The following is a 144,179-nucleotide window of genomic DNA, read 5'->3' as shown; positions in this document are numbered from 1 at the left end:
TAAGATTTATAATAAACTGGTCAGACCAACATTTGAACCGTTGCTTCTTAATCTCATGCTGGGTATATAATATTAAAAGAACCTCATCTCCCTCCTATAAATTGGAGCGAGACAAAGAGAAACATTCTGAGTAGGACAATTTGAGTTGATCCTGCCTCTGGCAAAGACTAGTCCATTCCTGGGATTGCTTAGGATCTGGGAACACTTGCAAGAAAATGCAGAAGGTTGGAGAAATCCTTCTAGTGTGTCCCCTCAAGGGGATTTGATGTTAGGTCAGAACAGCCAATTATTTGGATTGTGTCATGTCAGTTGTTAGATAGTACTGAATATTCTGTATCTTCACTACTGTGATTGTTACATGCCTTGTGAATGGGATTATAGTGATAATAACCTAAAGTAAAGAAGAATGAATTCTAATACAACCATAATTGGATTCAGCATGCAATAATCCAACACCATGCATCCTATCTGACCTGAAGGACTGTTATAAGAAGCAGAGCTCACAGTTATCGATTAAATGAAGTCCATGGACAATTTAGAGAGATGGCCAGTAGGCTATAGGAATGATATCTGTTTGTAAGCATATATATCAAAAAGTAGAAAAGGTGATGGTAATTAATGGGAATATATGGGAAAGTATGGAAACTGAGCATGATGTAAATTATATGGAATAAGAGATGGATATTGTCCTGATTTCATAGAATCATAGAATCTTCACAGAATGGCTTAGGTTGGAAAGAATCACACAGAATCACAGAAACATAGAATGGCCCAAGTTGGAAGGGACCACAAGGATCATGAATCTCCAACCCCCCTACCACAAGTAGGGCCACCAGCCCCCCATTTAATACTAGACCAGGCTGCCCAGAGCCCTATCCAATCTGGCCTTGAACACCTCTAGCAATGGAGCATCCACAACCTCTCTGGGCAGCTTGTTCCAGCACCTCACCACTCTCTCTGTAAAAAACTTCCCCCTGACATCCAACCTAAACCTTCCCTCCTTCAACTTAAAACCATTTCTCCTTGTCTTGCTGTTATCTGCCCTTTCAAAGAGTTGATTCTCCTCCTGTTTGTTGGCTCCCTTTAGATACTGAAAATCTGCAATCACCCCGCAGCCTTTTTTTCTCCAGGCTGAACAAGGCCAGCTCCCTCAGCCAGTCTTTATAGGGGAGGTGCTCCAGCCCTTTGATCATCTTTGTGGCCCTCCTCAGGACCCTCTCCAACAGTTCTCTGTCTTTCTTGTATTGGGGGCTCCAGACCTGGACACAGTACTCCAGATGGGGCCTCACAAGGGCAGAGGAGAGAGGGACAATCACCTCCCTCTCCGTGCTGGACACCCCTGCTCTTCTGATGGAGCCCAGGATACCATTTGCTTTTCAGAGCTGCAAGAGCACACTGCTGGCTCATGTTAAGTTTTTCATCCATCGGGACCCGTAGGTCCTTCTCCGCAAGGCTGCTCTCAAGGACTGCTCCTTCCAGGCTGTATAGATGCCTGGTATTCTTCTGGCCCAAGTGCAAAACCTTGCACTTTGCTGTGTTGAACCTCGTTAGGTTTACCTGGGCCCACCTTTCTAACCTACTGAGGTCCCTCTGAATGACATCCCTTCCTTCCTTCCACTGTGTCAACCGCACCACTCAGCTAGGTGTCTTCAGCAAGTGTCACTGATAAAGATGTTAAAGAGCACCTGTCCCAGGACAGACCCCTGGGGAATGCCTCTCGTTACCAGCCTCCACCTGGACATAGAAAGGATCTTAAAGATCATCAAGCTCCAACCCTTTACCAGAAGCAGAGTTGCCAGCCACTAAATCAGGCTGTTGAAGGCCCCATCCAACCTGATCTTCCATAACTCCAGGGGTGAGACATCCACTTCTCTGGGCAACCTGTTCCAGTGCCTCATCATCCTCTTAATAGGTACATGTAGGTGTACTTTTCAAGCCTATCTAGGTCCCTTTGTCTGCATCCCTACCTTCTACTGTATCAATTGCACCACTCAGCTTGGTGTTACCTTGAAACTTGTTAAGGAGTGCACTTGATCCCATCATCTGTATCATTAATAAAGATGTTAAAGAGTACCAGTCCCAAGATGGACAGCCTGGGGTAAAGTATTCATGAACAGCCTCCACTGACACAGAGCAATAACCCTCTATCTATGACCATCCAACCAATTCTTACCCGCAGAATAGTCTAGGCTTCAAGTCCATGTCTTTCTGTCACATCTTGTTCCCTGGTTTATTTTGCTCAGCAAGAAGAGAGCAGTTACAGCACACTCCACTGGTAGATGTCATTCATATTTTGTTGTACTTGAAAAGAAAATAATATCCTGTAGATAATTAGACAAGCTCTTGTCTTTAGCTACCACAAAAACTGTTAGTTGTAATTGCAGCAAGTGAGATTATTACCACTGCCTTTCTATTGACAACAACAGGGACAATCACCTTCCTGTCCCTGCTGGCCACTCCTCTTCTGATGGAGTCTAGGATACCATTGGCCTTCTGAGCTGCAAGAGCACACTGCTGGATTGTGTTTTTCACCCACTGGGACCCCCCAGGTTCTTTTCCACTGGGCTACTTTCAAGGAGTTCTTCTCCCAGCCTGTACACATATCTGTGGTTACTCCAACCCAAGTGCCAAACTTTGCACCTCGCTAAGTTGAACCTCATTAGGTTCACACAAGCCCACCTTTCAAATTTGTTGAGGTCCTTCTGGATGGCTTCACTTCCTTCTATCATGTCTACCACACCACTCAGTTTAATGTCATCAGCAAACTTGCTAAGGGTGCACTCCAGCCCATCATTGATGTAATGAAGATGCTGAAGAGCACCAGTCCCAAGACAGACCCCTGGGGCCACCACTCATCACCAGCCTCTACCTGGACTTAGTGCTATTCAACACAACCCTCTGTCTGTAGCCTTCCAGGCAATTCATTGCCCAGCAAATAGTCAACCCCTCAAACCCATATCTCTTCATTTTCAAGATAAGGATGTAGTGGGGGACCACATCAAAGGCCTTCCACAAGCCCAGATAGATGACATTAGTTGCCTTCCCTTTGTCTACCAATGTCGTCACTCCATCATAAGAAGGCCACCAGATTGGCCAGGCTGACCTTCCCTTGGTAAAGCCATGCTTGCTGGTCTCAAATCACCTGTTCATCCTTCATGTACCTTAACATGTCTTCTAAGAGGATATGTTCCATGATCTTTCCAGGCAGAAAATGGCATTAAATAATTATGGCATTAAATGGGATTATGTACCTGCGTTCTATCTTCAAAGAGAAATTAAGCCGGTTCTTTACAGTTATCGTAGTTTGTTGCTATTGTTGTTCCTAAAAAAAAACAATTTTTTTTTAAAAAAACAACAAAAACAATTCTTTCAGTTGCTTCATGTCCTTGGATATTTGTAATGAAAATGCTAAGTCACATCTTGAAACACTGATTGAGCACCTTGTATGAACGCAGGATCAACCCAGGGAGCTCAGGTGCTCCTGAGTGATAGGAAGACCTCATGTAGTGGTTGGCAGTGGAGGTGATGGTATTTCTTCTTAGAGATTCTTGCATGCTTGAGACTTTTGGAAGTTAAGTGGCTTCTTTATTTCTGTGCTCACTGCTGTGGCATTTGAGTGAATCCTCACTCAGTGCAGCCTGGGATCTTGCTGTTCTGCTGTTGTTGTACTTTCCACTGAGTTCCGCTTGGCAAGATAGCCAGGAGTGACAGCAATGTATATGCTTAGAATGGATTATCTTAAAAGGATTATGCACTGGATTATGCATATGGTCATTGGAGCTCTAATACCCCAAATTAGGAACTCCTGAGGGAAACCTCTGGATTCCCCATGGCTGAGTGCCGCAGGGATTATTGATGAATGGGGACCCATGAGGGACAATCTCCTTTCAAGATGGCAGAATTTTTGAATAAGTTAGAACAAACATCTCTGGCAACAGAGGAAAAAGTAGTAGTGGCATCAACTGTAGCATGGCTGCTACTACTAACTATTAATGAGTATCATTTCTCTGAGAAAGATCTAAAGGAGGAAAACAAGATTTTAAAAGCTCATATCAAGCCAGTAGAAGATAAAATCTTTGTTGTACTGATGGACAGTCAGCTGAATAAGAGCCAGCAGTGTGCTCAGGTGGCCAAGAAGGCCAAGGGCATCCTAGCTTGTATTAGGAATGGTGTGGTGAGCAGGACCAGGGAAGTAATCCTGCCCCTGTACTCAGCACTGATGAGGCCTCGCCTTGAGTAGTGTGTTCAGTTTTGGACCCCTCAATATAGATAGACATTAAGGTGCCTTGGAGCAGGTCCAAAGAAGGGCAACAATGCTTGTGAAGGGCTTGGAGAATATGCCCTATGAGGAGAGACTGGAGGAACTGTGGCTGTTTAGTCTGGGGAAAAGGAAACTGAGGAGAGACTTTATTGATCTCTTCCAATATCTGAAAGGTGCTTACAGTGAGAGTGGCGTTGGTCTCTTCTCACTGGTGATAGCTGACAGGACGAGGGGAAATGACCTCAAGTTGCATCAGAGGAAGTTTAGGTTTACAGACAGTGTTGTTAAGCACTGGAATACGCTCCCCAGGGAGGTGGTTGAGTCACCATCCCTGAATGTGTTTAAAAACCATCTGGATGTGGTGCTCAGGGACATGATTTAGCAGAGGGTTGTTAGAGTTAGGGTAGTATGGTTAGGTTGTGGTTGGACGTGATGATCTTGAAGGTCTTTTACAATCTAAGCAATTCTATGATTCTGTGATTTCTGACAGGGCAAATTGCCCAATCTTCAACTGGTATTCATCCTCTAAAATTAAGACCCATATCATTAGAGGAGGAAAAGGACATGGATCAACAGGATGCTTTGATTCTGGTTGAATCAAAAAAGAAAACTAATAAGAAAAAACAAGCCTACCCAGCGGGGGTTCCCAGATCTTCTAGAGATAAGACAATCATGACCCGAAAAATACAAAGAAAGTCCAGGATAGATTGTTGGGGTTGCCACCTGATGAATGGCCCCCTGCCCACACTCCTTTAAATGTGATGGCATGTCCATACATGACTGCTGAACTTATGAATCTACTAGAATGTTTTAGATAGAAACCAAGAAAGAGCGTACCAGCATGGCTGTTCATGTTGTGGGATATGAGGGGAGAGAGTGTTATAGAGAATGGACTGGAAATTTCAAACGTGGTGTCCATTGTACTCACCATCACCCTCAAGCAAAGGATTTATGCTATGGTCCAACACAATGAGGAAAACCATTAATTAATCCAATGTTTAAGGGCTGTGTGTAGAATTATGTGACCAAATAAAAGTGATATTCTTATAAATACTTGGTTATGGACTTCAATGGAAGAACTCCAGACTTATATTACAGAATTAGGTATGAAGGAGGCGATCTATGATGACACACATGAAAGTCCAGACCTAGTTAAGTTTTCAACAGAGATGAAAGAACTCATCTTACAACAGGAACCTCCATACCAGAATGGCATGCTAGTGTTTATACTAAATCCCCTAGTGGCCTTGGAGGCTGTTGTCCAACAGGCTGCCCAGTTGGTGATCAACTCATGGGAAGCAGAGCGCCTGAGGGCCAGGCACAATACCAGGACACTGGAAGGGGCTGAGGTCCTCCCCATAACTAAAACTAGGAGGCTAACACCACAGATATCTTGACTGGGACCCATACAGATATCCTAAAAACAAATGTTCAATGATCTAGTCTGGGCTGCAATTCAATTTGCAAATATGGATCTCCAGCCCACTCATGTTTTCCTTCAGCTATGGAAGCAGCTGGAGAAAACTAAAAAATTTCAAAGCACCCTAAGAAAAGCAGAGGTGCAAGTACCAATAAGAACACAGAACTAGGAATACTTCATGATTCCTAACAAAAAGGAATCTCAGGTGATGTGAGCCACTATGCCTGAGCCACCTGAGGAAAAGACTGCATAGTCACCCATTTATTTGCGTGATGGAGGATGACAGCCCTCATGCACCTAAGCCCCCATATAGGACCAGAGCCCCTATGTTGAATTAATTATTTTTTTATACCAGAAGAACATTCAGTGAGTGATGGCATTAGTAGACATGGGCTCAGAAACCTCAATTATTTATTGTGATTCAACTAAATTCTATGGAAATAGGGTGATGATTGGTGTATTAGGGGAACAGAACATCCCCATAACCCTGACATGGTTGAAGTTGGGGGCTGGGCATCTCCCACCTCAAGAGTATAAGGTGTCTATTGCCCCAGTCCCAGAGTGTATACTGGATATAGATACATTGTGGGGTCTGACTTTCCAGACAACATGAGAGAGTTCTGACTACAAGTATCTAGGCAGTGCAAGTGATATTTAGAGGCCATGCAAAACATAACCCTATTTTCCTGCCAGAACTGCACCAGATTAATAGTACAGTCTTCTGGGGAAGGGGCAAGAGGAAATTTCCAGAATGGTGCAGGAACTAGAAAAAGCAATCATAACACCTGAATATAGCCTGTATAATTCCCTATATTGCCAATACAAAAGCACGCGGAGAATGACAGTGGATTATAGAGAATTAAATAAGGTCACAATGCCCATTCTTGCAGCCATACCCTGTATTGCCTCCCAGATGGACATATTGAGTAGGGATATAGAAACCTACCATTATGCCCTGGACTTGGCAAATGTATTCTTCAGTATTCCCACCCATGAAGAATCACAAGACCAGTTTGCATTTAGGTGGGGAGGTAGGCAGTGGACCTTTTAGGTCCTGCCGCAAGGGTATATGCACTCACCTACTTATTGCCATAATTTAGTAGAGCTTGACCTTGCAGATTGGAATAATCCCAATAACATTAAACTATACCACTGCATTAATTGATCTCATGTTCATGATCACTCCCTGACCTGGTAGTCTCAACTGGAGTGCAGACAGAACCCCCCGCAATTCAGGAGGATGCAGTCAGAGACCTACTACTCCAGCTGGACTGTCACATAGGACCGGATGGGATTCACCCAAGAGTTCTGAGGGAACTGGCGGAGGTGATAGCCGAGCCGCTCACCATTATCTGTCAGCGCTCTTTGTTGACTGGTGAGATCCCAGAGGACTGGAGGCTTGCCAATGTGATTCCCATCTATAAGAAGGGTTGTAAGGAGGATTGAAGGAACTACAGGCCTGTTAGCCTGACCTCGGTGCCAGGGAAGGTTATGGAGAGGATTGTCTTGATGGAGATCACGCGGCATGTGCGGGACAACCAGGGGATCAGGCCTAGCCAGCATGGGTTCACGAAGAGCAGGTCCTGCTTGACCAACCTAATCTCCTTCTATGATCTAGTGACCCGTCTGGTAGATGAGGGAAAGGCTGTTGATGTAATCTACCTAGACTTCAGCAAAGCCTTTGACACTGTCTCCCACAGTATTCTCCTGCAGAAGCTGACAGCCCGTGGCTTGGATAGGTACGCTCTTGGCGTACCGACTGGAAGGCCGGGCCCAGAGAGTGGTAGTGAATGGAGCTAAATCTAGCTGGCGACCTGTCACGAGTGGTGTTCCCCAGGGATGAGTTTCAACAAGGCCAAATGCTGGGGCCTGCACTTTGGCTGCAACAACCCCAGGCAATGCTACAGGGTTGGGGCGGAGTGATTGGAAGACTGTGTAGAGGAAATGGACCTGGGGGTATTGATTGATGCTCAGCTGAACATGAGCCAGCATTTGCCTGGGTGGCCAAGAAGGCCAATGGCATTGCCAGGAGGAACAGGGAAGTGATTGCCCCCCTGTACTCAGCTTTGGTGAGGCTGCACCTCAAGTACTTTGTCCAATTTTGGGCCCCTCACTGCAAGAAAGACATTGAGGCCTTGGAGCAGGTTCAAAGAAGGGTGACAAAGCTGGTAAGGAGTCTGGAGCACAGGCCTTATGAGGAGTGGCTGAGGGAGCTGGGATTGTTCAGTCTGGAGAAGAGGAGGCTCAGAGGAGACCTTATTGCTCTCTATAACTCTATAACTGAAGGGAGGTGGTATTGAGCTGGGGGTCAGCCTCTTCTCTCATGTAACTAGCAGTAGAATTAGAGGGAATGGCTTCAAGCTACACCAGGGGAGATTTAGGCTGGATGTTAGGAAATACTACTTTTCTGAAAGAGTGGTCAGGCACTGGAATGGGCTGCCCAGGGAGGTTCCGGAGTCACCTCCCTGGAGGCATTAGAAAAGGCAGTAGATTCATTGACTACTGCTCTACAAGAGAAAGGATGGACTGATAAACCCACAGAAGGTGCAAGGACCAGGCCTGTTGGTGAAATTCCTGGGTATAGTTTGATTGGGAAAGACAAGAGTGAGATAATAGACAAGGTTCAGGTGTTCCTAGTACCTACTGCGTTAAGGCAGCTGTGAAATGGCCAATCCAGGGGAGCTCAGGTGCATGTCAGGATCCACCCCTTTCCAGACCTCATTTAAAAGGGTTGGCAGTTTGGAGATCCCTGCATACCTGAGATTTTCTGGAAGTAAGTAGCTTCTTTCACTTATTTCTGTCTCTACTACTGTTGCATTTGAGTGAATATTTACTTGCTGTAGCCTATGGTCTTACTGCTCTGCTGTCATTGTTGCACTTTCCATTACAACATTTTAGTATTTTTCCATGTTTTCTGTATCTAGGATTCTGGTTTCATCTTGACTCTTTTTGAATTTATTTTTTTTTCTTTGAATTATAAAGTTGTGGTGTGAGATCCTGCACATTCGGCAGCCTCGTAGGACCACATATTGTTATGGTATAATACAATAATGCTGTTACAATACTAATATTGTAATTAATACCATAAATATTTCATACTGTTGTTGTTCTGCACTATTTAAAATAGAAAAAAAAAAGTCAGATGCTCTAGAATCAACGGCAGATGGATTTCTTCTGCTGCCTGACAACTGACAAATCAGAAATTGTATTTGATTTAGTTCTGGACATACTAATTCCTACTCCTTAGAACTAGCAGGTAAAATTCCTTTCAGCATGTTAAGGCAAAAACATACTTGATTCCTGATCACCAAGGTTTTCAAACACACAACAATAATAGTTCTTCAACTGAAATGTTGTGATGATGGTTACTAACAGTATTATTCCATGAGCAAATTATAGCATCCAATACTTCCTCTGATCTGCACAGTTTTCACTCCTTTTCTACAAGCTCTACAGAGCTTGTTCTAGTTTTGCTCAGGGAATGTTGAAGTGACACACAATGATGAAGTGAGAAAGATTATGTATATACACACACTTGTACAACCATTTATCTCAATTTAATTAGTCTATGATTATTGTAAGACAGTCTGTAGAAGTTGGCAGAGATACTGAAAACATCATGGGGGGGTGGAGGGGGGAATTACAAAGCATCTTATGAGCTAGTCATAGTAAAAGTGAAGTCTAAATTAAAAGAATAACCATCTAACATGCTTGCTGCAGATGCCATGTTTCCTGAGCAAGAAGGTCAAATGTTACCCTTAATTACAACCACAATGAGATCATGTTTCACAGTCTATAATTAAAGATACTTTTCTCTGAACTTCCTAGTATATCACTTTCACAGAACTGATTGTTCTGATTTACTTATTCACTGTCTGCTAAATACTTTGAAAAGCTTTTCCTGTGTGCTTTCTGTGCCCCAGTTTTGAAGTTCTTAAAAAGCCTGGTCTTAGGTTAGGTTTGTCTATGCCAGTGTGACACCTCTCTTTGAATATCTTTCATCCAATGAGAAAAAGTGACTCATTTCTAAAAAAAGAAAATATAAGTAACACTTGTTCTTTCTTCATGTGGATAATCTGGATCCGTTTAGCCCACTGCTTTTTTTTCTTGTTCATATAACAAAGCAAAGGAGATCATTAGCATGTATCAAAATTGTTCAGAAATGCTCTGAGAGGTAGCAAAGCAGAGTAGGAAGAGCTGAAATCACTGCAATGATGAGCTGTAGTTGTAGTGCTTATGGAGCAAAATACACTTTGTTTCAGTTGGTTGTGGGTTTTTTTTGTTTGTTTTTTTTTTTTTACATTTCAGGAACTTAGTGCTTTAGAGCTTGCTCCTGGATGTGAAAGACCCAAGCTGAATTTCATCCTTTGCCCTACAGGGTTGACCCTAGTCTGCTACTTCCCAGCTGAGCATCTTAATTATCCAACTGTGTAGAGATTTTTCAAAGACATGGCAAAGCTTTGTCAGTAAAGAACCAAAGATTCACTGAGCCTAGAAAGCTATAAGCATATGTAGAGCATGACTTTTTACTTTGTTAGCCTGTTTACTGTTTATATTTTACTTTATCTAAAATACATGAACTATGAGGTCTCCCTTCCAAAGAAACTCATAGCTGGCAAGGCTGGACTTTGCTTCATTTCCTTCCCTCTGAAGGTATGACCCAGAGTGAAACAGTTACTGCAGGAGGGCCTTTGAAGCCTTTTCTTGTTAAAAGCTATAATAGTTATTTTACAGAATGGTGATTAAGGTGCTCTCACAGAAAGTAAACAACACCTTCTGACAGAGGCTAGAATTGAATCTGCATATTTCTCTTCCTGAATAAGGACTCAGATCACTGAGATACTGAATGGAAAGGGACGCAAGGTAACACTAACTACACTTTCATCTTCCAGCTATCCTTTCACAGGAAAATGTGGCACATCACTAGATTTGAGTGTGCAGTTGCTCTGGCTTGAACACCATACCGAATCTTTTCATTCAACTATTCCTCCTGTGAATTCATTTTTTAAGTAGAGCGTCTTCTGTGTCACTAATGTCAATTTTGCACTGATATGACTAATGACTTATCTCTTCCTAGGGTTTTCCTTACAAGCTAGTTTAGATGGTTTCCCATGAGCTTTGAAATGAAGCGATCCCAGATTGTAACCATAAGTTCCTTTAAAAGTATTTTAAAGTATTAAATATTAAGTATATTGTCAAAGGAATCTAAGTCACAGTAAATGATTATGGCTTCCATCTGAAAGAGCTGATGCACCTGCATGCTAGGTCCTGCAATGCTGACAGTGGTAAATTTCAAGACCTCAAAGGCAAGACACAATGTTTTAACTCCTTTTCTTGAAAATGAACATGCAGTGCAGAGATTATATGGAAGGTAAGGGGGAAGGAAAAAAAAAAAAGGAAAGCACTCAGATACTGTGGTAACAGAAGTGACTAAGTGATAGAGATCAATACAGATTTTAAATATGACTTAATTAATTCATACCAGTTTACTCAGCATCTCCTTCCTGCAAATCATTTGAGAACCATCAGGATTTTGCCAGAATTAGTCAGAGATGTTCATCTTGAATGAATGCACAGGGATACATCGTACTACATTGTAGACTTGAAGATGACAATATGCAAAGAGAAGCATTTTTTGTGTTCTGCTTTTCTGTAATTAACAGTTTTATGGTGTACAACACTAAATGACAGAGTAATCTTCTGTGTGGGATATACTTTGAGGTGCTTTAAAAGCTTGATTCTATTTACTGTAGTCTTTTTCATAATTAAGTTTATTTTCCTTACTATAATTCTGCTAAAATATCCCTTGTCTTAACGTATTTCTGTGATATAGCAGTTTTGCCATACTAACCAGCACAACTCTCTGAATAGTAAAAGATGTATTGTCTCTCATTGCATTGATAGTTTTCCAGATGATGTAATTTCTCAAGAATAACAGTTTCATGTCACAATACAAGAATGTTGCTTTGTTATTAAGTGCTACTTCCTCTGAACAGTCTCAAATTCCTCCACTGGGAAGTAAACAGATATTTCTCATGACTACTCCCGTATTTTCTATAGTAAGCTTTGAATGCTGTTTCAGATATCTTGCGGCATTCAAAGACTGTGTGGACCTGCTGTCTAGAAACAGCATTTCACTCTGCTTAGCATGAGGACATAGTTATATCAGTTATAGCATGTTATATCTCAGCAGAAAATATTCATTGCAGCACGATAGGATTTTAAATTCCTGTTCCTTTTGGGGAAAAAATAAAATAAAATTGAAGAATATTATTTTCCCTTTTTCAGCTAACAGGACAGGGTAACAATTAAAGCTTTTGAGTTTCCAGGAAAAAGTTTTAGTACTGTGAGAATGTATGGAAAGAATATGAAACTTAGATAAAATAATTCATACAGCCTACAAAATTATTTAGGCTTTTAAAAGAAATAATGATTTATTTTGCCAGGATGCATTTGTGAAAGTGGGGGGGGGGGGGAAATTGTCAAAGTATTCTGTATTACAGCGTTTGCCTCTACTACTTCTTTGGTTTTTAGACTTAGCCTTATGTATCACTTTATATTACTGAAGTCTTCTGTTTTTTTACAGACTGGTTGAATTTGTGCTCCATATTTAAATGATTAGACCTGTTTACATGCCATTGGAATGGATGTATTCTTGGACATAACAACAAAATAAAATCTTGAATACAATCACATACAAAAATAAGCCTCAGATTTGCCTTTTAGTCTTGTCACATACAAGCATTTAATGAGTAAGAGATTTCCTGGAAAACATCAGTAAACACTTGACATTTAAAATGAAGAAAAATATCTAGCAAGCAGAGGGAGTTACTCAGATTGTCCTACTATAACATGCCGTTTGCTATGCTTACAGATTCTTCTTTATTTGTTAAACAAATCAGCAGTTACTATCCTTCCAGGAAAGTGACCTCATTGCTCCAGTACCAGTATAAAGGGAAAAACATAATGACTCAGAGTACAGATGGGGTGCATTCTGAAGTCACTTGAATCTGAAAGTGGTAAGCATTCAAAGCAAGGCTGAAGATATTTCAACAGAATAATATAACATTTTGGTCCATTTCATTTGCAAGCAGACACATGTCTCTTTGTTAACTTTCATGGGATTTAGCAAAGGTGGACATGATGCAGGTGAGACCCTCCTTCAACACTCCTTTAACAGGTTTGTAGAAAGATGGGAGTTTAAAACGTAGTACTGCTGATAGGTGACTGAAATGAAAAATCAGATGCTGTGTGTTTCCAGAACTAAACCTGGAGATCTCTAAGCTAATTGAAGATCTGTTTAACAAATGTTGCTTGGAAGCTGTGTATAATGTCTTCAAGCCAGAGCAGCTGAACATGTGTGACTGATTTCAAAGAGGATGAAGGCGTCCAGACGGGTATTGCAGCTGTTCTTCATTAACCCCACCAAACAACAAATGTAAAATCAACAAACGAGTACATTCCAGCAGAAATTTGAAATGTAAGTGCTAATAGGAAGGCTAGACAGACTGGTTCTAGCAAGTCAAAAGTATCGCTAGGGAAAGCGCTGCAAGCTTAAAAACTCACAATGAAGGGACTTCTCTTTCCTGCTTCCTCCCAACCCCCTTGCCCTCTGCTTTCTCCATACAAAAGTAATTATTTCATCTATGAGAATTTGATTGCTGGGATGCACTCGCTTTCAAGCACACAAGGGAGCAGGAACATGCAGAACCTAGTAGGAGAAAAGCTAAGAATCTAAGTAACGTAAGAAAATATTTTATGTTGAAGTGGGGAAGAACAAGTACATGAATGAAAGAAAAAAAAACAACTCAGAAAAGTAATAGGAGGTCAGATTCATTCTGGAGGAGGTGGCAGGCCATTTATAATAATCTTTGATTGTCTTTATAGATTATGGGAAATAGTGACTTTGCTCTGGCTCATCAGTGGCAGCAAAAACTAAGTTTGCTTAGTGCAGTGGTTAACTCCATGTGCGCTTAATCAGTGGTGTGTTAAGATGTTGATTCAGACACAAGGAATATAGTTGGAGACAAATGGTACCACAGTAAATTTCATACAAGAGCTGTCAACGGGTTTGAACCTCATTTAAACTACATTCACTTCTTTCACTGTGAAACAGTCTGTGCCTGCAAATAGAAATCTGTACAGAGCCATAAGACTGATCTTTAAACTGCATGGGCATGAGACACAAAGAAGCGCAATGTGGAACTTGGAAACTGTCACCAAGGAAGGTGTCAGTCAGAGGAACACCTTCCACTTTGTTTGTTAAGAGAAGTCATGTTGTTCCAGAAAGTTTTCTTTCTGCAATCAGAGCACACAAGGATACATCAGTGTCACTTTACTTCATAGCATCTGTCCATACTGACTTCCCTGAAGACAGATTGCTCATTCAATACCCTCTTACAAGTTTGTTAAGGTCCTGCATCTTGCATCACCTGAGGACTTGTTTCCAGTATCCTCCTGGATGCTTCTCAGGCTTGTTGATTTGGGAAATGAACTTTGAGTTTGTAAAGTAAGACTTTTTTCTGTTCCTGCCTCTAAACATTCCATAGGAAATTGAGGTAGATTTCAGTGGAGACAAGGAAATAACCAGTAACCAGGAAAAGTTGCTATTATTATGAAAAATGGAAGACTGTTGCTTTATGGCACATGCATTGAAAAGTACACTTTTATCCAGAGGATTGGAATTACACCCTTTTCACAAAGAACAGCTGTGTATGCTGGTGGGAATGGCAGAGTTTTGGCCTGGATCCAATTTGATAATACAGAAAGACAGTGTTTTTGTTTGCTTTTGTTTGTTTTCTTTGAATATGAACGTTTTCAACAAAAAGTAATTGACTGGACTATCAGCCCTGGAAGGTGCTGAGTATTCTGGCTCTGATCCAAAAGAGCACTTAAGCACATGCTTATGTTTGAGGACTTAATTGCCAGTTTCACTAGGACTACTAACATGCTTAAAGTTAAGCAGATGATTAAATCCACTGATGCAAGAAAGCTTAGCCCTTTGTAGGATTAATGCTAGCTCTATGCTGTACAAACGTTCTCTTGTTCTGTCTTGAATAACCAGGACAGAAATTTGAAGAAAAAAGCACCATGCTTTAAGACAAACATTCTTCTGATCACAGAGGTAGAGCACACAGTATTAACACTGAAACTGTCATCACATTTTATCAACAACCCTTTAGCTGCATAAATTAGACAACTCACATCTCTTGAACCAAGTTTTTCATTATCTACTACATTGGCTGTCCATAGGTCCAGCTTAATGGTATTTACAGGACCCGTGTCTGTCCTGAACACTGTGCACCTCCATATCTAAAATCACCCTGTGAGTGCTAAGCAAACTGCTGCCTGGCTGGTACAATGCAGTATCACATAGAGACATTGTCCTGCAATGTAACGCTAAGTTATCTTGGTGGGGTGTTGATCATGTTCCAGGGTTAAGATATGTTCATCCCTATTATGTGTATCATATCTAATGACCAGTTAGGTGAAATAATCTATTCCTTCAAAACAAATTGATGCCTAGGCGAAGTATAAGAAATGGCCAAGAATACAGTGATTTTCCTTCAGATCCAGGCAACATCTGGCCAGGAGATCTTTCGGATATAGAAGTACTGACAGCTCAAAGCAGGGAGGTCCACAGGATTTCTACCTGCACCTGCTTTCTGCAGTATGGTCTGTTTACTGGACAAAAGTGTCAGTCTGAAAGAGAACTTCTTAAGACCAGCGTGGTATAAAGAAACAGGCATTATTTTACTACAATTCCAGATGCATGAGGACAAACATGCATGCCTCGAAAAAAAGATCTTCAGCTTCTATTACTTGTGTTACACATGTAAAGGTTTTCTCTGGCGGTATATACATATTCAAATGTTTGTTCTGAAATCATAACGTAGGGTTCTGCTTCCTTGCACACACTCAGTCTTTTTGTGGTGGTAGTCCTAGTACCCCTGATGGTAATCACAGTGTGTTCTTTAGTAGAACTCTTTGGTCTTTTTACCTAATTTGGGACAGAAAGTTCCTCTGTGGGATGCTTCACTGACTACAGCCTCCAAAGACTAGTTCTTATCTTTGGAGCCGCCTTGTGGATCAATTTTGCTATGTAGGCAGGAATCTTCTGCAAACAATCTAATAGTTGTTATCACAAAGGAGTCACTCAAGAAATTTAGACTCAAGTGTTAGAAAGAAGGCATTATGTAATACCAGCACTGGATAGGTGGGGGATACTCTCTTCCTAACACATATACCTTGCACAAAAATGTCTTAAATTTACACATATTCATTCAGAGCCTTCCCAGAGGTACATGTGCGTTCCATAAAAGAAAATATGCAACCTTCTTTATCTATACAAAGTCTCAGGAACCTCTCTTATCTATTTAAATACAAACACAGTGACCCTCCCCATTATCTGAAAAAACTACAAGCTTATCCATTAAGGAACTTAAAAAGCTGTGTTATATCACTGTTATCTGAAACTGTCTCAATGCTTCACAAGAAGTAATATCAGCAACTGGCAGTGTGGTGTTTTCCATAGCAGGCCTACATAATGCAGCATTGGAAATGTTAATGGTTGCAGGCATTTTTCTCCATAACGCTCCCAGTTTTGGTAACACAGGCAGAGTTGGAACACGGCAGCAGTAGCTATGAAGTATCAAAGTAAAATATAGTGGAAGGAACAGCTTTTGTATGTTGTTGAAATGTAGTCTTTAAGCTTAATCAGTCATCCACTTGTGTTCACAATTAAAATCTAACAGTCTTAAAAAGTATTTAGAAACAAAAGCTTAAATTAATCATATCCTTTGCAACCTTTCTTGTCCTCTCTTTTTTGCACAATACAGTCAAGCCCTAACCTTTTGACCTTTTTGGCTTTAGTTTCTGCTTTCAGGGCTAAATAGCAGTTTTTTGTTTTTGTCTTTTTACTTATTTATATATATTGTTGTTGACTCTAATTGTGTTGGGGAAGGGGAGATGATATACGTATAGCTTTATCTCTTTCATTTGAAAACTCAACAAATACAGTTTTGAAAATTAATAATTGTTAGCATGGAAAGAATGAGTGAAAAATCAGCAAGATTCAGTAAACAAAACAAAACAAAATATGAGGTGTGTTAAACTGTTGCTAATTCTAGTGGAAGACTTTTCCAGTAGAACAATTCTTTGAAAAGCTGTATAATCAGGCATGAAGTTGCATCGTCTACAGATTCAAAAGCACTCCAACAGAGCTTGAGGACATATTATTATATGAAGTCTAATGCAATCTCTGCCATGTCCACAGGCAACGTCTGGAATTAATTTCTGCTCATGATTCACCAGACTTCAGCAGCCTGGAGGGTACAGAAAAAGGAGCAGTGCATCTGTTTTTGGCAGGTTTAAAGATGAATTTCAAAATACTAAAAATGAATTGTGTATAATTCCATCCCAAAATGCTTCCAAGGACCCTACATTTGGCAAATTTTAACAAAGTGAACCCAGTCTCTAGTAATCTGCTCAGAAACTATCTGGGATAAAGGAGGTAACTCAAAGTTGCTTGTGTTTTGGCTGCCTAGATGATTTTGATAATGAGAAAATCAATCTTGGAAGGAATGAACCCTTTGTTGTAGAATGAATGTATTGGGAAAAATTTGCTCAAATGGACTTGCTCAATTATCATTATCCCAAAAGGAAAGAGAGCTTTCTTTATTTGAATAAACGCAGAGTCTACTGGGGGCACTTTTTTCCAATAGTATTTCTCAACCTGTCACAAGTCACAGCTTCTTATTTATCCTTCTTACAGATGCACTGTGCTCCCTCCTCTTTCCCTCACTGGCAGAAGTATTCAAAGCTCACAGACTTTCCAGTTCACCTAGTACATGTTCTCACTCGTATGTGACATATTAGGCCTGCACAGTAAGTCCAAAGTTCATAAGTTCAAGTTGTTTATTGATCTTCATAACTAAAACATTTTTTGGTGAAGTGTACAGATCAAGTGTAAAGGAATTTGCAAGCTTTTGCACAACAACTTGTGAGCATGTGCATCTCATTCACTAGTCCCTGTGTAAACGATTTTATTTGCAAGATCATCTTCAAGTATCTTCTATCTCAAAGGGAAGAGCATAAAAAAGGCTGAATTTCTTGCCTCACTGAAAAGTCACTAATTTGCTGCTTGTACATGTGTTCTGCAGCTTTCGCGTGAGTGTCACAGTACAGTTTTTATTCTGAGGCCTTCTAAAGATTGTTATGGATTTGTCTCTAGTCACCAGTTACCTGCAAGTCCATCTCTTAATCAGAAAAAGAGCACGAATTGAGTCTGAGTCAAGTCACTCCATTCTCTCATTCCACCCTATGGTTCAGACTCTTTGCTTGCCATCAGGCCTGACACTGATATATTCTCTGGGATCATACACAGTGGTGATGCATACATAACTGTACAGAAGGAGCAGAGAAAGAAGTGACAAGCCTTTTTATTATATAGTTCAGTAAACCAACACCCAGTATTGGAAAGATAAATCCACCCACCACTGATTCATGTCAACCAGGCTCTCTACCCCATTAGCCCTAACGAATGGAGGAAATTGGGGATCCAACTATCATCATTTTGCTTGAGTCTTTATGTCAATGATTTAATGTCCTTAGTTTTTTTCCTTTAATAGCTGGGATTTGTCAGAGATATTGAAACAACACATCCCCTTGAAATGCTCATATGCATGATTATGGTGTAACAGCAAGTAATCAATTGCAGCATGATTCTGAATATGGCTGTGCAGTTTTGTCCTAATTCTTGGCCTACAGTGATGATAGCTAGTGAAGTAACATTAATGGTTTTGGCAAATGCACAGGCCAAAGGACTGAGCTGTCTGTGGTTATGGACAGTCACTGCAAGTACACCTGCTGGTGAAACAGCTTCTATGCATTACAAGAAATTAACCTTATTGTTACAGTCACTCCTTAACATGAGGGTATTTTGATGCACATGGCATTGGGTATGGTCATAGGTGGGAAGAGCTAGGGTTACTCTTCCTAATGAAAAAGGTTTTCTTCTTCTTTCTACTAATAGTTTCCATTACTTTAGGTGCCCCATCTAGGTACCCTCCGTATGCTCCTGCCAATTCTTACCATGATCACAAATCTGTCCCTAAAAAGTGCTCTTTCACTTTCACCAGTACCAGTTAATGGAGTCCTACTGCTTGCCTGAAAGGCAGCCCTTGGAGCTCTCCTCTGTGTTTGTTCCTGCTCTGTGTCTCTGAACTTCTTAGAATCCTTCAGTTCTATGTTATATTACATCCTACTCACTGATATGTAGCAATCAACTCTGGAACTGCTGGCATACCCTTGTGTGTGGGAGGGGGCAAAGGCTGTATGTCAATAGATAACAGGAAGAGAGCTGCTACATACAAAACACTGACTCAATATCAGGTTGTCCTCTTGCCATAGTGTGAGAATCCTTCTTTGTTTTTTGGCTCAAAGCTTGCTTCCTGAGGTATTTCTTGTGATAAGACTGACTTGTCTAGAAGATGAGTGATGGGTGTTGCCGTGTGACAATCAACATCACTGTGTGGACAATTTTAGCAGTTTGCCTTCGGAAGATAGTAGTGCTCAGGACAGTTTACTGGCAGACCAAATAACTCCTGTTTGCTATGGGAGACTGGGGGGTAATACCATTGTATCCTGTGAAGGCAAGATACAAGTTGGCATCTCCCTGCTCCCTCTTATCTGCTGGCAAGGGCAGAAAGATAGGAACAAAGGAGTTTCCTACTGAGATCCCAGAGCCAGAAGCTGCCACTCCAAGGAGAGCTGACTCAACCACTCAGAAAACATTGAAAAAGGGCCATCATCGCCATGGTCACTGTCATCGTCATCATGAACAGAACAACAATGCCTGATGACCCACCATGACTGAAGATCAATGACTGAGCTATGATCCACGGTGGATCCACGGTGGTGACTATCTCCCTCTTGCTTCCTATAGAGACTTCTTCCTCTTTTCTATCTTTTCTATCGCCCTCCTTCCCTTCTCCATTACCCTAATTCATAATAATGTCCATCTTCCCTTTTTCCATCTCCCTAATTAAGATTTATAATAAACTGGTCGGACCAACATTTGAACCGTTGCTTCTTAATCTCATGCCGGGCATATAATATTAAAAGAACCTCCTCTCTCTCTGATAAATCAGATCGAGACACATAGAAAAAGCAGTAATGTTAGCTGCCTTCCTCCCATTTTGTCTTTTGCTAGCCAGATATGTCATTTTATGGGAGCCATGAGGTTACTGGGACTTTTCCCAACATAGTTAAGTCCACCAGCACTGGCTGCCCAGATGCATATTCTATTCCCACCCAGCCTTTAGCTATGTAGCTCAGTGGGCTAGGACAGAATTCACTCAGCCATGGGCACCCAATTATTCCCTACTGATTATTTACAGCCCTAACTGTTCCAGTTGGTGATCAGTCCACCCTGAGTCTTTTGGTTTGAAGAACCATTTTAACAAGCCATTTACCTTTTCAACTATTCCATTGTGTCAACAGTTTACAGGCTGGTTTGACCCAGTTCCATGACAACTGAGGCAAGGAGACCCACAGACCCACTCCTTGGGAAAGGGAAAAGGGGTAAAGAGCCTAAAAACAAAACAGTGGCAACGATCTGAGGAGAGAAAAAAAAAAAAAAAAAGTGTCTGAAAGCTGAAGGCACCACAATGAGCCACAAGATGAAAAGAAGTTTAAGTGACTTACGAATGGCTTTTATCTTTCGCTGTGTGGAAATAGTAACAGAAAAGTGAACAGTTCTCTGGGGGATGTAGTTGTTCTTTTCTTCTGGGAAAGGTACCCAGAACGGGAACATTAACTCTTTGACTCTCAGTGCACTACATGATGTTATGATGTGGAATAGCAATAACCAAAAAATCGTAAAACCACAACACATTGGTTTAGGGATAATATGAGGTGTGGAATACCCACCATATTCTCTTCTGCTTAGCTCATTCCTGCACCAACTGGACAGTGAAGTATATCCCATTATCAGATTGCACAGTGTTTGTCATAGGAAGGTGGTTAAACCATTCCTTCAACCCCTTCACAGTATTTTCTACATTTACCTGGATGAGTCCAGAAACTATTTTTACTCTGACCAAAACCTACTGTTTGCTGGCAGACTTCCTAAATGGCCCTATATAGTCCACCACCTGCCAGGTCTTCCACAATACCTTATCTTCCCTTATATAAAGAGCCTCCGCTTCAGAGGATGTTATCCAAGTTGGAGACAACAGTTATCACATGCAGATGTCACCGTAGAGAACAGTGGTCACTGGTAATATGGTAATCAACTTAGAGTTTCTTTATGTAGATCTAATGCACTTGAATGCTTTTTTTTTTTTTTTAAACACTCCAGTAAATTTTCAGGGTTTGGGAAAGGGACAAGCACATATTAGTGGATTAATCAAAAGAGATCCTAGCTAATTCATCCACCTAATTTTTTCACCTGTGTGATGGATCAGGCCCTGTCTGATGTGCTGCCACCCAGATGACCTCAAATTCCTTAACTTTTGTTATGTCCAGGATATCTTTCCACTTCTTTTCCTGCCACACCAGGACTTGATTTCCCTCCCAAGCATTTTGCTCTCAGAAAGGGAACCACTCAATGCACCCCTTGAAGACTGTGTAGGAATCAGTATATACATTTGGGGTTGTCCTTTTCTCTCCTAAGTACCTATGAAACTTCAACTAACTCTCCAGCCTGGGCACTGCCTTCTCCTTCACTAATCACTTCATCTCTGTTTTCTATTTGCCCTGCTAAAACTCATTATTTCCACACTTTCTTTTCACACCTGGTAGAGGTGTCTGTAAGCCAGATATTCCTTGCTCCCTCCTGGAATGAAGGGGCTTCCTTTACGGGAGAAGTGGTAATTTGCATTAAAGATTACATATTAATAATCTCCTGTATGGGAAGGGTCATAGGTGGCCCTTCTGTAACATTAAAGAGGTGACAATAATGATTCAGTTGAGCATACCAGTTCCTTACTGTTTCCTATTGTGTTGCTCCAATGGACAGAAATGTCCCTGCCAGCATCAGCCTTAAGACTTGAAGGACTTACACAGAATAACTGACCACTGTGAGATGGTTTGCCCTGTCACTTGGAATGCTAAAGTTACCACAAATCGCCCATTTTCCCAGGCAGAGAATAGTCTTTCAGCATCCTTATAGCTGCACAGTAAAAACCAAATTGGTCTAGACAGGCCATCCGGACTACATTGCAACAGATACATGAAATTTTAACTCTCAATATATTTCAATACTGGACACACTGTAACCAAATTAATCCCTTTGCTTCCCACATTGCCTTGATCACATAAGCATGTATTCACTGTTGAGATCACACAAATATGAGATGCACTGACCCTTAAGCATATTATATACTTCATGCTGCCCAGCTTAGGTTTTGCTGCTTGAAATAAGGCAAGATGATGATTCCAAATTATAGCAGAAAGCTTCAGCAGAAACATCTGAAACAAGAAAAGCAATCATTAGTATACTTTCACTGAAGAGTTTGGTCACTGTTAATATGAGCTTTTAAACTGCATCTTTGTGAAAGTAGTAGTCATCATTGTGATTATGGTACTGGAAGAGTTTGTTGAGTTGAAGGGTAAGTATTAGAAGTCGTCAACCATGATGAGTTCAGCATTTATTGTAAGAGTATTAATTAGAGTACATTTTGTAGGTAATATTGAACCTCTCAAGTATTTTCCAGATATTTGACTGCAATTTCGCATTAGTCAGGCATGAATTAACAGACATCAAATTCCCTCTTCCCTAAAAAAACATATATTGTTTTGTAAGTCCCATTGCTATTATTTAATATTCATTTTAATAACATTAATCATGTGGTATTGATATAAATATTGTACATTATCACTGGGTTTTCACTTTAATTCAGAAATAGAGTAGCATCAAACTGTAAGAAAAAAAAACAGCATTAGCATTTTAATTTAAAGTCCGTCTAAAGTATTTTCTGTTGGCAAAATTTTGCTATCCTCACAGTCAAGAAGTCAATCCAGACACAAGCTTAAGCTTGTATATTGTATACAACTGTGATCATGCTTTTATTTTAAAAACAAAAATATATCTAGAGTACTTAGGAGACCTAAAGTACAAAAAAAGCTCTTTGCAACAGTGAAGACCTTTATTTTCTTAAATTTCACAAAATGTTTGTCCTTATTTCCATTAGCTACAGAAAAGATTTTACCTGTATAAATATTGAAATAGTATTGTTACCCACCAAAAGGAGAGAAGAGACTCTGGCTAAGTTAAAGCTTTTTGGTAGTAGAATTCTCTTTTATGCCACAGTATAGCTGACCAAAAAGGAGAGCCAGAAAGGAAAACACACATTTCCACTTGCTTTACACTTGAGTATAGTTCATCATACCAACATATATGTTAACAAACTACAGAATTCTTTCTCTGAGCCTAGAAAGCTCTCACTCATACTAGCGAAAGTTACACACATGGAATTCTGGATAGTGCCCTCAATCTGTTTTGATGACTTATGATTTCTTTTCACCATGCCTAATGAGCTCACTGAAATCTGTTTAGATAGTCCGACCTGAACATCAACTCATAACAATCTGCCAAAGATTATTCTCTTTTAGACTTGTGTTCTTTCTTATTAAGAAAACATGTCACACACTACTGTTCAATTTTAGGAATGTTTTTTAAAAAAGAAAATATTATTTTGCTGAGTTGTGGCCACAAATTCAGAGATCAGACAATTTTAGGCCACTTTTCTCTCATTCATGTGATGAGAGATGAACCTGTGTTACTACATTTCCTTCTCAGAAAAGGTAAACTATTGTTTTCAAATTATTTGATCAGAATTGAGTAGGGAAGGAGTTTTATTTTAAATCTGTTAACTTAGCCTCATAACTAGCAGCAGTGCACAAGATGATTAGAAGCTCAGTGTGCTGAAGAATAGACATATATCCCAGATTCATGTGTTAAACCAGTTCAAATGTTATCATCAGAAAGTGCACCAGTGGTTCTACACACTCATTGTTCTGCACATGTGTTCTTTTTCTGGAACAGAGAAAAAGAGAAAAGCTGGAGGATATAGTGGTAGAATAGAAGATATAAAAATGAATGGAATGTGGAGAAGCAAATTCTACTTCACTGTATGTGAGAAAGACAAATTTCTGTTCAGAATACTTACAAAGATGATTATAAAAGCACCAGTTCTAATAAAAATCACGAGTCCAGAGGCCCATTCTCTCCTGGGACAAAGTACTTAATCCAAGACTACACAAGCAAAAATCCTGAGCAGGGGAAGAAATCATGCATCTGTTGGACAGCACCTGTGCTCAAGATTCCTTCCTCTTCTCAGGTAGAGGAAATGACAGTCTCTCAAGTCAAGTATATGATAGCTACAGGTTTAAAAAAAAAAAACACTATATGCACTGTATCATGCAGTAGAAAGAGGCAAGTAGGTAGAATTTCAGGAATGCTTTAGATTTCTGAGACTGCTGTTATGCTAAAATCATTGAGAAATTCTGTTGCTCAAGTATACATGGTAAGCCATTCATTTGCTGCATCACAGAATCACAGGAGATGCTCAAATGGACCTCTAGAAATCATCTTGTTCAACCACCCTGCCAAAGCAGGCTCCCTAGACCAGGTTGCACAGGTAGATGTTCAAGACGCACCTGGACATCTCCACAACGCCTCTGGGCAGCCTGTTCCAGTGCTGTCATCCTCACCATAAAGAATTTCTTACACACACTTGTGCAGAACTTCCTATGCTTCAGTCTGCAGCCATTTCCCCTTGTCCTATCGCCACACAACACTGAAAAGAGTGTTCTTCTCATCCCTTTGCCTCCTGCACCTTAGACATTGATCAGATCCCCACTGAGTCTTCTTTCAGGGCTGAACTGACCCAGGTCACTCAGCCTTTCCTCATAAGAGAGGCACTGGAGTCCTCATTTCTGCGGCTCTCTGCTGGACACTCACCAAGAGGACCACCTCCCTTGACCTGCTGGCCACACTCCTTTTAATGCACCCCAGGATCCCATTGGCCTTTTTGGCCACCAGGGCGCACTGCTTGCTCATGGCCAACCTGTCGTCCACCACAACCCTCAGATCTCTCTCCACAGAGCACCTCTCCAACAGAGGATCTCCCAACCTGTACCGATTCTTAGGGTTATTCCTCCGTAGGTGCAAGGTTCTACACTTTCTCTTGTTCAACTTCATCTGATTCCTTTCTCCAGCCTGTCCAAGTCTTGCTGAATGGCAGCACAGCCCTCAGGCATATCAGCCATTCCTCCCAGCTTTGTATTATCAGCAAAATTGCTGAGGGTGGACACTATCTTCTCATCAAGGTCACTGATGAAGACATTGAACAAGACTGGACCCAGCACCAACTCCTGAGGAACACTGCTAAATACAGGCCTCCAACTGGACTCTGTACAGCTGATCACAATCCTCTGTAGCAGCACACTGTGAATTTCAGCACTATGCTGAACTAATTCTGAGTTTTCTGCATTTCTCTTTGGAAACATCCTCTGACAATAGATTACTTCAGACATTAGATCATTTTCAACAACATTCTTCAGGAGTTATGCTTTAGATTTCAGAAATCCTTGTAATCTTTACACACCAAATAAGGGCCTAACAGACACTAGTTCTTGCTAGATGTCTAGGGCTTCTTTTGCTAATCTCAATATGTGCAATGCCTTCTATTTTATTGAGAATTCTACAATTCAGCAGGCTGATGGAATAAAAGTTTTCTTTCTTTTTAGTACTTTGCTTTCATTAGAATTGGCTACAACAAGAACATTTTTCTTGACTAATACTGTTTTGTTTCTTTTTTTAAATCTATGACACTCTAAGATAAAAAATGACTTAGCTTTAAGTTTAAATGCTTTGTTTGTCTAGACTAAGAACTGAAAAATTTTGCATAAAGATTAACAAAGGATAAAGACTTAACAGGATTCATAAAGGCTGAATATCATCTAGAGAAAAAGGTAGTTTCAAATGCTTGGGAAGATAGCATCAGAAGCCAAAAGATCTTGAAGAATTGAGAAACTGGTCCAAAATAAACAAAAAGAAATTGGGATCACCATGAAAGATCACAAACATGAAGCTGTAAAAACAACTGAAAAATATAAAGACCATTGTGTGATGCATACAGGAGTCTTTCTAGGCGAACACCACCCTTCAGCATACCTCTCCTGACAAAATCGTAGCAAGTGCACTGTTCATGTCACCTTTAGTATTAACGTTCAAAGAAGTTATAGCCTTCCTGGAAAGGCAAATCAACAGGAAATTGACCAGAGATGGAGAATCCTGAAAGGCTGTATGTTTATGTTTTTAGACCAGAAGACTGAAGCCACAAAGACAAAGCAAACTGATTCGTCAGTATATACACACACTCTATAAAAGACTAATCAGTTGCACTATACTCCCTATAGACTAAGGACAAATATTGATTCCCTTTTACTTTTCATCAAGGATATAACTTATATACAAGCTAAGAAAATAAAAGGTGAGGGAATGAAGGAGTGTTTTCTTTTCTTCTAATAAGGTGAGGCCATGTAAGAAGATGTAGAAGCTCTCCCACTCTACTTTGGGGAGGTGATTTCTCAGGACATCTGGACCATGTTAGAAATTAAAATAAACCAGAGGGATTTGTTTGGGCACAGTCCTAAATGTAAATATTCCCTGGGTATTTCAAATCTTTGTCTAATATTATACAATGAAATAAAAGTTAACTGCAAACCAACCACTACCGAAATTTCAAGATGATACTACAGGCAAATACTAAATATCGTCACTTTTTCACTCATACTAAGAGTCTATCTGCAGTGTCGTGTAAGTATTGCCCTTACAGTATGGTAATGAAATTTATGCAGTCACTATGAAGCTTACACTGAGATCAGAACCTGTCTCCTCATCATAGAGAGTATATATAGCAGGGAGAGGGCATCTGAGTACCACTAGTAGATCAAATGAGGTTTGGTAGAGTACGAGTGAAGCAAACCACTTGGACCCTTCCAAATCCAACAGATATTTTTCTTTCTTTCTGTTATTACCAAGTTGCTGATTCTGTTTCTTATTAATATCCTTTATGCATTTCTTATCACCTCTTTGTGTTCAGAAAGGGGTAAAAGGAATGTAACATAAATAAGAAGGACTAACATGTGAAATTAGACTCAGAATTTGGAAAAAGGAAAGAATAACCCTATGGTTTACATTCACTGCAAAGGTCAAATAAATCTATAGATTTAATACTGGGAAACTACTGGAGTTAGAGTAAGGAAAGGGTGATGAATAGTCCTTGAATATTATCTACTTTCCCATTCATGGTTAAGAACTACTAGAGTAGTAATACAGCTAGGAGATTTGGACGTAAGAGTCCCTAGAGACTCACCCATAAAGTTCCTCATTGGACAGCAGGTGTTATTCTAATTCAGCAACTGGAAGCTCCCATAGTTCCATAGATACTGTTTTAGTCTTGTTGTTTTGAAAGGTGTCAAACAAAGGGCAGAAATGTATATTTTTAAAACTCGTGTCTCAGGAGCTGAATATCTTACAGTCCCAGCACTATTCAAAGCAGGAGATGATACCACATATGAGATAGCAACACAGGATTGCACAATGCTTGCAATCCTATGACACTTAGGGGGTTAGGGACAGGGTTCTGCTCTGTTCCTAGTCACATGCACATAAGGCTATGTTGTTGCTTTCACAGAATCAAAGAATGGCCCAGGTTGGAAGGGACCTCAAGGATCATGAAGCTTCAACCCCCCTGTATAATCAATGAACATTCAGATGGTATAATTACAAAATAAATAAGAGAATTAGGCAAAACAGATTAAAATAACAAAAAGAGAATAGATAGAAAGCTTACCTGTATCCTGGGCCAACTTACCAAACTCCAGCAGAGCAGATCTCCAGAAGAGATCCTTCCCTACTGGTAGCCAGCTCTTAAATGGGTCTAGGAGAGGTGGAGCCAGGCTCCACCCCTTCTGGCAGCACAGGTGAATTGCCTTCATCTGTGCTCCCAGGGCTGACTCATTGCTCACCACTCTTTATCTGTGGCCTTTCAACCAATTTCTTATCCATCAGGTGGTCCACCCACTAAATCCACATCTCTCCAATTTGGAGATAAGGATGTGGTGGGGGACTATGTCAAAGGCCTTGCACAAGTCCAGGTAAATGACATAGGTCACCTTCCCTTTGTCCACCAATGCCATCACTCCATCATAGAAGGCCATCAGATTGGTTAGGCATTACCTTCCCCTGGTGAAGCAGTGCTGGTTGTCTCAGATCACATGCTCACTCCTCATGCAATCAAGAATGTCATCCAGAAGGAGCTGTTCTATGATCTTCCCAGACACAGACGTGAGACTCACCAGCCTGTAGTTCCCCAGGTCCTCCATGCTCCCTTTTCTATAAATGGGAGTGATATGACCCTTCCTCCAGTAATCTGGGACCTCACCTGATGAGGCAGCTTTAATGCAGGTGAGTCTAGCCTGTGGCCTATGAGCCACATGTGGCCCTAGAAAGCTAGTAATGTGGCCCCACAAGATGGTAAATTTTTAACATTTCATGATTTTAGTGATATTTTTCATGAGTTGATTGTGTGTAGCTCAAGTTCAGACTGTGTAGGCAACGATGGAACATGTGAAAGGAAGAGCACAGTGTGGCACCAACTCCAACTCTTGCACTCACCACACACGCTCAATTGAATTAAACATATGTATTACACCTTACATGCACTTGTGCTACATAGTGAATAAAATGCAGTGACTAGCAATACTAATATCTCACACCTACCTGTGCACCTGTGAAGGCACATATTTTTGTTATCAAGCAGTGTAAGAGATTATTCTTTTACACAATTGTCTCAAAGCTTGCTGGGGACACAGATGGACAAGTCCAAGCAAGTCCTGGGCAAGGGTTGTGAAATCCTTTGTCTGAGTGACACAGATGGACAAGGCCAGGGGCAACGAGAGAGAGAGATAAGCCAAAGATTAATGGCCAGGAAGCAGTCTTTTGTGTGGGCTTATCTCAAGGAAGATGGCCATCTCAGGAGGTGCTGCACATGACTCTTACCCAAGCCCCCAGGAATGCCACGAAGGCAGAAGATGAAGGATAAAAAGGGGACCTACAACCGTGAGGTTGAGGTTTTCTGGCAACAGATGAAGAACAAGAGGCTTCTGACATGAGAAGCCTCACGACCTGCCTCTCTCCTTCCTGGACTTGCTCTGTGCTCTACCTGCATGCTGAAGAAGAACAAAGGCATCTGAAGATGGCTGCTATCAGATTCCTCACTATGGAATTCCTGCATGATGACAGACTCTCCTGGGCCTTCTACCTGAGTCCTGCTGCTTCCTCCCAGACTCCATGTCTTTCTTGCATTTGGGGCCAGAAGCCTCGATGCAATACTTCATATCGAGCAGAAGAGGGCAGAGTAGAGAAGGACAATCACCTCTCTCACCTTGCTGGCTGGCCCTCTTTTCATGTAGCCCAGGATGCAGTTGGCTTTCTGGGCTGCATGTGCATGCTATTGGCTCATATAAAGTTTTTCATCCACCAGGACCTCCAAGTCCTTCTCCACAGGGCTGCTTTCAGTGAATTCTTCTCCAAAGATTGCCCTGACCGAAACCTGCATTTATCTTTGCTGAACCTCATCAGGTTCTTATGGGCCTACTTTTCAAGCCTGTCCACGCCCCTTTGTATGGCATCTCTACTTTCTAATGCATCAACTACACCATTCAGTTTAATGTAATCTGCACTGAGGGTGTACTTGATTCTACTGTCTATGTCATTCATGTTGAAGATCACTATGCCCCATGCACATAGAGTCACTGACCACAACTCTCTGGCTGTAGTCATCCAACCAGTTCTTTATCCACCAAACAGTACAGTCTTCCAATCCAAATCTCTCCAGTTATAGGGATATGATGCAGAACCACGTCAAAGGCGTTGCATGAGTCCAAGTAGATGACATCAATTGACCTTGCTTTGTCCACAGATCACACCATAAGGCCACCAGATTGGTCAGGCGTGATCAACCCTTGGTGAAGCTGTGCTGGCTGTCTTGGATAACCTTGTCTTGCATGTGCCTTAAAATAAATTCCAGGAACTCCATGATCTTCCCCAGCACAGTGGTGAGGCTGACAAGCCCTGTGTCTTCCTCTCTCTTTCTTGATAATGGGAGTTATGTTTCCCTTAGACTGGGAAGGATATTGGTTCTCCAACCCCTGCCTAGAGGTTCAGGCATGTGAGAAATATGAGAAACCTGACTGGCAATGAAGACTGAGGCAAAGAACTCACTGAGTTTCTCGACTTTCTCCATGTCTTTTGCAGCCAGTTCTCCCTTCTCATTTATCAGAGGGAGTACACTTCCCCTTTGCCTGTCTCTTCTGAACAATGAACATGAGACCCCTTCTTGTTGTTTTTCACATTCCTCGACAAGTTCTATCTGTGTCTTGTCTTTTCTAATTCCTGCTTTCACTTTTGAACATAGCAATACATTAAGACTTCTGCAATTGGCTACCCAAGGTAATTTGGTTGTATTTTTTCTTTTTAAGAATGTAATAAAATTACAAATCCCTTGATTTCTAGAGTAGACTTTGTTTAGTTTTTGTGGAATAATTCACTAAGTGAGGGTAATTTTAAGCCAAAAGAAACATGCCTTTATTTACATCCAGTTTACCTCTTCAGGTTCAATGACCTTTGTTGTCCATCATCTCTATCTAAATCAGTTAGTTAACCAACACTTAATTCTGTCTTCCATGGTAATCTATATAGACTGAACATCTAGCAGGGAGTTAGATGTTACCTTCAGGAGATAAAACTCTAGATAGGATAGAGTAACTGTAGCTTCAGGAGGTAAAGACAACCTCAAGATCTGCTAACATGCCTGAGAACTGTGAATGGCTTTGTCCTCCACTTTAAATTTCTCCATGTCTGTTAACATGAACAATACTTATATCTTCACGCTACAAGCATTTAAAGTCAGATTACTCTCCAGGATCTGAAAAAGAACCATTAGGATCTGAGTATGATATAGATTAAAAAGAACTGATAACAAAATAAAAATACTTCAATTAATTTCCAGGCCTGTTTCTTCTCACACATAATCCACATAATCCCCTCTTGCACTGCAGTATGTTTCATGACAAGTCCCTTTATTTTTGCAGAATATACAAATCTGTTTCCTTATCCACACAATAATAATAATAATAAAATGTCACAATCCTCTTAAGTCTTTTTTTTTCTTTAAATTTCTGCAAGTTTTTTTGTTTGTTTGTTTTTTAACTGATTGTATAAATTGTATTGCTTTAGCCTTAGTATTTTTGGATATGAGCATCTACTTCCTTCAATTGGAATCCATGGGCAGAGAAGCCCTCTATTTCGGCTGTGTACAGGTGTTTGGGAGAAATGAATATGACAATGCTCTCAACAGTTCACAGTAAATAATCAGATCTTAGAAAAAAGTAGTGGAGACTGAATTTCTTTTCTAAAATTACATTATTATGGAATCAGCTGGAAAAACAAAGATACTATTCTGATAGTGAATAACCAAAAAGACAGAAAAGGCTCTTGGTTATGCCAGCAAACATAAACTGGCCTGGTATAAATCCCATTTAAATCCATAGGAGAAGAATGCATCTTACTCAGGTCTGAATCTAGCCCCTATTTCCAGAAGTCGAATTTTCTCAGGTCTGACATTTCTAGACCTGTTTAATCACCTTCTCTGTCTCTCATTCACAGTGCCTACCTGCCCCATTCCTGAAGGAAACTTAAAAGTATAACATATTAGCCCAGTTCCCATAAAGCTCTGCACTTTAATAACATGTCAGTGGCTATCAAGTGCATGCTTACTTGATGCACATAATCATACTAGACCTGTCCCACTGAGTTTAAACAGGGCAGACTACATTGTAAGCCCTAAGATACGGTCTCCTTCGATTTTTCTCTCCATCAGGGATTTGTTTTACTAATCCAGGTCTCCACACACAAGATACAGGAGGAAAAATTCAATTCCATGTCTCCTGCAACCTGGCCAGAGTTGTCTCTAACACAGAATTTCTGTGTACGTGCTTACTTCAGGTGCTGCCCTCCTAAGAAATTGGCCTTGCTGTTGGGCCATCTGCACTTCCACTGGCTGGGGACAAAGGCCCTTTAGCAGTCAACATGGCTGAGTTATCTGACAGCCATATTAAATGTAATCCAGATTAGTTGATCAAATGCTTCTGAGACTACTTGATGCCTTCACAATAAAAGATTGAACTGTGATAAATCTGGAACTCAATGCCAGTGTTTTTGACATTAGTGTTCAGATGTCACCAAATGCCCAGGTAACAACGTTGCTGTTAGGGAAGTGTCTTATGCTCCCAGGAGGCAAGGCAGTATTAGCGTAGGACCTGGGTCCTGTTAGCCAAAGAAAGCCCTTCTGCTTATATGAATACCATGTGTTCTGCAACACTCACTCCATATCAGTACATCTCTTGCTTCTTTCAAAGGCGAGGTATAACTGCAGCATCTGAGGCACGAACTCAGATGTGAATGATCCAAATCATTTATTACAGGTTCAAACATCTCTTATATACATTTGTAAGTTTTCTCTTGTATCTTTCCCATCCTCCTTTATTTGTCAACAAAACATTCCACAAACACTCTTTGACCATGTATGCAGGCTCTTATCCAATCAGAGCCATGCAATATGTAGAACAAGATACTTGGGCTATAGTACAGCAAAGTACAACTGTAAGACAATAAAATACATATCCTATTACAAAACATTAAATATCAAGATTATAATTACATGCAGCCTTCTAAAACTTTGCAAGTAGCTTTTCTCCTAAAGATCAATTTTCTTCTTAGATGGAAGCATAAAAATGTATTTGTTAACTGGCAGAACAAATCCATGACCACGTAGATTTTCTTCCAAAAATCTCCTGGGTCACACAGAAGAAGAGATGCTGCAGCACAACCCTTGTCTCTGCCGGGAATTGTGGTTCTGCTCAGAACTCTCTGTTCTGCCTGAGGACTCCAACATGAGACTGTCACATTGTCCCAGAGCTCATTACTTCAGTGAATTAACAGTCAGTGAACTCTTTGGTCGTATTTTAATTGAGGGCTGATAGCCTTGGGATGTTTGTTGTGTCTGCCAAGTGATCCTACCACACATGCACATGGAGCCATGATTAACGGATGATTGTATTATGCTTCATGTTGCATCAGCCTTCCACATTCAGCTCAGGTGGACAAATAAGCTAGGATTACCTCCTTCTGCTGTCTGTCTTAATAGCTCTGGTTATTGACTTGTTACTTATGTTCTCTTGGAAGTCCTGAGAATTGTGTTTTTAATTTAGATCCGTTGTTCAGTTCTCATTCATGCTTCCAGCCTTCCGAAAAAATGTTCTCAGGCTGAGATCATCAAAGTCGACAGAAAATTTAGGTGCTCATATTCAAAAGTAACTTAATTCTCTTGCACATCTCTGTGAAGCTCTGCCTCAGTTTTAAAATTTCCAAAAAGCCAAGTACACATATGCATGTAACAAAGTCTGAACAGCCATAGACGAAGAGACATTATACCCTCTAGTGACAGCAACATCTATCTCTCAAATTCTTGCAGCACAAGCCACCCTTGCTGTGTTTTGGGAGAAGCTTTGAGGATGATTGAGAAAGCTTTGAAGACAGATTAGCCAATGAAGTACATATTGAACTTACCTAAACACTCACAGACCAGATACCAAGCTGATTATAACATTAGCATCTCAAAAATCAAACGGAAAGACTTGGTCAGACAAATGAGTGATAGCTCTACCTTAAAGTCATGTACTTAATGGAATGTTTCCAGAAACACAAACTGATGCCTTAAATGCAGACTAGTTCAACACAACATAAACCAGGAATAAGTGTAGGAAAGCCACTTGCTCTGTTTTAATTTTTCTCAATTTTCTGTCATAGTCCTAGCTATTAACATAGAATTAGCTTTAATCATATGAAATGATGCTGCCAAATACTTTTTAAATTTTTTATTTATATATAAATATAAATATGTATATATATATATATATTTTTTTTTTTTTTTGCACTAGTTTTCATTAGTAATATAACCTGCAGGGCTAAAAGTTTCTGAAGAAGCAAAGTATACTGGATTTGGTATTATTAAAAATATAAACATAAGAATTTACTGACAACAGGTTTATTACCTGATATTTGAGATCTTATCTCCCTAGGAAGTTATGTTCTTATTCAACAGTCTCCTCAACAAAGCAACGGAATGGATAAGCATGTTTAGTTCGTGCCTGCTACTACATAGTAGGTTCCAGAAAATAGCTTATGAATTTGCTTTTAAGTCTGGAGTTTGGGGTTTGTTAAAATATTTGCCTGGATGCAGGATGACTTTCCTGTGGCATAAGGCACTCATGTGTCTTGAGTTCCACATAATGCACACACAATTTTTTTTCCCAAAAAACTAAGAGAAAAAAGAAAAGAAAAAAATTCAAAAAAATGTAATTGACAGTAATGACAACTTAACTATATTCTACATAGTGATGAAGCATGCATTTCTTCTCAATTTTGGTAACACTATATTGGTGTTGTAACGATACATTTAGAAACACATACTATTTTCTGTAGTATTGATCCAAATCTACATCCAATTTTTTTTATTTTTCAACATATAATTCAAAGGTAGGTTGCTTCATTTAAGTAATGTTCAGTCACAGCTTTGTTACTGTTACTTGTTAGTATAATTAAAATGAGGTCTCTTAATTAACTCTTGGTTTCCCCATTTCAGCTTTGCTATGAAGCAGGAGATTTAAAAAGCAATGGCCAGTGTTGCTGTTTCTTCTGCTCTTGCCACAGGTCAGAATGCTTCAGTAACCCTATTACCACAGGCACACTATTCTGCAGTAATTATTGCACAGCCATGTATCAGCAATGACAAATAAAGAAACCAGTGATTCATAGTCTGAACTTCGTAATATTGTTTTGTTCATTAAAATGCAGCATAGGATGTGTAAGATATCTCATCCATAATCTTGTTTTTTTTTCAAGCACTAGATTTAACTAACATATGCTCACAATGAAGAGAAATGCAGAGTTTTGAAGTGACTAATTTCACAACCCATTTGGAAATTCATAGAGAATAACAAAGCTGGGAGTAATAAGTTAAGTTTGGCTGTGCAAATGAGGTGTGAGAGTGAACAAACTCAGAGCATGGTAATGTAGAGAGACAGAAGGCAAAAATATTCACTAGGAAAAAGAAATCCCTACAGAAGAGGAAAAAAACAGAGGGAACACTAATGATAGAACTGAGAGGCATGACAACAGTCAAAGGACAGGTGAGCTGAGAAAACTGAATGTAGATGAAAGGACAAGGGAGAAAAACCAAGAAAAGGGGTTTGGTTTATTTGAGCTTGGCAGATGATACAGAACTGAAACTTTCACTGCTTCAGTGAAAAGTCAGTCAGCAAAAATCAGCAAAACAGCCCAAAATTACCCTGGGTTTTGTAGCTGTTAGAGAAAGAAAAGTAAAGAGGCTGCAAGTTGAAAATATCTTTTAGAAATATATTTCTGTTTTACAGAAAAAAATGGGGATATTTCTCATGACTTCTGTTTTTTAAAATAGCAAAACAAACAAACAAACCCAAGGCCTGTTCCTGTTCCCTTTAAAGTTAATGAATTAATGTCAAATGGCTCAGCCCAGAATAAGACAACATAATGATGTTCCTTAGGTAGATACTGAACATAAAAGATTTACAAGATAAACAGAAGTCTTAACAATCAACTATTGCCCTTTGCTATTACTTGGCCAAAAATTAGAGTAGACTGTATGCAAAGCAAATATTCTTATCTATTTCTCTTATGCAGATGAATACAAGAAAAGTTGGAACAAGTTTCTTCCATATACATGAGATCTATAATTTCCTTATTCACTATAAATCTTTTCAGTCTCTAACGAAAGAACACAGACAGAACTGATACATAGACAAAGGAAGAGAAAGATATTTCTGATTATGGATGATCAAAATGTACTATTTTCTTATGTAACCATCTTCCTCAGTGTCTGAGGGGAAGCTGATATGAAAATAATCCTTCAACAGAGGAAACAAGAAAATTCTCTTGGCCTAGCGTATTTCTTTTTAAATATTGTTACTACTTTTTCTGGCTTAATATGCCAGTCATTTTGTGTATCTCAGGGTAGTTTCTCCTTGCTTCTATATTTTTGCTTCTAGACATGAGTCAATTAGATGCATCTAGACTCCACAAGGAAAAGTCACTTGGGAGATAAATTATTCCCAGAATTCATATAATATCATTGTGACTTGATGTGACCTTCTTCCTGTCTTCTTCAGCAGCTTGCCCCAATGCATATGCAGTTGAGAGGCAGCAGGATAGAACTCAACCAAATCTTGAACTATCCAATGCCCCTCAGGAGTCAGTCTTGGGACTGGTGCTCTTCAACATCTTCATCAACGACACAGACAGCACTGATTGCACCCTCAGCAAGTTTGCAGATGACACTAAGCTGAGCGGTGCAGTAAATACATTGGAAGGAAGGGAAGACATCCAGAGGGACCTGCACAGGCTGGAGAAGTGGTATCGTGAAAACCTAATGAGGCCTAGTGCAGGGTGCTGCACTTGGGTCGGGGCAATCCCAGGTATTTATACAAACTGGGGGAAGATCTCCTTGAGAGCAGCCATGTGAAGAAGGACTTGAGGATCCTGGTAGACAAGAAGCTGGGCATGAGCCAGCAGCGTACGCTTGCAGCCCAGAAGGCCAACTGTGTTCTGGGCTGCATTAAAAAGGGGTGGCCAGCAGGGAGAGGGAGGTGATTGTCTCCTTCTACTCAGCCCTTGTGATGCCCTATCTGGAGTACTGTGTCCAGTCCTCCACAGAAAGGACATGGAGCTATTGGTCCAGAGGAGGACCACTAAGATGATCAGAGGGCTGGAGCACCTCTCCTACGAGGAAAGGTTGAGGGAACTGGGCTTGTTTAGCTTGGAGAAGAGAAGGCTCTGGGAAGACCTCATTGTGGCCTTTCAGTTCCTGAAGGGAGCGTATAAACTGGAAGGGGAATGGCCGTTCACAAGGATAATGACAGGGCAAGGGGGAAACTGAGATGGGGGGGAGGTTAGGTTAGATATTAGGAAGAACTTTTTCACACAGAGGGTAATGATGCACTGGAACAGGTTGCTCAAGGAGGTTGTGGATGCCCCATCCCTGGATGCATTCAAGGCCAGGCTGGATGTGGCTCTGGGCAGTCTGGTCTAGTGGCTGGCAAACCTGCAGATAGCAGGGGGGTTGAAACTAGATGATCTTTGAGGTCCTTTTCAACCCAGGCCATTCTATGATTCTGCTTCATGAAGGTGTACTGGGTGTAAGTGGCAAGTTTTTGGTACAAGAGGGCTGTAGGCTTGGCTTCTGTGAAATGAGGCCAGGCATTGCTATGTGCTGGACACAGCCAGCTCCAACCGGTTCCTGTCACTTCCAGTGAGCACACCACAGGGCACAGCTGAGTGCATCAGCCAAGCTAGAGATATCTCTGGAAAAATGACTTTTAGAAAGGTGTCCTGTGCAAAGAAAGAAGGATACGAAGGAAAAATGTCAGAAAAAGCCCTGCAGATACCTAAAACTAAGCAGAAGGAGGGGAAGAGGTGCTACAGATATCAGAGGAGACTGAAGCCTATGAAAGACCCACACTGCGGCAGGGGAAAAGTGTGAAGAAGAAAGAAAAACTGATATGAACTGACCTTATGAACCTCATTTCCATTTTCTTAGGCCACTCTGGAGAGGTGGGAGGTAGAGCACTCAGGAGGGACAGTGAGCCTAAGAAAAAAGGGGATCAGGAGGTGTTATCCAGATCTAATTTAACTGACAATAAATTAAATTCATTTTCCCAAAGTTTAATGTGTTCTGCCTATTATTGTAATTGGCAGGGGATTTCCCTGTATTACCTCAGCTTAAAGCTTTTTCATTTCACTTCGTCCCCTTGTTTTGCTGAGAAGAGGTAAGAGAGAAATAGGGTAGGTGTCTGGTCACAATCCAAGGCCCATCCTGTACGGAAGGTTAGGTAAAGTAGCAGCTGAGCATACAGTCCAGCTCAATATGATCTATTTCAGATTTCACTCATCCTATGCACAGTGCTTACACTTCCAGAGCAACTCACTGCCATACAGCAATACAGACAAAAATGTTTGATTCAACGGACTGAATCAATTGAAGCTTATGGTCTATATCTCAGGCTGAGTAGTTTTGGTTTAAGGAGTATTTATCTTCCTGATACAATGGTGATTTTCTAAACTCTTTAATGAAAGGGATAACTAGAAAAAAAAACACGGTTATTTAACTACTAATGCCACAGATTATGAAATTGTGTACATTTTTCAAAGTTTTCTTTTTCTCTCTTTGGGAAAACAGGCTTTATATTTCTCAGACTCTTTCAATACATTCCCTACAGCATTTCAGAAATAATTGGTAGCAGTAACAGTAGATCTGCAGGACAACTTTCTTTCAGGACTAATTCCATCCTCCAATATTGGTGTATACTTTCTCTTCCAAGCTCTTTTTTTTTTTTTTTTTTTTCCTTTCTCGGAAACATTTGCTAATGCTATAATTTCTTTTTATTTTTTGTCTGCTTTGACAAAAAATGCTGAGTTCTTTCTTATTAAAAGTTTATATCCTTTATTGTCAGCTCTTGAATTCTGTGTTGATTTCATTCTGTGCCCAGCTAGACTTTTAATCCTTTTATTTCCTATGAACACTTTCAGAGAGAGATATCACAGTCTCTACTAGATTGAGCACCCTTTAGACCAGGCATGTTCAGCCCATGGGCTGCATGAGGCCCTGTGCAGCTCATACTATGTCCCACTCCCTGCCCAACGTGATCATGGAGGCTGCTCTTTCCTGCTAAGCAGCCCAGCCCAGCCCCATGAATAGACCCATTACTCAGCAAACACGAAAAATGTTGATTGAATGTGTGATTGGTATTGTCTGAGCTGAAACCTGGACATAGGTAATGCAGCATTTGAGGTACAGATTCAGATGCATCAGTGATCCAAATAGTTTATTTCAGGTTCTAACATCCCTTATATTCATCTCCAAGCTACCTCCTCTAATATTCCATCCCTGCAACATGTCAACAGAACACTTACTAAATTTCCTTCATGTCTAGATACTAACTGCCCATGCAAGTGCTCATCCAATCAGTCACAAGCTGCTGCTATTCACAGACTTCTTCTCCAGTTAGGGTCATTATCACACAGAGATTATGCGCACCACTTGATACTGAGAACATAGGCTGTCTCCAGGAGACAAGAGCAGAAGTCCTCTTCCACACTCTGTCAAACTTGTTTTTCAGCCTCTATTCTGAATATTGTCTTGAATCTCAACAAGATAGAGCACACAGTGTAGTGGTAACTCAAGTTATGGCAAAGAATTGCATTGGCATGTGTTTTGGTATATTGGCAAAACACAGTCCTGTGGACAATGAAAAATATGCAGCCTTGATTTCTGTTGTGATAAAAGGATTTAAAAATAGATTGCTGTAGAAAATCGTCAATTTTCTGGGATATCTGTGACTCTATTTTCAGTTAACATAAATATATTACTTGTGAATTTACAAATATAATGTATAAAGTTGCAATCGGACATTCAACTCAAAAATTTGATCATATCTCTTTACTAGACTTTTATTAAGATCTATCTTACCAGAGAGAAAAGTTATGAGAGTGCTACTATGCTCTTTGTATCTGCAGTAGTTTCCATGGAAACAAATAGGAAGCATTGCTTTTGGAGCTAACTGCATGTTTTATACGCAGCCTAAAACAATCCTTCTTCAAGTAATGTGACCCAGTCAAGCCAAAAGATTGTACACTCATGCCTCAGGCTATGATTGCTTTTGCATGGTTCTAAAGGGCAGAAGAGCAAAGGGAGCCTAACTGACCCATGCAGAAGCTCTAGGTCATGAGTGCCTGTAGCTTGCCTGGGCAACATCAAGTTAAGAGGAATTGTATTGGGCAGCATATATGTTTGTTTCACCAAAAGTAATGCCTCCTATTTATTTCAATGGAAACTACAACAGATATAAAGAGCACAATAACACTATTTAATACAGCATATTCTCAGCTACAAAAAAAAAAAAAAAAAAAAAAAAAAAACTATTTTTCAACATACTACCATTAGTTATGCATTTCCTCCAATGATGAACAAGAGCCTGCATGTCATACTTGTAAAAGTCTGCACCAGTGGAGATGACCCACTGTCACCATTGCTACTGCTGAAACACACCACCCACCACTTCACTGCACCAACATCTGCTGTTTGGTCTCTATAAATCTTCAGAAAGCACCAATTAATGTCAGTGGGTGCCGTTTTTTCCATATGGAGGAATTCAGTGACACTCCCTTGCTTCACACACACTTCCATGCCAAGAACTATTCATGTCAGACTGTTCCTCTGCTGCCAGCAGTCACATGGCAACAAAATGTAATGAACATTGGTAGGAAGGTTCAGCCTCTACTGCCATACCACAACCATCTGTCTCTGATATTGTGAGCCACCATAATAAAATAGCATGCAGTACTTCCAGAACAGCCTTCATGAAATATGCAATACAGCTTATGTACATAAGTAACAAAACTCCATCTATACTATTTTTTTTTATTCAAACAAAAAAAAGAGTAACAAGAACATAAAACTAGTGGGATATATGACCTTATTTTCTGAAACTAATGGATCAGTCTAGTTCAACAGAAATGGTTAAAATTCCTAGTGAGTTCTCAATATGCTCATCAGAGATTTCTGATGAAATTTTACTCTTTCTGTGCTTCGTCCCTGAAAACAATTGTCCACAAGTGTACATACTGCCAGAAAGCAATTAGATGAATAAGGCGAGACTAAGAATTAAGGGATATTTTTTATCTTGGATAGAAAGGTCTGTAGAAGTCTGGTAAAGGGACATGATCAAATCTTCGAGCTGAATATCTGATTGCAACTTTAAGCATCCAATTTGAAAATGTGCAGATAATGTATATACATCAACTAAAAATAGAATCATAAATACATCACAATTATTTGCCTTAACTCTAGCTACCACTGCCCCTGTTCCCTACCCATTTCCTGGTTTCAGCCCAGACAGTTAACAAGATGCTGATGTTTTCCTTATTACCGAGCACTGGGTGCATTGGCAGGGCTGAGCCAGAGTGATGATGATGAAGGGCAGGGGGCATGCCACAATTTGAGCTGCACTGGACCATATGCAGCCTGTGGGCTGTGGATTATACATGCCTGATGTAGGCCATACTCTTTTTTGAAGTAAAGTGTCCTTATGCTAGTTGTCCTCCCATCACTAGTTAATAGGGCGCAGAGGAGACCATACATTCACACACACACCACCAGTGAACATAACACAGTAACTCAGGAAGACAGTATGCCAGGTGCAGACACAATGCCACATGAACATTTATCCAGGCTACAATTTGGATGGAACTGGAACAGCTATGGCCTTCTATAGATGGTTTTATCACTTTAGGGAAACAGATTAAGGTGATTAATTTTATACTTTGAAATTATTGAAATCAGCTCCACAGTATGGCCTTCAAGGTATACAGTGTTAAAAAGAAATAACAGTGTGAAAGTATGATTCTGGGTAAAAGAAGGTTTTACTATTAAAAAGAGCAGAAACTTAACCTCAAAATTTGTGGGCAATATGGGAATCTGTCTATTGTTGTTACCTTACAAAATTTTTTCAAACATGAATGTTTTTTCCTAGTTCTTTGTCCTGCCCCCTTCCCCTCCCCTTTTTTAATTTCCAGTTTATTCTCCGCTGCATTCTTTCCAATTTTTAGCAGTGCTGAGAACTAGTCTCATAGTACTACCAGTGAATTTCTCCAATATGGGTCAAATAATTAATGATACTACATTAAAATAACAAATTTGAATCTTCATAAAAATCTACATAAGGCTATATTCTTTGCATTTACAGCTAGTTCAGTTAGTCCGTCACTCACTGAGCCTTTTCTGTGAATGTGCCTGCTTTGTCCATTTCATTGCTGGCTGTAGCAATTGGACAGATCAATACGATGGGAAAAGGTGTTTCACCAGAGGTGTAAGGATGGAAAAACCAGCATGATGGAAAGGTGCTATAAGGGAAGGGAAGAGGATTGCTTGCCCGTATCAGAAGATTCCAGGTTTGCAGGGGAAAGCTCCACCAAGGAAGGTTCTCCAGCAAAAGATCCCTCCCCAATGGCAGTCAGCCCCTGAATGGGATCTAAGAGATAGTAACCCTTCTGGTCACACAGGTGAATTGCCTTCACCTGTGCACTCAGGGCTGACCCAGTCCTTTCCCCAGGTGATCAATTAGTGGTTCAGGCCGTGACTCAACAGTTCCCGTACACTTGCTCTACTGAGAGTTCTTCCTTGCATTTAGGCAGTAACGCATTTGGAAAAGAGAGATCAGTGAAGCAGTGTTTTCCAAAATATCCTTATCTCACATGAGACATGAGAACATATCATAGGTTAGAAAAGACTAAAGAATGACATGCCCTGAAGACAAACTGAAATGTCTGGAAATGTTTAACTGAGAAGAGGAGCAAATACAAGAAGATATCACAAGCATTTGAAAAATAATATATGATGTGAGGAAATTATATTGCAAACTTTTGTTCACAATAGTCTATAACAGAATAATGATGTGTATCAAATTGCATTTAAATGCGGGAAGTTTCAAAATGATAAAAAAAATCATGGAAGATGTAAGTACAGTAGGAAACAAAATATCGAAGCAAATAACTTAATCAGATTCAGCCTGAATTTTCATATGCATATCTGTAACCATTTGATAACAACAAAAACACTGTGTCACATAATGCAAATCAAGATTCCAATTAGTGTTGAAAGAAGAGGAAAGAAGAGCTCTTTGCCCTTTTTACGTCTGCCTAGTAGGTCTTTCTCAGAGACCACATCTACCACATCTGTGTCAAAGATAGAAGACTTACTGACATGGCTATTAGCTCTCACTCAGTATGCATCCTAGTTCCCATTTCCTTTGAAGCTGAATGATGTTGCAACTGAATGTGACCACTTACCATTTCTGTTCCTTGCATATCATTATATGCTTCTAATACTATGCGTTGGGCAGAAGAGGAGATAAATGTGTGCTGGGCTAATTTATGTTGAAATCTGGGGGGGAGTGAATCATTCAGTAACTGGTTTTATTATCAAGACAAGACAGGGAGGACTAAAACTAAAGGAAAATAAAATATTTCCTTTGATAAAAAAATCCTCCACAGGAAAAAAAAAAAAAAAAAAGCTAATAATAATGACAGTAATAGATATATATTAAAGGAATTACTTCACTATACCTTTTCAAACAGGCCTTCTGCTGTTTCACTCTGTTGTAGTAACATAACAAGAAAGATCACACAGTCAAGAGATCTGAAGTTGCCAGTAATCACTATACTTCATGAGCTTCTCAGATTCAGTAGCAAGTATCTAATTAAAGATCAGTAAAAGCTTTTATGTAATTGAGACCAGCAAGTGTAGGGGACGGTGTCGCAAACTGAAAGGAGAATATGTACTTGCAGTTTCAATGGCTTCAAAATGCACCATATTTAAAGAGGACTCAAATGGTTTGTGGAAAAGGAAACTTCCATTCTGTTCCTACTTAGATTTATAGTTTTTCTGTTTCTGCTAAGAAAAAAATACTTTCAGATTGCTAGTAATGCTAGTCCCTGTTTTCCCCAAACTGAAAATTAACAGTTACAGCAAAGGTGAAGCAAAGCAACCAGTACAGCAAGAGAGAAAAGATTTTCTCCATTAATGCACCTGTATTTAACTCATAACAAAAAGTCCATCAGAAGCTAGTATAAAAATCAAACTAACAGGTTGGAAAATATCTCTGAAGGCCATGTCTTCCAGTCACCTGATCAGAGCATGAATAAACACTGAAATTAGAGCAGGTCAACCAGGTCTGTGTCCAGTCAAATTCAGAATTGCTCAAACAACTGAGATTTCATAGCCATCCTAGGAACCTGTTCCACTACTCGATCACCTTTGCAAGGTGGGTGATTAGATAAATAATCAATCAGAATTTCTTTATCAAACATTGTGATTTAAGAAGTTTGGAGAAAAAAACAAATGCCTCTATTGCTTTCCTATGCTCTTTTGAAGACCCTCTAAAGTCTCTGCTGATTTTGTATGCTATAAGTTTTTTTTGTTGGCAATTTTTTTTTCAGCTGATCTTTTTCTTCCCTTCTCTTCTCCACATTGGCAATCCATTAGTACCTACAACGCCATAATTTTGAAGTAGAAATGCAGATGGCAATATGTTTTAGTGCCAGAGCTATTTTCCTGTGAAAGAATTCAGAGTACTCCAGCCTTGACTCTGAGGGTACAGGTTGCATTCACAGTTTCTGGTTGTTCTTAATCCCTTTTCCAAAGAAATATGAATCTCTCACAAGATTAGCTCTTTACCTATTGGTGGTATTAGGAATTTATCAGGAATCTAGCAGTGGTGTAGTGGGCATCGGGGTCTACATAGTATGCATATTTGCATAGCGTGCATGTGAAAACACAGCAAACTGTTTTATTCATAGTTTGCATTTTGTGCAGCTCAATTTAGAGGCAATGTTTTAGCCTTAGAAGTGTTAATTCAAGGAACAACACATATTAAAAAAAATTAGAAAAATCATTTCTAATACACACAAAAAAGTTTCAGTTTTCACAATGACACATTTGTTGAATCTGCTTAGGTAACAACAAGGAAAATAATTAGTGCAGCAGAGAAAAAAATTAATGTATATTTTTGTTGTTTATTTCCTTATCATCTGACAACAGTTTTGAGGGGTTGAATTTCCAGGGCTGATAAGCCATTCTGGATAGGAAAATAGTCCCAACACTCAGAATACTGCTTAAAATGAATAATGGACAGATCCTCAAACTAGATGAGTTGCCTCTTCTTCTGAATATGCTGGCTGTTTCAAGACACATCATCCCTTCAAAATCTGTATATTAAATCAGACTATCAGAAATAGAAGAAGAAACAGTGACCATTAAATTATAACCAGCTGCTGTGAAATTCAAATTTTTCATCTCCTTAAATATTCTGTAGTATATGCATTTTGGATTCTGCTGTATTTACTGTTTCTCCTTTAAGTTTTTCACATTTCATACATGTAAATACAGATTTGGTTTGATGTCATTGATATTTCTGTGAGAAAAATAGAACAAGTTAGGAACTGAAAAACTGTCAGTCAGATTAAAAAACTGCAATTAAATTATTAGATGAAAACTAATAGTAACAAGAAAAATATGTATTTATGAATGGATCATTAGAATATTTTTATTGAGATGGTGGGTAGATCTTGGCTCTACAGGACGTGGCGCAAGATGGTAATCAATTAAATACATTTTCACTAAGAAAATACACGACAAGGGGTTTAAACAGCTGAAGAAGTCGGACTTACGTCACTCATTTTCTGTCTCTCCTAGGTGTCCCTCCAGCTTTGTTCTCATTCCTTTTCCTTTCTTAAGTGCTGTACAGCAACATAAGCTACTAGGATGGAGTATGATGCTTTTGCAGAAGGACAGAAAAAAGTTTACAAAAGGGCTTTTCTGTTGGAGTTGAGAGAATGATAGAGGATGTTTATGAATAATTGGAAATTTGGACAGATTAATTTGTTAAAAATGTTATTCCTGTTACGTCATTCATGGTGTCTTGCAGCAAAAAGTAAGCTGTCATTTATATGCAAAAAAACTAGTGTCTTACTCCTGGAAGAGTATACTCTACCAGTATAGAATAGCAACTGTTTGGAAAATATATGGTACTTAAAAACGACTCAAAGTTAAATTCTCTGCTCTCTCTCTAGGATGAGGTGCAGAGACTTAGGACAATCAGGGAGTGTGAGTAGGAGATCAACTGGTGGAGTGACTCGCTGGCTTACCAGAAGGAAGGGTTCCAGTAAAATACTCCCAGAAAGGTGGTGGACCCCCTGCCCTGTCACAGTCGGATAGATCTGACTGATGAGGAGGGTTGGAAGAGAGTCCCGACTCGGTGTCACAGGAGCCCCCCCTCGCCTGCCTAGCCCACTTCCCCAGCTCCCTCTAAGCAACAGGTTCCAGTTGCTGGAAATTGAACGGGAGGTAAGTGGAGAGGCAATGGAGAGGCAGTGGAGAGGAGCTGCCTAAGAGGGAGCCTAGAGCGATGCGGTCACCCCCACACTTTGAGACTGCCTCCGACAGGAAAGAAAGAAGGGTGGTCGTGGTGGGTGATTCCCTTCTCAGAGGAATGGAGGGCCCCAAATGCAACCTGACCGAGGCCGTCAGGAAGTGTGCTGCCTTCCTGGGGCTTGGGTCAGGGACATAACCAGGAAACTCCCTAAGATGGTTAGGTCATCTGATTACTTTCCATTACTTGTAGTTCAGGTGGGCAGTGATGAAATTGTTCAGACAAGCCTACGAACTATGAAAAAAGATGTCGGGTTTAGGGTGTTTAGTTCAAGGAGCAGGAGCTCAAGTGATCTTCTGCTCTATACCTTCAGGGGCAGTAAGGGACACTGAGCGGGATCGGAAAGCACGAGCAATGAATAATTGGCTCAGAGGCTGGTGTCGAGCCAGAAACCTTGGGTTCTTTGATCATGGGGCAGTTTACTCGGCCCCTGGCCTGTTGTCTGTCCGTGGAACCCACGTATCTCAAAGGGGGCAACGAATCCTAGCACAGGAGCTAGTGGGGCTTATTGAAAGAGCTTTAAGCTAGCTACGAAGGGGAAAGGGGACAAAACAGGCCTCACAAGAGATGAGTCTAGGGGAACGATGCTTAAGCTGGGGCTGAGGCAGACAACTTGACTGAAGTGCATCTATACCAATGCACGCAGCATGAGCAACAAGCGGGAAGAGTTGGAAGCGATTCTGAGTCAGGCTAATTATGACCTTCTTGCTATTACTGAAACATGGTGGGACCATTCCCATGACTGGAGTGCTGTGATAGATGGCTACAAGGAAGCCTGGACACTCCTCAAGATGGAAATCTTAAAAGTGCAAGAACAGGCTATTCCTGAATGCCATAAGGTGAGCCATGGGGGAAGAAGACCAATGTGGATAAACTGGGAACTATTGTTGAGACTCCAGAGGAAAAAGAGAGTCTATATTCTCTGGAAGAAGGGACAGGCTACTTGGGGAGATTACAAGGAAGTTGCCAAGGTATGCAGGGAGGAAGTTAGGAAGGCAAAAGCCCAACTTGAACTCAGATTGGCCTCTGCAGTAAAAGAGAATAAAAAATCCTTTTATAAATATATCAATTGTAAAAGAAGAACCAAGGAGAATTTTCATCCTATACTTTATGCAGCAGGGAATATGGCCACTAAGGATAAGGAGAAGGCTGAGGTCCTCAACGCCTTCTTTACATCTGCCTTTAATATCCAGACCAGTTATCCTCCGGGCTGGGATGCTACTCAGAATATACCCCCAGCGATTCAGGTGGAGACAGTTAGAGAGTTCCTCTTCCATCTGGACTGTCACAAGTCCATGGGACCAGATGGTCTACACTCTTGGGTGCTGAGACAGCTGGAGGGGGTGATTGCTGAGCTACTCTTGGCCATCTATCATAGCTCCTGGTTAACTGAAGAGGTCCCAGATGACTGGAGGCTTGCTGATGTGACTCCCATTTTCAAGAAGGGCCGTAAGGAGGATCCGGGGAACTAGAGGCCTGTCAGCCTGGCCTTGGTACAGGGGAAAAGTCATGGAGCAAATTATCTTGGGTGAGATCACATGGCACGTGCGTGGTGTCCAGGGGATCAGACCCAGCCAGCACGGGTTCATGAAAGGCAGGTCGTGCTTGTCAAACCTCATCTCCTTCTACGACTGGGTGACCAGACTGGTAGATGAGGGAAAGGCTGTTGATGTAGTCTACCTAGACTTCAGCAAAGCCTTTGACACAGTTTCTCACAGTATTCTCCTGTGGAAACTGGCTGCCCACGTCCTGGACAGGTATACTCTTCTTTGGGTAAGAAACTGACTAGAGGGCCATACCCAGTGGGTAGTGGTTAACGGAGCTAAGTCCAGCTGGCGACCCATTTCAAGTAGTATCCCCCAGGGGTCAGTACTGGGGTCTATCTTATTTAATGTCTTTATTGATGATCTAGATGAGGGGATTGAGTGTACCCTCAGTAAGTTTGCAGATGACACCAAGTTGGGAGGTAGTGTTGATCTGCCTAAGGGTAGGGAGGCCCTTCGAAGGAATTTAGATAAGCTGGATTACTGGGCTGAGGTTCAACAGAGCCAAGTGTTGGGTCCTGCACTTTGGCCACAACAACCCCATGCAGCATCATGGGCTTGGGGACGAGTGATTGGATGATTGTGAAGAGGAAAGGGACCTGGGGGTGTTGGTTGATGCTCAGCTGAACATGAACTGACAGTGTGCCCAGGTGGCCAAGAGGGCCAACAGCATCCTGGCCTGCATTAGAAATAGTGTGGCCAGCAGGAGCAGGGATGTAATCATCCCCCTGTACTTAGCTCTGGTGAGGTCAAACCTCGAGTATTGTGTTCAGTTTTGGGCCCCTCACTACAAGAAAGACATTGAGGCCCTCGAACACATCCAGAGAAGGGCAAAGAAACTGGTGAGGGGTCTAGAGCACAAGTCTTATGAGGAGCAGCTGAGGGAGCTGGGATTGTTTAGTCTGGAGGAGGCTCAGGGGAGACCTCATTGCACTCTACAACTTCCTGAATGGAAGTTATGGTGAAAAGAGGTTTGGCCTCTTCTCCCAGGCAATGAGCAGGACCCAAGGAAATGGCTGCAAGCTGTACCAGAGAAGGTTTAGGTTAGACACAAAGAAGATTTTTTTCTCTCAGAGAGTGGTCAGGCATTGGAATGGTCTGCCAAAGGAGATGGTGGAGTTGCCATCCCTGGCAGTGTTCAAGAGACGCCTGGATGAGGAGCTATGAGGTATGGTTTAGTTTGTGGTAGCAATGGTAACGAGAAGACGGTTGGACTAGATGATCTTATAGGTCATTTCCAACCTTGTGATTCTGTGAGTCTGAGGTCAAACTGAGAGGCAGTTGAAGACCTCTGCATGAGAAATGGAAGAAATATAAATACAGAAAGGGTGAATGAGAGAAGCTAGAATTAGAACAGAAAGGGAATATTCCTTGAGTAGCTATCAGTTAGCAGACATGTTGTCATAGCCCTTTGTTTAAATAGTATCCTGGGCAGTGATGTTACTTTACAGGCAAAACTCGAAAAATTTTCTTATCTCCAAGTATTTTTATTCCATATTATTCCTGTGTAACTGAAATCAAGGGAAAAAAAAGTCTAAGAATTAAAGATATCTATTAAAATACAGATAATTAAAAAATGCAATAAAAGATTCGGGAGAAAACACTTCGTATGTGGTATGTCTGAAATAGAGAAGACTATCTTACTCATCAAGAAGTGAACCTGGGAATAATCAAGCAGAAATTAATTTATTTACCAGCTACAAGAATAAAGCAAATCCAACTCACAAGGCTATCTTTACAGGGATATTGAATATAAAACAAAAAGTGGTATATTTCTACTAATAGACTTCATCTCAAATGCAGCAAGCAGCACTATTCGTTATATCACTGAGAAGATAAAATCATTCCAAATAGCACTGGAGAAGATCTTAAAATGAACAGGAGGATGGACTACCAACATTAAGAAGTTCAGGAGGTTGTCTTAAGCTAGAAGCTAGAAACAGAAGTATTAAATGGACATGCAAAGTTTTAAAAATAATTATTCTTAAAAATATCTCTAAAAATTTCTTCATAAAGGTTTAATTTAATTCCTAAGATCGATGTTATTAACTAATTTTAAAATTCTGTTTTCCGATATTAGATGAATTGCAAAGAAATGCAGACTTCATTTGCCTTATTCACTTCTTAAATGAACTGATGAAGTATCAAAAAATGTGATTCAACAGATACGGGCCAATTTTTTGTCATTTAGTTCGATGTGCACTTCCTAGTTTTACATTCTCCTATAGAGAATAACTGATAATATTAAAATAAAAATGAATATTTCCTCAAACTTTTCAATTGCAACTTGTCAAACATTAAATTTCGTAATTTCCTTTGCAACATTTATGAAGATTTTTTTCAGTCCATTATTGAGTAGTGAATGACATTAATTTGCTGTTGTTATCAGCTTTCAAATTTTTATTTCACATTATTAAAAAAACTACTGAAGTCATGACTTTCAAATGTGATCAATTTATTAGTTTCATGTAACAAGCCAAGTCTGAGTACATATACAAGTTGATCTGGAAAGCATTTAGTTTCATTTATTTCCAATTATTTTTATTAAAGCTTTATTCTTAATTCCTAATATAATCAGAATATTTACTCTCTGGAAAGTGAGGATTCAAAATACAGACACCAAACTAAGCAGCAAGAGTTTGATACAATTTGCTGCCAGCTGTAATCAAACTGATGAACAAAAATACTCAAATCACAGACTGCGTAACACTGTGTAACTAGATTTGAAGGGGACAGTAGAGATCCTGTCCATAATAAGGCGTGGGGTGGTATAGCTAAATTAGAGGGACAAGATCCTAGCAGGAGTCCTAAAACTTCTGCATGCTTGAAATCTCATGGTGACAAAGGCAACAGGGAGACTAAGGTAAATTCTTCATAGTAATTAAGGAGTTATCCTTCAAGAAGGCAACAAGATCAGCAGTCCAGCTGAAGTGCCTCTACACCAGCATACACAGCTTGGGAAACATACAGGAGGAGTTAGAAGCCACCATGCTACTGAAAATCCACAATGCAGTTGCTGTCACTGAAGCCTGGTAGAATAATTCCTATGACTAGACCATGGCTATTGTTGCCTAGAAGCTGTTCAGAAAGACAGATGAGGAAGGAGTGGGGGAGGCATTGTCTTCTATATCAAGAAAGGAATAGAGTGTAAAGAGCTGTCCTTGAAGAATGGACACTGGCAAGAGAAACTACTATCAGTGAGAGTTAGAGACCAAGGCAACAAAGGGAGCCTTGTGGTTCACATCTACTTCAGGCCACCTGATCAAGAGAAGCCTGCTGATTAAGACTTCTTCCTCCAGCTGTCACAGGCTTTTGTCCTACTGGGAGACTTCAAACAACCTGACATCTGCTGAAAAAATAGCGCAGTGAACTGAAGGCATACCAGGAGGCTTCTGGAATGTATTGAGGGTAACTTTCTGAGACAAGTAGTAGACAGTCCCACTAGAGGGGATTCAGTGCTGGATTTGCTGCTCACCAATGCTAGTGAACTGATTGGTGACATCAGGATTGGAGGCTGCCTGAGCTGTAGTGAACATGGAATGGTGGGGTGGTGTAGCTGACACTCCTGAGGGACAGGATGCCACCCAGAGAGATAGACAGGTGTATGGGAACTGCTGATCACAGCCTGAACCTCTGATTGACCAACTAAGGCAAGCAATGAGTCAGCCACAGGAGCACAGGTGAAGGCAGTTCACTTGTGCTACTGGAAGGGGTGGAGACTGGCTCCACCTTTCCTAGATCCCATTTAAGAGCTGACCACCACTGAGGAAGGATCTCTTTCTGAAGATCGTTCCTTGTGGAGTTTACTGTGAGCCTACGACACCAGTGAGCATTTCCATTTATTTTGATTATCTTTCCCATTGCAATCATCTTACTAAGCCTAACCTTTCTACACCTATTGATTGTACACCCTGGCCTGAAAGTCTTCAGACAAAAGACTTTACTAACTTTAATGAAGATTTGTTTATCTGTGTCCTTTAGACAAAGGATTTCTCAACCCTTGACCAGGATTTGCCTGGGCTTGTTGTCAGCAAGCTTTGAGACTAAGGTGCAAACAAATAATCTCGTACACTACCACTGAGTTAAAGGCTGTGTTTTCCTTTTACCAATTGCTTTGTCAATGCCACTTTCCCCAGAGAGACTTACTGGTTGGCTTCACTTCTCACTAAGTCCAGGTTGCTGGCTCCACCACCCCAGCACCAACACAGCCAGTTGGCAATATACTCACCTGGACAGCAGCTGCAATCATTTCACAAATCTCACAGCTTACCTAATGTAAGGAAGTAGGTGGTTTCTATTTTTTCCACTTCCCACTCTATCTTCTTCTCCAAACTTAAATGCTCTCTTTTCTAAACATTGACTTTTATAGACTTTTTTCCCCCATCTTGCTTATAGAGGCAACTGATAGTGTCATTAGTTGGTTCTCTAATTGAACTCTAGGGCTTGTTTCAAGAGTGGGAGTGACCACAGGACTAGTTGTGAGAGTCATGGCACCTGCAAACCCCATCAGAAGCCTTAGAGGAAGAGTTGAAGCAATCATAAGGCTTGTTGCAGGAGTTGGAGCATATACAGGTCTCTTTGAAGGGGCTGGAGTGACCACAGTGCTTGTTGCAATGTTTGGAGCAGCCACAGGGCTTGTTGCAGGAGCTGAATCAGTCACAGGGACATACCTCTGGGCACCAGGACATAATTGAGGGAAAAAAAAAAAGGATGTACTGTTAAATTGTTATCTCCATCTGCCCTTTAGTGTAAAACTCCCCTAAAGTGCAGCAATGCTTATTCACAACACACTGATGACTGATAGAAAAAATTGATTTGACAGAGCTCAAGAGAGTAACTTTACTAAAGAACAGAAGATAAGACAAGTCACTTCCTTCCAGTCTTGGGCACACACAAAAGTTAAATTATTAGAATTGGAATGTGTACTAATCAGCTTTTTTCTTTTGCACTTTTTTTTCTTTGGCTTTTATAGAAATCCAGGAAGGTAACTTCATCAAAGTTAAAAAAGTCTATGATGCAACTAAAAGAAACAATTACAAGCATGAAATTTTATTACGTTTTACAAAAAAGGTCAGCATGGCAGAAAGGCAACAGCTTAACAGCAAAGGGACTAACATAGAGGGAATGGTGTTGCAAAGGGAAATGAAAGGTGCTCACCTTCTGAAGATCTAGGCTCACAGAAAAGACTCCACAAGCAAGGGATCTCCAGTCAGAGATCCTTCCAGATTGGCAGTCAATCCTTAAATGAGGTCTAAGAGAGATGGAGCCAGACTCCACCCCTTCTGGTTGCACAAGTGAATTGCCTTCACCTGTGCTCCCAGGGCTGACTTGGTCTTCTCCCCAGGTGCTCAGTCAGTGCAGAGGCCTCAGTCAGAGGGCATGACTCATCAGTTACCATACAATATGAATGTGTGGATGTGCATATACATTTTCTGCATTGAAGTATCTACATCTTTTCTAGACCATAATTTTTTCTGCTAAATATCCAGAATATATATTATATAATATATATATAATATATATATATTATACTATATATATAAAATAGAATATATTTTGGTAAAATGAAGCATGAATGTGTTTTTTTTTGTCCTCTCTTTGAAACTTTCTGATGAATTTACAGTCAGCTGCCATGACCACCATCTCTAGCTAATCAGAACAATTTTTCTTCTAGATCACGATATTATATAAGTTGCTCTGAGATTAATGTCTTGATGAAAACTGCAACAGCTATAATAGAGTGCAATAACAGCTGCAAAGACTGATTTTCAACACAGTCACCACCATTAGCTCTATGCATTTTTGCTAGCAATGAACCTTGCCTTGCATGCTACACTCACCAAAATCAGCACCAGCAGAGGTGACCCACTGTTTCATTGCTGCTATGATGACATTGTTACTAGGAAAATGTTGCCCGCACAGTCTATCCATTGGCCCAAACATATGACACCAAATCTGGACTATACAGTGGGTGAGGTAGGACAGCCCAGAGAAGATTGTCAGTGTGCTCCATGGTCTTCAGACAGGTATGGAACCTGGTATTATCGTTTCCTCGTGAGAGAAAGGTTGTCTTCTTCTCTGATCTGACTGTGAAAGTTCAATCCAGCACTGAGATGTACTAGGCAGAGTTGATTGTTGGTCTGGATTTCAGGAAATCATAGAATCATAGAATCATGGAATTGTAGAATGGCTTGGGTTGGAAGGGATCTCAAAGATCATCCAGTTTCAACCTCCCTGCCACAGGTACGGTTGCCTACTGCTAGATCAAGCCCAGGATCCCATCTAGCCTCAAACACCTCCATGAACGGGTCATCCCGCCTGGGATCTTCTCTGGGCAGCCTGTTCCAACACCTCATCACCTTCTTAGTGAAAATCTTTCTGACATCTGACCTAAAGATCCACTCCTTTAATTTAAAATAATTTCCCCTTGTCCTATCACTATCTACCCATGCAAAAAGCCGATCTTTCTCTCGTTTATAACCTCCCTTTAAATACTGCAAGGCCACAATGAGGTCTCCCAGGAGCCTTTTTTTCTCCAGACCAAAGAAGCCAAGCTCCCTCAGCTTGATTTCATTGGAGAGATGCTTCAGCCCTCTAACCATCTTTGTGGCTCTCCTTTTGGCCTTGTTCAAAAATTCCACATCTTTCCTGATCTGGGGGCTCCAGACAGGGGAATTTCCTCTTTCCTATCCCAGTGCACATAACTTTACCTACTGAGGGCTATGTCCTGAACTTTTTTTTTTTTTTTGATGGAGAATTCATGGAAACACTTCATGATCTGCTGTTTTGATTCTAGTTTGTAATGATTACACCACTTCTTGTCACCAGTAATGATGCAATCCAGGAAACTGCCCACCTTCATCCTCCAATTGGTTCAGTCAATCATGACAAACTTGTATGCAGTGTTCTTTCTTTTCCCATCTGAGCATATATTGGACCGGTGCAAAGTCTGCAATATTCCAGTGTTGCCACTGTCATTTCCAGTGTATTGAAGCTGATATTCAGCTCCATACACAGTCTCCTGGTTGTAATTCACTAATTTGTGTGGATGAGCTGATTGATACACTTTTCATTGTGTGGTGTAACAGCTGTGTGTGGCTGTCCTGAACATGGCTTGTCTTTCACATCACTGGCAACACAGCTGAAATGCACCACCCACCACCTCACTGTGCTAACATTCACTGCTTGGTCTTCAAAAACATTCAGCAAAAATTGATGAAAATCAATTGGTGCCATTTTTTCTGTATGGAGGAATTCAATTGCATCCCTTTGCTTCATAAGCACTTCCACATCAGACAACATTCTGTCATACTTTCCCTCTGCTGCCATCTGTTTCACAGCAGTAAAATTTAATGGAATATTGTCAGGAAGGTTCAACCTCTACTTCCATACTACCACCATCTCCCTCCAATGTGGTAGGCCGATATAATAAAATTGTAGGCATTGCATTTGAGCAGCCCTCATAATTGTCTCTTTAAACATAAATAACAATTATTAGCCTTAAAAAGTTAAAAAACAAATTCTTCAACTTCATAGCATAAAATTAACATGGTTTGCGTCATAGCCTATCATCAGACTAGTCCTAATTGTTATTAAGATTTTATTTCAAAGTTTTTTTTTATCCTCTTTAGTTAGTTATGATGTTTATAGTCAGAGATGCAACACCTCTGGCATTTATTCATATGAATTTTGTGAACCCAGATTGGTAAAATCCATGGAACAAGGTACACAGTTCCTCTGAGCAGTAATCTGTACAGATGACGTTTGGATTTCAGTCTATCATATCATATAGCTTGATGGAGCTAACTTCTGCCACACTGTCAATGTCTTGATAGAAAAAATTCTATTGGCTAGTGACAGACAAAGGAGACTATGCAGAGAATAGTACATGTTCAAGGAGATTTTGAGGCTTCTCAAAGAAAGGAAGAAATGTGTTAAGGTGATATCACTTTCCTCATGCACTATGTCCTGCTTTGAGCACTGTGAGCACTGAGATGGTATTGTAGAGCCAGAATCTTACTCCAACTAAAAAGTTGCTGTTTGTCATCAAGTGAAGATCATAAACATGCAATGACTCTACAGAAGTACTCTTAGATGTCTTCCTTTATTTCCTTACAATGTTTTCTTGCCCTATGTGTTCACAACAATAGAAAAACACTTTCAACCTGAACATGCCTTCTATCTTGGGGTTTCAGGACTAGGTTGTTTTGGGTTGGATTGCTACACTGATTCTAGAGTAACAGATACACTCAGTGGAAGCATAGATCATACTGAACAAAGACTGATGATAGGAATAGTAAAATCCTCATCTGCCAAAAACTAAACAATGTAATTCACAGCTCTGCTGTGTCTACAAGATTTTTGTGAAATGGTTAAAAATGACAGCCCTTTGAAACACATTTAGGAATCATTTCTTGACATCTAGGGATAACCGTGACAGCTCTTTAAAATTTCGTATCTACACTCCATTCTTTGGTTACTTCACAGTGCAATAGACTATTTACATCTGTTACTTTTGTTTCCTTTTCTGCTTTGCTTTTTTTGTTACGGCTGAAAAACATCATCATAAATAAATAAATAAATAAATAAATAAATAAATGCAAGTCTGGAAAGGTTCATTGAAATCTTACCCATTTTAGAATCCTAAAAAAATGAACTAACTGTGAGTAGACTGGTAAGGGTGATTTCTGAGGATAGGAGCTGGAAGAAAATTCCTAAATTTGATGGAAATATGAATAATATTGAATATTGAAATATGAATAAATATGAAATATAAATGAATTAATATTTTAAGAATTCAGTCTCCCACTACGTTAAATATTTGTATATTAAAATAACATACAATTAGCACAATATTTCACTCTGTTTCCCTTGTTTTTTTCTATAAGGTGTTTATAATTAACATGTGACTGTGTAGCTAAATCTGTAGCACATCCCACAGTATGCTACACAACATTTAGTTAAATTCTCACTTGAACACAGCTACAACTTTGTATGACTTCAGGACAGCATCAATAAAATTTTAAGAATATCAGCAGTTGATTTTCATGCAGAAGAGTTCTTCTTGGTATTACAGGTTGTACAAAAAAGAAAGAAAAAGCAGCTGTAATATCTTAAGAGAAAACAAAACAGGAAGCTCTCCCAAAACCCAGTAGCCTCCCTCATGCCCACCTTTGAAAACTGTAATGCACTCCTCAGTCTCTGACAAGGATCTGGATTTTGCAGTGAAGGTAAATCTTCATTTCAAACTTCACAGTTATGGGTCCCTATAGGAGTTTTGTTGATACATTTTCAGCGTTATCAGGAAAACTTTCCCCTAAAAATTCATTTTTCAGAGTTTAGTTGACTGAATTTGACTATACAAGGAAGTACATGTCTTACAGATTCTGATGGGTTTGTAACCTTTGTTGCAGGATACTCACTTACCAGTGTCTGAACTGCTGCCAACTGCTCCAATACAAAGTAGAGTAAAGAGTTTGAGCAGATATGGTACCTTCTTGGTAAGAAGGATGGCCATCACACTGTTGCAGACAGTCTTCTGCAACTTCCCTTCTCTCTCTTTTCCAGTCCTTATGTAGATTAATTTCTCACACCTCCAGAAGAACCTTTCTGGTGCAGATTCAGCTCAAGTTAGGAGAAATTTACCAACAGAGTTTGTAGGTTCATCTTTGAAAATACTAAGAAATACACAACTTATGTTTGTTGGCTGCACATTTACCAATTTTAATCCTGATGTAAATATTATTACAGTTGTTCAACTGTATTATCAGATATATACTTCTTTAAGATGTAAAATTGACAAGTGGAAAAGCTATTTCTGTAAAAATGAAGACTGTAAAGCTGGTACAGTAGTTTCTGATTTTTTTCTTCCAAACTGTCCATGAATGAAAGAGTTTTCAGAAGATAAAATTCAAAATCACATTACCACTTAGCTACCTTTTGAGGGTATCTCCATAAGCATTTCTACTTTTAATTAATGAATAATGGCATCTTGAAATTATGAAGGTAAGTCTCTTTGGATAGATGTCTAAAACTGTAATGAAGAAATGCATTATGGAAGGTAGATGTATTATGAGGTAAATCACAGTAAGCCATTTTGATCATAGCCTGAATGTCCACACGGACATAAAACATCAGACTTACTGGAAACATTTCTTTCCATTTTCATCCTTTTCTTTAAAATATCTTTCATCTGGCATTTCCAAAATAAGATGAAAATTGAAAGCAGTACTTGTAACTGTTACACCATCAAAATTTAGCCAAATATAGTTTCCAGTAGAAAATTAAATTCATATTTTAGATATGGACATCCATTATGGATGCGTTTATCAAAAATAACTATCTTGCAAATCAGCTGAAATTAAACTAGTGCCACACACTTTAAAAGCACTGGCTAAAATCCAGAGTGCTAAAATGGCAATGCAGAATTATAAAGACACGGGCATATTCTTTATGTGCACTGGCTGTGATCCAAAATGGTTACAGTAAGTAGGAGAATAAAATGTTACTAACAGGGCCCTCTACTCCTTATGTTAGTCCAGCAACTATTACAGTTCAGCTATAAATATGTGGTAATTATGAAATAAAGGCACACAAACTTCCAGGCATAGAGCCTTCCTGATCCTGAGCACTACACCTGGAGACACTAAAGGAGTATTCTGGCAGTCTCAGAAGTGACTAAAACAATTCTGGCTTTGTTCTTCTCTGTGTGGTGTGACTCTCAGATTAGCAAGGGCATTTAGAACTTTTCAAGGATACTGTACTGGACTGTAATTTACAAAATTATACGTTATTGTCTGAGTGTGTTAGCTGGTCCTCTGCAGGACATGGGAGATGATGCATGTCAACAGTACTTCTGCCATCAGGGTCTGGAAGAAGATTTCTGCCTTTCAATAGAAGTAGATGATTTCTTCTTTCAGTAGATTTCAGTACCTTTTATGCCTCTCAGCTTTCTTCCTAATGTAATTGAACTGTAGTAGGGACATAGATCTCATCTTTTTTTTTTTTTTTTTTTTTTGCAAATTTTATTTTTTAGAAAAATCCCAGATGCAAGGATATGCAGGACTGACAGTGCACATTGAAATCAGCATGGGTAACCTCAGCATTTTTTCTAAAGGCAGGAAAGTAAATTCCATGAGGCATGTAACTGAGTAACTCACAAAAACAGCATTAATTTTGTAGTCATCAGCTTACTTCTCATATGTATTTGCCATTGGAAATGATTCCTTGAAAGATTATAATAGATTTGGTCTAGAGAATAAGAATCAACATCCTATGGAAAATGTTGAAAGACTGGAAAACAAGTTCATATTGATTTACAACAAACAAAGCAAAACAAAAAAATCCAGGCATTGTTCATGGGATAGGAATTCTAAAATATTCTATTTTAGGAGTTTAGTGTCTTGCTTGCTGCCTGGCTTGAAATTGTCATCATTTCTGTTTTTTCAGTGCAGGAAGAGAGGAGAGGAAAAAGGAGAGAGAGGAAATGGTAAAGAAAACAGTACACTTTCAAGTTCTATTGTCTACGAATCCATATAGTTCACCTTTTTGTTCTTCAGCTTTTTTATTTTTTTCCCAAACTTGTGCTCAGCTGCTTTATATTAAGACTTGAATTTTTTGCTTTTCTTTGGAGAAAATGAGATAAATGGATCAGAGTTTTTGAGATCATATGCTAAGAATCTATTTTGATTTTCCAAAGACAAGCTTATAAGGTTCCAGTAAAATTATAATTTTCTTATACCAAATATAACTTGTTTAAAATAAGAGGGTTTTTTTATTAGGAAAATAATCCTCAAATAAACCAGCTTAATCCCAAACATTTTAGACAAGTTTTGCAAATAGCTTCTAGCTATTAGATAATTTGAAAACAATTCATTTCCAGTATCTGCTTAAAATTCAATCTCTGGAGATTCATAGAGATGCTAATGATTGAAAATCACAAAAAAAAAATTTCTTAACAATATCAATATCTCAATATTCTTATTTCAAAACATGTGATTCAATTGTAAACACATAAGTATTTCATACTGCTGTGGTTTAACTTGGTGGGTGGGTAAGAGCCACACAGTTATTCATTCACTCCTCTCCCTTCCCAGAAGACTGGAGGAGAGAATAAAAATAAAAATAAAAATAAAAATAAATAAAAAAAAGTAGAACTCATGTATTGAGATAAAACTATTTAGTAAGACTGAGAACAGGAAAAGGAAAATAGTTATGACATACATATTACGTATATATATGTGCGTGTGTGTATAACAAGCAATGCACAAGCAACTGCTCATTGTCCATTGACCAATGTCTAGCTAGCTCCCCAGTGAGATGAACTCCCACTCTCTTCAAAACTTCTTCCATGTGATGTCATGTGGTATAGAACATGCCTTTGGCCAGTTTAAGTCAGCTGTTCTAAATCTGTTCCATTCAAACTCCTTGGGCCCTTCACTGAGAATGGCCTTGGCTCTGCACAACACTGCTTAGCAGCAATTGTAATCATCAGTGTGTTATGAACATCATTTTTCTCCTAGAATCAAAACATAGGTGATACCTGACACTCTAAAGAAAACAATTTTGTCACCACTGAAGCCAAGACAGATACTAGTATAGACAAGGTGAGAAAAGGTGAGAAATGGGTGTTCCTGCCCACTGATAAAAGGGAAGGAAGACAGAGTGTGATCACAGCCCACACTTCCCATTACTGCAGCAGAAGGTGTGGGAGGTGGGTCTTGTGGCAGGATGCATCAATGTTCTTGTCTTTGCTTGGGAGATTGCTCTCCGACTGACTGACCCGGAGACCGCACGTCCAAACATGGTTTCTACCAGACGGTAGGCTTGCTCCAAGAAGGCTGTGGTGACCCAGACAGAGGGCCTACCCAGAAATGTATCAGTTCAGGTCTCTGGCTGCAGGGAGTGCCTGAACCTGCTGCTGCTGGGGGGATGGGAAGGATGCCACCTGCGTGAGGTGCAAGCAAGTGGACAAGCTGCTCAGCCTGGTAGTGGAGCTTAGGGAGGAGGTATGGAGATTAAGAACCACTAGAGAGTGTGAGAGGGAGATAGACTGGTGGTGTGACTCTCTGCGAGAAAAGAGCAGAGATTGCAACCCCCAAACTGTAGTGGACCCTCTCCCTTGCTGGGGTCAAACCAGGAGAGCCAAGAAGAAGAGAGGAGGAATGGAAGCAGATCCCACCTCAGTGATGCAGGTGGGAAATAAACAGGAAGAGTTGGAGATCTGCATGCGGTCGCATGGCCACGATCTCATTGCAATCATGGAGATGTAGTGGGACAGCTCGCATGACTGGAATGTTGTCATGGAGGGCTATGTGCTTTTTAGGAAAGATTGGCTGGTGAGGCGGGGTGGTGGAGTTGCTCTTTATGTGAGAGAGCAGCTAGAATGTATTGAACTCCACCTGGGGGAGAGTGGTGTAGCAGTGGAGAGTTTGTGGGTGAGAATCAAGGGGCGGGCTGGTATGGCTGATACTGTTGTGAGTGTGTACTACAGGCCCCCTGATCAGGAGGAGGAGGTTGACAAGGCCTTCCATAGGCAACTGGAAGTAGCATCATGATCCCAGGCGCCGGTGCTTATGGGGGACTTCAATTATCCAGATATTTGCTGAATAAGCAACATGGCCAGGCACGTGCGGTCCATACAGTTCCTGCAATGTGTTGAAGACAAATTTCTGATGCATGTGGTAGAGGAACCGACGAGGGGAGAGGTGTTGCTGGACCTTGTTCTCACTAATAAGGAAGGCCTTGTCAAGGAAGTAAAGGTCGGGAGCAACTTGGATTGTAGTGACCACGAAATAGTGGAGTTCAAGATCTTGAGTGGAGAAGCAAAGCAAAAAGTAGGATTGCTACCCTGGACTTTAGGAGAGCCAACTTTGATCTCTTCTGGGACCTACTTGGAGCTATCCTGTGGGCTAGGGTGTTAGAAGGTAAGGGGGCCTGTGAGAGCTGGTTGGCATTTAAACAGCTCTTCTTCCAAGCTCAGGATCAGTGCGTCCCTGTGAGCAAGAAATCAGGGAAGGGTGGCAGGAGACCTATGTGGATGAGCAAGAAGCTTGTACACAAACTCAAAGGGAAGAAGGTCCATGAAGTGTGGAAAAAAGGTCCGACCACTTGGGAACAATGTAGAAATGTTGTCAGGGTCTGCAGGGATGTGACGAGGAAGGCTAAAGCCTGCCTGGAATTGAATCTGGCAAAGGTGATAAAGGATAATAAAAAAGGCTTCTTCAAGTATGTTAACAGCAAAAGGAAAACTAGAGAGAATGTGGGCCCCTTACTAAGTGAGGGGGGGGGGTCTCGTAATGGGGGATGCTGAGAAGGCAGAGATACTGAATGCCTTCTTTACTTCCGTCTTCAGTGAAAAGGCTCTCCCGCAGGAATCCCACACCCTGGAGGTTAGTTAGAGGGTCTGGGGAATGGGAGACTTCCCTTTAGTCAGGAAAGAGGACGTGCGTGAGCGACTAGGCAGTACTAAGGTCCACAAGTCCATGGGACCTGATGGGGTGCATCCACGTGTGCTGAGGGAGCTGGCAGAGGTCATTGCCGAACCACTCTCCATCATTTTTGAGAGGTCTTGGACAACAGGGGAGGTCCCTGAAGACTGGAGACTACCCAATGTCACTCCACTCTTCAAAAAGGACAAGAAGGAAGATCCGGGTAATTATAGGCCTGTCAGCCTCACCTCCGTCCCTGGAAAGGTGATGGAACAGCTTGTGCTGGATACATCTCCAGACAACTGGGAGAAAAGGAGGTTATCAGGAGTAGTCAGCATGGGTTCACCAAGGGGAGGTCGTGCTCGACCAACTTGGTGGCCTTCTATGATGCTGTCACATGCTGGGTGGATGGGGGAAGAGCGGTAGATGTAATCTGCCTTGATTTTAGAAAGGCATTTGATACTGTCTCCCACGACATCCTTATAACAAAGCTGAGGAAGTGTGGGATAGATGAGTGGACAGTGAGGTGGGTTGAGAACTGGCTGACTGGCAGAGCGCAGAGGGTTGTCGTTGGTGGTGCAGTCTGGCTGGAGACCTGTAACCAGTGGTGTCCCCCAGGGGTCTGTGCTGGGTCCGGTCTTGTTCAACATCTTCATGAATGACCTTGATGAGGGGATAGTGGCCACCCTCAGCAAGTTTGCTGATGATACGAAGTTGGGAGGATTGGCTGACACGCCTGAAGACTGTGCTGCCATTCAGCGAGACCTGGACAGACTGGAGAGCTGGGCAGTAAGAAACCGGATGAGGTTAAACAAAAGCAAGTGGAGGGTCTTACACCTAGGGAGGAATAATTGCATGCACTGGTACAGGCTGGGGGATGAGCTGCTGGAGAGGAGCTCTGCAGAGAGGGACCTGGGTGTCCTGGTGGACGACAGGTAGGCCATGAGCCAGCAGTGTGCCCTTGTGGCAAAAAGGCCAATGACATTCTGGGGTGCATTAAAAAGAGCGTGGCCAGCAGGTCGAGAGAGGCGATCCTCCCCCTCTACTCTGCCCTGGTAAGGCCTCACCTGGAGTAGTGTGTCCAGTTCTGGGCTCCCCAGCACAAAAAAGACAGGGAGTTCTTGGAAAGAGTCCAGCGGAGGGCCACAAAGATGGTGAAGGGCCTGGAGCATCTCTCCTACGAAGAAAGGCTAAGTGAACTGGGTCTGTTTAGCCTTGGGAAAGGAAGACTGATCCAGGTCTATAAATATCTAAGGTGTGGAGGGCAGAGTGGCAAGGCCAGACTCTTTTCAGCAGTGTGTGGAAACAGGACAAGGGGAAACATCCAGAAACTGCAGCATAGGAAGTTCTGCACAAATGACAAATTCTTTACGGTGAGGGTGACGGAGCTCTGGAACAGGCTGCCCAGGGAGGTTGTGGAGTCTCCTTCTCTGGAGATATTCAAGATCCACCTGGACACCTACTTGTGCGACCTGGTGTAGGGAATCTGCTTTGGCAGAGGGGTTAGACTCAATGATCTCTGGAGGTCCCTTCCAACCCCTATGATTCTGTGATTCTGTGACACATTTTAGGATAGCTAAGACATTCAATAGAGCTAGATAGATACGACACAGGACTCATGGAAGCCTATCCCTTCCAATGCTGTAGATCCAGACAAACTGAATACCAAAGTATAGCTTTGATAACATTAAATGTTTATGTTTAGACAGCTGAAGGCCACCCTAAACTTTCTTTCTGTATATAATCTCTAATATTTCCTTTTTTAAGTATCTTTATCCACAGGTGTATTTCTGAGAATCTTGCTTAGAAGTAAACCTAAATCAAATAAATTCCAGCCTATTGACTTAGAACCAAAATGGTGAATTTCTGAAATGCATATGTCTGGGAATTCTTGACTTTAAAACAGACACTTGTATAATGTTCTTACCGCACAAGATTTTCAGAACAGCAAAAATTGGGCCTTTGATTGCTTAATTTGCTGTACAGCAGGGGAAGAGGGTTAATTTTATTATCAAAGAAAGCATGACTGACTGACTATATTCTGAGTACAGCAATGCTGTACTCAGCTAAGGAGAAGGAGTTAAACTTCAGTGATCATTTCTGAAGATGGAGAAAATTCTGCTGCTATTTACTGTCACTGCTAGGATCACAGGATATTAATGAAGAGGACAGCCTCCAACAGCTGTAAAAGCATACTGGTCATCTGAACAGACTTTGTACCCATATCACTTATCAGTACAAAGGCAGAAGACTAAGGCCAGAATTTGTAAAAGTAACAGTCAGACTGTTGCAATAAATGGTTACAAAAGTCTTAGGCAGTTTTATTCTTTTACAAAATCAGAAATGAACCCAACTGGGGAAAAAAAAAAAAAAGAAAAAAAAAAAAAAGAATGAAAAGAATGTAGTTAATCTTTATTTCCACATAAATAACCACTATGTGATTAACATAAGAAATCTTCTATCTTTAGAAGAAAGAATAACGTGAGAAAGATTTAACAACACACAAAGACTTATAACTTGACCATTAAAAGAAAAATGGATGAAGAGGATGCATTGTGAGATAACAAGAGAAGGTTCCTGCATTTCACTGGAAAAATGTTAGGAAAGGAGTTCTTAAGAAACAATCAGTATCCTGATGCAAGAGCAGCTTGTGATACATCCTTGATGTAGTTTATTAGAGACGTTGAGTGTAGAGAAATATTCCAGCATGCAGAAGACTTCCAGGCTTCATCAGCATGAAAAGGATGGCAGTAGTTCAACAGAGCTGAAACTCTATGAGGTGCCACAGTTGAGGTTGAAGAGGATATGGCCTCTGCAGTTATTTCACCTTGTACCCTGCTTAAGAGAAAGTACCTGTACATAAATTCACTGCAGGCTCTCTTTTCTTTACAGATCCTGCCTCACTGCAGCTCTACACAACATGGCTGCATATATCCACAGCACATCTCAGTGTAACACTGCCATTCCCCTGCTCACCTTCCTGTAATTTTCTGTCACATGTACTCACAGAAACATGCATGTTCAGTTTAGCTTCTAACGCTGTATTGAATGAGATTGCTCTTAACCTCCCTCGTCTCTAATTTCCATGCCATGACAACTAACTTGTTCTCCTCTTCACAGCTACTCCTCATGCTACCACCCTTTCAGAATTTTATATCATTGCTATTGCTTGTGTGTTTTGTCTTTCAGCCCCTGCTGTGCCCTAGACTTCATGCACCTCTGCTTCTACCTCTGCAGATGTAACTGCAGCTACCTTAGCTGGGATCCTCATGGGCTATCTCCGCTTTCCAAATTGAGCTTCAACCTACCTACACAGCATCTTCCTCAGCACAGCACCACCGCTGCCAAACTCCTAGCAATAGATCACCACAAACCTACATCCCTTGGCCTCTGAGGAACCTCCATTTATCCTACGTGTGATAATTCATGGTGATTGTTTATCCATCTAATGCAACTGTGGGAAAAGGCAAATTCCCTGATTTTTGCAAACTTTTCAACTTTATCTTCTTGTCTGCACCAGAGATAATACACGCCCTATAACACAAAATGGGACCTTATATGTGTGCTGAGTTTTTATTTTTCCCAGTGAACTATGGAGATGCTGTCCTGCCCTTGCATTGATACTACTTTCACTGAGTCAGCTCAGATGTGGTAAATGGTATGTATGAATGCTCTGACACCCTGTTCATACCTCATCCTTGTCTGTTATCTTCCTACCTGCATAAAACTGAGGGAAACAGTCTTATAGTACTTATACTCCCTGAATCCCCCTAGGATGCAAATCTGTGAAATCTCATCAAAAGCACTAGCAGATTTTTTCTGCTCTAGAGACTGTAATGACTAGAGAACAAGCAGACTGGTCATGACACAAACACATATAGAAATAAGCACTGAGTGTGAAAAAGGAATTTAAGTGGTTTGACTTTTTTGGTGTTTATTATCCACACAGTTAATTTAAATTTTTAATTAATTTGAGAGAATGAAATCTTATTCAACATTTCTCAGAATGAATCTCCTGTACTCAAAACATGAAGCCACATAACATGCATCTCTAAGGACATTCACAAAAGGAGATAAAACTGTAAACGGCAAGATTTTAGACTAAAATGCAAAAGGAAAAGATAGACAATAGGTCCATGCCAACACACATAAACTCCCCTAGGAAGTACCTTTGCATTTCATAAAGAAGAAAACACAACAAAAATACATTTAGATAGGTCAGGACATTTGACAACTCTTTAAAAACAGATTTCAAAAATGCAAAGGAGAAGTTCTTTATTCAGGGATTAAAGTTTTCTGTATATCCTCAAGAGAATAAGAAGCCATGCTTTGATTAATTCTAGTCTCAGCTGTTTCATGGTTTTGTTTCCTCTTCCTGACTTGGCTTTTACGAATAGATGAAATTAGAGAATGTTGCAAATATCACCCAAGTTAATGTAAATGCATCTAAGTAGATGCAAAGCTGAGTAGAACTCTGTGATATGAGTATCAGAAAACAAATTTCAGTCAAACACAAGGATGCTGTGAATTATGATTATTGAAAGGAAAAAAAAAAACAACAACAAAAAATGAAAAACTACCAAAGAAAAAGATATAGTATCGTCATGGTTTTATGATTTTTGGTTATCAGTATTCCATATCATAACATCATGTAGTGCACTGAGAGTTAGAGTTAATGCTCCAGTTCTGGGTACCTGTCCCGGAAGAGAAGGACTACTACATTCCCCAGAGGACTGTTCGCTGTTCTGTTACCATTTCAGCTCAGAGAGAAAGATAAAACTTTCACATATTAGGAGATACTCCCTCTTTTCTCTTCTGCTCGGCTGATTACATGCCTTACTTCAGCATTACAGTAAAACCTTCAGTTTTCAGACTCTCTCATTTTATTTGACTTATTATCTTCAATTCTGATCATATTGTATTATATTGTATTATGTTTTATCTTGCATTCCAATATCTTATTTAGAAAATTAGTTTGTTTTCTCCTCAGATCGTTGCCGCTATTTTGTTTTTGAACCCATTTCTCTACCTTTTTCCTCTTTCTGCCTTTTTCCCTTTCCTGGGGCATGAGTCCGTGGGTTCCTCTGCCCCACTAGTCATGGAACCAGCCCAGATGGCAAGTATATCTGTTCATCCTGCTACCCAGGCAGGTTGTATGACAGTGCCAGAAAATACCAGACCCTTCACTATCTTTCCTTAGAGTGTCAAAATTACCTTTAGTAGCATAACGAATGTCTACGAGTCTCATGTGTAACTCAAGCTGTGATGAATGAACTAAAATTTGAAACTATTCAAGAATTGTTTTTATAATTTCTGTAAGTTAGGAGGTATGTGTAAAAGAACAGTTGATGAGATGCTGCTCTCTACTGGAGAACAGGCATAAGAAAAACTACCCAGCAAGAATCACCTGGTACAAACATTATGTAGTTGAATCAATTCCCTTCACTATAAGTTATTCCAGTCTTATCCACAAGCTGATATACTCATTTTGGAATTATTTTCGTAATATCTTCCTCAAGCTAAGATTAAATAAGTAAACTCATGCATAATTTCATGCTACTGTGTGTACCTTTTCTAAAATCTGAATCAGTCAGAAATTTACCTTTCTCCTTCCTTCTCCCAAACATACACATCATCAGTTACCTCATATTTCATCTAAAATGCATCATTTCTATTAAAAAATGTTCTTATTTTCCTTAGACTATCAGATTCAAATTTTGCCAAACCAGATTTTACACAGCACAGGAAAGAACTAATGACACTAAGGCATTGATAAAGCAAGAAATTAAGAAATTAGGAAATGAAACTGACAGTGAGTCCACTGTGTATATTTATGTTTGGTGTCAATGGTTTATGGGCTGGTTTGGCCCAGTCCCATGACTAGTGGGGCAGAGGGACCCACAGATCTATGCCCCGGAAAGGGATAAGGGAAAAAATAAAGGGGAAGAGAGAGAAGCCCCAAAAAATAACAGTGGCAATGATCTGAGGAGAAACAAACTAATTTACTAAATAAGATATTGGAATGTAAGATAATACACTATAATATACAATATAATTAGAATTGAATCTAATAACTCAAATATAATGAGAGTGAGTGTCCGAAAGCCAAAGGCCTTACTCTAATGCTGTGATGAGACAGCACTCACAACAGAGACAAGCCAGACCTCAGGTAACCTACCAAAGCCTTTATCTGTTCTCCCCGAGCGGAAATGATAACAGAACTGCAAACAGTCTTCTGGGGAATGTAGTAGTTCTTCTCTTCTGGGACAGGTACCCAGAACTGGAGCATTAATTCTTTAACTCTCAGTGTACTACATGGTGTTACGATGTGGAATACTAGTAACCAAAAATCATAAAACCTTGGCATTTTGGGAACAGATTTTAAAAAGCTAACAAAAGACGATCTGGCTGCCCAGCTATTGTGCTATATGGGATTTTATTGCCAATAATGGCCATCAGTAGAATTAACACAGAGTTCAATACATCCAGCAGAGAGTTGTGAAATCTATATCTTGTTAAAAGATAGTGTCACTAATTCACTTTCTCTATACTCTAAGTACTAAAAGGGGAAAGAAAGAAAACTCTGGTAGTTACAGGTCTGTCAGTCTCAATTTGGTGCCTGACAAAAATTATGGAGATTATTCTGGAAGTTATTGATATACTCCTGAAGGCCATTGTAGTCATTGATCGTGGCCAATATAGATTCACAAGATGAAAGTCCTGCTTAACCAATTTAATCTCCTTTTATTACAGGGTCACCTATCTAGTTGATATCTATTTGATGTCATCTTTTTGGACTTCAGCAAAGCTTTCAATAGTGTTTTTCACAGTATTTCACCTTTTTCTGGACAAAATGTCCAGCATACAGCTATACAAAAATATAGTGCAAGGGATGAGCAATTGGCTGATGGACTGGGCCCAAAGGGTTAGAATAAATGAGATTACATCAAGTTGCCAGCCAGTCACCTGTGGGATTCCCCGTGACTACATTCTAGGGCTAGTTCTCATAAATGACTTGGATGTAGGATTAGAAGATATTTTGAGCAAGTCTGCTGATGATACTAAACTAGGAGGAGCTATTGACTACATAGAGGGTGGAGAGGCCTTGCAGAGAGATCTAGACAAATTAGAGTGCAGGGCAATCACTAACCAGCTGAAGACTGGCAGATGAGATGCTGGAGAGCAACCCCACTGGAAGGGATTTGGGGGTCTTAGTCAACAGTAAGCTGAACATGCATCAACATGTGCCCAGGAAGCCAGGAAGGCCAGCCTTATCCTGGAGTGCATCAAGCATGACATTGATAGCTTGTCAAGGGAAGTGGAATGTCCCATTCTACACTGCAGTGGTGCAGCCTCACCTTCAGCACCATGTTCTGATTTGGGCACCACAGTACAAAAAGGACAAAAAACTATTAGAAACTGCCCAAAGGATGGCTACAGAGAAGGCGAAGAGTCTGGAGAGGAAAAATGTATGAGGAACAGATGAAATCCATTGATTTGTTCAGCCTGGAGAAAACTAGACTGAGGGGAGGCCTCATGGCAGCCTACAGCTTTGTCAGAGGAGCAGAGGAGCAGGTGCTGATGTCTTCTTTATGATTACATCAGCAGGACTTGATGGGACGACATGAACCTGCATCAGGGGAGGGTTAGGTTTATATTCGGAAAATGTTCTTCATCAAGAGGATGGCCAGGTACTGGAACAGGCACCTAGATGCAGTGGTCTCAACACCAAGGCTGACATAGTTCAAGCATTTGGACAATGCTGTCAGACAAAGAGTTTAAATTTTAAGTGGTCCTGTGTTGAGCCAGGAGTTGAACTTGATGGTCTTTTCCATCTCTGGATATTCTATAATCCTATGATCTTATGCAAGGATATTATGACTGCCATGCTTATCTGGAATATACCAGGCAATGTTCTGGTGGATTAATGTGTAGTTCGGCTGCCATACAGGCATGTCATATCCACTCCAGTGCAGTAATAAGCCTCAGCATTTTAGCTCTGGCACCACTCTCACTGGACACAGATAGGGAGTATTCTGGTATATATTCATATTTATATGTTGGTTTGTCTCTTTAATTAAGAACAGGCTTATGATGAATATCTCAGGTATTCTCATTTCTCCGTGCTATTCTGTCTGCCAAGAGTGGAAGAGAGACAGGTTTGCTACTTGTGCCGCCTTCTCACTCTCTGTGCAGAAAGCATCTGTATGGGGCTGCTGAATCACGGCCTGAACCTCTGATTAACCACCTGGGGCGAGCAATGAGTCAGCCACAGGAGCACAAGTGAAGGCAATTCACCTGCCCCGCAGGAAGGGGTGGAGCCTGGCTCCACCTCTCCTAGACCCATTTAAGAGCTGACTGGCAGTGGGGAAGGTTCTCTTCTGGAGATCCACTCTACTGGAGTTTCCCTTGCAAGCCCAGATTATGGATGAGTCTACCTATCATTTTTGCTTCCTGCTTTGGTGTAATAACATCATAGCCAAGCTCTCTGTTATACCATAACATCAGTACATTCATTAATTGTACAGCATCTTTCTTCCACCAAAATGTCATCTGCTGGCTTCGTGAAATGAGATATTTGAGGGCCCTCACAGCCATAACTTGACTTGTCTTTGGCTTCGTCAATTTTAAATATTGCTTGAAAGGAGCAAAAAGACAATCATCTCTAAGATATCTCTGGCCTAACCTTTCAATGAACCTAGTAGCAGCTTACAATCTCTATCTCTTCAGCATTCATGTGGTTTGACTTCTGCTATTCAAAAAGCATCAGCAGAGTGAATTTAGAGTACTTGGTCTATCCCTAGCCAACCCGTAGCACATAAGTTCAGAATGACAAATTACCTTCAAGAGTTTAACATAGAGTAACTGCAATAGTCTACGTATCCTCCACATCTTTATCTCTACAGGAAAAACAGTAGCAGCACAGAAGATAGGAGAATTATACCTCAGGGTGTGCCAGGTATTTTGATAGTGCAGACAGATTTTCTGGTTGCTGTTGTTATTGTTTTCCCCAGTTGGACAGAAATAGTTGAAAAATGGGCTACACCTATTATCTGCTTTGCAAACTTTTCAGTGTATTAGTTACCGTACACTATGACAAGAATGAGATAGTTTTCCAGCAATGCCCTATGCAAGTTTCTGCTTTTCTCCCAGACTTGTTGAAAATAATGAATTTGGGAATTGCTTCACTCATATGGTGTATGCAGAGCAATGAAGTGCTCTAGCTTGAATGCATCACGTATTTGCAAATCCCTTTATATACATACCAGCATGTTATAGATCTCCTGGCACGTGTGGGCCAAACACAATTTAGTTTCTAGCCAGAAGCAAAATACGGGGGCAATTTTTGCAAGACGCTGGAATAAATCTATGTGCAGATTAGTTATATACATGGACTGCAATCTGAGTTAACTAAATTAAACCAGAGTTTTTATAAAGTTCAGACCAAAATAAATAATAATAATACCATTTCTTGATCGAGGCATACTAGATTGAAGAAATTGAGCAGTGTTGGAAATACATAGAGAGAGTTAAATGGAAATATATATCTATCAGCAGCGTTTTTGAATGGAAATATGTACTTTTTTTATGTTTAGTCAGTATAGTACACACAACTAGTTTATGGATAGACACATACACAAAATCCCTCCCTTAGGAATGTCTTAGAAGAGCACTATTAAGATTGTAAGTGAGAGACAGAAAATGTCAGAGAAGAAGTAGTGCCTGAAGAGCTGTAATTCATCTTTGTGTGTATGAAAAGTGATAAATTTGGGATCTGAGTGATCTTAGGATCCTGTTATTTTTACATTTTCTTTTGAAGAGCTTTCACACTAAGTGCTTTGGCAGGTCTGTGCTTATTCACAAACATTTTCCTCACTTACATGGCCTCAGGACACACTTACTTAAAGTTTGCCATGAAAACAGAAGGCTTAGTTTCCCCATAAAATTTCCTTTGAAGTAGTAACTGAAAATTATCCGAGTTCTCTAGTTACACAGTGAGGGGAGGTGAGCAAAACTTAAGGGTGTACATTCATCTATGTTTTGTACTTCTTATTTGCTTGACAGCTCCTGTTACTCCTGAATGCTTCAGTTACTCCCAAAAACTTCCTTTATTGGTAGGGACAAGAAACTCAGATATTAAAACAAAAATACTGCCCAATGGGAAGCCCCAATTACTCAGAGTTCTTAGCCAGATTAGCATGTTCTGTGTCTATTATCCTTTTCTGAGATTCCAAATGTAGGCATGAGCACTCAGAGCTCCTACAAATACAAATTCAGGATGTGAAGCCATCCTGTGTAGCCCAGTGCTGGGAGTGATACAGGCTGTGCCCTGAAGAATTCTGCCGTTGTACAGCATCTCAGCCCCCATTTCTTTGACAGCAGCCTTAGTCTAATGATTGGCAAAGGGAAGCAAAGTCTATATGTATACACTTCCACATATAACATATTACATCTGCCCTAAAATTGTCAAGTGAATAAAAAGAAAACTTAATCGTACAGCATTTTACTGACACTCATGTGTCAGCTATGTCTAATCTCAGTTCATGATGCTCATGGAGTAGAAGATAGCTATAATAGTTTAATATTTCTGTAGTGGATACCTTTTGCCAATAAGCTGTAGAGATGTATGCTTGCATGGCTCCTGGATTCCCTTCCAGTTCTGGCAAAGGTGTATGATGTTAGCTTAGTCCCTCTTGTAACCCATCTTGTTACACCACTTAAGGTCTTTAGATCTTTTTTAACTTTCTGGCTATACTGAAGTTCATTATTTGTCTCTAGTCTTTTCTTTATCATACCTGTCTCTTTACTCTTTTATAGTCTCTCTCACTTCAGACACCTACCCAATTCTGGCATATGTGCAGCTAGCTCTCCTGTTTATTAATCCATACATTCCTATTGGTACTGAGAAAATTCACAGTCCTGAACCCTGCATCAAAAACCACTTATGTGTTCTGAATACAAATCAGTCACTATTTTAGAAATCACCTGGATGTAGGCAATGTGATAGAAGGAGATAGTGATCATAGAATGGCTGATGTTGGAAGGGAAGTTAAGGGTCATCTAGTTCCAATCCCTCTGCCATGAGCAAGGTTACCACTTACTAGACCGTGTTGCCCAGAGCACCATTCAGCTTGGCCTTGAACACTTCCAGGGATGTGACATCCACAGCTTCTCTGGGTAGGAACACATAAGGGGAAGATACAGAATTGTAGCACTTCAGTTCAGATGGAGAAGATTATCTTTATGCATAAGACAATAAAGCCTTAACATCTTCAAAAATTTGACCAGTGGCACCATGGATCTTTCCTGAAGAGTCTACATATTTACCAAAGGCAAATGTGTGAGTTAGGAACTTCAAAATGTCAAACTTCTATATTTAATAAAGTATGTGCTTGCATTCTCTATTGTTTTCCTTTACAGATTTGACGTTCAAACCTCTGACAAACTCTCACAAGTCTAGAATATATTTCCATTCTATGCTTTCCAGTAAAGGTCTCTATTAGCTGCAAATCAAGATAAACACAGTCATTATAAAGTACTGGTACCGACACAGCTCAAAAGACATATTTATCTTCTTAATCACTATATCATATGGAGTGAGAATTTTATTCTGCTTTCCCTCCATAGGGAAAAGTTAAATCTAATTATCTTGAAATTAAAAAATTGTTTTGTTTAGTTCTTGACTCATAACTCCCCTCTTTTATTACACATGCAATATATTTATACCTGTATATTCTAGGGTTAAATTACACTCACGTAATGCCTTCAATTAATATAGGTGCTATTTTTAAGCCTGAAACTGATGTCAAGATTTATCTATAATAAAAATCATATAATTTTGATATTGGGGAAAAAACCTGCGGGTATCTCAATCCTCCTGCCTGATCCTCTATTCATTTACACCTACACAAAACAATGGCTTCACTGAAATCATAGGAGAGGTATCAGAAAAAGTCCTCTGCAGTATGTAGTATTCTTTTCTGAGAACCAGGTACCCAGAAAATTAGTCCAAGGAAGTAGGGCATTAACTCTTTAACACCCAGTGCCTTACATGATGGTATGATGTAGAATACAATAACAAAAATCATAAAACCATGACATCTGTAAAGTTTCTGACAACAAAAAGGTCATGGTTCATTGTTACTATCCTGGCAGAGATCTTAGTGAGGAGTTTTTTACTAAAAAAAAACATTTAATAACATGGCCTTCAATAGGTAGGTAGTCTCATATATGCCGGGAATCGGCATCAGAATAATCAATCATATCATAAAGAAAGAATATTCTTAGGTTTGTCAGAAGTCTTCAGAATTTACAGATTGAAGTACTTCAGAAATCTGACAAGAGTCCCAGAGTGCTTTATCCTGCTTATTGATAGAAACAACTTTGATTCATTGGCTACACATGCCAGATGAACACAAATTTGCTATGAGAGCTAGAAATTTATCTGATGGATGGGCTTCGCATACAGTAGAGCTAATTGTGTAGACACAATTAGTGTTCCTGAAGGTAGAAACTGAACTTGAATTTCAGAATCACAAAATCACAGAATGGCTGGGGTTGGAAAGGACCTCAAGGATCATGAATCTCCAACCCCCCTGCCACATGCAGGGCCACCAACCTCTGCATTTAATATTACACCAGGCTGCCAATCCAATCTGGGTGAACACCTTGAACACTTTCAGGGATGGATGGGGCATCCACAACCTCTCTGGGCATCCTGTTCCAGCACCTCACCACTCTCATAGTAAAGAACTTCCCCCTGACATCCAACCTAAACCTTCCCTCCTTCAACTTAAAACCATTTCTCCTTGTCTTGCTGTTATCTGCCCTTTCAAAGAGTTGATTCTCCTCCTGTTTGTTGGCTCCCTTTAGATACTGAAAATCTGCAATCACCCCGCAGCCTTTTTTTCTCCAGGCTGAACAAGGCCAGCTCCTTCAGCCAGTCTTTATAGGGGAGGTGCTCCAGCCCTTTGATCATCTTTGTGGCCCTCCTCAGGACCCTCTCCAACAGTTCTCTGTCTTTCTTGTATTGGAGGCTCCAGACCTGGACACAGTACTCCAGATGGGGTCTCACAAGAGCAGAGTAGAGGGAGACAATCACCTCCCTGTCCCTACTGGCCACCCCTCTTTTGATGGAGCCCAGGATACCATTTGCTTTCAGAGCTGCAAGAGCACACTGCTGGCTCATGTTAAGTTTTTCATCCATCAAGATCCCCAGGTCTTTCTTCGCAGAGCTGCTCTTAAGGACCGCTCCTTCCAATCTGTATAGATCCCTGGGATTCCTCCGGCCCAAGTGCAAAACCTTACACTTTGCTGTGTTGAACCTTATTAGGTTCACCTGGGCCCACCTTTCAAGCCTGTTGAGGTCCCTCTGAATGGCATCCCTTCCTTTCTTCCACTGTGTAAACCGCACCACTCAGCTTGGTGTCATCAGCAAACTTGCTGAAGATGCATTCGATTCTGTCATCAATGTCATTGATAAAGATGTTAAAGAGCACTAGTCCCAAGACAGACCCCTGGGGGACTCTGCTTCCTCCTGGACATAGAGCCATTGATAACCACCCTCTGTCTGAGGCCTTTTAACCAAGTTCTTATCCATCAAGTGGTTAAGATGTTTTGTCAGGAGTTTGACATTCCTGAGTGGAGCTTTAGCAGGGACTTGCTTAGATCTCTTAACTTTTCTCCAGTTTGAGATTTAGCAGTTCTGTCTTGTCTGAATTTATGCTTTACTGAAGGAGAAGGTTTTGTTTTTCAAAAACTTGATTTATCAATGAGAACAACAGTTTAAGCCTCCTAGAGACATTCTAATTGGTTCTCTAGAAAGCACTCATTACAAGGGGCTGTGTTCTTTATTCATACCATGATAATCAAAGCAGAGAATTTCTACATTTAACTTGAAAATGCCCCCAGTACCCCTCTTGCCCTTCACAGCAGTTTCACAGTGTCATCTGTACACAACTTCATCTCCTAGAAGCACTGAAATAGCACACTTTTTTTTTTTTTTCTTTTTTTTTGGAAGGAGTTGGGGGGAAGTGGAGTAGGAGGAGATGGGGTTAGAGGGGCACTGGGGGAGCAAGCATTGTTGTGCAAACATCTTCCTATCTACCAAAGCAGATGGGCTGCTCCACTGTGCAGTTCAAATGCTAGTCATTGCTCAATCTAACCATAAATTCCCTACCAGTGAGTGCATTCATTATCTTAATCTGCAATGTGTGGGAGGGCAGATTCTACTCTCTGTAGCCACTACACCTTTGCTCAGGCCTCATTTGGAAGGCTATCAGTCATAGTCTGCTCTGATCCTTTCTTGACTGTATATTTCCATCTGTTGTTTTTTTATAATTTTTTTTTGTTATCAATATTCCACATCATAACATCATGTAGAGCACTGGGAGTTAAAGAGTTAATGCTCCAGTTCTGTGGATTGTCGATTGTTGTGGGTACCTGGTTCTCGGAAAAGAAGGACAACTACATCTCCCAGACAATATTCTCTGTTGTATTTCCATTTTCCATTTAGAGAGAGAGATAAAACTGCTTGCAAGTCACAAGACCGTCCCTCTTCTTTTACTGCTCATCACTGCAGTGTGTGCTCCCTAGCCATCTCACATTCAGCATTAGAGTAAGGCCTTCGGTTTTGGACATTCTCTCTCTCATTTTATTTGTTTTATTATCTTCAATTCCAATTATATTATATTATATTGTATTATATTGCATTACCTTGCATTCCAATATCATATTTAGTAAATCAGTTTTCTCCCGTAGCTTGTTGCCAATGTCTTCTTTTTAGGCCTATCTCCCTACCTTTCCCCTTTTTCCTCTCAACAGGATGTGGGTCCATGTATCCCCCTCCCGCCCATTAGTCATGGAACCAGGCCAAACCAGCCCATAAATCGTTGACACTATCTGCCTTCAACAAGAGTAGAAACATTTTTGGATTTGCTTAGGGTTCTATCTCATTGCCTGAACACACTCTGGTGGTTTCATACATTTACATTCTCTACGAAGAGCACCAGATGGCCTAAAACCTGAAATCACATTGCTTCCTGAGGGCTTGCTTAAACATTGCCTGAGCAAGAACCATAGGCCTTCCAAGGAGAACAGGAGTGGGGAGTTTAATATTGAAAGGGATTAGCATGACAACAGGCTTTCAGAGTTATGATTCCCCTGGACTGACATGAAAGTACTTTGCTAAGTGCAGTTTGGATTAAGTGTTATTATGAATTACCAAACAGACGTAAGTCAGAGGCTGTCCCAGTACTCCTTTTAAACTGGCTATAATAGGTAAGGCTTCTATCCAGTAAATATCTGACCTAGCAGGATAATCAAGGCTCCCCACTAATCAAGTGATATACGACATCCCTTGCTCGCTTCCATTTACATAATGCTACACCCCAATAATTCTTTAGAAGAAAATGTAGGGGTATGAAGGTATTTCCATGAGGGATGATTTAAGCATTTGACTTCAGGAAAGAGTATTAGTTCATGAGCCCCCAGCCTGTGATGATCAGCATGCTTTTATCTTTTGAAAACAGAAATAAAGGAAGCCCCATATCTGGCTCTTCCCCCACCCTGTGTACTTCCTGTTGTACACTGCAGGGTGATATAATATTCTGTCCCATTTATTAGAAATTACTATTAGCATTTATTAGAAAAACGCTACTTTTCTCAAGGATGTGGCATCCACTTTGGAAGAAAAAGCACGTACCTGCAACCACTAGGAGATCTAGTGTGTGGTGACTGCTCTGCTGACCCACAGTTCAATATTAGCATCCTCACCCTCGTGTTCCACTATGGCAAAAGATTGCTGGGTGAATAAGGAAGCATATGCTTTCCTAGAGAATGTATCAGTAATACTAACATCTCTAGTCTAGCTTTTATTTCAGACTATCAAGAAGGAAACCTGTTCATTCTCTGGGTGCCCTCAGACTTACAAGTGCATACAAGGTGTGCATATCCTAGGCCTAGGCAATATGCATGCACAGACACTGTACACATCATGTCCTGTATCTGCAAGCAACACACTGAAATGATCACTGACAATGTTGGCTAGACAAAAGAGAAAGGCTCAGATACCTCCTCTTTGCCTTTTTCTGCCTACTGTGTGCAGCAAGTCCTAATTTGCAAAAGCATGAAGGAAGGAGCTATGTCCTTTCAAAAAAAAAAAAAAAAAAATCCTATTCAAAAATCTGCAAAATAGCTTTTCAAAACAACTTTGACTCATTCAGGTGTTCAGTCCTTTAATATGAAAGTGGTTGATAAAACGAAATCAATTAACATTTCATAATACTGTTTTTTTCTTCAGTATTGTTCTATACAAATCCCTAAATCACATACTTTTTCTTTTCCCTGTATTCCAACTTAGCAAAGTATTTACTGTGTGATGTCAAATGGACTAAATCTCCTGTGTTCTAATGTGTCAGTCTAGAAGAACCCTAAGCATCATGCTAAAATCATGCCACAGTATCATAGGGGTTGGAAGGAAGGTTGGAGATTAGCTAAGTCCAACCCCAGTGTCAAAGCGGATTCCCTAGGGTAGGTTACACAGGAAAGTATCCAGGCAGGTTTTGAAGATTTCCAGAGAAGGAAATTTCATTACCACCCCAGGAAGCTGTTTCCAGAGCTTTGTTACTCTCAAACCAAGTAAGTTTTTCCTCATATTTGTATGGAATTACTTGTATTTCAGTTTGTGTCTGTTGCCCCTTGTCCTGTTACTGGACGCAGCCAAAAAAATCCTGACTCCATCCTCTTGACGCCTGTCTTTATTTATTTATAAGCACCTTTTCTTCTCCAGGCTGGTTAAGTCCCAGTTCTCACAGCCTTTCCTCATACAGGAGATGCTCCAGGCCTTTAATCATCTTTATCACTCTCTGTTGGACATTATCTAGTTGTTCCCTGCCTATCTTGAACTGAAGAGCTCAGAACTGGAAACAGTATTCCCAGTGTGGCCTCACCAGGGCAGAGTAGAAGGGGAAGAGAACTTCTCTCAACTATCTTGCAATGCTCTTTTCAACGCATTTCAAGATACTATTGGCCTTCTTGACCACAGGGGCACACTTCTGGCTTATGGCCAACCTGCTGTCCACCAAGACACCTAGGTCCTTCCCTGCAGACGTCCTTTCCAGCAAATCAGATCCCAGCCTGTACTAACACATGCAGTATTTCCTCACCAGGTATAATACACTACACTTTCCCTTTTTGAAGCTCATAAGGATCCCCTCTGCATATCTCTCCAGCCTGTCCAGATCTCATAGAGTGGCAGCACACCCTTCTGCTGTGTCAGTCACTCCTCCCAATTTTATATCATCACCAAACCTGCAATGAGTGCATGCTACCCATTCTTCTAGGTTATTGATGAAGACATAAAAGAAGACTGAACTAGTACTGATCCCTGGGGAGCTGTTCCAGATACAGGTCTCCTACTAGACTCTTTTCCACTGATCATAACCCTTTGAGCTCTGTCAGTCAACCAATTCTCAGTCCACCTCAGTGTCTCATCTATCTCTCCCTAAGCTTAACTACAAGGATGTTATGGGAGACTGTGTCAAAAGCCTTGCTGAAGTTGAGATAGACAACACCCACTACAATTCCCTTATCTGCCCAGCCAGCGATGACATCAAAGATGACTACCAGGTTGGTAAAGCATGATTTTCCTTTGCTGAATCCATATTGACTGCTGCCAATAGCCTTATTTTCTTTCAATTTCTTGGAGATTATATCCAGAACATATTACTCCATCACCCTCCTAAGGGCAGAGTATTTCCCAACTCATCTTTTTCAACCTCTTTGAAGACTGTTGTGGTTTGATAATTTTTTTTTGTCAGCATTCCACATCATGTGAACCAGTGTTAAAGAGTTAATGTTTGGGTTCCGTTTACTGCCTTTTACGGGCATTTTGAGTATTCTGATGGGAGGGGAAGGGCAGCATGCCCGGAGGATTTGGTGCAAAGAGGAATCGAGGTGGAGCTCTGGACAGGACCCAGGATGTCTCTCTCTCCCTCGGGGCTGGCTCAGATCGCTGTGGAGAAAGGCACTTTCCTTGCACTTTGGGTACTATTGTCTCTCATTTTGTTTGATTTGGTTAAGTTTAGTAAATTCCTGTTCCTCCTCAGATCACTGCCAGTTTGTTCCTTTTGTTAAACCATTCTACTAATTCTCTGCCCTTCCCCCTCCTCCTGGAGCGCACAGTTTGCAGCACACCCTGCTGTGAGACCGGAGCCAGCAGGAGTGCACAGCAAATTGCTAGCACCCCTTCTTTCTTCTTTTTTTTTTTATTTTTTTATTTTTAACTTCACCCTTTTGTCTCTCCTTCTCCCCCTCCCCCGGCCTGTGGCCCCTCCTTGTCACAGACTCAGATAAGTTGGTGACAAAGACTGCAGCGACATTGGCTTTCCTCCAGTTTTCAGACACCTCTCCCATTCTCCATGACCTCCATGATAGAGAGCAGTTCAGCAATCACTTTTGCTTGCTCCCTCAGCACTTGTGAGCACATCGGCGCCAAAGGATTTGTGTGCATCAAGTTCACCTTCACAGTCTCTGACCATACCCCCCTCAACCAAGGGAAAGTCTTCCTTTCACCAGACTCCTCCTTACCTCCAGGGTCTGGGATTCTTGAGAGGTAGCCTTAACAGTAAAGACTGAAGAAAAAAAGGCATTTAGCAACTCCATGTTCTCAGTGTCCTCCATTACTGAGCCACTCAGCTCATTCAGCAGCAGGCTCACTTTTTCTTCCTTTTACAATCAGCACATTTAAATAAGCCTTTCTTGTTGTCCTTAACCTCACAGATTTAATTCCAAGTGGATTCCCAGGACAGCTAGATAAGATTTAGAGTTGAAATAACATCACTGTCTGATATTTTCTCTTTTTGGGTTATAAATCTGGATTAACTTACTGGAAATGGAAATACAGAAGATCAAAGTGAAACCCAACGATAATTATTGTTATATAGAATAGCTTATCTGTTTTCATCTCAGCATTGAGAGGGAAAAAATTCACCCACGTCTGAAAAACTGAGCATGTAATTTGAAAGAACAAAAGGGGGATAGGTATACTTGAAATGAATGAGTATATTTTCTGGAAAGGTCAAACAGTAGCTTTGTGGGGAGAAAGCAAAGGGTATTCAATTCATAGTGAATGGGGGGGAACAATGACAGAGTAGTTGCTGTTCTTTTCCTTGAAGACTTCTGCAATAACACTCTGTTTATGTAATTTCATGACATATGTAATTGATATTAATATATTAAAAGTGATATATTTTGTGTATTATATATTTAGATACACATACAGGCACTCAAATGCATAGATATGCACTCATTTTACACATGGCTAGTTTCAGGTTGTTAAAAAGCATAGTTTTCTAAAATATCTCCAAATTTTGTGCCAAGATCATTTCTAAAGCTGACTCACAAAAACATTTAAAAGTAGATATCAGTCTTACATGAAATACATGACTGACCCACTATAAAATTCTGACAAGATGACTGCTAAATATTCAATCCTTAAAATCAAGTGTCACAGGAATGAAAAAACAGCTAGTTAGAGCAAAAGTTCCTTTGGCTAGCGCTAAAGTAATCATTATAAAATTGTAAATTGAAAAAAATCAACTTTATGAAACGCAGAGTATATTAACTGATTTTATAAAGTGCATGCCAGTTCAAACCAGATGGAAAAAGATGAGCAGCTGGTCATGCAATTCTGAAGACTAAGCTAGAAACACTTCTTCCTACTCAGAATCAAGATAAAAGGGAAAATGAAAATTATCACTTAACAAAGAACCATCAAGGTAAAAGCCAGAGCAGACTAAACAACTCTGAATGCAGTCTAATTTATATTAAAGACAAATGCAGTATGGAATCCAGCCTTGCACTTTTTTTTGTTTTGCTTTTTAACCTGGTATCGAGATGACTGCGTAAAATACCATTGTTGAAAAGATAAGCAGGTTCATAACCTAAAGAGGAACCTTTAACATTAAGAACTTTGTTACAAAAGTTTTCAATTATATGCATACTTATTAGCTGCCATTTGCTTCATTTATTAACAATACTTCATCTTGATTATTATGTGATGTAATCAGAGCCCTGTCTGTTTATTCTGTGTAGTCTGTATTTCAAAGTACTCCTGGAGCAAAATAAACCTCAACATATCTTAGTAGTTCAAAATTGGTTTTCTCTTGGTTTCTTCTTTTTCCTTTTTTTTTCCCCCCCTACCAAATAAAAATAAAAATCTGCATCCAAGTTCCCAGCTACCTCTTGTCGTCAGGTACAAAGAGGTACAGAAAATTAATGCATTTGACATTTCCATATGGTAAATCAGTGAAATCTTCATAGTACTTCAAAGCCTATATGAAAATCATAGGATGTTTGCATTAAGGAAAATGGATGTTAAATCTCATTATTCCTAGTAAGACCACTAGAGAAGAATAAAGGATGTACTTTGAGTCTACCCTAAATGGAGGCAGAAAGTCTCTTAAAACAACAAATTCATATTCAGCTTATGAAGTAGGACATAGAGTAGCCTAGGTAAACCATTGTGGCTGCACTTCAAAAACGTATTATTTATACTTCTGTCAAGGAATTGTTTGGAACAGGCAGGTATATTCCCCATTTTGTGTACATTACTACTTTGAGTCTTTCTACATAAAAGTGAAACCCAAATTGATAATTAACTTTCTGCTTAGCTTTTTGAAGCAAACAAAATCTACCATAAATTACTACAAAAGTAAAAGCAGCTAAGACAGACATTAACCATATAAAGATACATAAACTAAAAAGCAATTGTCTATAAGAAGGAAGACTACTTTAAATGATCAAATATATCATTTTACTTTGAAATGAGACAGAGAAATTGTCTCCTTCACAATGTCATTGCATCTGAAAACAAATCAGGGTGAAAAATGTATGTTTTCTGCTAATACATAAACCTGTAAATGCAACACAGGAAAGAGCTCTGACACGCATACTTCACCAGCTCCAACTGGTGAAGATTAGAGAGGTCCTCTAAGGATCTCTGATCTAAGGGTCAGAGACCTAAGTTCTCAAAGAAGGACTTGCATGAGTTTCAATAGTACATAGAAGTCTGTGCTGATTCTTTGGATGAGAGGGGTTGTTTTATCAAAAAAAACTGTATGTGTGTGCTGGTTTCTACTCCTGCTCGTAATCAATAGAAAGACTCTTTCCAGTGCTAGTTACTCCTTCTTGTACAAATCCCATCACAACTACTTTTAAAGAACAGCTATTATGAGCAGTAAAACTGGGATGCATAAACATTATCACAATCTAGAGATAAAGAATAATCTGGATTTTTTTTTTTTAGTTTGTGGAGCAGACAAAGACACTGTTCTGTAAACATCTTGTTGTAATTTCACTTCAAAGCACTATCCACTTGATGTAAAAATGCTGAGAATAATGGAACCAACAGTGTGCACATAATCAGTATATTACAGTGTTATTTTTCTAGTAAGTCAGATATTCTTTGTAGCTGCTTATGTGCTACATAATGCTTACACTAATGTTGGTCAGATAAGGGATAGTATTAACATCATTAGATGATTATTTTCACCAGTTTTCCAGATCTTTTGAATCTGATCTTGGCATTTTGCACATCTTTGGTGACTGGAAGTCCTTCTTACTTAAAGTTATTTGTGTCAAGGCCTGACCTTTCAAAAGTGTCCTACAGTATTTAGTGGCCATTAGAAGGCACTTTTTTTTTTAGTTGTTATTCTTTAAAATACTGGCCTGATTTAGAGATGGGATATACAGAATCATCATCTGAAGATTATCACTAACATCCAGCACAGACACAGAAGTCATCTCCTGTTTTCATGCCTGTTTTCCCCTCCCCCGAGAACTTTACTAGTGACAGGAATTAGTGACTTCATTGGCACAGCTGCTAAAAAGTCTTGCTCAAAGGGAACAGAAATTATACGAAAGAATAATAGGATAGTTAACTTTCTCTATTTGCATGCAACCTGATTATAATTATTGCAATTAAGTGGCAAAGTTATCTATAATAAGTTTTGTAACATCAGTTTTTTTTAGAGCTGGAAGAATTTGAATAATTTTCAGATATATAAGCATAGAATTTAGTGTTCATTTATACAAACCAAACCACTTAAGATAGCATATTGAGTATTTCCAGGTATGCTACATCAATAGTGCATATAAATGCATGATTCATATTATTTTTCCCCAGGAAAAATACATGGGTCACCACAGGACTACATTTTTGTAGCAACAGTACTGGGAGCAGAGCAATTACTGGGACAATTTAAATCAGTAACTTAAGTCAATTTCCTAAATAATATTTAGGTAAATTGCTAACTAGGTTTTTATTTTTTATTTTTAACATACGCAACAGCCTTGGCAAAAATCCACTCAAATCTTCATTTATTTTTCTATATGTGAAAATAAAATGTAAAAGACTTCAAAATCCCAAAAGCTGGTTAACAACATTAAAAATAGTTGCAAGTAATGAATACTATATCCCTTTGTAAAATAATGTACTTTAAATACCAGCAAATCATGAACAGCTTTGGAAAAGTCTAATAGCTACATTTTTTTCCCCCATCAGTTGAAAATGAAATGATGATTTTTATTTCAAACAGTAGATCCTGTACACAACATTATCTGCTTTTTCTTTGACCCTTTCAGTGGTCATCCAGTCCCATGTTTTTCCAAACACATGAGGTTGAAAAGCTTATGCCGTCTGCTCCTCTCTGTTTCCAGATCTAACAAACTCTTTTCTTCTTTCTTATCAGGAAGAAGCACAGAGAATCAGCATTTGAGAGTCTTTTCTTGCTTAGCTCAGAATAGTGAAAGTGGTTGCCCTAGTCAGGGGTAATCTGCAAGGTGGATGTCTCATTACAGCTCTGGCCACTCACTTTGCTCACTTAGTAGAATCACAGAATATATCAAGTTGGAAGTGATCCATAAGAGTTACTGAGTCCAACCCCTGGCTCCACGCAAGACCACCTAGAAATCAGATCTTGTGTCTGAAATCATTGTTAAGATGCTTCAGGATCTTTGACAAGCTCCATACCATGATACCTTCCTTAAAGGAGCCTGTTCCAGCACCTGTGCATTCTCTTGATGAAGAACCTCCTCCTGATATCCAACCTAAACCTCCCCTGATACAACTTCATGCCAATCTCTTGAGTTCTATCTCTGGCCACCAGAGAGAGGAGATCAGAACCTGCTCCTTCACACCTCCTCATGTGAAAGCCATAGGCCATGATGAGGTCTCCCCTTATTCTCCTCTTCTCTAGGAAGAAGAAACCAAGGGACCTCATCTGCTCCTCATACATCTTGGCCTCCAGACCTTTCACCTCCCTCATAGCCTTCCTTTGGACACTCTCTAGTAGTTTTATATACTTTTTGTACTGTAGTGCCTGAAACTGCACACACTACTCAAGATGAAGCTACATCAGTGAAGTGTAAAGTGACTAGCAAATGGTCTAGGGGAAGAAGGAGAAGTGAAAGAGAGAGGGAAGTTAAGATAACAGTGGAAAATGTCCTCCTTGACTTTTCTGTATCCCAGCTGCCTAGAGAAACAAAGCAAAAACTATAATTACTAACAGCCTCCACAATATTGTTCCCAAGGCCCAGAGATGACTGCAGTGCAAGTACAAACACCAGATTAGTCTCGTGATCTAACTAGAAGTTTTATGATGAAACAAGGTCACGTAGCATAACAAAATAAAAACCTTAATCCCATCCCCAATTATGACAAGAACACAACAGGGAAAGTAAACAGCAAGTAAGGTGCTGAACAATATAGTTGCAAGATTCAGAGAGCTCCACAAACAATAAAAAAATGACATTGTGACTATCAGTTATTAAACTACCCCCAACAACCACAGAAGCCATATGTTAACAGAAGATCCGACTTGAGAGTGTTATCTCAACCCTTCAAGTCTCACACAAGGCACACCAAAGTGACTGTTGTGGTTAAACCCAGCAGGTAGCTAAGCAGCACACAATTGTTCACACACTCCTTTCCCTTTCAAGAGGGATAGAGGAGAGGATTAGGAAAAAAAAAAAATTACACATGCACACGCACACACCACACAAAAAATACACACACAAAAAAAATAGAACTGATGGGTTGAGATAAAAGCTATTTATTAAGATAGTGAAAAGGAAGAGGGAAAACAGGATGATAGCTATGATAATTATATATTAAAATATTTACAGATATATATAAAAAACACAATGCACAAGCAATTGTTCACCACCCATTGATTGATACCCCATGTATAATCAATGAATATACAGATGTTATAGTTATGAAATATACCAGTTTGGTTACACAGTTATTATACCAAAACAGAATAGATAGAATGCTTACCCATATCCTAGGCTTGCTATGAAACTCCAGAGAAGGGGATCTCCAGAAGAGATCCTTCCTTACTGGTAGCCAGCTCTTAAATGGGTCTAGGAGAGGTGGAGCCAGGCTCCACCCCTTCCAGCAGCACAGGTGAATTGCCTTCACCTGTGCTCCCCTGGCTGACTCATTGCTCACCTCAGGTGATCAATCAGAGGTTCAGGCCATTATTCAGCAGTTCCGTACACCCAGCTAATCTCCAAGAAACAGCAGCCTGCCCAGTGAACTCTCTCCCTTCTTCAAGCTTTCTTCTCTCAAGATCTTGTAGTATGGAATATCTCTTTGGCCAATTTAGATTGTTTATCTTGACTCTATCTTTTTCCAGATCCTTCTGCCTCCCCAGTCCCCTTACTGGCAGGACAGCAGGAAAAGTTGAGAACATGGAAATATCCTTGGCTCTGTATAACAATGCACAGCAACAACTAGAAATGTTGGTATGTTATCAATACTGTTTTTCTACTAAAGCCAAAATATATAATCATACCAGATACTATGAAGAAAAATAACACAACTGAAACTAGGACCCATAATGGCTGTGACCAATGACTGCATTGTTCTTTGTGTGCTTTTCAGTAACTCCCAGCATAATTTTCTCCATCATTTTACCGGAAACTCAAGTGCAACTGACAGACGTGTAATTACCAGGGTCTTCTTTCTTGTCCTTCTTGATAATTGGAGCAATATTTGCCAGTTTCCAGCTAACTGGGACTTCTCCAGATTCCCAAAAGCATTGAAAAATAATTGAGAGAGATCTTGCAATAATGTGGCCAACTTTTCGAGTACGCTAGAATGAAACCCATCAGGTCCCATGGACTTATATGCATCCAGGTGGAGCAGCACAAGTCTACGGTTTTCTGTGAGTTGATTGTTACCACAGTCACACTCCTTCAACTTGAGCACCTGTGGTCCCAGAGCCCATCATTAGCTTTGAAGACAAAGATGACATTAAACATCTCTGCTTTGGCTATGTAAGATAGCCATTCTCATTAAGTCATGAGCCCATGTTCTCTCTGATCCTCCTTCTGTTGTTAACATATTTTTAAAAATCCATTTTATTGTCTCTCACTGAACTGTAGCAGCCACACACTTTCTTTTTCTGCCTAAGCTCTAGAAGAAGATCCCTGGTCAGCCAAGCCAGCTTTCTGCCCTACTTATTTGACTTCCGACATTTTGGAATTACCTGTTCCTGTGTTCCCAGGAGGTAGTACTTAAAAAATGACCAACACCGATGGACCCCAACACCATCAAAAAGAGTTTTCCAGGGGAACTAAATAACTAGTTTCCCAAGCAGCCTAAAATCTCTCTCCATGTCCAGGGTTGAGGTTTCCGTGTCAGTTTTCCCCCTACCACAAAATATTCTAAATTTGACCAGTTTGTGTACCCTATAGCCAAGACAGCCACTTCATCCGTAAGTTTGTAGAATTATAGAATGGCGTGTGTTGAAAAGGGCCTCAAAGATCATCTAGTTTCAACCCCCGTGCTGTGAGCAGGGTTGCCAAGCACTAGACCAGGCTGTCCAGAGCCACATCCAGCCTTGCCTTGAATACTTTCAGGGATGGGATATCCACAACTTCTCTGGGCAACCTGTTCCAGTGCATCACCACCCTCTCAGTGAAAAACTTCTTCCAAATATCTAACCTAAAATTCCCCTGTCTTAGTTTAAAACCCATCCGCCCTTGTCCTATCATCATAACAGTTTTCTATTCACAAGAAACGAATCTATGAGGGCATTTTTCCCAATTGTCTCCCTTAGTACCTGTACCAGGAAGCTGTCATCAGGATGTTTTAGGAATCTCCTGGAACTGTTTGTATCAGCTGTGTCTGGCAATTCACATCTGGCAAGAAGTCTCCCATAAGAATAAGGGCAGTTGATCTAGATGTCTCTTTTAGTTCAAAATAATTCATCAGTGTTGTCGTCTTGTCCTGTCTGGGTGGTCTATAGCAAACTCCCGCAACAACATCCTCTTTATTTCCTTGTCCCTTAATCCTTACCCATAGGCTCTCAACCATGTTATTGCCAACTGACAGTTCCATACATTCCATCTCCTCTTACACACAGCAGCTACTGTGTCCATCTACCCACACATCTTGCCTGACTGTCTTTAACTGAACTAACAGGAATAAATAAGGAACAAATATGAAGTGGAAGAAGAAGCATTTTCCTTTCAACATTGGTGTCCCAAAAATTGAGTCTTTATGCGTGGAAAAAAGAGAAGCTGTTATTAAGCTCACAATTGATTTTACAAGGACTGCAATTAGAGACTGAGATTAACCTTTCCCTAAGAAGCCTGCAGTGGTTTTGTCCCAGAGGCACCGATCACTATTTATGCTTTTTATGAGGTGCAAAAGGACATCTTCCTGCTGCTTTTGGTTTCCCAAAATGAGTTATTTCTTGACTTTTTTTTATGGTTCATGGCATCACATTACACAAACGTGCTATTAGTGAAGCACCACAGCCTTCTGCATCTGAAAACAATAAGTAGAATTAAAAAAAACACCCTTTTTATGCAGCAGTTGCTGAAAATTCTTCCTGGGGTCACCCATATGAAGAACAGCTCTCCATTTACAGCGCAGCAAGACATGTGACAGGATATTTTTAATGCCTTTAATAGTTTCTATGGGAATATTAGTTGGTGGATCCTACGCAAGCAAGTGCAGCATTTACTCTTCACTTTATATGATATCATTAAATAACCTGGCATTGAAGCACCACTTGCAGACTTCTAAAAATTTGCATACACTGAGTTCAATACTCATTTTTCTCCCTGTAACAGATTGCAATATTGTGGAATTCCAATGATTTTCACAATGAATTAGTAGAAGGTGTTCCCATATGGATTTTCTGAAAATAATTGCTTATGAATTGGCTAAGTGGAGTGTATCGAACTACTTGCAGCATATGATGTTTAACTGGTGAGAGCAAGCACTCACTTTTGTACTAAGAACAAATGTGAAACAGTCCACCTATCTCCTCCATCTGTAGACTTGAATAGAAGCTTTTAATGAATATGTCTTTTCTTGCATACACTAGCATAATGCACATCTGTGTATAAATACCCATAATTTGTATACATACTGTGTGGTAACTGTTGAGTCATGGCCTGAACTGGCCATGATTGAGCACCTAGGGAAAGGACTGGGTCAGCTCTAGGAGCACAGTTGAAGACAACTCACCTGTGTGACTGGAAGGGGTGGAGCCTGGCTCCATCTCTCCTAGACCTTTATAAGGGCCGACAGCCACTCTGGAAGGATCTCTGGTTGAAGATCTCTTGCTTGTAGAGTCTTTCCTGCAAGCCCAGGTCTTTGGAGACAGGTGAGCACCTTTCACCTTGTAATACCACCCCATCTGTGTTAATCCCTTTGCTGTTACACCTCTATATTGCCTTTCCACAAGAGAGAGCAGATCCAGAGGAGAGCTATGAATATGATTAAAGGGTTAGAGCACCTCACTCATGGAGAAAGATCAAGGGAGCTGGACTTGTTTAGCTTGGAGAAGGGAAGACTGTGAGGAGACCTCATTGCAGCCTTCCAGTAATTGAAGGGGGCTGAAGGAGACTGACTTTCTACGTGGTCTGATAATGATAGGACGAGAGATTGTTTTAAACATAAATAAGGGAGATTTAGATTAGACATTAGGTGGAAATTCTTTACTCACAAGGCGATGAGGCATTGGAACAGGTTGCACATAGAAACTGTGGATGCCCCATTCCTAGAGTCATTAGAGAAAAGTTCGGATGGGACTCTGGGCAGCCTGATCTACTGTGCCCAGAGCAGGGGGTCAGGAAGCAGGTAATCTTTAAGGTCCCTTCTAATCTAAGCCATTCTATGATTTCCTAAAGAAGTTGTTTTCTTTTACATAGGCATGGTGCAAAAGGAGGCAATAACATTGCATTCTACTGGAATACAAATTCTATGGAACAATAGAAGATGACAAAGATGACATTTTGCCAGACTGTCTCTCTGCTGTCACCTGTCACATGGTAGCAAAACAAAATGAAATATTAATGAGAAGGTTCAACTTCTGCTGCCATACCACCAACATCCACCTCTGATATTGTGGGCCAATATAACAGAATACAAGACTTTATTTTTGGAGAAGTCATTGTACCATATAGCTAAACTAACTTTTTTTTTTTTTAAGACTAATAATACATTTGCTAAGAAGATTATTTTCTTAAACTAGAAAATGCTCCTAGCTAAAGATATCAAGCCCTGTTCCAAAAAAAATAAAAAATGTCTAGTTAAAGAACTTAAAGATGAAAATCTCTGGATTCGTAACATTAAACACATCACATATTTTATGCAACAAAGCATACTTAAATCAAATTGCTATCTAAATCAAGAAATACCGATGATTTACTTTAAGTGAACCTTCAACATCTGTCATATTCTATCCTAAAGAGTTCCTACTATAAACAAAAACAGCACATGTATGCGTGCTTAAATAACACTTTCAAAAATTTCAGTAAATCCCAAAATGAACTGCTATAATGGAAATGCTAAGTCATGGCCTGAAACAGTGATTGAGCATCTGGTGGGAAGGCAGAGCCAACTCAGGGAAGCTCAGGAGCATGCAATGCACTTGAGTGACTGGAAGGAGTGGAGCCAGGATCCACCCCTCATTTAAGGGTTGGCAGTGGAGGCTTCCCAGTATCCCACAAGAGTGTCTAAAACCTAGATGTGAAGACAAGTAAGTTGTAGATGCCTTTGAAAAAGCACCGCTATGAATAATATAGTATAATAAATAGTTTCACAGGGAAAGGTGTACAATTACATGGAAATAGAAAAAAGCTGAACAGTAGAGGAAACAATCTGTTTCCTTAGCCACTCCTCATAAGACTTGTGCTCCAGATCCCTTGCCAGCTTCTTAACCCTTCTCTGGACATGCTGCAGGGTCTCAATATCTTTCCTGTACTGAGGGGCTCAAAACTGAACACAGTACTCAAGGTGTGGCCTCAGTAAAGCTGAGTAGAGAGGGATGATCCCTTGCATGCTCCTGCTGGCAACATTGTTGTTGATACAACCCAGGACGCCATTGGCCTTGTTGGCCACTGGAACACACTGCTGGCTCATATTTAGCTGAATGTTGACCAACACCCCCAGGTCCATTTCTTCCACACAGTCTTCCAGCCACTCTATCCCAAGCCTGTAGCATTGCCTGGGATTGTTTTTGTGCAGGACTCAGCACTTGGTCTTTTGGTCTTGTTGAACTTAATTCTGCTGACTTCAACCTAACAATGCAGCCTGTCTGGATTCCTCTGAAAGATCCTTCCTAATCCCAGGCAGATCAAAAAATTTCCCATCTTGGTGTCATCTGCAAACTTACTGAGGGTGCATTCAGTTCCCTCATCCAGGCTATCAATAAACAGGACAGGCCCCAGTACTGTCGCCCCATGGGCAACACCACTTATGGCCAGTCACCAGCTGGCTTTAACTACATTCACCACCATTCTCTGGGCCTGGCCCTCCAGCCAGTTCTTTATCCAGCAAAGAGTATACCTGTCCAAGCCATAGGCTGCCACCTTCTCCAAGAGAATAGTGTGGAAGACATTGTCAAAGGCTTTGCTAAAGTCTAGGTAGACTACATCAATAGCCTTTCCCTCATCCACCGGACAGGTCCCTCAGTGATAGAAGGAGATCATGTTGGTCAAGCAGGACCTGACTTTTGTGACTCCATGCAGGCTGGGCCTGATCCCCTAGTTGTCCTGCACATATTGTGTAATCTCAAACAAAATGATCTGCTCGATAATCTTTCCTGGCACCAAGGTGAGGCTGACAAGCATGTAGTTCCTTGGATCCTCCTTACAACCTGTCTAAAAGAAGGAATTCACATTGGCAAGCCTCCAAACCTCTGGGACCCCTCTGATTGACCACGAACACGGACAGATGCTGGAAAGCAGCTTGTCAATCACCTCTCCCTCCACACCCTTGAGTGGATCCCAACTGCCCTCCCTCCCTCCCCCCCCGCCCTCCCATGGACATGACAGTCCACGTAGAGTAGTAGATCTGTTTCAACCTGAAAAGGTGAGGGGGGATCACTTCAGCTGAATGTGAAATGCATTTTGAAAATATGTCATTAACATGCATCATTACTAACTTCATATAAAATAAAACAAATTGCCACTGAATTGAGACAGTATAAGATTGTCATTCATTCCATTTATTTAATCACATTGTTATTTACATCAAGAAGAGCACATGAACTTCATCTGCATATAACCCTGTATCAAGTGAACTGAAAGTCTATTTTTGGATTAGTTTTGTTAAGTGTGGTATTGCATCCATGTATCTGTTACATGCATCACATTTATTCTGATTCTTCCCTGTATCCCCTTCCCATGCCCCCTCCCACCTTGGTAATAAAAGCCACTCTTTAATTAACAAACATAACTGAAGTCAGTGGAATACCTCATGTGCTTGAAGCATGAACAGCACTTTCAAAGGCTGAATAAAAGTAAGAAGTGAAATAGACCAGAAACCCACTGTGCTAAGTACTATGTATACATACATGGTAACAAGCTTCATGGTGAAGCTTAAGAGTCAAGAAACAAAAAATGCTACAGCTGAAGTGGAGATCATTTGGAAAAAAAAGAAAAAAAAGAAAAAAAAAAAAAAAAAAGAACTAGAGCAGATGAGAAATTATTCCTTATGCTCAATCCAACTAGAGAAAAAGGATGAATAAAGGTAGAAAACTGAAAATAAATAAATATATAAATAAATAAATAAATAAATAATAGAAGAGTGGACGACATACTACAGGAAGCGATGCCATCCAGAAGGACCTAGTCAATTTTGAGACATGGGCTGACAGGAGCCTCATAAAGCTCGAGGAAAGTGCAGAGTTCAGCTCCTGGGGTGAACAACCCCAAGCACCAGTACATGCTGGGTGCCACTCAGACGAAATGCAACCTGGTAGAAATGTCCTGGGAATTCTAGCAGATTCCAGATTGAATTTGAGCAAGTAATGTGCATTTGCCACAGTAAAGGCTAATATATCCTGAACTGCATTAGGCAAAATATTACCAGCAGATTGAGAAAGTGATCCTTCCCCTCTAGTCAGCACTGATGAGGCTACACTTGGAGTACTGTTTCTAGTTCTGGGCACCTCAGTACAGGAGGAACTGACATGCTGCAGAGAGTGCAATGAAGGGCCGATGAAGGGACTGGAGCACATATCCTATGGGGAAGGCTGAGAGATCTGGGACTATTCAGTCTGGAAAAAAGGCACAAAGGGATCTGAACAATGTAAACTTGAAGGGAGGGTGTAGAAAGGATGAAACCAGGCTCTTTCTTTTCAGCAGTGCCCAGTTCCAGGACAAGAGGCAATGGGCACCAGCTGGAGTACAGGAGGTTCCCTCTGAACATCAGGAAACATTTCTGTGCTGTGTGGGTGATGGAGAACTAGCACAGGGTGCACAGAGAGGTTGTAGTATCTCCTTAGAAACCTTCAAAAGCCATCTGGACATGGTCCTGTACACCAGCTCTGGGCAGCACTTGCATGAGAATGGTTTGGAACAGATGTACCCAGAGGCCCCTGCCAACCTTTACCATTCTGCAATTCTGTGAAATGTGATGAAGCATATTATGTGTCATATGACTCCTTCCTGCACTTTGGCCACAGCAACCCCATGCAGCTCCATAGGCTTGGGGCAGAGTAGCTAGCTGACTATGAAGAGGAAAGGGACCTGGGGGTGTTGGTCAATGCTTGGCTGAACATGAGCCGACAGTGTGCCCAGGTGGTTTAGAGGGCCAGTGCCATCCTGGTCTGCATTAGAAATAGCATAGCTAGCAGGAGCTAATCATCGCCCTGTACTCAGCTCTGATGAGGCCACAACTCAAGTACTGTGTTCAGTTGTAGGCATCTCCTACAACTGAAGACATCAAGGCCCTGGAACATGTCCAGAGAAGGGCAATGAAACTGGTGAGGGGTCTGGAGCACAAGTTTTATGAGGAGCAGCTGAGGGAGTTGGGATTGCTTAGTCTGGAGAAGAGAAGGCTCCAGTAGACCTCATCACACTCTACAACTTCCTGAAGGGAGGTTATGATGAGGAGGTATTCAGCCTCTTCTCCTGACAACAAATACGACCCAAGGAAATGGCCACAAGTTGCACAAGAGATTTATATTGGATATAAGGAAAAACTTTTTCTCTCAAGAGTGGTCAGGTACTGGAATGGCTTGCCCAGGGAGGTAGAGTCAGGTGGTGGAGTGTTCAGGAGGCATTTGAATGAAGCATAATGAGATACGGTTAAGTAGCTTAGTGGGTAGTAATGGTGATAGGAGGATGGTTGGATTAAATGATCTTGTAGATCCTTCCCAACTTTGCGATTCTATGATTCCATATATGAAGAACAAGTCAGAGAAAGCACATGTTCATCTGTGCTCAGACAGACAGCTCAAACATATTTAAGTAAGCTTGAAAACCATTATGTTGAGTTCAGAAATAAGCAACTGCAAAAGGAGAGAAGGCAGTACCCTGCAGAGCTCTGCAAGTTAGAAGCTCTTGCTCAGTTGTCTTTGAAATCTCTATATCAAAGTAAACCCTGTTTTCTACAGCATAAAGTTTGTAGATAAGGCATTAACACCTGGGAATCAATATCTGTCTACGTTGCTATAAAACAGTAGATACTTTTTTATCAGTAGAAACACTTCATGGTCATTCAATGGTAACCATGTATACTGCCAGAGCTACTAATGCATCCATACTAACACACTCAGATTAATAGCTACATTGACAACTAATCCTACATTTGAAATTAAAATCAAGTAACAGAAGAGCAACACAGATTATTGCAATACAGAGTCTGAACAGATCATACTAAAATGTGGGACCAAGCAATACCCCAGTATTTTTATACTCTGAGCAGGCCAAAAAAGAAAAGGGAATTTTCTTGAGCATTTCTATACAATCTATTTTCTCCCCACTACCTCCTGTGCACTGTAACAATGCTTTTGGTAAAGTACATGTTCATCCCATACCTCCTGATCAAATTTTGTTTATCATCTTCTTCCCAAGACTTTGTATAAGTAATGAGTTCCATAAAGATACAATCAGTCACCATTAAGAGTTAATAGGGGGTGGTAACAGGTGTGGTTTTTTGTTTGTTTGTTTGTTTTTTAATATATATTTTATATATATATATATATAAAGCTATATAAAGCTCCAGTTTAGCAACATATCAAAAACCTTCAGGAGCTTGTGGTTACATCTCAGCCTTGGGAAGGAAATAAATCAGAGGTGGATGACCTAACTCCAATTAGTCACACCATGGTCAGCTGTAGCTCTGTTTCTAAATCAGTTTTGTATGAGAGCCAACTAATAGGCGGGGGGCAGGAACCACCACCAAGATGTACATCTTGAATCTCTGGAAAAAGGAGGTAGTCTGCCCTCTATAGCTCACTCACAGATGATTGCCTCAGTGTTAATTTTAAGTGTCACAAAATGGTAGAGTGATTCTAGCAGTCAGCGATATGTTGGAATTTAATGGGTTTCATTAGTGGATTTAAATAGGATGGCTGAGCCGCTTCCATAAACTCCTCTTCTTTCTCAGGTTTCTGTTCTACATATTAATCCAATTTCTGTTCAGGTTGCTGAATCAGGCCAGCAGGGGAAATATCTTTGACTGACTTGGGAACTGGAAGCATCAACATAATCTAAATGGCACTGCCTTGAATGATTGTATGTCCTAAGATACAGAAGACCAGGTTCATAATTTCAAAATTTAATAACAATCCACTGTGGATGCTTTTCTTGCTACTTTATAGTATCAGATGACTGGATGGAAGATCATTAAAGGATTAAAAGTTATAGGAGATGCATGAGTCTTTGAAATTTTCAGAAAAGAACACTTTTCCTCCAGTGATGGATGAACATGTCAGTAATGAACTGACAGAGGTGCTGATAGAGAGATAAGAAATAATTTCTCATCAAAGTTAAAAAATAAAATAAAATAGAAATCTAATTCTTAAGGTCAAAAAAACTCCAAGAACTTAAAACCTTTTCACATTCAACTATCTGGAAATGTAATACAAAATAACTTTCAGTAATGAGAAATAATTCACATTTTAAGTAGGGATACAGTATTCCTTCTTTTTAGTAGCCAGTTTTCTGTATTGACCAATGACTTGAGCCAGTCATTTTCAGGCATTTTAAAAGGGTCTGACGTTTCAAAAGGTGAGTATGTATTCTGCCACCAGGAATAAGCAGGAAATTTTTGATAATTTGGCCTGATTTGTCTTTGAAGCATTTCATTTAATATACCAGACTGTTGCATACTGATTATATAAGGAATATAGAAATATTTTAAATAACATTTCAGTATTTGGTGCTCTTAAGTGCAAAGATTGGTTGATGAATCTAGGTGCTTTTGCTGAAACCTTAGCCTATCAGACTCATTTTCCTGGTTCCATCAGACACCTCAAGACTGCGTTCATATGCACTGTAATTTTCTTTATCTTGTATGAAACTTATATTACTTGGGAATGTAAATCAGCACTTAGTTTCTTGGTTAGAAGTTGATGGGAGTGAATTTCTATCTAAAGCTACAAGTGATTAATTTCTAATTAGTTGCCTAATAAAAGGGTGATGTGACAGTTTCCAGAATTAATCTATACCTATTTTAGGATATATGCAAAGAGTACATGAAGATGTATGGAGATGTAGAAACCTGGATAAAGAACAATGACCAACAAATATACCATCAATCATACTCTCAAACATATAAAAACCCTCTAATGTAAGAGTATGTGCAAGGGATGGTGAACACACTTCGGAGTCAGGTGGTACCCTTTAGCTATTATCAAGTGGGGGCTGAAGCAGCTTCCGTAAGTTCACCTCCTGTTTATCCCACTCCCTGTATATTTTTGGAGTACACATTGTTCATGGATGTAACAGGGAATATTTTCCCAAGGATCAAGCTTGCCAGTTATGAAGATGAGCAGACTGAGCTGGGAGTGGGAGGAGAGATGTAGGTACATGAACTTCCTGATTCATTGAAAAGACTTTGAGAGGAGGTGCTACAGCACAGCATAAGTCAGAATCACTTCCTTAAAAGGTCAAGCTGAAGACAGAATATGGTGTTATTTATCAGGCAATTCCAGCATCAAGAAAAGGTGATAGCTGCTTTCTGAGTCTGAGGAAAGAGAAGAAGAAGCAATGACTCAACCAGCCTAAGCACCTAACATGATGCCACCATAAGGTAAGTCATGAATACCTGCTGAATTGCTGTCTGATAACCACATACATCCAAATACATGAAAAATCAAGAAAGGAATGTTTCCTTGGATTTCAAGGAACCATATGCATCTTTTTCTGTTTTCTCTACAGGATCAAATACCACCTTTTTCAGCACAAACAAGTTTATATGAAAAAGACACCTGTCTCAGTTACCTAGTCTTAGAAGTCCTTCTTTCAAAATTGCCAGGCAGTGAAAAAATCTGGCAAAGGCCATGCGGTGCTTCACAAAAGGAAATGAAAACAGCTAACTGCTACTGTATCAAAAACCGAGTAAAGTGAGAAGGGCCACATCAGCCATATCATATTATGCACTGAGGAATCCAGGAGTCTAAATTTGTTTCAGATCCTTGTGGGTAGACAAGTTTGATGCTAAAAATACTGAATTCAATCAATCATTATTCTTGGAGAAACATTTAACATTAAATGGAAAAGTATATTCTCTAGAAGTTAATATGTTACAAACCTGCATGCCATACTACTTTCATTACTGGCTTGTTGACTGTATTAATATGTTTTCTTAGCTAATAAAAATTCTATTTCCTTCTTAATTGATTTTCAAACAGTTGTATTTGTGACAGCTACTTGATCAAAATCACGATTAGTAAATCTAGAACTTGTGGTAACTTTTTCTGATTTTATGGATTTTGTATTCCAAAAAAGAATTATATTCAGAGATTTGTTCCTTTCTATCATGTCTAATTATCTTAAACTTCTAGGGAATGACCAGCAGAATGAGAAAGGCTAAGAGTCACTAGGAGTTACCTTTAGGTCTAAACATTTCAATTTCAAAGGAGCAGGATCTGCAGAGCTATACTGCATTAGCATCAGCCAAAAAAATTTTCAATCCTTGTGTCATGTTTTTATGATTCTTGTTATCGATATTCCATATCATAACATCACATAAAGCACGGGGAATTAAAATGTTCTGTGGACTCCAGTTCCATGGACTGACAGCTTTCCGGATACTTGGTTCTCAGAAGAGAACTACATACTTCAGATGACTTTGCGTTCAGAGGGGAAGAGAAGTCACAGGAGGAAGTCACAGGATTTCTCTCTCACACACTGCCTGGCAGTGTGTGGGTGTGCTCCTCAGCCGTGCACCTTCAGTTCAAAGTAAGGCTTTCGGATTCAGAAATTCACTTGCTCATTTTATTTGATTTACTAGCCTCAGTTCCAATTATATTGTATTATATTGTGTTATCTTGCATTCCAAATTCCAATATCATATTTAGTAAAATTAAGTTTCCTCCTTAGATCTTTGCTGTTTTTTTTGGTTTTTTTTTTGTTTTTTTTTTGGGGGGGGGGGGGGGGGGGGGGGGGGAGAAGAGTGAGATGGGGCTCAACTCTCATCTCCCTACCCTCCCCCTTTTCCCTTTCCTTTTCTTTTGGGCCGGTGGGCCTGAAGGTCTGCTGCCCCTGTTATAGAAACAGATTGATCTAGATAACTCTGTGACAGTTTTTGGTGGAGGATGTGGGCAATCTGAAGCTTTTAACATTAGCAGGAAAAAAAAAAAATTCTTTAAGCTGGACACTTGCAGAGCACTGGTAGCTAGCTTTGACCTTCATAGATTAGATTGTAGGCTGGGCAGTCTGCTAGACTCTGGACACTGTACCAAGTGTTTTTTGTTCCTTTTTTTTTTTTTTTTTTTTTTCCCCTTTTACCAACTGCCAGCTATGAATCTGTTCCTTATATTAGGAGCGCTGTATAAATTATTAAAGGCTATTATGTCTTTGGAGCTTACAGGTTTCTTATTAAGTTCATCATTTCCTGTTGTGGAGTTGTGTATATATATAACCAAGTAAGGGCACTGATGGAGACACCTGCCTGGTACCTATGTGCAATGTCGTATGATTTGAATATTGACAATTAAATCCCAGATGGAATAGCTAATTTTATAAACACGATGTTCAGAGTGGTTTTCAGGTTCTCTTCTCAGTTCTTTATGCATTTTTTGAATGCCGAATTAGTGATCATGTTCGTGTGCATGATATCAATCTCCCTGAATGTATTCTCTCCATTTATGTTATGTGGAAGAAGCCTTCTCCAAAACCAGAGAATGTTGACTGGAAAGGAATGGAGAAGTTTAGGAAAAATCCTAGAAGTGTGGGGACCCACAATGTCATGGGATTTCACTCTTGCACGCCTGTGGGATCCTGAGAAAGTAAGCGAGTATTTGAGTCAGGGATGGTGAAGCTTAGATAGATCTAAGGAGGTATGACTTATCTGGGGCTTGGCTTTTGCTTACCGCGCCCTATATAATACTATTCTGGAGAGAGAGAGTTTCTGAGCTGAAGTTCAAGCCAAAAGAGGAAGTCTCCAAGTCAAATATGATCAACCACAGGAGACACCAGTATCATTTTCAGATGCACCCTGCCCAGAAATGGCAGTGGGTGTCCTCTCATCTAGAACGTAAAGAAGAAGAAGCAGAGGAGATAGAGGAAGATCCAGGCAAGGGGCCCTCCTCAAAACCACCATCATTGAGAAAGGCAACAGAAAAAACTAAGAGACATGGAGAAGAGAGTAAGAATGAGGAAGTCACTATTCATCGACCTCTGAAGATGACTGGAATCCAAGACTCAAGACAGGAGTTTACACAACACCCAAGTGAGACTATTTGTCATAGTTTTGTAATTTTGCTACCAGTATTCCACATCATAACATCATGTAAAGCACAAGTAATTAAAGAGCTAATACTCCAGTTCTGTGGGCTGACAACTTTCTGGATACCTGGTTCTCAGAAGAGAAGAACAACTACATATCCCAGGAGACTTCACAGTCAAAGAGGAAAAAAAGTCACGGAAGGAAATCACAGGATCTTGCTCTCGGACTCAAGCTCTCTCTCGCACGCTGACTGGCAGAGTTGTGTGGGTGGGCTTCCAAGCTGTGCACCTTCAGTTGAGAGTAGGCCTTTCAGTTTTGGAAACTCTCTCTCTTATTTTATTTGATTTATTAGCCCCAACTTCAATTAGATTGTATTATATTGTGTTATCTTGCATTCCAATATCATAGTTAGTAAAATTAAGTTTTCCTCCTTAAATCATTGCTGTTGTTCTGTTTTTGAGCCCAGCTCCCATCTCCCTACCCTTCACTTTTTCCCTTCCCATTTTTGGGGCTAGGGAGTCCACAATTCTACTGTCCCCCTGCTTTGCTGTTGGGACAACAGGGCCAGAAGCATGTCTCTAGATGGTAACAGATCTCACCAACTAGGAGACATTGCCAGAGACTCAGCTATTGAATGAGGGATTAGTAGATGTTTGGATGAGGCTGCCACCCTCTGGGAACGAGTGTTATTGGCTGTGAAGGAAAGACATCCCTTCAAAGAAGCCTGAGATGAAAAAGGTATCCAGTATTTGAAGGAAACAGCTGTGATGGAAATGTTGTATGACCCCATGTTTGTTCCTAACGATCCACGCCAAGACCATGATCCTGAGAGAGTGAGGAGTACATCTGATATATGGTGGAAACTCACAAGAACAGCACCAGAGAGGCACGCTGGTATACTAGCAGCAACTTTTGACAGATACGAGGACCAACAGAGAAGACCTCCAGTTTTTGAACTGATTATTATGATTTAAAACTTTGAACAAAAGCTACCTCAATCTCACGCTTTCATTTCAGCCATCTCAAAAGTAACAGACTGACTAGATAAAGTGGAGGAGGAATTGTCTCTATTGATTAACCATGACAAACCCATAGTAGTATCAGAAACATCTGATGAAGATGATGATTAAAGGAGTCTACTGAAGGAGCTGATCAAACTAATTAAAGGTGATGAACCCTCCTCCTCACCTGTATCATCAAAAATCTCAGATATTAAAGGCGAACATCTCCCTGCTCAAACAAATAACCATAGTAAGACTACTCTGTGTATTGCCTTGTGGCGTTACCTACACGACCATGGAGAAGACATGAATAAGTGGCATAACAAACCCACTCCAGTACTATGAGCATGGATGAGAGAATTACAAAACAGATCAATCACCAGTGTAGTTGCTCCAGTTACTACAGGTAATAAATAGAGTGGCCCTGCCCTCAGTCGGGAGGGAAAAGGGATAATAGAGTTTATTGGACTGTGTGGATTCAATGGCCTGGCACATCAGAACCACAGGAATATAAGGCACTGATGGACACTGGTGCACAGTACGCTCTAATGCCCTCGAGTCATGAAGGGACAGAATTAATTCACATTTCAGGAATGACTGGGGGCTCTCAAGAATTGACTGTATTGAAAGCTGAAATAAGCCTCATTGGTAAAGATGGGCAAAAGCACCCTACTGTGGCTGGCCCAGTGACTCCATGTATACTTGGTATCAATTACCTCAGAAGGCTCCCAAGGAGTATTGATGGGCCTTTGTAGCTGCTGTAGACACAGACAACATTAAGCAGCTGTCTTGTCTGGCCTGTCAGAAGATCCATCTATTGTGGGGTTGCTACAAGTAAAAGAGCAACAGGTACCAATTGCCACAAAAACAGTACACAGATGGCAGTATTGCACCAACAGGGACTCCTTGCTGCCCATTCATAAGTTGATTCGTCAACTAGAGAGTCAGTGAGTGACAAGCAAAAAACTCACTCACCTTTTAACAGCCCCGTATGGCCAGTGCATAAAGCCAGTAGAGAATGGAGGCTGACATTCAGTGGCCTGAATGAAGTCACACCCCTGCTGGGTGCTGCTGTACCGGACATGCTAGAACTCCAGAATGAACTGGAGTCAAAAGCAGCCAAATGGTATGCCACCACTGACATTGCTAATGCCTTCTTTTCCATTCCTTTGGCCACAGAATGTAGGCCACAGTTTGATTTCACCTGGAGGGGTGTTCAGTGTAGCTAAAATCGTTTACCCTAGGGGTGAAAACACGGCCCAACCATTTGCCATGGGTTGATTCAAGCTGTACTGGAACAGGGCGGTGCTCCTGAGCACTTACAGTACATTGATGGCATTACTGTGTGGGACAACACAGCAAGGGAAGTTTTTAAGAAAGGAGAGCAAATAATCCAGATCCTTCTGATTGCTGGTTTTGCTATTAGGCGAAGCAAAGTGAAAGGACCTGCCCAGGAGATTCAGTTCCCAGGCATAAGGTGGTAAGATAAACATCATCACATCCCAATGGATGCGATCAACAAAATCACTGCCATGTCTCCACCCAATAACAAGAAAGAGACACAATCTTTTCTGGGCATAGTGAGCTTTTGGAGAATCCCCTGAGGGATAGTACTTGAAACGGGTCGCCAGCTGGACTTAGCTCCATTAACCACTACCCATTGGATATGGCCCTCTAGCCAGTTTCTTACCCAAAGAAGGGTATACCTGTCCAGACCATGGGCAGCCAGTTTCCCCAGAAAAGCCTGTGAGAGACCATGTCAAAGGCTTTGTTGAAGTCTAGGTAGACTACATCAACAGCCCTTCCCTCATCTGCCAGTCTGGCCATTGAAGGAGATGAGGTTGGTCAAGCACGATCTGCCTTTCATGAACCTGTGCTGGCTGGGCCTGATCCCCTGGACACCATGCACGTGCCGTGCGATCTCACCCAAGACGATTTGCTCCATTACTTTCCCCGGTATCGAGGTCAGGCTAACAAGCCTATAGTTCCCCAGATCCCAGATCTATTTGGAACAAGAGTTAAGAAGAAAGAAATTTGTCTCCTTCCCTCTCCTCCCCCCCCATAAATAAATAAATAAATAAATAAATAAATAAATAAATATAGCTACTAGATATTTTGGCACCAGAAATGTGTAAGATATTTCTCCACCTTACAAAGACCTTCTGTCCTAAGAGGAAAGGTTTAGTTTACTTCTTAAGTATCTACAAGTAAGATTTGGACTTACCAGTGTTAACTGACTTATGCAACTTTAATATATTTGTTCTGTCCATGACTCAATTAGATGCCAATCATGTCATATTTTAAGTAAGATCAGCACGAGATGGAGAGTAAACAGACTTGCTTATTAAGGGATTTTATCAAAAAAATGTAATTCAGCAAATATACCTCTGAAACACAATGTTGATGTTGAAGAGTCTAACAAGCTTTTCTCAGAACCTACCTGATAGTATGGTAACTGGCTTCAGTTTTAAGTTCTCAGCAGAGATCATCAGTATTCTCTCCTTGAACTGTGCTCTGTCAAAAACTGAACACTGAGTTCAATTGAGATCTCTAGGAACTCAGTGGCACAGCTCCAAGAAAAAGCATCCACTGCTTTGGCACTGGGCCTTTTGTTTTTGAGAAAGACACAGTCAATAGTTAAACTGCATTCTTTAACTGCCACAATCAGGATTAGATTAGCTTTTTTTTGTCCTGTGTGTGCAGTTTAATTAAAACAGCCTTGATATGTCCTTCAGAATGAGAGCTATCATCCTGAGGCATCATTTTTCCTCTCTGCCTGCTTTTGCACAGACTATGTGTGAGCGTAATCCTGTGTGAACTGGGAATGAAGACCAGGAACACAATAACATCGGGAAAATAAAGAGTTTGCTGAAACAGTATCAATTCCCTCAATGTTAAGGTTCCTGCTCCTAAAGAAACTAATTGTCTATCTGCAAAGGCAAATTCAGGCTGGCAATGTTGTGTCTGACAGAATGTAACTTTAACTAGTTTCTGGAGCCTGTAGGAATTGCTGTCTTTCTGAGCCTTAGAGAAGCTGTCAAAACTAGCAGGACATTTCACTAAGACTGTCTCACTAAGGGCTTTGATAGTTCTTCAGAGAACTGAAAGAGAACAAAGGATGAAGGCATATTTCAGAAGAGTTCCACACACCTGTAGCCAAGTCTTGCAGTTTTGCTTTCATGGCAACACCTGAACGTTTCCTAAACAATAAAATAATCAGGCCCAGAATGGCTAATAAACCCATACAGCCCTCAGTGGACTATTTCATCATTCATTAAGTTTCCTCATAACTTACAGTGCTCACTCGTTTAGCTTGGCCTCCTAAAATCTACGGAAACAACTAGAGCAAAACTTCTAGGTCATAACGTCCAATCCCCTCATCTAGGTCATCAATAAAGACATTAAATAAGATAGGCCCCAGTACCGACCCCTGGAGGATACTACTTGAAACGGGTCGCCAGCTGGACTTAGCTCCATTAACCACTACCCACTGGATATGGCCCTCTAGCCAGTTTCTTACCCAAAGAAGGGTATACCTGTCCAGACCATGGGCAGCCAGTTTCCCCAGAAGAAGCCTGTGAGAGACCGTGTCAAAGGCTTTGTTGAAGTCTAGGTAGACTACATCAACAGCCCTTCCCTCATCTGCCAGTCTGGCCATTGAAGGAGATGAGGTTGGTCAAGCACGACCTGCCTTTCCCCTTTCCCCTTTCCGTGCTGGCTGGGCCTGATCCCCTGGACACCATGCACATGCCGTGCGATCTCATCCAAGATGATTTGCTCCATTTCTTTCCCTGGTATCGAGGTCAGGCTAACAAGCCTGTAGTTCCCCAGATATTCCTTATGGCCCTTCTTGAAGATGGGAGTCACATCAGCAAGTCTCCAATCCTCCAGGACCTCTCCAGTTAACCAGGAGCGCTGATAGATGGCTGAGAGGGGCTCGGCAATCACCCCCGCCAGCTCCCTCAGCACCCGAGGGTGTAGCCCATCCGGTCCCATGGACTTGCAACAGTCCAGATGGAGAAGGAGCTCTCTGACTATCTCCACCTGAATCGATGGTCCAATTTCTTGTTCAGGGAACAGTCTTACAGTGAATGTAGCAACTGTTTGTTCCTGTAAAGTCTGCTCCTGCTCTAAGGAAGGTTGTCACAATGAGTCCCCAGTGATCTCCTACAGAATATTTACAATATCTCTGGAAAGGTAGAAGTGAGAGTTTCCTGCTGATGTCCAATTTATTTATAGTAGTTGAGACAAAAGGGAATTTGAAGAAAGAGGGGAAAAGCTAGGTGAATATACACCAAAATGGCCAGTGAAGTTTGCAACCATGTGACTTGTAAAGAAAAATACATGTATTGAGAGATGTAAGTGTCTGTGCATGTTCTGGGGAAAAAAAAAAAAAAAAAAAAAAGACTTGAACACCATGAGATATATCCATACATACAGTTTAAAGAGAAGCTAGCCAGAAAGTTATGTAACTTGACAGGAACCACTTTGGGTCAGTGCTCTGCTTCGCTTCCTGAAAAAAACAGAAATGTAGCCTTCAGTACCTGCTAAATGAAAGTTTGTGATCACTACGCAAGCGACAAGCAAAGGTACAAAGATATCAGACTACATGTGGAAAAGAAAATGAAGTGAAAAAGGTAAAGTTGTCTTCACATTAATTAGTAGATTATCCCATTATGGATCTTGTGAACAGCTTTAGGTGCTGGCGTTCAAAACATATGAGAATGCTTACAGAAAATATGCTAATGATACAGGGCCTCGATAAACAGTCAAACTGAACATTCTAGGAAAGACTGGATTCCCTGATATAAAAATATGCCAGGAACAATCAATAAAATATGTGGCAGAAAGTTTAAAAACAGGAAATACTTTCTGTATACAGACTGTAATTGAACTATGGAAATTAGTGATGTGAAATTTCCATGGCAAAAACTTAGCTGGTTTCCAAAGAGACAGGACATTTAGGAAAATATCCAGATTATCCATAGGTATAAACTTCAGGCTGTAAAAACTTGGAATAGATTGTTATTCCAGCTATATTTATTTTCAAATACTTAATATTAGCGTGGTGTTATACAATGTCTTTAAACATCACTTTGTCACTTAAACTTCTCAGATAACTTTCTTAAGAAAAGCCACAAGTCCCATCTGCATCAATTCTTCCTACCTTCTGCCACGAAAGTAGCATCAATGCTGCTCAATTCTACATTTGTTAAAGCTACTTATACATATATTTCAATTCAATTCTATAGTAGAGGATTAGGCCTTCATAGCCCAACACAACTGAAATCAAGCAAGAGCGCATCAGGCTCTGGCCCAAATTTCAGATCATCAGTGTATTTTCCTGCTTGGAAAGGTAAAGTAGTGTTCAAACTTCTTAGGATTAAGTTACTCTTCATTCAATGGCTATTTAATGTGATGAGAGACATGACATACATGCATATTGAGCAGTGTGGGTCATTTTCAATCTTACCTGTGCCTCATCCTGAGTTATACCAACTGCCTTCAACACCTATAGATAGCAAAAGGAATTTAGGACCTGGAAAAAAACACATATATTAGCTCAGCACCTTGTGGAACCGTGCTCTTTGTTTACAGTGAATAACAGAGATGACATGGCTACTTTTCATTGTCTTTCCAGACTTACCAGATGATTCTTAAGAATGAGGATTGTCTCCCTGTGGGAAGTCTGGTTAGTCCCTGCGCAATTATTCACCTCTAAAATAATAAAGTTTAAATTTGGTTTAGTGTTCTGAAATGAACTAAGTTTCACTGAGTCAGCATTATGTTTATTTCAAATGTCATTATTCACCAATATGTACCATTCCAAGTAATCACACCCCAGATCTATCTTTTATTTCATTCAGTTTAAGTTCTCCAACTGCTCCCACGTAAACAAAGCCTCACAACTTTATAAAGCCCTATCTCCAATGAGTGGTCCTTCTCTACAGAAGGAAATTAGCTGAAACATCTTGGTCTGAAGATTCATAGTAATGTCTCTTTTACAGACACTGCATTTTGCCCAGACAAAGGTAGCTGTCACTAAAACAGGTGGAAATACTGCCATGGAAACTGTAAGATGATTCTCAGAACATACATAGATTGTGTCAATGCCTCAGTTACATCTCTCTCCCTTCTTATGATTTGTCTTCTACAGAAATAGCAAAAATTGAAGTCCCACTATTTGAGGATTTGCCTTTTTTTTTTTTTCTTTTTTTTTCTGTAAGGTATGTTTTTGTAAAACATTCCTTCTATTTAGCCTGTCTGCTTAAAGAATTATTTTGAAAAGCTACTAGGCAGATGGTCCACGAATGTGAGTTAATAACTTGTTGTAGTTTTTGCAGAAGCTTTTTGAAATCCCTTCATGCAAAATGATTTTGCAAACTGCCATTCTTTGGCTTTGCTGGCAGATCATTTCAAAATGGTCAAGAGAAAATGGCAGATTATATTCTATTTGTACTGCACCAGACTGTTATATTTTACAGTGGTGAAGGAATACAAAGAGGAACAAAATCATTCACAAAGCTTTTGCTGAAGATTTTTATAGAATTTGGAAGTCCTTGCTGACTACAAGGACAGGTTCTATGTGCCTCTGTCCCTCTTCTGCAGCCCTTCTGAAGCATTACTTATCACTCAAAATAAGGCTGCTTTTTCACAAAACGGTATAGGCTGGCGATTCAGCAGTCATGAGTCAGACTCCACAGAATTAAAAGATTAATTTAAAAATCAGATTTAAAATGTGGACCTCTTCTAGTCTGCCTTTGCATAGTTACAGGTGCTTTACTTTTTCATGGTAAAAAGTTAGAAATGTTACTATTGTCTGATATGGGGATTTTTGTCTGAGTTTTTTTTAACAGATATCACAAGGAATCTATCACTACACCAGTGATAAGATGCTGCTGTCTTTCTTAACAATTAATTAATTCCCACAAAAATCCTTCCATGCATTAATCACCAAAATTTAAGGGCCCTGCCCTTAAACTCATCCGTAAATTTGATCTGGTACATTCAAATAATCAAGTAAGAGCTCCAAATTGATAGTTAACAGTGAGTTAGTCTTTCCCACAGACACAGCAAAACCTTCTACTACAAGGGAACAGAAAATAACACTTCCTTCTGGACTGAGCCAAAGACTGTAGGATAAGGAACAAATTTCAAGATGTATTTTATGCTGTTCCTTCTTAGAAATCCTGTAGTGATAATACATGTTTATCTACCTATATACATATATTTAAATCCCTGCTGTTTCATTTCTCACAAGGAGAGTATGAGAGTACCAATATGTGAAAGTTGTGGACCACACTTCTTGCAGCATCACTGGAGGAGTCTCAGGCACAGAATCAGTAATGAACACAGTATAAGAAAGTAAACAGATCACAGGGGCTAGACCAAAAGAGTGAAGTCTAGATTTAAACACGCTTGCAGATAACACAGCAGAGTGCATATAACTACTGTTTTACTAGAGATCACTAAATTAACAGTAGTTCTGGCCAGTTGTAGCTAACAATTTCATTTGAGTATATAACTGCAAACCAAGACAGCAAAAAGGACCACATGGTCCTTAAAATGAAGATGTTAGTCTCCCAGTCAGGAACTGTGCCTTCCATTTTCCACTCTGATGATGTTACATATAAGGCAAGTAGTTTGGGACTTAGTTGTGCTTTTCAGTTCCGATATTAAACACGGCATATATGTTTTTGCTTTTTTTCCATCGATTCTCAAAACAGGCCAAAAAGAATTATAGCAAATGCTACCACTGGTCCACATTTATTCTGCTCTACCAGGGAGAGGGTGAAGAGAACGTGTGGGTGAGAACGAAGGTGTGAGCTGGTACGGCTGACATCATTGTGGGGATGTACTACAGGTCACCCGATCAGGAGGATGAAGTCAATGAGGCCTTCTACAAGCAGCTGGAAGTAGCCTCGCAATCCCGTGCACTGGATCTCATGGGGGATTTTAATCATCCAGATATCTGTTGGGTAAGCACATACTAGCTGATGTCTGTCTATGGGACAGCTCGAGTCATGGAGAGCAACCAAGGGACTCAGTTTACTGGCACAGCGATACACTGCTGGATAGAAGAAAACAACATTGAATGGCGATTCCACCTGCCATGTGATCTGTTGGGGGCCAGTCTCACTGGACATTATAACTGTTTTCTTAAGGCTGTCCTGAAGACAGACTCCCAGTCCCTGCAGGGCTGGATGAAAAGTCTCTATGAAAGCCTGCAGGACCTGAATGAAAGACCTCAAGACAGCAGACCCAGTGCCCTGAAAATGCTACAGACAACATGGGCCTTCCTGCTTAGGATCCAAGTTACAGGCACCAATAATCAGGTAAGACTCCTAATTGGCAATGAAAATAACCTTCTGCTCGCTGTCCCATGAGAATTTATATCCGAGAACCCATAGGATAAGATGACCTTGGAAGGTGCAGGTAGAACCCAAGTGGTGTGGCCTACTTGCACGTTGCGGGAGATTATTGGAGGTGGAAGGCTCAGTAGTCCCCCTGGTAATCAGTACATGGCCTATTGATATTGTGGTCAATGCTACAATCTTCATTGCTAAAGAGACCCCCATCATGTCCCTGTGGCAGATTAGGACACCCCCTTTGGTGCCTGATATAGTTATGCAGCAGCAAGTATCTGGCCAAAGGTTGTGGTACAGACAGCTGGGGCATACCCCAGTAGAAGCCTAAGTGTTGACCCAGGATAGGAATACAGCCTGTATCTTGTCCTGGAGGACAGACCTTCCCCTCCTGGTTCCCCTGAAACATCTGTATTACTCCCCAGTGTGCTTGGTGGTGTTACTGGTGCTATGCAGCCATGTGGTGCAAGTCCATCCTATGTTCCACCAGTCCCATCACCGGGTGTCACGTATGATCTTACAGCAACACTGGAATGCTTCAGTGGCATTTTGTTCCTTCCAATGATCCTAGAGGCTCAAAGACACCACCAAGCACACCGGGGTGTGGTACAGACAGCCAGGATATGCCCCACTGCAAGTGTTGACCCAGGACAGGAACATGGCCTGTATCTTGCTGTTGAGGTTGGGCCTACCCCTTCCTTGCACCTCTGAAACATCTATGCTACTCTATGTGAGTTTCTTTGAGTCCACAGGGTCGACAGGAGGAGTAACATGGCATCGAGGTACTCTAGTGTCACTGTAAGATCTGTGTGATACCTGGCGGTGGACTACATGGGACTGATGGGACGTGAGCCCAACCTTCCCTTATCGAAGCAACAGTGTGCCTCTAGGAGAACTCTTGAGTACTGGCCCATGAAGGAACATGAACTTCAACCATGAATCAATCATCAGTTGTCTCATATTTTGTCAGTGTACACCATGACGGGCAAATTGTATTAGTGCAGTGGTGTCTTGGATCACTATAATGGAAAGAGTTTACCTTTAACCTGCTCAATCATTGGTTCATGTTGTAAAGGGGCGGAGTGTAGTGGAAATGCTAAATCACAGCTTGAAACAGTGATTGAGCATCTGGTGAGAAGGCAGGACCAACCGATGGGAGCTCAGGTGCATGCAATGCAGCAAAGTGGCTGGAGGAGGTGAAGCAAGGATCCAACCCTTCTCAGACCTCATTTAAAGGTTGGCAGTCACACTGGGTGTTTCTTGCTGGAGATTCTTGTATGCTTGAGATCTTTAAAGGTAAGTTGATTCTTTCCTTTGTTTCTGTGCCCATAGATGTTGCATTTGAGCAAGTTCTTACTTGTAGCCTAGGACCTTGCTACTCTGCTGTCACTGTTGTGCTTTCTGTGAACGAAGGTGTGAGCTGGTACGGCTGACATCATTGTGGGGATGTACTACAGGTTTCCTGACCAGGAGGATGAAGTCAATGAGGCCTTCTACAAGCACCTGGAAGTAGCCTCGCAATCCCATGCACTGGTTCTCATGGGGGATTCTAATCATCCAGATATCTGTTGGGTAAGCAACACAGCCAGACACATGTGTTCCAGTCAGTTCTTGCAATATGCTGAAGATAATTTTCTGACACAGGTGGTAGAGGAACCAATAAGGCAGGGGGTGTTTCTGGACCTTGTCCCATCCAACATGGAGGGGTTCATTAGGGATGTGAAGTTTAGGGGCAGCTTGGGATGCAGCAATCGTGAGATGGTGGAGTTCAAGAACATGAGCAGAAGAAGTAAGGCAAAAAGTAGGATTGTTACCCTGGACTTTCAGAGAGCTAACTCCAACCTTTTCTGGGGCCTTCTTGGAAGTATTTCACGGGCTAGAGTGTTGGAAGGTAAGGGGGCCCATGAGAGCTGAGCAACATTTAAACAGCATTTCTTCCAAGCTGATCGGTACATCCCTATGAGTAGGAAATCAGGGAATAGAGGCAGGAGACATACATGTATGAGTAAGTAGCTCATAGATAAGATCAAAAGGAATAAGAAGCTCTATGAAATGTGTAAAAAGGGCTTTCTCTCTAAAGAGGGCCTGTAGGGATATGACTAAGTAGGATAAAGCCCACTTGGATTTAAGCTGGCAAAGGAGAAAAGGACAAAAAGAGTTTTTGTTGTTTGTTTCTTTTTTAAGTATGTCAAAAGTAAAAGGATAATGTGAGCCCTCTGCTGAACAAGGGGGAATGTCCTGGTAACAGGGGAATGCTGAAAATGCAGAGATGCTGAATGCCTTCTTTGCTCCAATCTTTGCTTTAAAGACTCCCCCTCAGGACTCCTGGATCCTGGAGGGAAGAGAGAGAGAGTCTAGGAAATGGAGAGCTTCCTTCCGGTTGAGGAGGGGGGTCTGGGAGCAGAGAGGGATGAGTGTACAAAAATTCACGGACAGTATACATCCAGTTGTGCTGAGGAAGCTGGCAGAGGTGATTGCCAAACTGCTCTCTTTCATCTTTGAGAGGTCTCAGAGAACAGGAAAGGTGCCTGAAGACTGGAGCATAGCCGATGTCACTCTGCTCTTCAGAAATTGCAAGAAGGAGGATCTGGGATAGTGTAGGCCAGTCACTCTCACCTTTGTCCCTCAAAAGACAGTGGAACAGCTTGTTCTGGTTGCCATCTCCAAGCATTTGGAAGAGAAGAAGGTCACTGAGAGTAGTCAGTATCAACTGAGCAAGGGGAAATCATGCTCGATCAACCTGGTAGCCTTCAGAGATGGCAGCGCCAGCTGGGTAGATATGGGGAGAGCAGTGGATGTCACCTACCTTGATTTCAGCAAGGCTTCTGATACTGTCTTCCATGACATCCTGATAATGAAGCTGAGAAGGTGTGTGATAATGAGTGGATGGTGAGGTGGGCTGAGAACTGACTGGCTGAGCTCAGAGGGTGGTGACTGGCAGTGCAGTGTCTAGTTGGAGACCTGTTACTAGCAGTATTCCCCAGAAGTCATTGCTGGATTCTTGTTCAATATCTTCATTGGCAGCCTTGTTGAGGGGATAGTGTCCACCCTCAGCAAGTGCGCCCATGACAGAAAACTGGGAGGAGTGGCTGACACACCTGAAGGCTGTGCTGCCATTCAGCAAGACCTGGACAGGCTGGAGAGCTGGGCAGTAAGAAACCACATGAGGTTTAACAAAAGCAAGTGACCTGTGGGAGAGGAGCTTTGCGGAGAAGGACCTCAATGTCCTGGACGACAGGTTGGCTATGAGCTAGCAGTGTGCCCTGGTGGCCGAGATGTCCAATGGGATCCTGGGGTGCATTAAAAGGAGAGTGGCCAGCAGGTCAAGGGAGGTGATTCTCCCCCTCTACTCTGCCCTCCTCAGGCCTCAGCTGGAGTATCCTGTTCTGGGCTTCCCAGTACAAAAAGACAGGGATCTCCTGGAGAGAGGGCCACAAAGACGATAAGGGACGTGGACCATTTCCCCTGTGAGGCTGAGTGACTTGGGTCTGTTCAGCCTTGAGAAAAGAATACTCAGAGTGATCTTACTAGTGTTTATTAATAATCCTAAGTGTGGGAGATGAAGGGACAGGGCTAACCTCTTTTCAGTAATTTGTGGGGACAGGACAGGGGGAAATGGCCATAAACTGGAACATAGGAAATTCTGTACCAATATGTGAAGAAACTATACACATTGTGTGACAGAGCACTGGAACAGGCTGCCCAGGTAGATTGTGGATTCCCCTTCTGTGGAGATATTCAAGACCTATCTGTATGTCTACTTGTGCATCCTGCTGTAAGGAACTTGTTTTGCAGGGGAGTTGGACTCAATGATTTCCAGAGGTCCTTTCCAACCCCAACAATTCTGTGATTGTGTTAGTATGATGGATAATTGTTTGGTCAGTAGGGAGGTATCATCAAACTCTCAGCATAGTGTTTCATGCTTACAAAAGGAAATTTGATGAACAGTTATTCAGCTTAGGGAAGTAAAGAAACTGCAGTTAGAACTGCTGCTGTGCTGGGATGCTAAAGAATGTGCAAACCAATGTGCTTGAACTCTGCCTCTTTAAAGTCCAATACAAAAGAGCCAGCCTTCTTGTAAACACTTGCCTCTCTTCCTTCTACCTCTCCAAGTATTCCACTGCAATGCAGAAGAAAAGGATACAGGTTTTATTTTCAAGATTTTGTTTCATCAACTGATAAGATACTATGATTGAGAAAGATAAACTATGACAAACTTGACCCCAAAGTTACTGAAAATTTGAGCAGCCTCTCTGTCTGTCTAACTCTCAAACTCAGTAATAACAAATTTTAGAAGTTAGAAGTCTGAAGTTTTCTTGAAGTACTGCTAAAGGGATGAAAGTATCTGTTAAAATATGCAAAGTATTATTTGCCTTATTATTAAGCACAAGTCTGTTTCTCACTGTTATTCTATAAACATTATCTAATCAGTATTGCTACCCTTCAGAGAAGTCTATTAATATATCCTTGTTTTTGGTGTGTTTCAATCACTGTCTTTCCTTTAATGAGAGATTTTAGGAAAGCTAATGCTTGTCCCTAAGAGGAACATTTAGATTTATTTTCTTTATGTAGTCAGCTACGTTTACAAAAGTTGTAAAAACAGTATTTTCTTTAGCATATCCTTTGGCCAAATTTGCTTCTGACCAAATTTCAAGTTCAAAAGTACTGAATTACAAAACAGAGTGACTAAAAACTTGTTTTCCAAGGGAAACAATGAAACTCATCGACAGAGTGAATCTTCTATAATATATATGAGCTGATATCATCTATTTCCATGGTACTCCATGCAGCAGTTGCAGAGCAGTCCTACCACTGAACGATATATAAAAATAGCTGTACTAAGACTTTTTGCTAAGATCACAAATAAATCACAGTGTCCCAATACGGAGAGTCCTGTCAAGGACAGAATACATGCTCCACAGCACAGCCACGTCCCCTCAGTCTGGTGAATGTGTGGTAAGGAGAAAAGAGATGATGATGGGACAGAGCATTCTGGGCTCTGGAGACTGCTGATTCTGCAAAGTTAATGGTGATGGGGAGCACTGGCACAGGAGCTCACCCTGCAAAGAAGCACATTGCCATTCATCAAGAGTTATGGGAGAGCCAGCTGCATTCAGTATACCCACAGAAGCATCAGGAGAGCTGCTCTCCCATTGAGCAGACCCATGGGACAAGTCAGCAGATTTTGTTTCTCACAGAGACGAGAAACAGCCAGTTTGTAGACGGGGTCAGGCAATGAGCTCAGCTGGAGCTGAAAGACCCTGCTGCTCATTGTTTTACCTCAAGTGAAAAGCAACATCTCGTGGCTCCAAGCTCCTGCTGCTATCCCAGCTGAACAGACCAACAATGCAGCAGGAGTTGGATGGAGCTCTGGTTACAATCGTAGCCAGTCTGCTCTCAGCAAGTACTGATATTTCAATTGTAAACATGTCCTGCACTAATTTAACCCATGTACAATCACTATTCACTTAGGGTGGTCTGCTTCTCCTCAAGTGAAGACTAACATTTGCCCTGTGCCCTGGGAAAAGCCACTATCCATTGATGAGACATTAGTTCTGATGAGACACTTGAGCATGCTGCAAAGCCTACAAAAATTATTAACAACCATAGTACATAGTACCATCAAGCAGTCACATTCATCCTCCAAATTCTACCACCTGCTGTGAAATAGAAATCTGTGGATTGAATTCACTGAAATCAGCTAAGCTCAACAGTGTTTTATCCCAGACGCATCAGCACAAACTGGAGGAATAGCCATAGGATAGGCAGGAGACTTGATTGAACCATTTTGTTTGTTATCCTTGCAAGTTGGACCTTGGGAGATCTCCTTTTTGCCAGGGTATCTTGCTGTAGTTTTGCCTCCAATGGAGAAAGATGCTGAACTGGCTGTTTATCATCTTATCTGAAAGGGGAACTGAATATCCTTTAATAGAGTCAGAATCTGGTGGAATTTGCTCCTGTCCTTTTCCTAAATTGAGAAAGCATTGCATTCATCTGTCTAGAGATACTCCATGAGAAAGACTACTTTTCTGTAAAGCTATCTGGACCATGTTTCCTACTCAACAGAGACTCTAAAACTTTATAGAATCAGCTATTGGCAGCACTCCCAGGGTATTTTTTTATCTGCACATACTTCTAAAAATGTCAACACCAGTCTAACTATTCTCATCTGGGAAGCCTGACATCCGATGTATGTTAGTAAAGAAAAAAAAAATCCAAGTTGCAAACTCAAAAAAGGAAAATAAATTCTACCGGCTTCTTGTTTGAGTGCTCTGCAAATAACAGGAGGAAATTTTACAGTATGACCTTATGTAATTCATTTAGAAAATCTAACAAGGGAATAGTATGGGTTTCAGGGATAAAGGGCAGATTATGAGATTCTTATTTGAGCGTGATTCCTGAATATTTAGGTTCATTACTTAACTGCAGACAAAAACAAAGCAAAAACAGGTAGAATCCTAGGAGCCATGCTTTCTTGGCAGCTCTGGAATTAAAAGCAAACAACACAACATCTAGCTGTGGGAGAGCTTCCCAAGGGAGGAAGAATTTTCACTTAAGTATTTTGTTCCAGTCATCAGTCTCCCATTATTTCCTTTTCCAAATCTGTACTCTTCGCACAACTTCTCTCCTTTGCCTGAGAAAGAAGTATAGGTAAATAAGATACGCCTCAATGCTACTTCCAATTTGAGTTTGGGCAGTAAGCAGTATTCTATCTCCACACTTCTCACAGCACCTGCCCTCAGCATGCTACCACTATAAGAGTGGTATGTCAAAACTTAGTTTAAAAAAAAAAAAAAAAAAGAAAGATATAATTGCTAACCTCAAGTCAATCTGAATAGAACTCCCAATTCACAGTAACAAAGTGGACAGAGAGAAGGATGTAATCCTGAAATATCTTAAATAAATATTACTCTGAGCATTAACACTGAAGTACTGACTTTACAACTTCTCTTTTCAGGAGTAATTATTAGAGTATTAGAGTAATTATTAGCCTGCCCAGAGAGGTCATGGAGTTGCCATTCCTGGTAGTGTTCAAGAGGCGTCTGGATGAGGAGCTGCAAGATATGGTTTAATAGCTTGTGGTAGCAGTGGTAATGAGAAGATGGTTGGACTAAATGATCTTATTGGTCGTTTCCAACCTTATGATTCTATCAAAGGCCCCCTCCTCTTACTGGCTCTTACCTCTAGGTAAGTGGCTCCTGAATTATACTTCTGATTTCTGGCATATCAAACACTTTTTTAAGTATGCGTTCTGTCTCTAAATAGAATAATATCTAAATATTTACTTCTGAAACTGACCTTGAAGACTGATGCCCTGCAAAGTTTTATCAAATTTTCTAGGTTTTAGACCCTAGCCCCTAGCATTCTAGTTCTCAGGTTCTGGTTGTATTTGCTATAGACACATAAGAATGACTTCCACACTAAGCCTCCATACTCCTTAAAATCTTCAGGATATTTGCTTAAATTTTAGAATCATAGAACCATAGAATGGCCTGGGTTGAAAAGGACCACAATGATCACCTGGTTTCAACCCTCTTGTCATCTGTAGGGTCGCCAACCACTAGACCAGGATGCCCAGAGGCACATCCAGCCTGGCCTTGAATGTCTCCAGGGATGGGGCATCCACAGCCTCTTTGGGCAACCTGTTCCAGTTCATCACCACCCTCTGGGTGAAAAACTTCCTCCTAATATCTAACCTAAAATTCCCCCATCTCAGTTTAAAATCATTCCTCCTTGTCCTGTTACTATTCACCTTCGTAAACAGCCATTCCCCCTCCTGCTTATACGCTCACTTCAAGGACCACAATGACGCCACAATGAGGTCTCCCTGGAGCCTTCTCTTCTCCAAGCTAAACAAGCCCAGTTCCCTCAACCTTTCTTCATAGGAGAGGTACTCCAGCCCTCTGATTATCTTAGTGGCCCTCCTCTGGACCCACTCCAAGAGCTCCATGTCCTTTCTGTACTGGGGGCCCCAGGCCTGGACGCAGTACTCCAGATGGGGCCTCACAAGAGCTGAGTAGAGGGGGACAATCACCTCCCTCTCTCTGCTAGCCACTCTTCTTTTAATGCAGCCCAGAACACAGTTGGCCTTCTGGGCTGCAAGTGCACACTGCTGGCTCGTGTCCAGCTTCTCGCCCACAAGGACCCTCAAGTCCTTCTCCATAGGGCTGCTCTCAAGGGGTTCTTCTCCCAGTTTCTATAAATACCTGGGATCGCTCAGCCCAAGTACATCACCTCGCACTTGTCCTTGTTGAACATCATTAGGTTTTCATGGGTCCACTTCTCCAGCCTGTGCAGGTCCCTCTGGATGGCTTCCCTTGCCTCCAGTGTATCAACCACACCACTCAGCTTGGTGTTGTCTGCAAACTTGCTGAGGTTGCATTCTATGCCATTGTCTTTGTCATTGATAAAGATGTTGAAGAGCCCTGGTTCCAAGACCGACCCCTGAGGGACACTGCTTGTGACCAGCCTTCACCCAGACATAGAACCGTTGATTGCATGACTTTGGCTGCGACCAGCCAACCAGTTCTTAATCCACTGAACTGTCCATCTTTCAAACCCATACCTCTCCATTTTAGAGAGGATGTGGTGAGGAACTATGTCAAAGGTTTTGCAGAGGTCCACGAAGATGAAGATGACATTCATCATCCTTCCTCCATCTATTGATGCTGTCACTCCATCGTGGAAAGCCACCAGATTAGTCAGATAAGATCTGCCCTTGGTGAAGCCATGCTGGCTGTCTCGGATCACCTCTTTGTCTCGTATGCACCTTAACATGGTAACCTGTTCCATGATCTTCCCAGACACAGAGGTGAGGCTCACCGGCCTGTATTTCCCTAGGTCTTCTTTTCTCCCTTTCTTAAAAATAGGAATAATGTTTTCCTTTTTCCAGTCACCAGGTATTTCATCTGACAGCCATGATTTTTCAAATATGGTGGAAAGTGGCTCAGCAGCCACATCAGCCATTTCTCTTAGAACGCTGGGATGTACATCATCTGGCCCCAGCATTCAGTTCCATGAGGAGGTCTTGGACTTGTTCCACTGTTACAGTGGGAAGGAATCCGCTCCTCTCACCCACACCTACAGGTTCTGGGTCCTGATAGACATGGGGAGACTGAACACCAGTGAAGACTGAGGCAAAGCACTTATTGAGTATCTCAGCTTTTTCCATGTCTGAGGAAGCCAGTTCTCTGTCCTCAATTTATCAGAGGGGGAACACTCTCCTTGGTCTGTCTCCTCCCTCTTGATAAATGAGAACAGAGAAATGGCTTCCTCAGACATGGAAAAAGAAGGTAAAAGAACTCAGAATCTTCCTTGACATCACAGGTTGGTGGAGACTATGGATCTGAAATTATGGGCCTTTGGTAAAACCTTTATACGAATTACTGAAAATTAACCAGTCTAGGAGAGGTGAAAAAGACATTTGAAGAAGGAACTAATCAGAGTTCCAGCCCTAGACCTTCCAGACATTACAAAACCATTTTGGCTGTTCTCTCACAAGAAGCAAGGTTTAGCCTTGGATGTTCTTGCTCAACAGCTGGGATATCAGACAGAGATACTGACTTTTGTGAGCAGGTGGTACAACAAGTCAGTAAAATGCTGGGAATTGATTGGGAATTGCACATGCCCTATTGACCACAGACAAGTGTCAAAGATGAATCATTCTATAAAACGTTAAATAGCTAAAATTTGCCAGTTAGATAAATTTATATAGGTATCGAACAATCCATATAGCTTTGATGAGAATTAGGGTAAAACCAAGATTTAAAGAGAGTTTGAGCCATTCTAAAATACTGTATGGTAGACCTTACCAATTTCAGTTTAAAGGGGAGGATCTGAATTAATTTGGTGAAAACTACTTACAGAGATATATAATTGCATTGGGAAATCAGTTAAGCAAAATTAACAAAGTGGTTTGGGGATTCAGAAATAGAGGCCCTCAAATCTCGCAACAAGTGATAGCTCTCACTGTTTGATTTTTCACCAGCAAGACTGCAGTGTTGTATTCAGATTCACATTCAATTAATAATCCAAACTTCAAAAAGTTATCTTGGTCTTAACTTCCACAGCCTTTTCTCTTACACTAACTGTATGTATAAGATCATTCTATGAGAACTACCGTTCATACAGCTCTGGGAGATTAATAATGTTATATAACAGTTCCTGTTCACTATTTTTGGAATGATAGAAAAGTAAACTGGGAATATACTTTTCTTGGGGCGACATTGACTAATCAAAACTCATGTCATTGGTGATTCAAAATAATATTCAGTTCAGTGTCTCAGAATGGATGGGGATTTCAGTATATATCATCTTTCTGAAGATTACAAGCAACTAATAGCTATGACACACAGGCATACACGCATATAGGGCTAATGAATCTTCCACAATGTAGTTCATAAAATAGCATTTTTCCCCTTTTTTAAAGGTTTACAATGATTTCTTATTCAATAAGCTTAGATATATTGTGGTTTATTATATTCCAAAGTGGTTTTATTTAGATTACTTTTCATTCCAGATTAGCTAACATGAAATCCGTAATGGTTTGGAGACATTTCCTTCTTGGAATATTTGTAGAATGGCATGCACAGCCTAGATTCTCTTCCTCTTTCACATTTACATTAACTTTCTCAGTTTTAGTTATCTTTTTCTCCCACTTTTGCAGCAGCAGTATGCATCAACATGTTACAAGGCTTCTGTCCTTTATATCTGGGGCATAGACAAATACATGGTGCCTACTGAACTCAGTGAAGACTCTTGATAGCAAAAGTATTAGAGCAAAAGCAGGTTTTTAATAGTAGACAGCGTAATCACACTCTCATCCAGGCCAAAGTGGAGGTTCTTCATGAAGGCAGTCCTGGTACTCAGTTTGCAACTTGAATCGTTTCAGAAGAACTGCTCTGATGAGTAGTGGCTGCAGGAACTGGCATTCTCTAGTGAGAATCTGATGTTCATATTCCAGAATCCTGCAGCACCACTTGTTTTCAGGCTCCCAAGCTGCACTTACCTAAATAACTGCGCTTAAATCCAGTGGGAACTGATTGCCCTAATATTTCAGCAGGGTATATAGCTCATCTTTGTGTAATAATTTCAAAGATCGATACACCAAAAACACCTGCTGAATAATGCTTAAAGTCGAGCTCACGGTAAATGCTTAGCTGAATTTTACTAGAACCATGTTTATAGTTGCATTACTCTGGCATCAGCCTCTCTTATTAGCAAGGAAATCCGTTATTGTCTTATAAGCCAACAGAAATCATACTTCCTTGTAAAGACAGTGTCAAAACCGAGTCCAGACTGCACTTGACAACTGTTTAGAAAGCCAAGTCACATTTTGTGAGCAATTAGTTTTCTTTTTTTTTGGAAAGTTCTGTTGTGTTGTTCTTTTTGTTTTTGTTGTTTGTTTGCTGTTGTTGTTTTTTATGGAAAAATGCAGTATGTTCAAACTGAAGATTGAGAAATGATTTGACAAGCCAGTGTTTAACCCCATGAAGAAATCAAGATCTCAAAGAACTTGATCTTGATTAGGACAAATTCTACTCACAGTTATAGCAGGAATCCAGATTAGACTACCTCCAGGGGAAAGTTAAAAGCCCACAGAATGTTTCAAGACGAAGTTCTGGGTGATCTCCACAAACACTAAATGAGGTTCAAAAAGCAGTCACGACAATCTAAGAGTTTAATGTCACTAAAGGGCGAGGATTCCACTCCTCTCTACTTGCTTACTTCTCCAAACCCCTGAGCTTCCCTCTCCTGTCCTTGTACTGATTCTGACACTCACTTTCTTTCCAACTCACTAATTTGACAAAATAAAATATCATTTTTGTTGTTGCTGCACTGGATTTTCCGCCAGAATAGTGAGCTCAAGGGCTCCTGGAAGAGAAGACATCATTTGCACATCTACTTGCAAATGGACAAAACTAGTTCAGGGCATGTAACAAGTGGGCACAAAGGGAAGGAAGAAAACTGGAAAGGAAGGAGGGAGGCCAGACCCTTCTCTTTCTATCAGCAACTGGCTTTTAAGACCCATTCAGCATGGGCCAGATGTGCTTTCACCTTCATCATTTCCACACAAATGTCACCTTGATGCAAAATGCTCCCACTAAAACAAAAGATCTGCCTGAATCTGTAGCACAACTGGACTACGTACTTTGTCCATCTAGTTGTAGATAGTTTCTCAGCATATTATAACACCATTCTCCATCTAAATAAACAAGCAAAGCAGCTCCCAACATCTAAAGTTAATGTGTAAGATTCAGTTCTCTATTTTCAGACTCAATCTCTTCCCCACTTTTCTCTTCCCCTTCTTCATGTTTTTAGTTTGGAGATAAAATCTGTGTAATGATTCTTCATATTAAACACAAAAAATTTTACTTGCTTGGCATTCACCATGCCTGTTTTACTGAATAGGAAGGAAAAAATGTCATTAATTTGGCCATTATCATTAAACTGCATGGTAAGAGACAAATAAGCACAATTTCAGTCTAGGCTAAAAATGTCAAAGCACTATTCTGTGAGGCTGAATTAAATTTTATCACAACGTATATAACTGAGATATATAACTTGCATAAACCATAATCCTGACTTAATGGTTACTTAAGGGCATTAGAAAATTAGATCAAAACAAACCTGGAACGCTGATATTAAGGACTTCTCTTTCTGCTAGTCTTGCTGTGCCATTCAACCTGATAAAGGCACGAAACATCCTTCAGCAATACAACAAGAGGCTGAGGGGAAAAGAGAGATGTCCATTGCAAGAAATTAGTAACACAACTCCTTGATTCAAGGAAGCAACTTTTTGTCAGTCTTCATTAGTAAGTTGTAAAGTGCTGCATTAACAGGATGAAGGTAATTTGTCATTAGTCTTACAAAAATATCTTAACTGTAAAATCTGCTGCACTGGAAAGATTTGGTTTGGAAATAAAAGAAACAAAGATGTGTTTTGGTGAAAGGTGATGGTTTCCGCCCAAGTCCAAGGTATAATCCACATTTAAGTAGCAAGGCAGCCGTATCAGACTCTGTTGATGCCGTTTCCAGTCTATGGTAATTAAAAACAATGAACTAGGTACATAAATTGTACAGACACATGAACGTGACTGATGTATGTGCCAAAGTAACCCGGAGTGTGGAATAAACATAATATATATTCTACTTTCACGTGTTACTACTGTCATAGCTATTCACTACCTAATGGTTTTGATCTGTTGTGCACTTGAATCAAATCTAGTAAGAGCAGGCAGTTGTTTTTTGTTTTTTTATTATTATTTATTTTTTATTTTAGTCTCAAAAACAAAACTATAAAACTATAATATATGTGCTTCTTTTGGGGAGGACAGAAAGCACAAGACTGAATATTTAGAAATTCTAAAACTGTAAGGTGATTAATAAAAATATTTATAAAGAAGCGTAGCTACAATATTTAATAATTTAAGGCTCACAAGGAACTAATATCTCATCAATAATAAAAAATTTCTGTGCTTAAAGCATTTTTCATACGAGACAGTATGAATACAACCAGATCTGTAGTGATCACAAGTGAAAAACTCTACAAGTGCTGATCTCCCAATGTTCCTAGTGCTTTAATGGAGTGATACGTCTCAGGAATAAGAAATTGCCTTTCACCCAAAAATAAAGTTATATAGATACAAAATAAATTGGAATATTTTCAGTTTGAAAGTACAGTACAAAACATTGTTCCCTCCCACTCCAAAACTCATTCATTCTCTGCACACGTCCTCCAGCTCTTTAACAATTTGCAGAAAATGTATTGATTACAAATGACCATTTGAAACCAACTATGATTTGCTAATAAAAGTTTCTACAAATTAGATTTTACATTTTCATAATCTACCAGCTCCTGCATCATGGAGAATAGTTTACATAACCTATTTTAAAAACAGATGGCCATTTGTGTCATGGAAAAAGAACATAAAAACATTTATTTCTGGAGGACTGCTCAGGACAGTGATCAAATTATAAAATATAGCCTGATTTAAAACAACAACAACAATAAAAAATGAAAAACCACGCAACAAAACAACAACTGGTAGGAAAATAATAGATATAGTGGTAAGTTTCTGACACCAACAAATTCTGCTGCATCTTTTAACTACAGTTCTCTCCTTTCCTTACAGGTCTGTTTCCCTGCTGCTGTCCAGACAAAGGGCATACAGTGATCTTCTGAGATCTAGATTACTTTTAGCTTTGATACTGTTTTTCTCTAAAGGGCTGGTGCTGCTTTTGAACCCTTCATTATTTTCCAAGTGCACAACAGATTTGTTCAGAGAGTTTTTACTGGATCTTCTCTTTCCATCTACCCCAGTTACACTGCCCTGAGCACTGCTGTGTTCTTCTTTGAGCATAGCTTGCTCCTCATGGTCAGTTTCTCGGTGGTAGAAGTAATTGAAATTGGACACAATAACAGGGACAGGCAGGGCAATGGTGAGCACACCAGCGATGGCACATAAGGAGCCCACGATCTTGCCCCCCACAGTAATAGGTCGCATGTCCCCATAGCCCACAGTTGTCATGGTCACCACAGCCCACCAGAAAGCATCAGGGATGCTGGAGAAATGAGACTCAGAGTCATCAGCCTCAGCAAAGTAGACAGCACTGGAGAAAAGGATCACTCCAATGAAGAGAAAGAAGATGAGAAGGCCCAGCTCTCTCATGCTGGCTTTCAAAGTCTGTCCCAAAATCTGCAACCCCTTGGAGTGCCTGGAAAGCTTGAAGATCCTGAAGACTCTGACCAAGCGGATGACTCTCAGGATGGCCAAGGACATGGCTTGTTGCTGGCCTCCACTCCCATTGCTGTTGCTACTCCCAGGCTGTTGTTGCTCATGGGCCAATTCTGTGCCCAGGGTGATGAAGTAGGGGATAATGGCCACGATGTCAATGATGTTCATGATGTTGCGGGAGAACTCAGGCTTGCTGGGGCAGGTGAAGAAACGCACAAGGAGCTCAAAGGTGAACCAGATGACACAAGTGGTCTCGATGATGAAGAAGGGGTCAGAGAGGCTACTTGGTGACTGCATGGGTGGAGAGCCTCCAGCTGTGGCGTTCAAACCCTCACTTTGTGGGGGCAAAGACATGGGTATCTCTCGTTCATCCCTGAATTCAGGCAGAGTTTCCAGGCAGAAGGTGATGATGGAGATAAGGATCACCAACACAGAGACAATGGCAATGGCCCGAGCTGAGCTGGAACTTTCAGGGTACTCAAAGATGAGCCAGACCTGGCGCTGAAACTCACTGTGGGGAAGGGGCTTCTCCTGCTCTCTGATGAAACCCTCATCCTCCCAGAAGCGCTCCATGGCCTTCTTGCCCAGCTGGTAGAAGCGGATCTCATCAGCAAAGACATCAATGGAGACATTGACAGGTCGGCGGAGCTTGCCCCCAGACTGGTAGAAGTAGAGGATGCCATCAAAGCTGGGCCGGTTGCGGTCAAAGAAGTATTCATTGCGGAGCGGGTCAAAATACTGCATACGCTTATCAGGATCTCCCAACAGTGTGTCAGGAAACTGGTTGAGGGTGCCCAGCTGAGTCTCGAAGTGCAGCCCAGAGATGTTGATTAGCACCCGCTGATGGTGCATGGCGCCCCAGCTCACTGCCTTCATCTCCTCCTCACTGGCCGTTGCCATGGTCATGCCCCGGTGGTGACTCCCATCTTCCGGAAGATCCATTTCCGCAGCCGGCCGGGGGTGCAGAGTTTGTGGTTGCGATTGGGGTCCCGACGCCACCCGGACGTTGATGCTGCCCTCACTGCTGCTGCAGAGCCTCCCGCCGCCTCCTCGGAGGGCCGGCGGGGGCTTCTCCCGCTCCTCGTCGATCTGTGGCGGCGATGAGGCCGGTGGGGTACCCTCCTTCCCGTCGGTCAGTCTCGGAACAGACGTGGACCCCGCGGTGCGGAGTAGCTCGCGCTGTCGCCGAGCCCTGGTGCTACCGCCGGCCGTGGCATCCTCGCCGGCCGAGATGACTCCGCCACCGCCGTTCTCCAGAGTCACCAGCGCGACCTCCATGGGCAGCAGCGGCAGTAGGCGGGCTCCACTGAGGTGGCGGGCATTCTGTGCATCCCGCCTCGCCGCCTCCAGCCACCTCCGGACTTATGGGCGGCCGCCCTGCCCTGCCCTGCCCTGCCCTGCCCTGCCCGCCTCCCTCTCAGTGGTCTGCGACCGAGCGCGGCCGAACGCGGCCTGGGGAATCCGGCCGGGGACCCGGATATGAATGAGCGATCATTCTGATGGCTTGACGTCAGCGAGAATCCCTTCTCCCCAGCGGTGGCGGCGCCAGCCTCCCCCGGCATCGGGCTGCCGCAGCACCGCCCCGCCCCGGAGGTAGTACTGACCGCGCCCGTGCCCCAACCCAGCCACTATGTGCTCGCAGCGGAGAGAATCATGGTGTGACCCCGCGCGGATATGTATTCCTTGCGTCGCGAAGGTCTCCGGCTGGAATTCCCGGGGCACCTCTCAAATGAAATCCAGAGCTCCTCTTGGTGCGTACCCCATTCCCCTGCCCCCACCGCCTAGTGAGAACAGAGAGGAATGGGATCTGTTTTGCTTTGCTCCTCTCCTTTCCCCGCCCTTAACATGCAGCTCCAAAAGGTGCTTCTGAGGCCAACAGATAGCAACCGTTCCACCGGGCTACCAAATTTGCAATTTGGGACCATAGTTTCCCTTTGATGAATTCTTAAACCAACATCTAAGGCTGGTACACGTCAAAATACATACATTTTATTAAAGAAAATGAATTGAAGAAGCTTTATATGATGACTTCAATTACACTTCAGTAATATAATCAATGTGGAGGTCTTACTTTCTGGGTTCAAACTGTGAACTTCAAGGTCTAGAGGACAATATTCTAAATATATATCCAAACAACGTAGGATTAAAATCTATACATATATATATGCACAGCATCAGATGTAAAATATAGTAAATGAAAAAAACATTTTTCCTTCTAGGTGGCAACACTGCAGTGATATTTGAATCCTTGCAGTAGTAATGATAGATTCATCAAACCTAGATTTGCTGGGATTAATGAGTTTTCACTTAATTTAAACTGTTGCCTCTGTGTATGAAATATGCTTAAAGATATTATAAGCCATGCCAAAACAGAAAACCATAATTATATTGAATGATTATTATAAATTATGATTTGTCTATGATCTGTAATTTGCCTCTGAGAGCTAAGCACAGAATCACTGACCTGTTCTGCCTTTGTACAGCATGTTTTCTAGAACCTCACTGAAAACCCGATGAAGAAAATGCACATTACTAACTGATACAGTTGGAAAGCATGGCTGTGTTTTCTGGGTACCTTCTTCACATCTCTAACAGTTCTGAGAACTTAGGATGTTATCTGTGTATGTGGGTACAAGGGAAGAGTGGAGGAAAGGGTGAAAGAGAGGGGAAGAAATATCTATTTCAAAAAGCAAATTTTAAAGGGCAATTCTCATTTAGCATTCCTAATTTTCTGAATATTGTGAAATGAGAAGAGCAGACCATCTAGTAGAAAGCAAAGATATTGGAGAGGAAAGATGGCATGCAGACATAACAAGTACTGAGAAGTGTTATTCATGTTTTAACCTTTCTGATAAAGAATATATTTCTCCTTATACCTATGAGTTAGCAAAAAAACATTTTTTACCCTGAGTTCGTGCACATGTGCAGTCAGTTCCATACATTCCAGCATATTCATACCCAAACCTATCATTCTCTCTAGCTCCTACTGCCACTTATTTCTTATAATCTAGTTATCATGCCTGTTGTCATACTCTATGAATAAAGTATTGCTTTTTTTTCTCTGTCTGATCTGTAATTCTTCTAAGATTCCTTGCTTTACCAGCCAGCATCTAGGAGAGATACACACAAGCTTTGCAGAAGAATAAAAGCCATGCAAAAGAAGATAGAGAAGATTCCCTATCTTCTCTCTAAAGATGGATCTGCATTCCCAAAAGTACCTTAACAACTTCTCCATGGGGAGGAAAGATGCTGTTCTGTACAGCATCCTGCCAGAGACCTGAATTACACGTACCTGTGTACAAACTTGTTCAATAATATGCACCACACTGAGATTTCTGTAATTGCTTCCCTCTGTAGTTAGATCTGCATTTTATGTATATTCAGGTGTTTTCTGGCCTTTCTTTAAGGTACTGGGACAGATGCAACTGGCTGATCCAAGGATCACCTAATACATGCCATTACACAGCAGGAGTATCTGCTGGGAGCTGTCATTCAGTAGGACGCTCCCAGAGTAAGTTGGTGCCTTCTTACAAAACAATGACCTATCTCACTTGGGGGTTTCACACATAGAGAGATAAGACATAGATACAGTCTGCAGATCAATATATAAATAAAAATATGATGCTGAGATGTGGAGAGACATCTGCCAGCCTCTGGCTTGGTCAGCCCACAGCCCCTCCTTTTGGTAGTGGGACCAGACATGTCAGCTTCAATACATTTTGTGGGGAAAGATGCCATGAAGGTTCCTTTTTGATCTCATTGAATTGTCTAAGTAACAGTCCCATTGTGGCAGATGGTGAGAACAGAAGAAATTGAAGGAGTTAAGGCAAATCTGTGCCTCCTTCACTTGGTTAATTCCCCAGCAGCCTGATCCTTTGTTGTGATAATTCAGGCCAGAGATAGCAAGATAGGCTGCCACAGTCCCCAGGGAGACTCCAGAAAAAAAAGACTTTTATTTCCTGTTCAGGAGGATTAAGTGCAAGGCCATTGACAAATCACAGTAAACATCTGGATGTGAGCACTCCATCTATCAAGGCCTAATCCATGAAGTTATTCATTACTGTAGTCAGCAAATTCACATTGTTCTATATATAGTATCAGCTGATCTTTTTTAATGTTCGTCTCGGAGATGTTTTATCAACAGATTTTATTTATTGTGCAAAGCAATCTATTGCATCCTGTCTTTGCTTAATTAATTATTTAGAGTAATTATGCCTTTAAAAACAAATAAACAAACCATACAGTGCCATATTTTTCAGTAGTACCCAAAAAAATCCAGTTGTTAAAACCCAATTACGTTCCTGCATTTTATGCTGTTTTGCAGTTTTAAGCCTAAGTTTCTCTGGAAACTTAACATCACACATTGAAGAAAAAAAAAAAGGAATTATTTTTTATTTTCTGTATTTTATTATAATTCAAATTGGAATCATTCTCATTAATCTTCCAGGAGAAAGTAAGCACTGAGTAAATTGTCTGGTTAATTCAAAACTTATTTGGTCAGAACACTGACTTGAACAGCAGGAAAGATGCCGAACACAATCAGATATCAAGCTTATTCATTATGCTGTGTATCTTATGAATGCAAGCTACTCTGAAAAAATAGAAAGACCCACATTTTATAAGGGGAACACTTGCATGCAACTGTGTCCTTGAAAGTCATCTGTTTAGCGTGCCTAATACTCATTGCTGCTCACATCAAAACCTTGCCCATTTAATCGCATGCATTGTTTTTCACACAGCTGTGCCACCTTGTTTCCAGTTAAATCTGGAGGCTTTGACATTGATATTGGTGGGATCAGCATTTAGTCCAGAGGTTTTTGTAAGTCCAGATGCAACAAGATATTTTCAACCTCAAAATATTAGACTTTGCCAGAGAGTATGAATCATCCAAACTTGCAATTTATAATTTCCAGTCCTTTTGACTTGCAGTGTATTACTGTGATGTAATATTTAACTGCAGGGACTTTAAAAGGAAGCAGCCAGATTAGAGATCCTACATAAGACGTAAGAATGATTATCCCATTGCCTTCCCAGTTCAGCAGCCTTTTCCACAACATAGAGGGGTACCACATGTCCACCAAGGATTGAGCCTTGACAGTTAATGCAAGGAGCAGGTTTGGAATCCAGCCTTTCCCATAGCTGCCCTTGTATCTGTTCTCTGCCATGAACTGGTAACTGAGATCTTGAAATATGAAAACCAAAGGTGGGAGACTCCTTCTCTTCCCCAGTGGTCATCAGACTATTCTACCTGTTGTGGTTTTGATTTCTATTTTAGCTTAGGGAGAAGTACAGATGTTATTGTATTCATTTAAACATGAATCCTTTTACTTTATGTTTTACAAAGTCACTTGTCTCAATATCCTATAACAATGAGTTCTACCTACTGAAAGTCAGTTAAATAAAAGCTGATTTCCTGTATCATCTTTTGCACTACAAATACATTTCATTTTCATGCAATGCTTTTTTGTTCTGCTTTTGGCATTCAGAATAAATAAGAATTCTGGACCAGTCCTCTCTGCACCATTTTACAACTACTCTAGCTCTTTTTTTTTTTTTTTAATAACTGCATACATGTTGTTTCTATAACCACTCTTTATATGGAATTACCTCTCCCACATACTTAGCTACAATCATTGTCCTTGTCTAAAACATTGCTTTTGTTCTGTATCTTTGGAAAAAATATGGTGTTGGCAGGTTTTGTTATCTCTTTAGAGAGAAGGAAATGAAAAAGGAATTCCGTATAGAGCAAGTAAAACTCACATATTTTTCTTTATCTCTTCTTTGTTTGCCTGCAGTTAGATAACTCTTTGAAGGAACTCAATGAAGGGTGTTGAATTTCCTCCCATACGAAGAATCCAAAGCTTTCCCAAGTAACTGCCCCACGCATCTCAATATCAAACTGAGTTTTCAGGGCTCCAGAAGGTGAAAAGGCTGCCACACAAAACAGAAGAGGAGGAAGTCTAATTTTTAATTTTCTCTCTCCATTTCATTACAAAAATGGGATTTATCAGTTTGAAGCAAATGTAGTCACTGAAGGCCTATAGGCAGTTTTCTGGAAGTACCTCTCAGAGCAAGACAAAAGCCAGTTCACCTCTCACACTAGTGTATTAGATGTCTAAGGACATAGTGATTTCATAAATAGCAAACAAAAAGACTTGTGCCAGTGAGAGGACAGAGACAGACAGCAGGTGCCTTCACATCTGATACATGGAAGTGCAGAGATGAGTACATGAAATTAATTACCAGCTGCATGATGGCTAGATAATGCTTCCACCATAGGTACATCTGGGGTTGCAGGCTGGGCAGGGCCTAATAATTGTATGTGAAGATGTGTACAAATGAATTCAGCATCCCATAAGGAAGGCTGAGGAGAAAAGAAGCTGATATTAGCAAGGCATACAAACCTTTAAGATAAACTTTTGATAAGCTCAAAGTCACTCTGTTTCTGCTTTCAAAATATTATACATGAGCTTTCAATCATAATGGTGCCTAAGACATACTTCATATTCTCTATACTCCTTTCAGCATACTTCCACACCATAGCTAGTGTTCAGCGATAGAAAAGCACTTCAAAGCTAGAAGAGAGAATTCTTCTGACTCGGGCGTTTCATGCTATTCTGGTGTCAAGACTAAGTAGTCAAAATGTTTCCCCCAAAAAGATGACCCCAGTTTCTTATAAAGAGCCTGCTTTGATTGGTGAAAGAAGAAAACAACCTTGATATAGATTGGAGTGAGTACTGAGTACAGTCACAGCAAGAAATGGAGACAGAATCTGGACTGCTGCACCAGCCCTCACTGAATAGGGAATGAGGGATCGCTGGACTAGGTTGAGATCTAAGCAGACCTTATATAGAATGTTATTTTTCTGTTTGCACAAAGAATAGCTGGTACATGAGACAGTTAATATAGCAGTTTACATAATTCAAAGCAGATAGTAGAAACTGAAATGCACATATTTTTCATATGTTTGGAAATAGGTGATCTTCCTATCTACTAGTCAGTTCATTTGCACTGTTTATACTATCTCCATAAGAAAATTAAAACAGAAGTTGACCAAAGAAACTTACCTTGTTTTTCAGGCATGTATTTCACTCCTGACAATCAGCTGAACAGCACAGTGTTATGACAATACACAGGCAGAGAAGTCACCTGTTCTTGTTTCTTGCACAGAATAAAGAAAATCTGAGAGAAGTCAAAAGAAGTTGAATTAATAAGATTTGACAGAAGATTTTACACTAAAAATTGATGAGAATAGCAAATGATGGCTCCACACTCATTTCCTCTTTTGCCTATAGAAGCTGGTATAATTCAAAACATGCAATACACCCTGTATTATTTGGAATGGAGAGAAAGTGAAAGGTAGGATTACTTCCACAGAGTCTCAACTACTTTTACTTTTGGATTCGTGTTCTTCTGTCAAAAGAGGACACATCTTAGTCTTGGACTGAGCTTTCATATAATTTGCAGCTGCTTGAGTTTGGTCCTTTTCAGGATGGAGGCGAAATGCTTACTGGTACTAGAGAATGATTTACTGTACCGCGGTGAATGTCCAAACTCTTCTGGGATTTTTGTTAGAAAAGACTGTTTTTGCAGATGAGTACATGTCATGTCACTGTATTTCTGAACATAAACACAATATCAAAAAGTGATTCTACTTTTCAGGGTTGGTACTAAAAAAAAGCTGCTGTTCTTGTTGATGAAAGTGAAGTTGGGTTGGTGAACCCACTGACAATAGTCCTAGGAGGGCTCCACAAGCTGATTCACTTTTCAGAAGTATATTGCCAACTTATCCCCAAAGAGAGCTACTCTGAAGTCTTAAATCAGGATTCAACTTAATGCTTCTGATCCAGCAGAGAGAGAGGATTCCATTGTTAGTTCAGTCAGCTATTTGCAGTACAGGAGAAGACCTGACAGATAAGCTATAAAATGTTTCAGGATAACTTTCACTTCAACACAAGACAGAATCACAGAATACTGTGGGTTGGAAGCATCCAGTCCAACCTCTCTGCTAAAGCAGGTACCCTAGAATAAGTTGCACAGAAAAGTATTGAGGCAGGTTTTGAATATCTCCAGAGAAGGTGACTCTCCAAGCTCTTTGGGAAGGTTGTTCCAGTGCTCTGTCACCTTCAAAGTAGAGAAGTTTTTCCACAGGTTTGTATGGAACTTCCTACATTGCCAGTGTGTCAAGACACTGCTCCCAGCTTTGTATCAATAGCAAACATACTGAAGACGGACTCTATCTCTTTATCTAGGTCCTTGATGAAGATGTTAAACAAGACCAGACCCAATACCGACCCCTGGGGAACACTAACTACAGGTCACACAAACCTTCAACCTACAGTTTTGGAATGATGGCATATAACCAGGATGCATTCTGGTATGTGGGCAATTTCTGTCCTGCCCAGTAACAGCTGTTATTCAGCCAGGCAAGCAACAGCAGATTTTGTATGGCAGTAGATACTTCAGCAGCCTTAATCTACTGGTAACTAAGATTTTAGGGAATCATCTGGCAGTTGCCAATGTTCAAAGCTTCTTTCCCAGCACTGTTGTGAGGAAGGAGTATCTATCCATAGGAAAGGCACTGCAGAGTGGAAAGAGTGTAGTTCTTGGAATAGAGATAGGCAAACTGCACTGCAGGGCTTCTTCTAGAAAGGAGCTTCTGAGAAATTTGAGCAGCATGATATCCAGTGGTAATGTCAGATTCTCACATGCAAAATGCTGTCAAAAAACAGCGTGCTGAAGTTGTGCCCTGTTCTTTAACAACATCAACTTTTTTCCCACCAATAGAACTGAACACATGCAAACAGCATTTACTGAAAAGCATAGGCCAAATAAATGCAGGATCAATCAAGGACATTAATTTATGGCACCCAGCCCCATTCTGAAAAGGGAATGATTTATTTACAGAACCAGTCCATCTATGAAGCCAAGTTGAACCCTTCCTACTCTATACCCATATATGAAAGGTCATGGGCAATCTGGTTAAGTTCCCACTGACTGGAAAATGGGAAACATAACCTCCGTTTTCAAGAAGGAAAAAAGAAAAAGAAGATCCAGGGAACTACAGGCCAGTCAATCTCACCTCTGTGCCTGGCAAGATCATGGAGCAGATCCTCCTGAAGACCCTACTAAGGCACATGGGAGATAAAGACAAAGTGATTGGTTGCAACCAACATGGCTTCTCTAAGGGTAAGTCATGCCTGACAAACTTGTTGGACTTCTGTGATGGAGTTATAGCACCAGTGGTGAAATAAGAACAATGGACGTCATCTGCCTGCAAAGAGTTTGGTACTATCCCACATAACATACTAGTTGCCAAATTGGAGAAAAATGGATCTGATGGATGGACCACTTGCTGGACAAAGAATTGGCTAGATGGTCACACTCAGAGAGTTGAATAGCTTAGTGTCCAAGTGGATACCAATGATGAGTGGTGTTGCTCAGGAATTGGTGGACCAATGGTTGGACCAGTGCCATTTAACATCTTTGCAGATGACATGGACAGTGAGATCGAGTGCACCTCAGCAAGTTTGTAAATTACACCAATTTGACCAGTGCAGTTGACACATAGAGGGAAGAGATGTCACCCAGAGCAACCTGGACAGGCTTGAGAGGTTGGCCCATGCCAATCAAATGAAGTTCAATAAGGCCAAGTGTAAGGTCCTGCCCCTGGGTGGAGACAATTCCAAGCACAGATACAGATTGGGCAGAGAATGGCTTGAGAACAGCCCTGAGGAGAAGGATTTGGGGGTGTCAGTTGATGAAAGACTCAATGTGAGCTGGCAATGTGCACTTACAGCCCAGATGGCCAACTGTATCCTGGGTTGCACCAAGAGAAGCCTGACTAGCAGGCTGACAGAGTTGTTTCTGCCCATCTACTCTGCTCTCATGAGGCCCCACCTCTACTGCATCCAGTTATGGAGACCTCTACATAAGAAGAACATACGGCTGTTGGAGTGTCCAGAGGAGAGCCACGAAGATGATCAGAGGGCTGGAGTATCTCCCCTGTGGGGATAGGCTGAGTTGGGGCTCTTCAGGCTGGAGAAGAGAAGGCTCCAGGGGGATCTTATAGTGGCTGGAGGATTACAAGGCCAGGCTGGAAGCAGAAGAAACACTTAGAACTCAAAGCAAAATGGCTACTTAATCTTACTGTTTGAGATTTTTAACTATATAGTGTGTTAATGCTGCTCCTGTGATCAACAAGTCTGTCTGTTGCTTTTCCGAGTTTGGAGCTCAGAAAGGTGTGTTAATCAGCATGCAAGATTGCTTTGGCAGTATAGATGACTGATTTGCTAAGTTTCTTGTTCTTTAACAAGACAAGGGCGTCTGCTCAGAAACTGTTTCTAATCTACGCAAGTATTTGAAAAACTGAAAAGCTGAGATCTACACTGATATGTTCAAAGCCCACCATGTCTGGGAGCAAAACATAATACCTCATATGTTCAAACAGAAGAAACTAATGCAGCATTTTGAAAAGCTAAAGGGACATATATCCCTTTGTGATGGCCAGACAAATAATCTGCATATCCACAAAAGAAGCAGGGCCTACAGAACTGTACCCTCGTTCCTCATTCACTTCAGCTTTGATCCACCAGCTGGCAGAGGTAGCCACAGTCATCCAAGATTGAATTTTTTAGAAACTGAAACAAAAGAAAAGAAATAGAGAACCATTTTATGTTCAACTCCAAATGCTCCAAAAAGATGGACATATTAATGCTAAAAGTCAAAGGATCTCTCCATTTAATACTCATTGACAGAATATCCAGTAATTCATACAGCTGAGCAAATAGTAAAAACATGAAACAAAGTATTTCTTATACTTGTTGGTATCTTAATAAGAAAATATGGTCTGTGCATATTTGTAACTTTTTATGTAACGAGTGGTCAAAAATGCATTATTAGGAACAGTAAATTCAATTCTAGGCTTCAGAATCCCCCTGAAAACAAATGATGTTCTCATTTACAAAGATTTTCTACAGTTTTGTTTTGTCTCATTACATTTGCGTATCAGTTGGAAAGCCAGAAACTATATCAAGTACCAGTGCAAACTGAACAGTCAAGTACAGACAACCAATAAGAACTACTTCATAAGTTGAAAGGGCAAATTTCTCGATATCTGAAAGTTTTCCAGACCTATTCAGCAGTACTATCAGTTTTCAGTGCCCTACGTTAACTAAAGATCTTACAGAAAGGTTTGAACATAGTGAACAAGCAGAAAACAACAGAATTAATACTCTTGACAGCAAGAAGATACAGTGTGCTTGGCAGTCTTGGAGAAGATTGTACTAAGTCTGAGCAAGCAATTCTTCTCAGCGATAGGTCCCTCACCAGCTAGATCTGAGAGAAAATAAGGAATTTCCGTATCCTCTATACACTCTGTGTCTACCTGGGAGATGCCAATTTTTAATCATTCATTAAGGAATGCTTCAACATAAATTTAATTATGAAATGAAGATTCAGAAATCAAAGAAAATACAAATTTTTACAAATATTTTGTCACTTTCAACAGGGCAGTATTGACTCTTGAGGCAAAATGCAGATATGTCTGAATGGTCTCCCACTCCCTTCATTAGAGTCCATCATCAAATTCTGTTTATAAGGCTCTGACTTTTCAATACTTGCTAAACTCTTACCCAAAAGGGGCCAACTCTGTCTTCTCACCTCAAAGTATTTAGCTTGATATCATCATGTATATATTGTAGGCAACCAGCAGACGTCACAGCTTCAGCAGTTTCTATGCACACATGTAGAAGGAGGGCCCTGTGCCCTTCTGCAAGGAGGTAGAGAAGTGTGACTGGTGGTGGAGAGTGGTCCAGGGGCCACAGTTCCATCCTCAGGCCTCAGAAGCAACACATAGCCTAAGTTGGCACATCTCACAAACTATTGGGCAGGTTTATTTAATCACTTCCCTTTAGCCTGCTCTCTGTTGCACGCTCACTGGCAGAAAACTGATATTGCATGATAATACAAAGCAACCTTGCAGCTCTTCTCCTGTCCTTGGTTTCATGTGACATACTTCTAAGAGGCCATAGCTCTGCACTAGTATTAGAGATGTAGCATCCCAAAGACTGCTTTGCAAAACACCAGGAAAAGAGATCTTTCCTGTCTGTGAGGATGACTGGAGTCCTCATCACAGGCTGCATGCCTGAAGGAAGATGTGGTTCAAGACATCTACAGCAGGAATCTGCAGAACAAAGCAAGCAGTTTCTGGATCTTCAAGAGTTTAAGTTTTTATGGCTAAATAATAGATTTTTTCCATCACTAATGTTACTTTCTTCATGTCCCACAATACTCAGGACATCTGAAATTCTCCACTGTCTCATTTTTATATCTACTTATACAGCAGATTCTCTTAAAAGCATGTTGTTTTGCTGTAAAATTACAAAAATCTTCCCTCTGCTAAAACTGCTCTTCATTTCTTCAGGAAGAGAGAGCTCAGTATTCTTTCACACTACCTCATCCCAATCCTGCCTCATCCCTAATCCACAAAAATGCAGGAAACAAAACCACCCTAGTCCTCATTCTTGCATTCCTCCCATTCCCTCAAGGTGGTTACTGCTCTGCTAAACTTCTTTGTTATCTCTCTTCAGACTCAAGTGCCTCTCGCTGTTTTAGACCCATTGAAGTCCTCTACTGAATTTTAGTTGCTGTCTTCCTCATGAATCCATGAGCCTCAGGGCATCCTTTTTTTAAATGCCATTCCTGTCCCACACTACTCTACTAATCCCCATTCCTTCTAAAACTACACATCTTTGACTATTCTTGTTCTATGGAATTTACAGACCATGTTAAGAGCATTTTAATATTCCAATTCTGTATTTAACAACCTATCTGACATCCTGAACTCCAAGTTAGACTTCTAGAATTCAAATCCTGAAACATTTTATATCCTACACACTATGCCCCATGCTCTTTCCCTATTCCCCATACCCCTTACATTAGACCTGCCATTCACCTTTGTGGTAATTTGAGACATTTAACTCTGCGGATTCCACAGAGATTTGCCCAACTGAACCCATAGCTATTGAAGACCTGAGGTCTCCTAACTGTAAAGTGACAAATCTCAAACACAATGCAATATTGCTTTTTGTTGTTGTTGTTTGAGAATAGGTTATATTGGCATCACAGCAAGTTTAAATCTCAAAGTATCAGTTCTACTCAGTCTACTTGGTTTTCCCACAACATATGCATTTTTACACATGCATTTAAAGAAAATAATTTTCCATAATATTCTGGAGTTAAGATGCAATTCTGAGCCCATCTTTTGTGTCATTCTGTCAGAGCTCTTTGAAGGTTGAACAGAAAGCTTCTGAGAGTTCCCTAATACAGCCAGCTCTCCAACACCTTTATTGCAATCTAGGTAGATGTCCCTGAGAAAATTTGAAGTTTTAAATGAAGTTTAAGGAAAAATGAAAATCCACCCAGTGAAAAAATGTAGGCACATAAGAGCTACAGGTTCATTTTAGTTTTATTTTTCATGATCATGCTGTTCTCATGGAAATTGCTACTGAAGTGTTCATCTCTACCTACCTCCACTTTCAAGGATGTAGTTGTAGAATTCTTGAATTTTCTGACAATTTAAAGCTATCACAAGTTTTGGAAAGAAACCAGAATTAGTATACCCAAGTTCAGCCCCATTTATCCTACCCTTGACTGTCCCTGAAAAAGGCTTGAGGCTACAGCTACTGAACAGAAAATATGTAGATCACTCTGAAAATAATGCCTCTTACATATTTCCATGGAAACGACAACAGATACAAAGAGCACAATAACAGTGTTTATAGAGCAAATTTTCAGCTACAAAACACTATTTTTCAACACAGTCAACACCATTAGCTATGTATTTTTTGCCAGCAATGAACAAGAGCCCACATGCTACATTCATAAAAGCCTGCACCAGCAGAGGTGGCCTGATGCTTCTGTCACCACTGCTGAAATCCACCACCTACTGCCTCACTGTGCTGACATCTACTGCTTAGTCTCCATAAATGCTCAGCAACATTGATAGTGCAATTTTTTCCACATGAAGGAATTCAATTCTACACCTTTTCTTCATAGACATTTCTACATCAAACAACATTTTGTCAAACTACCCCTCTGCTGCTGTCTGTTGCACGGCAATAAAACTTAATGGAACTGGCAGGAAAGTTCAACCTCTGCTGCCATATTGCCACCATCTGCCTCTGACATCACTGATGAACATAATAAAGTAGGAGGCATTACTTTCGGAGCAGTCCTCATAATTCATTCTCAATAGAATTTAAAATCTTGAACCATGATTACAGCCATGTTTCAAGAAGGAAAAGAAAGACATCCCTTGCAATGTTAAGCTATTTGTTTATCTTCTATTTCCAGTCTTCAAAGTTTTGTTGATATTTTACCAGCAAAAACAAAACAAAAAACTCCAACTTGCTGTATTCAAAATATAAGATCCAGGAGTTCTCTCTACCATGTGGGAAAATCAATCATGGTCTTTACCAAAGTGATGTAGGTGCCATAACTGCAGTTTTCTGTAGGCATCCTAATAGATTCTCCATGCTACCAGGCAATTTAGGATTAATTAATCGCTCTTGAAGTTCCAGAGATGTTAACTGTGCTATGTTTGTTATTTGGCTTTCTCAGGTCCAATTTATATTAGTTGCTCTATTGCATATGTTTTAATAAAATGTAATACTCACACATAAAATAATATTTCTTCTCTACCCTTCTTTCCTGTGGTAGTGAGAGCTTTTCAGTTATACTTGGAAGTACTTAGTTTACCTAGAAAACACTTTACTGCAGTTACTTTTAACAATCTATGTTAATATACCCTAGTTCTACCACACTTGAAAATAGATGATGGCTTTTTCCAAGTTTCTTTTCTTGGTACTGAGAAAAGGACGTTTCTCCTTTGAATTGTCATATACGGCTATGTCTACGAGTATCCATACCCCCTTTGGAAGTGTCTCCCACTATCCTGTGTCCACTCATTCCCTACTGCAAGTGGCAGTAGCTTGTGAATTACATGGTAGGGAAAACTATGGCCTAATATCAGGCCTCTTATGCTGGTAAATAGGTGTTTTAAAGGGCCTTGTAAATGGTTTCTTAGCAGCCAGACAAAACAGTTCTATTGAACTACAAATGCATAGAGTGTGCCTGGCACTATTTACCTGTCACTGTCCTTATGGCTTTGCATATGTGGACAAACAATATTAAAAGCAATAGGCTTGACTATATCCCAATTATACATATACATATACATTCAGGTGAAACGTAACAAAGTGTGGCTGTACCTAAACCTACCTGTCTGAAACCTCACAGCCTCAAATACATCAGCACTGTTATGGTGACATAAGATAATCTGTATATATATCTACTCTGAAGTCAAGCACTACTGTCAACTCCTTGGCCTGCACTCTGACATAAACACTGAGGCCCTCAGCACAAGTGCATCATGTGTGTCCTGGCACAGAAGCATACGCCCTTGTAATCCAGGCAAAATCTGCCAGCAGAGAGATTAGTTGGTGATTATCAACTGGCTCAGAGTCAGTCCATCAGGGATTTAGTACTACTACATGCACTCAGATGCTCCATCTACATTCCACTTTTGTGCTTCTCCCAAACCATAAAACATAAGCTTCAAATAAAAGAGAAAATCTGGGAAGAAGGAGTAGACTTACCCCACCAGCACAGCTGCCTTCAGATCTCTCTTTCTTCAGGATGTCCCCAGCACAATTTTTTCCTGTCAGTCTCGATACATGCAGCAGGCAGCAAACCAAGAAGCTGCAAGAGCACATGTCACTAAGTAGATGTGCCCAGTTTTCTTCTCCAAAAGTGAAATAAATGCGTGGTCTCTTGGGACTCACATGGATGTGGTTGATATTAACACCTGCTAAGTACCATTCAGAGACCCCCATCCTTATACACTGTAAAGTCACTACAAGATACTTCATTGATGTTGAATGCAGTTTTATAACTTTGCCAGAGTTGAGATTACATCGCAATTCCGTTCCCTCTTTCTTGCTTCTCCCCGCAAAATGGATCAGAATTTGGAATTGGAAAGAGAAGAAGAATGAATACTGAACAAGGACTCTACAGGAATGAGCCACTGACCTTTAATCTCACACTTGGAAACTCGGCCAAATTCTCATATGGAAGCCAGACCAACATTTCAGCTGCAGATTTCTTCAGGACATAGAGATTGCTGAGCTATTCATATTGTTGAATAAGACTCAAAAATACAGATACAAACTTTTCCATCAGATCTTCGTGGGCCATAAGTGTCCTGGGGAGCAAGCTCTCAGGGATTTAAACTATGCTCGATAGGAAGGGAGGGGAGTTAGATGTGACAGAGAAGGACTGAGGGATGTTGTCACTGTTGGAGATTGCAGGGAAAAACCTGAATGGCCCCATAGAGTAATGTGAGGGCTCCTCAGAGGAGGTTATATTGCTGATATCCAGACTAAAACTATCTCTAGGGGTAACTGCACCTACTGCTTCCCTGAAGTTCCTGTATGCCAAAGTGTGCAGCACTGGAAATAAACAGGAGGAAATGGAGATGTGTGTACAGTCACAAGGCTGTGACTTCATGCCAATCACAGAGATGTGGTGGGACAGCTCGCATGACTGGAATGGTGTCATAGAGAACTACATCCTGTTTAGGAAAGACAAGCTGGGAAGCAAGGTGGAGAACTTGCGCTTTACGTGAGAGAGCAACTAGTATGTATCAAGTTCCACCTTCGAGAGGGTGAAGACAGTATGGAGAGCTTGTGGGAGAGAAATAAGGGGCAGACTGGCATAGGTAACACTGTTGAGGGAATGTACTACAGGTCATCCAATCAGAAGGATGAAGTCAATGAGGCCTTCTACAAGCACCTGGAAGTAGCCTCGCAATCCCATGCACTGGTTCTCATGGGGGATTCTAATCATCCAGATATCTGTTGGGTTAGCAACACAGCCAGACACATGTGTTCCAGTCAGTTCCTGCAATATGCTGAAGGTAATTTTCTGACTCAGGCGGTAGAAGAGCCAACAAGGCAGGGGGTGCTTCTGGACCTTGTCCCATCCAACATGGAGGGGTTCATTAGGGATATGAAGTTTAGGGGCAGCTTGGGATGCAGCAATCGTGAGATGGTGGAGTTCAAGAACATAAGTGGAAGAAGTAAGGCAGAAAGTAGGATTGTTACCCTGGACTTTCAGAGAGCCAACACCAACCTTTTCTGGAGCCTACTTGGAAGTATCTCATGGACTAGAATGTTAGAAGGTAAGGAGCCCATGAGAGCTGAGCAACATTTAAACAGCACTTCTTCCAAGCTGGCAGAGGTGATTGCCAAACTGCTCTCTTTCATCTTTGAGAGGTCTCAGAGAACAGGAAAGGTGCCTGAAGACTGGAGCATAGCCGATGTCACTCTGCTCTTCAGAAATTGCAAGAAGGAGGATCTGGGATAGTGTAGGCCAGTCACTCTCACCTTTGTCCCTCAAAAGACAGTGGAACAGCTTGTTCTGGTTGCCATCTCCAAGCATTTGGAAGAGAAGAAGGTCACTGAGAGTAGTCAGCATCAACTGAGCAAGGGGAAATCATGCTCAATCAACCTGGTAGCCTTCAGAGATGGCAGCGCCAGCTGGGTAGATATGGGGAGAGCAGTGGATGTCACCTACCTTGATTTCAGCAAGGCTTTTGATACTGTCTTCCATGACATCCTGATAATGAAGCTGAGAAGGTGTGTGATAATGAGTGGATGGTGAGGTGGGCTGAGAACTGACTGGCTGAGCTCAGAGGGTGGTGACTGGCAGTGCAGTGTCTAGTTGGAGACCTGTTACTAGCAGTATTCCCCAGAAGTCATTGCTGGATTCTTGTTCAATATCTTCATTGGCAGCCTTGTTGAGGGGATAGTGTCTACCCTCAGCAAGTGCGCCCATGACAGAAAACTGGGAGGAGTGGCTGACACACCTGAAGGCTGTGCTGCCATTCAGCAAGACCTGGACAGGCTGGAGAGCTGGGCAGTAAGAAACCATATGAGATTTAACAAAAGCAAGTATAGTGTCTTGTACCTGGGAAGGACTAACCAAAAGTATCAGAATAGACTGGAGCATGACCTACTGGAGAGGAGTTTGCAGAGAAGAATCTGGGTTTCCCAGTGAACAACAGGGTTTCTGTGAGCCAGCAGTGTGCCCTGGCGACCAAGAATGCCAATAGGATCCTGGGATGCTGTCATAGTTTCATGATTTTTGGTTATCAGTATTCCATATCATAACATCATGTAGTGCACTGGGCGTTAAAGAGCTAATGCTCCAGTTCCTGGTACCTGGTTCTCAGAAGAGAATTACATACTACATACCCCAGAGGTCTTTGCATTCTTTCCATTTTCCATTCAGAGGGAAAGATAAGACTGTTCTCATATCACTGGATGTTCCTCTCTTTTCTCTTCTGCTCAGCCCAGCTAGATGTCTCATTTCAGCATTAGAATAAGGCCTTTGGTTTTCAGTCACTCTCTCTTTTATTTTATTAGCTCCAATTCTAATTATATTGTATCATGTTGCATTATAGTGTGTTACCTTGCATTCAGATATATTATTTAGTAAATTATTTTGTTTCTACTCAGATTGTTGCCACTTTGCCACTGTTTTGTTTTTAGGCCCATGTCTCTACCCCTTCCCAGGGCAAAGGGGTGTGTGTCCCCCCAGCCCGCTAGTCACAGAACCGGACCAAATCAGCCTGTAAACTTTTTACAGGTGTATTAAAATGATAGCAGCCAGCAGATCAAGGGAGGTGATCCTCCCCCTCTTCTCTGCCCTGGTCAGGCCTTACCTGGAGTACTGTATCCAATTCTGGGCTCCCCAGTACAAAAAAGACAGGGATCTTCTAGAGAGAGTCCAGAGGAGGGCCACAAAAAATGATAAGGGACTTGGAGCATCTCCCCTATGAGGAAAAGCTGAGTTATCTGGGTCTGTTCAGCCTCAAGAAAGGAAGACACAGAGGTGATCTTATTAATGTTTATTAATATATAATATAAATTAATATATCAATTTGTAATATAAAGGGATATGGCCAGCCCCTCTTTACAGTTGTCTGTGGGGACAAGAAAGGGGAAAATGGCCATAAATTGAAGCATAGGAAGTTCCACACCAATATGCAAAGAGACTTCTTCACTGTAAGTGAGATGGAGCACTGGAACAGACTGCCCAAGAAGGTTGTGAATTCTCCTTTTGTGGAGATATTCAAGACCCACCTGGATGCCCACCTGTGCAGCCTGCTACTGGGGGCCTGCTTTGCAGAGGGGTTGGACTTGATCCCTGGAGGTCCCTCCCAGCCCCTACAATTGTGTGATTCTGTAATCTACTCTGTGATCTTTTAACACTGGAGAAAAATTTCTGCTGCAGTGAATTTTCACAAGCATATTTAATTTAAGGCAAAGTATTTTTTTTTTTTTTAATGCAAGCTGAAATGAGTTTTTAAAAAATTACTATAAGGTATATTATGTTTTTCAAAACTTACCCTGTTCCTGAAATATTCCCAGTGGTACTATCATAGATGTTGTTGGCATGGCAGGCAAATGGACAGATTGTTTCAAGAATGTGATATTTTGTACACTCCAAGAATGGGTGTCTTCATGGATTTTAATGCAACTGTAAAAGTAAGTCTGCGGAGAACATACACAAATCTTCTTGGGGCTTACAGTTTCAGCAAAGACTAAACAGGAAAAAAAACAAAAACAAAAAACAAAAAACAAAAAACACTGCTCCTTCACTGATGGAATACTAAGGGAGCTCTGAATGCCAAAGTAGATTTGTGTTTTCACTCACACTAACTGGCCAAGAAAAAAGGATACTGTAGGGATATAGTTGCTGCCATAATATTAAATACAATATGTGACAGTCAGCTCAGACAAGCCGAGCTGAGGTTTAGAAGTTTGATTATTCTACCTATTTTAAAATCAACTTATCTCATGCTCTTTATATGTTTGACACAAAATAATTATTAAATAGCAGCACTAAAGTAATTCTGAATGCTTTTAGT

General features: G+C 40.8%; 1 protein-coding gene and 1 pseudogene across 1 annotated transcript; one reads left to right on the top strand and one right to left on the bottom strand.

Annotated features, from left to right (window-relative positions):
- Nucleotides 1-46,540: 46,540 nt before the first annotated feature.
- Nucleotides 46,541-92,059, top strand: LOC146545420 (uncharacterized; annotated as a pseudogene).
- A 27,843-nt stretch (nucleotides 92,060-119,902) lies between these two features.
- LOC100548992 (potassium voltage-gated channel subfamily A member 5) lies at nucleotides 119,903-125,948 on the bottom strand. Its single transcript, XM_031555455.2, has one exon. It carries the CDS (start codon nucleotides 125,459-125,461, stop codon nucleotides 123,575-123,577), a length of 1,887 nt encoding a protein of 628 aa, XP_031411315.1. The 5' UTR covers nucleotides 125,462-125,948; the 3' UTR covers nucleotides 119,903-123,574.
- Nucleotides 125,949-144,179: the final 18,231 nt, after the last annotated feature.

This window comes from Meleagris gallopavo, chromosome 1 (assembly GCF_905368555.1).
Source record: "Meleagris gallopavo chromosome 1, MGAL_WU_HG_1.1, whole genome shotgun sequence".
NCBI classification, from domain to species: Eukaryota; Metazoa; Chordata; class Aves; order Galliformes; family Phasianidae; genus Meleagris; species Meleagris gallopavo.
The sequence above is the reverse complement of the archived record's forward strand: the minus strand, read 5'-3'. Positions and strand labels throughout refer to the sequence as shown.

Bases quoted from the DNA above. Each gene is read 5' to 3' on its own strand.
- LOC100548992 (XM_031555455.2), bottom strand. From the start codon at position 125,461: ATGGAGGTCGCGCTGGTGACTCTGGAGAACGGCGGTGGCGGAGTCATC.